General features: G+C 51.3%; 49 pseudogenes; all 49 read left to right on the forward strand.

Moving 5' to 3' along the window:
• The first annotated feature begins 49,102 nt into the window (after positions 1-49,102).
• On the forward strand, positions 49,103-49,221 carry LOC141057017 (5S ribosomal RNA; annotated as a pseudogene).
• Positions 49,222-50,082: 861 nt separating this feature from the next.
• LOC141055711 (5S ribosomal RNA) lies at positions 50,083-50,201 on the forward strand (annotated as a pseudogene).
• A 273-nt stretch (positions 50,202-50,474) lies between these two features.
• Positions 50,475-50,593, forward strand: LOC141057022 (5S ribosomal RNA; annotated as a pseudogene).
• Positions 50,594-50,866: 273 nt separating this feature from the next.
• LOC141052669 (5S ribosomal RNA) lies at positions 50,867-50,985 on the forward strand (annotated as a pseudogene).
• A 77-nt stretch (positions 50,986-51,062) lies between these two features.
• Positions 51,063-51,181, forward strand: LOC141052674 (5S ribosomal RNA; annotated as a pseudogene).
• A 469-nt stretch (positions 51,182-51,650) lies between these two features.
• Positions 51,651-51,769, forward strand: LOC141052681 (5S ribosomal RNA; annotated as a pseudogene).
• Positions 51,770-53,006: 1,237 nt separating this feature from the next.
• LOC141057377 (5S ribosomal RNA) lies at positions 53,007-53,125 on the forward strand (annotated as a pseudogene).
• Positions 53,126-53,201: 76 nt separating this feature from the next.
• On the forward strand, positions 53,202-53,320 carry LOC141052684 (5S ribosomal RNA; annotated as a pseudogene).
• Positions 53,321-54,949: 1,629 nt separating this feature from the next.
• LOC141052691 (5S ribosomal RNA) lies at positions 54,950-55,068 on the forward strand (annotated as a pseudogene).
• A 1,433-nt stretch (positions 55,069-56,501) lies between these two features.
• LOC141057498 (5S ribosomal RNA) lies at positions 56,502-56,620 on the forward strand (annotated as a pseudogene).
• A 1,244-nt stretch (positions 56,621-57,864) lies between these two features.
• On the forward strand, positions 57,865-57,983 carry LOC141052694 (5S ribosomal RNA; annotated as a pseudogene).
• A 1,237-nt stretch (positions 57,984-59,220) lies between these two features.
• Positions 59,221-59,339, forward strand: LOC141057619 (5S ribosomal RNA; annotated as a pseudogene).
• Positions 59,340-60,771: 1,432 nt separating this feature from the next.
• LOC141057028 (5S ribosomal RNA) lies at positions 60,772-60,890 on the forward strand (annotated as a pseudogene).
• A 469-nt stretch (positions 60,891-61,359) lies between these two features.
• Positions 61,360-61,478, forward strand: LOC141052699 (5S ribosomal RNA; annotated as a pseudogene).
• A 273-nt stretch (positions 61,479-61,751) lies between these two features.
• LOC141055721 (5S ribosomal RNA) lies at positions 61,752-61,870 on the forward strand (annotated as a pseudogene).
• Positions 61,871-62,143: 273 nt separating this feature from the next.
• Positions 62,144-62,262, forward strand: LOC141057032 (5S ribosomal RNA; annotated as a pseudogene).
• A 468-nt stretch (positions 62,263-62,730) lies between these two features.
• LOC141052704 (5S ribosomal RNA) lies at positions 62,731-62,849 on the forward strand (annotated as a pseudogene).
• A 469-nt stretch (positions 62,850-63,318) lies between these two features.
• LOC141052709 (5S ribosomal RNA) lies at positions 63,319-63,437 on the forward strand (annotated as a pseudogene).
• A 1,237-nt stretch (positions 63,438-64,674) lies between these two features.
• LOC141057751 (5S ribosomal RNA) lies at positions 64,675-64,793 on the forward strand (annotated as a pseudogene).
• Positions 64,794-64,869: 76 nt separating this feature from the next.
• LOC141052715 (5S ribosomal RNA) lies at positions 64,870-64,988 on the forward strand (annotated as a pseudogene).
• Positions 64,989-66,225: 1,237 nt separating this feature from the next.
• Positions 66,226-66,344, forward strand: LOC141057038 (5S ribosomal RNA; annotated as a pseudogene).
• Positions 66,345-66,813: 469 nt separating this feature from the next.
• LOC141052722 (5S ribosomal RNA) lies at positions 66,814-66,932 on the forward strand (annotated as a pseudogene).
• A 273-nt stretch (positions 66,933-67,205) lies between these two features.
• LOC141055729 (5S ribosomal RNA) lies at positions 67,206-67,324 on the forward strand (annotated as a pseudogene).
• Positions 67,325-67,597: 273 nt separating this feature from the next.
• Positions 67,598-67,716, forward strand: LOC141057040 (5S ribosomal RNA; annotated as a pseudogene).
• A 273-nt stretch (positions 67,717-67,989) lies between these two features.
• On the forward strand, positions 67,990-68,108 carry LOC141052726 (5S ribosomal RNA; annotated as a pseudogene).
• A 657-nt stretch (positions 68,109-68,765) lies between these two features.
• Positions 68,766-68,884, forward strand: LOC141052732 (5S ribosomal RNA; annotated as a pseudogene).
• Positions 68,885-70,121: 1,237 nt separating this feature from the next.
• LOC141057045 (5S ribosomal RNA) lies at positions 70,122-70,240 on the forward strand (annotated as a pseudogene).
• Positions 70,241-70,513: 273 nt separating this feature from the next.
• Positions 70,514-70,632, forward strand: LOC141056711 (5S ribosomal RNA; annotated as a pseudogene).
• A 68-nt stretch (positions 70,633-70,700) lies between these two features.
• LOC141052736 (5S ribosomal RNA) lies at positions 70,701-70,819 on the forward strand (annotated as a pseudogene).
• Positions 70,820-71,288: 469 nt separating this feature from the next.
• LOC141052742 (5S ribosomal RNA) lies at positions 71,289-71,407 on the forward strand (annotated as a pseudogene).
• Positions 71,408-72,644: 1,237 nt separating this feature from the next.
• Positions 72,645-72,763, forward strand: LOC141051294 (5S ribosomal RNA; annotated as a pseudogene).
• Positions 72,764-72,839: 76 nt separating this feature from the next.
• On the forward strand, positions 72,840-72,958 carry LOC141052751 (5S ribosomal RNA; annotated as a pseudogene).
• A 1,237-nt stretch (positions 72,959-74,195) lies between these two features.
• On the forward strand, positions 74,196-74,314 carry LOC141057872 (5S ribosomal RNA; annotated as a pseudogene).
• Positions 74,315-74,390: 76 nt separating this feature from the next.
• LOC141052756 (5S ribosomal RNA) lies at positions 74,391-74,509 on the forward strand (annotated as a pseudogene).
• A 1,237-nt stretch (positions 74,510-75,746) lies between these two features.
• Positions 75,747-75,865, forward strand: LOC141057050 (5S ribosomal RNA; annotated as a pseudogene).
• A 469-nt stretch (positions 75,866-76,334) lies between these two features.
• On the forward strand, positions 76,335-76,453 carry LOC141052762 (5S ribosomal RNA; annotated as a pseudogene).
• Positions 76,454-76,726: 273 nt separating this feature from the next.
• LOC141055735 (5S ribosomal RNA) lies at positions 76,727-76,845 on the forward strand (annotated as a pseudogene).
• A 273-nt stretch (positions 76,846-77,118) lies between these two features.
• Positions 77,119-77,237, forward strand: LOC141057054 (5S ribosomal RNA; annotated as a pseudogene).
• A 273-nt stretch (positions 77,238-77,510) lies between these two features.
• On the forward strand, positions 77,511-77,629 carry LOC141052764 (5S ribosomal RNA; annotated as a pseudogene).
• Positions 77,630-79,454: 1,825 nt separating this feature from the next.
• LOC141057931 (5S ribosomal RNA) lies at positions 79,455-79,573 on the forward strand (annotated as a pseudogene).
• A 76-nt stretch (positions 79,574-79,649) lies between these two features.
• Positions 79,650-79,768, forward strand: LOC141052773 (5S ribosomal RNA; annotated as a pseudogene).
• A 1,237-nt stretch (positions 79,769-81,005) lies between these two features.
• LOC141057060 (5S ribosomal RNA) lies at positions 81,006-81,124 on the forward strand (annotated as a pseudogene).
• An 861-nt stretch (positions 81,125-81,985) lies between these two features.
• Positions 81,986-82,104, forward strand: LOC141055739 (5S ribosomal RNA; annotated as a pseudogene).
• Positions 82,105-82,377: 273 nt separating this feature from the next.
• Positions 82,378-82,496, forward strand: LOC141057066 (5S ribosomal RNA; annotated as a pseudogene).
• A 273-nt stretch (positions 82,497-82,769) lies between these two features.
• LOC141052783 (5S ribosomal RNA) lies at positions 82,770-82,888 on the forward strand (annotated as a pseudogene).
• A 77-nt stretch (positions 82,889-82,965) lies between these two features.
• Positions 82,966-83,084, forward strand: LOC141052786 (5S ribosomal RNA; annotated as a pseudogene).
• Positions 83,085-83,553: 469 nt separating this feature from the next.
• Positions 83,554-83,672, forward strand: LOC141052789 (5S ribosomal RNA; annotated as a pseudogene).
• A 1,237-nt stretch (positions 83,673-84,909) lies between these two features.
• LOC141057980 (5S ribosomal RNA) lies at positions 84,910-85,028 on the forward strand (annotated as a pseudogene).
• Positions 85,029-85,104: 76 nt separating this feature from the next.
• On the forward strand, positions 85,105-85,223 carry LOC141052794 (5S ribosomal RNA; annotated as a pseudogene).
• Positions 85,224-136,576: the final 51,353 nt, after the last annotated feature.

Consider the following 136,576-nt stretch of genomic DNA (forward strand, 5'->3'; position numbering starts at 1 on the left):
TGAAAAGAACGTCAGAGATTGCACACTTCCGTCAATGGCCATTCTAAGCTAAATATGCATGCCCTCGTCAGATCGCAGCTGCTAAGCAGCCTGAGGCCGGGCCAGTACCGGCATGGAAGACTGGCTGGGAATCCCTGGTCCTGTTGACATTTTGTACGTTTTTTTTCCAAGCTTGCCCTACCGAGTTTATCCTTCTTGAAAAAAACGTCAGAGATGGCACGCTTCCGTCAACGGCCATTCTAAGCTGAATATGCCTGCCCTCGTCAGATCGCAGCCGCTAAGCAGCTTGAGGCCGGGGCAGTACTGGCATGGGAGACTGGCTGGGAATCCCTGGTCCTGTTGACATTTTGTACGTTTTTTTCCAAGCTTGCCCTTCCGAGTTTATTCTTCTTGAAAAAAACGTCAGAGATGGCACGCTTCCGTCAACGGCCATTCTAAGCAGAATATGCATGCCCTCGTCAGATCGCAGCCGCTAAGCAGCTTGAGGCCGGGCCAGTACCGGCATGGGAGACTGGCTGGGAATCCCTGGTCCTGTTGACATTTTGTACGTTTTATTTCCAAGCTTGCCCTTCCGAGTTTATCCTTCTTGAAAAGAACGTCAGAGATGGCACGCTTCTGTCAACGGCCATTCTAAGCTGAATATGCATTCCCTCGTCAGATCGCAGCCGCTAAGCAGCTTGAGGCCGGGCCAGTACCGGCATGGGAGACTGGCTGGGAATCCCTGGTCCTGTTGACATTTTGAATGTTTTTTTTCCAAGCTTGCCCTTCCGAGTTTATCCTTCTTGAAAAGAACGTCAGAGATGGCACGCTTCCGTCAACGGCCATTCTAAGCTGAATATGCATGCCCTCGTCAGATCGCAGCAGCTTGAGGCCGGGCCAGTACCGGCATGGGAGACTGGCTGGGAATCCCTGGTCCTGTTGACATTTTGTACGTTTTATTTCCAAGCTTGCCCTTCCGAGTTTATCCTTCTTGAAAAAAACATCAGAGATGGCACGCTTCCGTCAACGGCCATTCTAAGCTGAATATGCATGCCCTCGTCAGATCGCAGCCGCTAAGCAGCTTGAGGCTGGGCCAGTACCGGCATGGGAGACTGGCTGGGAATCCCTGGTCCTGTTGACATTTTGTACGTTTTTTTTCCAAGCTTGCCCTTCCGAGTTTATCCTTCTTGAAAAAAACGTCAGAGATGGCACGCTTCCGTCAACGGCCATTCTAAGCTGAATATGCATGCCCTCGTCAGATCGCAGCTGCTAAGCAGCTTGAGGCCGGGCCAGTGCCGGCATGGGAGACTGGCTGGGAATCCCTGGTCCTGTTGACATTTTGTACGTTTTTTTTCCAAGCTTGCCCTTCCGAGTTTATCCTTCTTGAAAAGAACGTCAGAGATGGCACGCTTCCGTCAACGGCCATTCTAAGCTGAATATGCATGCCCTCGTCAGATCGCAGCCACTAAGCAGCTTGAGGCCGGGCCAGTACCGGCATGGGAGACTGGCTGGGAATCCCTGGTCCTGTTGACATTTTGTACGTTTTTTTTCCAAGCTTGCCCTTCCGAGTTTATCCTTCTTGAAAAGAACGTCAGAGATGGCACGCTTCCGTCAACGGCCATTCTAAGCTGAATATGCATGCCCTCGTCACATCGCAGCAGCTTGAGGCCGGGCCAGTACCGGCATGGGAGACTGGCTGGGAATCCCTGGTCCTGTTGACATTTTGTACGTTTTATTTCCAAGCTTGCCCTTCCGAGTTTATCCTTCTTGAAAAGAACGTCAGAGAGGGCACGCTCCTGTCAACGGCCATTCTAAGCTGAATATGCATGCCCTTGTCAGATTGCAGCTGCTAAGCAGCTTGAGGCCGGGCCAGTACCGGCATGGGAGACTGGCTGGGAATCCCTGGTCCTGTTAACATTTTGTATGTTTTATTTCCAAGCTTGCCCTTCCGAGTTTATCCTTCTTGAAAAAAACGTCAGAGATGGCACGCTTCTGTCAACGGCCATTCTAAGCTGAATATGCATGCCCTCGTCAGATTGCAGCCGCTAAGCAGCTTGAGGCCGGGCCAGTACCGGCATGGGAGACTGGCTGGGAATCCCTGGTCCTGTTGACATTTTGTACGTTTTATTTCCAAGCTTGCCCTTCCGAGTTTATCCTTCTTGAAAAGAACGTCAGAGATGGCACACTTCCGTCAATGGCCATTCTAAGCTGAATATGCATGCCCTTGTCAGATTGCAGCCGCTAAGCAGCTTGAGGCTGGGCCAGTACTGGCATGGGAGACTGGCTGGGAATCCCTGGTCGTGTTGACATTTTGTACGTTTTTTTTCCAAGCTTGCCCTTCCGAGTTTATCCTTCTTGAAAAGAACGTCAGAGATGGCACACTTCCGTCAATGGCCATTCTAAGCTGAATATGCATGCCCTTGTCAGATCGCAGCAGCTTGAGGCCGGGCCAGTACCGGCATGGGAGACTGGCTGGGAATCCCTGGTCCTGTTGACATTTTGTACGTTTTATTTCCAAGCTTGCCCTTCCGAGTTTATCCTTCTTGAAAAGAACGTCAGAGATTGCACACTTCCGTCAATGGCCATTCTAAGCTAAATATGCATGCCCTCGTCAGATCGCAGCTGCTAAGCAGCCTGAGGCCGGGCCAGTACCGGCATGGAAGACTGGCTGGGAATCCCTGGTCCTGTTGACATTTTGTACGTTTTTTTTCCAAGCTTGCCCTACCGAGTTTATCCTTCTTGAAAAAAACGTCAGAGATGGCACGCTTCCGTCAACGGCCATTCTAAGCTGAATATGCCTGCCCTCGTCAGATCGCAGCCGCTAAGCAGCTTGAGGCCGGGGCAGTACTGGCATGGGAGACTGGCTGGGAATCCCTGGTCCTGTTGACATTTTGTACGTTTTTTTCCAAGCTTGCCCTTCCGAGTTTATTCTTCTTGAAAAAAACGTCAGAGATGGCACGCTTCCGTCAACGGCCATTCTAAGCTGAATATGCATGCCCTCGTCAGATCGCAGCCGCTAAGCAGCTTGAGGCCGGGCCAGTACCGGCATGGGAGACTGGCTGGGAATCCCTGGTCCTGTTGACATTTTGTACGTTTTATTTCCAAGCTTGCCCTTCCGAGTTTATCCTTCTTGAAAAGAACGTCAGAGATGGCACGCTTCTGTCAACGGCCATTCTAAGCTGAATATGCATTCCCTCGTCAGATCGCAGCCGCTAAGCAGCTTGAGGCCGGGCCAGTACCGGCATGGGAGACTGGCTGGGAATCCCTGGTCCTGTTGACATTTTGAATGTTTTTTTTCCAAGCTTGCCCTTCCGAGTTTATCCTTCTTGAAAAGAACGTCAGAGATGGCACGCTTCCGTCAACGGCCATTCTAAGCTGAATATGCATGCCCTCGTCAGATCGCAGCAGCTTGAGGCCGGGCCAGTACCGGCATGGGAGACTGGCTGGGAATCCCTGGTCCTGTTGACATTTTGTACGTTTTATTTCCAAGCTTGCCCTTCCGAGTTTATCCTTCTTGAAAAAAACGTCAGAGATGGCACGCTTCCGTCAACGGCCATTCTAAGCTGAATATGCATGCCCTCGTCAGATCGCAGCCGCTAAGCAGCTTGAGGCTGGGCCAGTACCGGCATGGGAGACTGGCTGGGAATCCCTGGTCCTGTTGACATTTTGTACGTTTTTTTTCCAAGCTTGCCCTTCCGAGTTTATCCTTCTTGAAAAAAACGTCAGAGATGGCACGCTTCCGTCAACGGCCATTCTAAGCTGAATATGCATGCCCTCGTCAGATCGCAGCTGCTAAGCAGCTTGAGGCCGGGCCAGTGCCGGCATGGGAGACTGGCTGGGATTCCCTGGTCCTGTTGACATTTTGTACGTTTTTTTTCCAAGCTTGCCCTTCCGAGTTTATCCTTCTTGAAAAGAACGTCAGAGATGGCACGCTTCCGTCAACGGCCATTCTAAGCTGAATATGCATGCCCTCGTCAGATCGCAGCAGCTTGAGGCCGGGCCAGTACCAGCATGGGAGACTGGCTGGGAATCCCTGGTCCTGTTGACATTTTGTACGTTTTATTTCCAAGCTTGCCCTTCCGAGTTTATCCTTCTTGAAAAGAACGTCAGAGATGGCACACTTCCGTCAATGGCCCTTCTAAGCTGAATATGCATGCCCTCATCAGATCGCAGCCGCTAAGCAGCCAGAGGCCGGGCCAGTACCGGCATGGGAGACTGGCTGGGAATCCCTGGTCCTGTTGACATTTTGTACGTTTTTTTTCCAAGCTTGCTCTTCCGAGTTTATCCTTCTTGAAAAAAACGTCAGAGATGGCACGCTTCTGTCAACGGCCATTCTAAGCTGAATATGCCTGCCCTCGTCAGATCGCAGCCACTAAGCAGCTTGAGGCCGGGCCAGTACCGGCATGGGAGACTGGCTGGGAATCCCTGGTCCTGTTGACATTTTGTACGTTTTTTTTCCAAGCTTGCCCTTCCGAGTTTATCCTTCTTGAAAAGAACGTCAGAGATGGCACGCGTCCGTCAACGGCCATTCTAAGCTGAATATGCATTCCCTCGTCACATCGCAGCCGCTAAGCAGCTTGAAGCCGGGCCAGTACCGGCATAGGAGACTGGCTGGGAATCCCTGGTCCTGTTGACATTTTGTACATTTTTTTTCCAAGCTTGCCCTTCCGAGTTTATCCTTCTTGAAAAGAACGTCAGAGATGGCACGCTTCCGTCAACGGCCATTCTAAGATGAATATGCATGCCCTCGTCAGATCGCAGCCGCTAAGCAGCTTGAGGCTGGGCCAGTACCAGCATGGGAGACTGGCTGGGAATCCCTGGTCCTGTTGACATTTTGTACGTTTTATTTCCAAGCTTGCCCTTCCGAGTTTATCCTTCTTGAAAAGAACGTCAGAGATGGCACGCTTCCGTCAACGGCCATTCTAAGCTGAATATGCATGCCCTCGTCAGATCGCAGCCGCTAAGCAGCTTGAGGCCGGGCCAGTACCGGCATGGGAGACTGGCTGGGAATCCCTGGTCCTGTTGACATTTTGTACGTTTTATTTCCAAGCTTGCCCTTCCGAGTTTATCCTTCTTGAAAAGAACGTCAGAGATTGCACACTTCCGTCAATGGCCATTCTAAGCTAAATATGCATGCCCTCGTCAGATCGCAGCTGCTAAGCAGCCTGAGGCCGGGCCAGTACCGGCATGGGAGACTGGCTGGGAATCCCTGGTCCTGTTAACATTTTGTACGTTTTATTTCCAAGCTTGCCCTTCCGAGTTTATCCTTCTTGAAAAAAACGTCAGAGATGGCACACTTCCGTCAACGGCCATTCTAAGCTGAATATGCATGCCCTCGTCAGATCGCAGCTGCTAAGCAGCTTGAGGCCGGGCCAGTACCGGCATGGGAGACTGGCTGGGAATCCCTGGTCCTGTTGACATTTTGTACGTTTTATTTCCAAGCTTGCCCTTCCGAGTTTATCCTTCTTGAAAAGAACGTCAGCGATGGCACACTTCCGTCAATGGCCCTTCTAAGCTGAATATGCATTCCCTCATCAGATCGCAGCCGCTAAGCAGCCGGAGGCCGGGCCAGTACCGGCATGGGAGACTGGCTGGGAATCCCTGGTCCTGTTGACATTTTGTACGTTTTTTTTCCAAGCTTGCCCTTCCGAGTTTATCCTTCTTGAAAAAAACGTCAGAGATGGCACGCTTCTGTCAACGGCCATTCTAAGCTGAATATGCCTGCCCTCGTCAGATCGCAGCCACTAAGCAGCTTGAGGCCGGGCCAGTACCGGCATGGGAGACTGGCTGGGAATCCCTGGTCCTGTTGACATTTTGTACGTTTTTTTTCCAAGCTTGCCCTTCCGAGTTTATCCTTCTTGAAAAGAACGTCAGAGATGGCACGCGTCCGTCAACGGCCATTCTAAGCTGAATATGCATTCCCTCGTCACATCGCAGCCGCTAAGCAGCTTGAGGCCGGGCCAGTACCGGCATAGGAGACTGGCTGGGAATCCCTGGTCCTGTTGACATTTTGTACATTTTTTTTCCAAGCTTGCCCTTCCGAGTTTATCCTTCTTGAAAAGAACGTCAGAGATGACACGCTTCCGTCAACGGCCATTCTAAGCTGAATATGCATGCCCTCGTCAGATCGCAGCCGCTAAGCAGCTTGAGGCCGGGCCAGTACCGGCATGGGAGACTGGCTGGGAATCCCTGGTCCTGTTGACATTTTGTACGTTTTATTTCCATGCTTGCCCTTCCGAGTTTATCCTTCTTGAAAAGAACGTCAGAGATGGCACACTTCCGTCAACGGCCATTCTAAGCTGAATATGCATGCCCTCGTCAGATCGCAGCCGCTAAGCAGCTTGAGGCCGGGCCAGTACCGGCATGGGAGACTGGCTGGGAATCCCTGGTCCTGTTGACATTTTGTATGTTTTTTTTCCAAGCTTGCCCTTCCGAGTTTATCCTTCTTGAAAAGAACGTCAGAGATGGCAAGCGTCCGTCAACGGCCATTCTAAGCTGAATATGCATTCCCTCGTCACATCGCAGCCGCTAAGCAGCTTGAAGCCGGGCCAGTACCGGCATAGGAGACTGGCTGGGAATCCCTGGTCCTGTTGACATTTTGTACATTTTTTTTCCAAGCTTGCCCTTCCGAGTTTATCCTTCTTGAAAAGAACGTCAGAGATGGCACGCTTCCGTCAACGGCCATTCTAAGATGAATATGCATGCCCTCGTCAGATCGCAGCCGCTAAGCAGCTTGAGGCCGGGCCAGTACCAGCATGGGAGACTGGCTGGGAATCCCTGGTCCTGTTGACATTTTGTACGTTTTATTTCCAAGCTTGCCCTTCCGAGTTTATCCTTCTTGAAAAGAACGTCAGAGATGGCACGCTTCCGTCAACGGCCATTCTAAGCTGAATATGCATGCCCTCGTCAGATCGCAGCCGCTAAGCAGCTTGAGGCCGGGCCAGTACCGGCATGGGAGACTGGCTGGGAATCCCTGGTCCTGTTGACATTTTGTACGTTTTTTTTCCAAGCTTGCCCTTCCGAGTTTATCCTTCTTGAAAAGAACGTCAGAGATGGCACACTTCCGTCAACGGCCATTCTAAGCTGAATATGCATGCCCTCGTCACATCGCAGCAGCTTGAGGCCGGGCCAGTACCGGCATGGGAGACTGGCTGGGAATCCCTGGTCCTGTTGACATTTTGTACGTTTTATTTCCAAGCTTGCCCTTCCGAGTTTATCCTTCTTGAAAAGAACGTCAGAGAGGGCACGCTCCTGTCAACGGCCATTCTAAGCTGAATATGCATGCCCTTGTCAGATTGCAGCTGCTAAGCAGCTTGAGGCCGGGCCAGTACCGGCATGGGAGACTGGCTGGGAATCCCTGGTCCTGTTAACATTTTGTATGTTTTATTTCCAAGCTTGCCCTTCCGAGTTTATCCTTCTTGAAAAAAACGTCAGAGATGGCACGCTTCTGTCAACGGCCATTCTAAGCTGAATATGCATGCCCTCGTCAGATTGCAGCCGCTAAGCAGCTTGAGGCCGGGCCAGTACCGGCATGGGAGACTGGCTGGGAATCCCTGGTCCTGTTGACATTTTGTACGTTTTATTTCCAAGCTTGCCCTTCCGAGTTTATCCTTCTTGAAAAGAACGTCAGAGATGGCACACTTCCGTCAATGGCCATTCTAAGCTGAATATGCATGCCCTTGTCAGATTGCAGCCGCTAAGCAGCTTGAGGCTGGGCCAGTACTGGCATGGGAGACTGGCTGGGAATCCCTGGTCGTGTTGACATTTTGTACGTTTTTTTTCCAAGCTTGCCCTTCCGAGTTTATCCTTCTTGAAAAGAACGTCAGAGATGGCACACTTCCGTCAATGGCCATTCTAAGCTGAATATGCATGCCCTTGTCAGATCGCAGCCGCTAAGCAGCTTGAGGCCGGGCCAGTACCGGCATAGGAGACTGGCTGGGAATCCCTGGTCCTGTTGACATTTTGTACATTTTTTTTCCAAGCTTGCCCTTCCGAGTTTATCCTTCTTGAAAAGAACGTCAGAGATGACACGCTTCCGTCAACGGCCATTCTAAGCTGAATATGCATGCCCTCGTCAGATCGCAGCCGCTAAGCAGCTTGAGGCCGGGCCAGTACCGGCATGGGAGACTGGCTGGGAATCCCTGGTCCTGTTGACATTTTGTACGTTTTATTTCCATGCTTGCCCTTCCGAGTTTATCCTTCTTGAAAAGAACGTCAGAGATGGCACGCTTCCGTCAACGGCCATTCTAAGCTGAATATGCATGCCCTCGTCAGATCGCAGCCGCTAAGCAGCTTGAGGCCGGGCCAGTACCGGCATGGGAGACTGGCTGGGAATCCCTGGTCCTGTTGACATTTTGTATGTTTTTTTTCCAAGCTTGCCCTTCCGAGTTTATCCTTCTTGAAAAGAACGTCAGAGATGGCACGCGTCCGTCAACGGCCATTCTAAGCTGAATATGCATTCCCTCGTCACATCGCAGCCGCTAAGCAGCTTGAAGCCGGGCCAGTACCGGCATAGGAGACTGGCTGGGAATCCCTGGTCCTGTTGACATTTTGTACATTTTTTTTCCAAGCTTGCCCTTCCGAGTTTATCCTTCTTGAAAAGAACGTCAGAGATGGCACGCTTCCGTCAACGGCCATTCTAAGATGAATATGCATGCCCTCGTCAGATCGCAGCCGCTAAGCAGCTTGAGGCCGGGCCAGTACCAGCATGGGAGACTGGCTGGGAATCCCTGGTCCTGTTGACATTTTGTACGTTTTATTTCCAAGCTTGCCCTTCCGAGTTTATCCTTCTTGAAAAGAACGTCAGAGATGGCACGCTTCCGTCAACGGCCATTCTAAGCTGAATATGCATGCCCTCGTCAGATCGCAGCCGCTAAGCAGCTTGAGGCCGGGCCAGTACCGGCATGGGAGACTGGCTGGGAATCCCTGGTCCTGTTGACATTTTGTACGTTTTTTTCCAAGCTTGCCCTTCCGAGTTTATCCTTCTTGAAAAGAACGTCAGAGATGGCACGCTTCCGTCAACGGCCATTCTAAGCTGAATATGCATGCCCTCGTCACATCGCAGCAGCTTGAGGCCGGGCCAGTACCGGCATGGGAGACTGGCTGGGAATCCCTGGTCCTGTTGACATTTTGTACGTTTTATTTCCAAGCTTGCCCTTCCGAGTTTATCCTTCTTGAAAAGAACGTCAGAGAGGGCACGCTCCTGTCAACGGCCATTCTAAGCTGAATATGCATGCCCTTGTCAGATTGCAGCTGCTAAGCAGCTTGAGGCCGGGCCAGTACCGGCATGGGAGACTGGCTGGGAATCCCTGGTCCTGTTAACATTTTGTATGTTTTATTTCCAAGCTTGCCCTTCCGAGTTTATCCTTCTTGAAAAAAACGTCAGAGGTGGCACGCTTCTGTCAACGGCCATTCTAAGCTGAATATGCATGCCCTCGTCAGATTGCAGCCGCTAAGCAGCTTGAGGCCGGGCCAGTACCGGCATGGGAGACTGGCTGGGAATCCCTGGTCCTGTTGACATTTTGTACGTTTTATTTCCAAGCTTGCCCTTCCGAGTTTATCCTTCTTGAAAAGAACGTCAGAGATGGCACACTTCCGTCAATGGCCATTCTAAGCTGAATATGCATGCCCTTGTCAGATTGCAGCCGCTAAGCAGCTTGAGGCTGGGCCAGTACTGGCATGGGAGACTGGCTGGGAATCCCTGGTCGTGTTGACATTTTGTACGTTTTTTTTCCAAGCTTGCCCTTCCGAGTTTATCCTTCTTGAAAAGAACGTCAGAGATGGCACACTTCCGTCAATGGCCATTCTAAGCTGAATATGCATGCCCTTGTCAGATCGCAGCAGCTTGAGGCCGGGCCAGTACCGGCATGGGAGACTGGCTGGGAATCCCTGGTCCTGTTGACATTTTGTACGTTTTATTTCCAAGCTTGCCCTTCTGAGTTTATCCTTCTTGAAAAGAACGTCAGAGATTGCACACTTCCGTCAATGGCCATTCTAAGCTAAATATGCATGCCCTCGTCAGATCGCAGCTGCTAAGCAGCCTGAGGCCGGGCCAGTACCGGCATGGAAGACTGGCTGGGAATCCCTGGTCCTGTTGACATTTTGTACGTTTTTTTTCCAAGCTTGCCCTACCGAGTTTATCCTTCTTGAAAAAAACGTCAGAGATGGCACGCTTCCGTCAACGGCCATTCTAAGCTGAATATGCCTGCCCTCGTCAGATCGCAGCCGCTAAGCAGCTTGAGGCCGGGGCAGTACTGGCATGGGAGACTGGCTGGGAATCCCTGGTCCTGTTGACATTTTGTACGTTTTTTTCCAAGCTTGCCCTTCCGAGTTTATTCTTCTTGAAAAAAACGTCAGAGATGGCACGCTTCCGTCAACGGCCATTCTAAGCTGAATATGCATGCCCTCGTCAGATCGCAGCCGCTAAGCAGCTTGAGGCCGGGCCAGTACCGGCATGGGAGACTGGCTGGGAATCCCTGGTCCTGTTGACATTTTGTACGTTTTATTTCCAAGCTTGCCCTTCCGAGTTTATCCTTCTTGAAAAGAACGTCAGAGATGGCACGCTTCTGTCAACGGCCATTCTAAGCTGAATATGCATTCCCTCGTCAGATCGCAGCCGCTAAGCAGCTTGAGGCCGGGCCAGTACCGGCATGGGAGACTGGCTGGGAATCCCTGGTCCTGTTGACATTTTGAATGTTTTTTTTCCAAGCTTGCCCTTCCGAGTTTATCCTTCTTGAAAAGAACGTCAGAGATGGCACGCTTCCGTCAACGGCCATTCTAAGCTGAATATGCATGCCCTCGTCAGATCGCAGCAGCTTGAGGCCGGGCCAGTACCGGCATGGGAGACTGGCTGGGAATCCCTGGTCCTGTTGACATTTTGTACGTTTTATTTCCAAGCTTGCCCTTCCGAGTTTATCCTTCTTGAAAAAAACGTCAGAGATGGCACGCTTCCGTCAACGGCCATTCTAAGCTGAATATGCATGCCCTCGTCAGATCGCAGCCGCTAAGCAGCTTGAGGCTGGGCCAGTACCGGCATGGGAGACTGGCTGGGAATCCCTGGTCCTGTTGACATTTTGTACGTTTTTTTTCCAAGCTTGCCCTTCCGAGTTTATCCTTCTTGAAAAAAACGTCAGAGATGGCACGCTTCCGTCAACGGCCATTCTAAGCTGAATATGCATGCCCTCGTCAGATCGCAGCTGCTAAGCAGCTTGAGGCCGGGCCAGTGCCGGCATGGGAGACTGGCTGGGATTCCCTGGTCCTGTTGACATTTTGTACGTTTTTTTTCCAAGCTTGCCCTTCCGAGTTTATCCTTCTTGAAAAGAACGTCAGAGATGGCACGCTTCCGTCAACGGCCATTCTAAGATGAATATGCATGCCCTCGTCAGATCGCAGCCGCTAAGCAGCTTGAGGCTGGGCCAGTACCAGCATGGGAGACTGGCTGGGAATCCCTGGTCCTGTTGACATTTTGTACGTTTTATTTCCAAGCTTGCCCTTCCGAGTTTATCCTTCTTGAAAAGAACGTCAGAGATGGCACGCTTCCGTCAACGGCCATTCTAAGCTGAATATGCATGCCCTCGTCAGATCGCAGCCGCTAAGCAGCTTGAGGCCGGGCCAGTACCGGCATGGGAGACTGGCTGGGAATCCCTGGTCCTGTTGACATTTTGTACGTTTTATTTCCAAGCTTGCCCTTCCGAGTTTATCCTTCTTGAAAAGAACGTCAGAGATTGCACACTTCCGTCAATGGCCATTCTAAGCTAAATATGCATTCCCTCGTCAGATCGCAGCTGCTAAGCAGCCTGAGGCCGGGCCAGTACCGGCATGGGAGACTGGCTGGGAATCCCTGGTCCTGTTAACATTTTGTACGTTTTATTTCCAAGCTTGCCCTTCCGAGTTTATCCTTCTTGAAAAAAACGTCAGAGATGGCACACTTCCGTCAACGGCCATTCTAAGCTGAATATGCATGCCCTCGTCAGATCGCAGCTGCTAAGCAGCTTGAGGCCGGGCCAGTACCGGCATGGGAGACTGGCTGGGAATCCCTGGTCCTGTTGACATTTTGTACGTTTTATTTCCAAGCTTGCCCTTCCGAGTTTATCCTTCTTGAAAAGAACGTCAGAGATGGCACACTTCCGTCAATGGCCCTTCTAAGCTGAATATGCATGCCCTCATCAGATCGCAGCCGCTAAGCAGCCGGAGGCCGGGCCAGTACCGGCATGGGAGACTGGCTGGGAATCCCTGGTCCTGTTGACATTTTGTACGTTTTTTTTCCAAGCTTGCCCTTCCGAGTTTATCCTTCTTGAAAAAAACGTCAGAGATGGCACGCTTCTGTCAAGGGCCATTCTAAGCTGAATATGCCTGCCCTCGTCAGATCGCAGCCACTAAGCAGCTTGAGGCCGGGCCAGTACCGGCATGGGAGACTGGCTGGGAATCCCTGGTCCTGTTGACATTTTGTACGTTTTTTTTCCAAGCTTGCCCTTCCGAGTTTATCCTTCTTGAAAAGAACGTCAGAGATGGCACGCGTCCGTCAACGGCCATTCTAAGCTGAATATGCATTCCCTCGTCACATCGCAGCCGCTAAGCAGCTTGAGGCCGGGCCAGTACCGGCATAGGAGACTGGCTGGGAATCCCTGGTCCTGTTGACATTTTGTACATTTTTTTTCCAAGCTTGCCCTTCCGAGTTTATCCTTCTTGAAAAGAACGTCAGAGATGACACGCTTCCGTCAACGGCCATTCTAAGCTGAATATGCATGCCCTCGTCAGATCGCAGCCGCTAAGCAGCTTGAGGCCGGGCCAGTACCGGCATGGGAGACTGGCTGGGAATCCCTGGTCCTGTTGACATTTTGTACGTTTTATTTCCATGCTTGCCCTTCCGAGTTTATCCTTCTTGAAAAGAACGTCAGAGATGGCACGCTTCCGTCAACGGCCATTCTAAGCTGAATATGCATGCCCTCGTCAGATCGCAGCCGCTAAGCAGCTTGAGGCCGGGCCAGTACCGGCATGGGAGACTGGCTGGGAATCCCTGGTCCTGTTGACATTTTGTATGTTTTTTTTCCAAGCTTGCCCTTCCGAGTTTATCCTTCTTGAAAAGAACGTCAGAGATGGCACGCGTCCGTCAACGGCCATTCTAAGCTGAATATGCATTCCCTCGTCACATCGCAGCCGCTAAGCAGCTTGAAGCCGGGCCAGTACCGGCATAGGAGACTGGCTGGGAATCCCTGGTCCTGTTGACATTTTGTACATTTTTTTTCCAAGCTTGCCCTTCCGAGTTTATCCTTCTTGAAAAGAACGTCAGAGATGGCACGCTTCCGTCAACGGCCATTCTAAGATGAATATGCATGCCCTCGTCAGATCGCAGCCGCTAAGCAGCTTGAGGCCGGGCCAGTACCAGCATGGGAGACTGGCTGGGAATCCCTGGTCCTGTTGACATTTTGTACGTTTTATTTCCAAGCTTGCCCTTCCGAGTTTATCCTTCTTGAAAAGAACGTCAGAGATGGCACGCTTCCGTCAACGGCCATTCTAAGCTGAATATGCATGCCCTCGTCAGATCGCAGCCGCTAAGCAGCTTGAGGCCGGGCCAGTACCGGCATGGGAGACTGGCTGGGAATCCCTGGTCCTGTTGACATTTTGTACGTTTTTTTTCCAAGCTTGCCCTTCCGAGTTTATCCTTCTTGAAAAGAACGTCAGAGATGGCACGCTTCCGTCAACGGCCATTCTAAGCTGAATATGCATGCCCTCGTCACATCGCAGCAGCTTGAGGCCGGGCCAGTACCGGCATGGGAGACTGGATGGGAATCCCTGGTCCTGTTGACATTTTGTACGTTTTATTTTCAAGCTTGCCCTTCCGAGTTTATCCTTCTTGAAAAGAACGTCAGAGAGGGCACGCTCCTGTCAACGGCCATTCTAAGCTGAATATGCATGCCCTTGTCAGATTGCAGCTGCTAAGCAGCTTGAGGCCGGGCCAGTACCGGCATGGGAGACTGGCTGGGAATCCCTGGTCCTGTTAACATTTTGTATGTTTTATTTCCAAGCTTGCCCTTCCGAGTTTATCCTTCTTGAAAAAAACGTCAGAGATGGCACGCTTCTGTCAACGGCCATTCTAAGCTGAATATGCATGCCCTCGTCAGATTGCAGCCGCTAAGCAGCTTGAGGCCGGGCCAGTACCGGCATGGGAGACTGGCTGGGAATCCCTGGTCCTGTTGACATTTTGTACGTTTTATTTCCAAGCTTGCCCTTCCGAGTTTATCCTTCTTGAAAAGAACGTCAGAGATGGCACACTTCCGTCAATGGCCATTCTAAGCTGAATATGCATGCCCTTGTCAGATTGCAGCCGCTAAGCAGCTTGAGGCTGGGCCAGTACTGGCATGGGAGACTGGCTGGGAATCCCTGGTCGTGTTGACATTTTGTACGTTTTTTTTCCAAGCTTGCCCTTCCGAGTTTATCCTTCTTGAAAAGAACGTCAGAGATGGCACACTTCCGTCAATGGCCATTCTAAGCTGAATATGCATGCCCTTGTCAGATCGCAGCCGCTAAGCAGCTTGAGGCCGGGCCAGTACCGGCATAGGAGACTGGCTGGGAATCCCTGGTCCTGTTGACATTTTGTACATTTTTTTTCCAAGCTTGCCCTTCCGAGTTTATCCTTCTTGAAAAGAACGTCAGAGATGACACGCTTCCGTCAACGGCCATTCTAAGCTGAATATGCATGCCCTCGTCAGATCGCAGCCGCTAAGCAGCTTGAGGCCGGGCCAGTACCGGCATGGGAGACTGGCTGGGAATCCCTGGTCCTGTTGACATTTTGTACGTTTTATTTCCATGCTTGCCCTTCCGAGTTTATCCTTCTTGAAAAGAACGTCAGAGATGGCACGCTTCCGTCAACGGCCATTCTAAGCTGAATATGCATGCCCTCGTCAGATCGCAGCCGCTAAGCAGCTTGAGGCCGGGCCAGTACCGGCATGGGAGACTGGCTGGGAATCCCTGGTCCTGTTGACATTTTGTATGTTTTTTTTCCAAGATTGCCCTTCCGAGTTTATCCTTCTTGAAAAGAACGTCAGAGATGGCACGCGTCCGTCAACGGCCATTCTAAGCTGAATATGCATTCCCTCGTCACATCGCAGCCGCTAAGCAGCTTGAAGCCGGGCCAGTACCGGCATAGGAGACTGGCTGGGAATCCCTGGTCCTGTTGACATTTTGTACATTTTTTTTCCAAGCTTGCCCTTCCGAGTTTATCCTTCTTGAAAAGAACGTCAGAGATGGCACGCTTCCGTCAACGGCCATTCTAAGATGAATATGCATGCCCTCGTCAGATCGCAGCCGCTAAGCAGCTTGAGGCCGGGCCAGTACCAGCATGGGAGACTGGCTGGGAATCCCTGGTCCTGTTGACATTTTGTACGTTTTATTTCCAAGCTTGCCCTTCCGAGTTTATCCTTCTTGAAAAGAACGTCAGAGATGGCACGCTTCCGTCAACGGCCATTCTAAGCTGAATATGCATGCCCTCGTCAGATCGCAGCCGCTAAGCAGCTTGAGGCCGGGCCAGTACCGGCATGGGAGACTGGCTGGGAATCCCTGGTCCTGTTGACATTTTGTACGTTTTTTTCCAAGCTTGCCCTTCCGAGTTTATCCTTCTTGAAAAGAACGTCAGAGATGGCACGCTTCCGTCAACGGCCATTCTAAGCTGAATATGCATGCCCTCGTCACATCGCAGCAGCTTGAGGCCGGGCCAGTACCGGCATGGGAGACTGGCTGGGAATCCCTGGTCCTGTTGACATTTTGTACGTTTTATTTCCAAGCTTGCCCTTCCGAGTTTATCCTTCTTGAAAAGAACGTCAGAGAGGGCACGCTCCTGTCAACGGCCATTCTAATCTGAATATGCATGCCCTTGTCAGATTGCAGCTGCTAAGCAGCTTGAGGCCGGGCCAGTACCGGCATGGGAGACTGGCTGGGAATCCCTGGTCCTGTTAACATTTTGTATGTTTTATTTCCAAGCTTGCCCTTCCGAGTTTATCCTTCTTGAAAAAAACGTCAGAGATGGCACGCTTCTGTCAACGGCCATTCTAAGCTGAATATGCATGCCCTCGTCAGATTGCAGCCGCTAAGCAGCTTGAGGCCGGGCCAGTACCGGCATGGGAGACTGGCTGGGAATCCCTGGTCCTGTTGACATTTTGTACGTTTTATTTCCAAGCTTGCCCTTCCGAGTTTATCCTTCTTGAAAAGAACGTCAGAGATGGCACACTTCCGTCAATGGCCATTCTAAGCTGAATATGCATGCCCTTGTCAGATTGCAGCCGCTAAGCAGCTTGAGGCTGGGCCAGTACTGGCATGGGAGACTGGCTGGGAATCCCTGGTCGTGTTGACATTTTGTACGTTTTTTTTCCAAGCTTGCCCTTCCGAGTTTATCCTTCTTGAAAAGAACGTCAGAGATGGCACACTTCCGTCAATGGCCATTCTAAGCTGAATATGCATGCCCTTGTCAGATCGTAGCAGCTTGAGGCCGGGCCAGTACCGGCATGGGAGACTGGCTGGGAATCCCTGGTCCTGTTGACATTTTGTACGTTTTATTTCCAAGCTTGCCCTTCTGAGTTTATCCTTCTTGAAAAGAACGTCAGAGATTGCACACTTCCGTCAATGGCCATTCTAAGCTAAATATGCATGCCCTCGTCAGATCGCAGCTGCTAAGCAGCCTGAGGCCGGGCCAGTACCGGCATGGAAGACTGGCTGGGAATCCCTGGTCCTGTTGACATTTTGTACGTTTTTTTTCCAAGCTTGCCCTACCGAGTTTATCCTTCTTGAAAAAAACGTCAGAGATGGCACGCTTCCGTCAACGGCCATTCTAAGCTGAATATGCCTGCCCTCGTCAGATCGCAGCCGCTAAGCAGCTTGAGGCCGGGGCAGTACTGGCATGGGAGACTGGCTGGGAATCCCTGGTCCTGTTGACATTTTGTACGTTTTTTTCCAAGCTTGCCCTTCCGAGTTTATTCTTCTTGAAAAAAACGTCAGAGATGGCACGCTTCCGTCAACGGCCATTCTAAGCTGAATATGCATGCCCTCGTCAGATCGCAGCCGCTAAGCAGCTTGAGGCCGGGCCAGTACCGGCATGGGAGACTGGCTGGGAATCCCTGGTCCTGTTGACATTTTGTACGTTTTATTTCCAAGCTTGCCCTTCCGAGTTTATCCTTCTTGAAAAGAACGTCAGAGATGGCACGCTTCTGTCAACGGCCATTCTAAGCTGAATATGCATTCCCTCGTCAGATCGCAGCCGCTAAGCAGCTTGAGGCCGGGCCAGTACCGGCATGGGAGACTGGCTGGGAATCCCTGGTCCTGTTGACATTTTGAATGTTTTTTTTCCAAGCTTGCCCTTCCGAGTTTATCCTTCTTGAAAAGAACGTCAGAGATGGCACGCTTCCGTCAACGGCCATTCTAAGCTGAATATGCATGCCCTCGTCAGATCGCAGCAGCTTGAGGCCGGGCCAGTACCGGCATGGGAGACTGGCTGGGAATCCCTGGTCCTGTTGACATTTTGTACGTTTTATTTCCAAGCTTGCCCTTCCGAGTTTATCCTTCTTGAAAAAAACGTCAGAGATGGCACGCTTCCGTCAACGGCCATTCTAAGCTGAATATGCATGCCCTCGTCAGATCGCAGCCGCTAAGCAGCTTGAGGCTGGGCCAGTACCGGCATGGGAGACTGGCTGGGAATCCCTGGTCCTGTTGACATTTTGTACGTTTTTTTTCCAAGCTTGCCCTTCCGAGTTTATCCTTCTTGAAAAAAACGTCAGAGATGGCACGCTTCCGTCAACGGCCATTCTAAGCTGAATATGCATGCCCTCGTCAGATCGCAGCTGCTAAGCAGCTTGAGGCCGGGCCAGTGCCGGCATGGGAGACTGGCTGGGATTCCCTGGTCCTGTTGACATTTTGTACGTTTTTTTTCCAAGCTTGCCCTTCCGAGTTTATCCTTCTTGAAAAGAACGTCAGAGATGGCACGCTTCCGTCAACGGCCATTCTAAGCTGAATATGCATGCCCTCGTCAGATCGCAGCAGCTTGAGGCCGGGCCAGTACCAGCATGGGAGACTGGCTGGGAATCCCTGGTCCTGTTGACATTTTGTACGTTTTATTTCCAAGCTTGCCCTTCCGAGTTTATCCTTCTTGAAAAGAACGTCAGAGATGGCACACTTCCGTCAATGGCCCTTCTAAGCTGAATATGCATGCCCTCATCAGATCGCAGCCGCTAAGCAGCCAGAGGCCGGGCCAGTACCGGCATGGGAGACTGGCTGGGAATCCCTGGTCCTGTTGACATTTTGTACGTTTTTTTTCCAAGCTTGCCCTTCCGAGTTTATCCTTCTTGAAAAAAACGTCAGAGATGGCACGCTTCTGTCAACGGCCATTCTAAGCTGAATATGCCTGCCCTCGTCAGATTGCAGCCACTAAGCAGCTTGAGGCCGGGCCAGTACCGGCATGGGAGACTGGCTGGGAATCCCTGGTCCTGTTGACATTTTGTACGTTTTTTTTCCAAGCTTGCCCTTCCGAGTTTATCCTTCTTGAAAAGAACGTCAGAGATGGCACGCGTCCGTCAACGGCCATTCTAAGCTGAATATGCATTCCCTCGTCACATCGCAGCCGCTAAGCAGCTTGAAGCCGGGCCAGTACCGGCATAGGAGACTGGCTGGGAATCCCTGGTCCTGTTGACATTTTGTACATTTTTTTTCCAAGCTTGCCCTTCCGAGTTTATCCTTCTTGAAAAGAACGTCAGAGATGGCACGCTTCCGTCAACGGCCATTCTAAGATGAATATGCATGCCCTCGTCAGATCGCAGCCGCTAAGCAGCTTGAGGCTGGGCCAGTACCAGCATGGGAGACTGGCTGGGAATCCCTGGTCCTGTTGACATTTTGTACGTTTTATTTCCAAGCTTGCCCTTCCGAGTTTATCCTTCTTGAAAAGAACGTCAGAGATGGCACGCTTCCGTCAACGGCCATTCTAAGCTGAATATGCATGCCCTCGTCAGATCGCAGCCGCTAAGCAGCTTGAGGCCGTGCCAGTACCGGCATGGGAGACTGGCTGGGAATCCCTGGTCCTGTTGACATTTTGTACGTTTTATTTCCAAGCTTGCCCTTCCGAGTTTATCCTTCTTGAAAAGAACGTCAGAGATTGCACACTTCCGTCAATGGCCATTCTAAGCTAAATATGCATGCCCTCGTCAGATCGCAGCTGCTAAGCAGCCTGAGGCCGGGCCAGTACCGGCATGGGAGACTGGCTGGGAATCCCTGGTCCTGTTAACATTTTGTACGTTTTATTTCCAAGCTTGCCCTTCCGAGTTTATCCTTCTTGAAAAAAACGTCAGAGATGGCACACTTCCGTCAACGGCCATTCTAAGCTGAATATGCATGCCCTCGTCAGATCGCAGCTGCTAAGCAGCTTGAGGCCGGGCCAGTACCGGCATGGGAGACTGGCTGGGAATCCCTGGTCCTGTTGACATTTTGTACGTTTTATTTCCAAGCTTGCCCTTCCGAGTTTATCCTTCTTGAAAAGAACGTCAGAGATGGCACACTTCCGTCAATGGCCCTTCTAACCTGAATATGCATGCCCTCATCAGATCGCAGCCGCTAAGCAGCCGGAGGCCGGGCCAGTACCGGCATGGGAGACTGGCTGGGAATCCCTGGTCCTGTTGACATTTTGTACGTTTTTTTTCCAAGCTTGCCCTTCCGAGTTTATCCTTCTTGAAAAAAACGTCAGAGATGGCACGCTTCTGTCAACGGCCATTCTAAGCTGAATATGCCTGCCCTCGTCAGATCGCAGCCACTAAGCAGCTTGAGGCCGGGCCAGTACCGACATGGGAGACTGGCTGGGAATCCCTGGTCCTGTTGACATTTTGTACGTTTTTTTTCCAAGCTTGCCCTTCCGAGTTTATCCTTCTTGAAAAGAACGTCAGAGATGGCACGCGTCCGTCAACGGCCATTCTAAGCTGAATATGCATTCCCTCGTCACATCGCAGCCGCTAAGCAGCTTGAGGCCGGGCCAGTACCGGCATAGGAGACTGGCTGGGAATCCCTGGTCCTGTTGACATTTTGTACATTTTTTTTCCAAGCTTGCCCTTCCGAGTTTATCCTTCTTGAAAAGAACGTCAGAGATGACACGCTTCCGTCAACGGCCATTCTAAGCTGAATATGCATGCCCTCGTCAGATCGCAGCCGCTAAGCAGCTTGAGGCCGGGCCAGTACCGGCATGGGAGACTGGCTGGGAATCCCTGGTCCTGTTGACATTTTGTACGTTTTATTTCCATGCTTGCCCTTCCGAGTTTATCCTTCTTGAAAAGAACGTCAGAGATGGCACGCTTCCGTCAACGGCCATTCTAAGCTGAATATGCATGCCCTCGTCAGATCGCAGCCGCTAAGCAGCTTGAGGCCGGGCCAGTACCGGCATGGGAGACTGGCTGGGAATCCCTGGTCCTGTTGACATTTTGTATGTTTTTTTTCCAAGCTTGCCCTTCCGAGTTTATCCTTCTTGAAAAGAACGTCAGAGATGGCACGCGTCCGTCAACGGCCATTCTAAGCTGAATATGCATTCCCTCGTCACATCGCAGCCGCTAAGCAGCTTGAAGCCGGGCCAGTACCGGCATAGGAGACTGGCTGGGAATCCCTGGTCCTGTTGACATTTTGTACATTTTTTTTCCAAGCTTGCCCTTCCGAGTTTATCCTTCTTGAAAAGAACGTCAGAGATGGCACGCTTCCGTCAACGGCCATTCTAAGATGAATATGCATGCCCTCGTCAGATCGCAGCCGCTAAGCAGCTTGAGGCCGGGCCAGTACCAGCATGGGAGACTGGCTGGGAATCCCTGGTCCTGTTGACATTTTGTACGTTTTATTTCCAAGCTTGCCCTTCCGAGTTTATCCTTCTTGAAAAGAACGTCAGAGATGGCACGCTTCCATCAACGGCAATTCTAAGCTGAATATGCATGCCCTCGTCAGATCGCAGCCGCTAAGCAGCTTGAGGCCGGGCCAGTACCGGCATGGGAGACTGGCTGGGAATCCCTGGTCCTGTTGACATTTTGTACGTTTTTTTTCCAAGCTTGCCCTTCCGAGTTTATCCTTCTTGAAAAGAACGTCAGAGATGGCACGCTTCCGTCAACGGCCATTCTAAGCTGAATATGCATGCCCTCGTCACATCGCAGCAGCTTGAGGCCGGGCCAGTACCGGCATGGGAGACTGGCTGGGAATCCCTGGTCCTGTTGACATTTTGTACGTTTTATTTCCAAGCTTGCCCTTCCGAGTTTATCCTTCTTGAAAAGAACGTCAGAGAGGGCACGCTCCTGTCAACGGCCATTCTAAGCTGAATATGCATGCCCTTGTCAGATTGCAGCTGCTAAGCAGCTTGAGGCCGGGCCAGTACCGGCATGGGAGACTGGCTGGGAATCCCTGGTCCTGTTAACATTTTGTATGTTTTATTTCCAAGCTTGCCCTTCCGAGTTTATCCTTCTTGAAAAAAACGTCAGAGATGGCACGCTTCTGTCAACGGCCATTCTAAGCTGAATATGCATGCCCTCGTCAGATTGCAGCCGCTAAGCAGCTTGAGGCCGGGCCAGTACCGGCATGGGAGACTGGCTGGGAATCCCTGGTCCTGTTGACATTTTGTACGTTTTATTTCCAAGCTTGCCCTTCCGAGTTTATCCTTCTTGAAAAGAACGTCAGAGATGGCACACTTCCGTCAATGGCCATTCTAAGCTGAATATGCATGCCCTTGTCAGATTGCAGCCGCTAAGCAGCTTGAGGCTGGGCCAGTACTGGCATGGGAGACTGGCTGGGAATCCCTGGTCGTGTTGACATTTTGTACGTTTTTTTTCCAAGCTTGCCCTTCCGAGTTTATCCTTCTTGAAAAGAACGTCAGAGATGGCACACTTCCGTCAATGGCCATTCTAAGCTGAATATGCATGCCCTTGTCAGATCGCAGCAGCTTGAGGCCGGGCCAGTACCGGCATGGGAGACTGGCTGGGAATCCCTGGTCCTGTTGACATTTTGTACGTTTTATTTCCAAGCTTGCCCTTCCGAGTTTATCCTTCTTGAAAAGAACGTCAGAGATTGCACACTTCCGTCAATGGCCATTCTAAGCTAAATATGCATGCCCTCGTCAGATCGCAGCTGCTAAGCAGCCTGAGGCCGGGCCAGTACCGGCATGGAAGACTGGCTGGGAATCCCTGGTCCTGTTGACATTTTGTACGTTTTTTTTCCAAGCTTGCCCTACCGAGTTTATCCTTCTTGAAAAAAACGTCAGAGATGGCACGCTTCCGTCAACGGCCATTCTAAGCTGAATATGCCTGCCCTCGTCAGATCGCAGCCACTAAGCAGCTTGAGGCCGGGCCAGTACCGGCATGGGAGACTGGCTGGGAATCCCTGGTCCTGTTGACATTTTGTACGTTTTATTTCCAAGCTTGCCCTTCCGAGTTTATCCTTCTTGAAAAGAACGTCAGAGAGGGCACGCTCCTGTCAACGGCCATTCTAAGCTGAATATGCATGCCCTTGTCAGATTGCAGCTGCTAAGCAGCTTGAGGCTGGGCCAGTACCGGCATGGGAGACTGGCTGGGAATCCCTGGTCCTGTTAACATTTTGTATGTTTTATTTCCAAGCTTGCCCTTCCGAGTTTATCCTTCTTGAAAAAAACGTCAGAGATGGCACGCTTCTGTCAACGGCCATTCTAAGCTGAATATGCATGCCCTCGTCAGATTGCAGCCGCTAAGCAGCTTGAGGCCGGGCCAGTACCGGCATGGGAGACTGGCTGGGAATCCCTGGTCCTGTTGACATTTTGTACGTTTTATTTCCAAGCTTGCCCTTCCGAGTTTATCCTTCTTGAAAAGAACGTCAGAGATGGCACACTTCCGTCAATGGCCATTCTAAGCTGAATATGCATGCCCTTGTCAGATTGCAGCCGCTAAGCAGCTTGAGGCTGGGCCAGTACTGGCATGGGAGACTGGCTGGGAATCCCTGGTCGTGTTGACATTTTGTACGTTTTTTTTCCAAGCTTGCCCTTCCGAGTTTATCCTTCTTGAAAAGAACGTCAGAGATGGCACACTTCCGTCAATGGCCATTCTAAGCTGAATATGCATGCCCTTGTCAGATCGCAGCAGCTTGAGGCCGGGCCAGTACCGGCATGGGAGACTGGTTGGGAATCCCTGGTCCTGTTGACATTTTGTACGTTTTATTTCCAAGCTTGCCCTTCCGAGTTTATCCTTCTTGAAAAGAACGTCAGAGATTGCACACTTCCGTCAATGGCCATTCTAAGCTAAATATGCATGCCCTCGTCAGATCGCAGCTGCTAAGCAGCCTGAGGCCGGGCCAGTACCGGCATGGAAGACTGGCTGGGAATCCCTGGTCCTGTTGACATTTTGTACGTTTTTTTTCCAAGCTTGCCCTACCGAGTTTATCCTTCTTGAAAAAAACGTCAGAGATGGCACGCTTCCGTCAACGGCCATTCTAAGCTGAATATGCCTGCCCTCGTCAGATCGCAGCCGCTAAGCAGCTTGAGGCCGGGGCAGTACTGGCATGGGAGACTGGCTGGGAATCCCTGGTCCTGTTGACATTTTGTACGTTTTTTTCCAAGCTTGCCCTTCCGAGTTTATTCTTCTTGAAAAAAACGTCAGAGATGGCACGCTTCCGTCAACGGCCATTCTAAGCTGAATATGCATGCCCTCGTCAGATCGCAGCCGCTAAGCAGCTTGAGGCCGGGCCAGTACCGGCATGGGAGACTGGCTGGGAATCCCTGGTCCTGTTGACATTTTGTACGTTTTATTTCCAAGCTTGCCCTTCCGAGTTTATCCTTCTTGAAAAGAACGTCAGAGATGGCACGCTTCTGTCAACGGCCATTCTAAGCTGAATATGCATTCCCTCGTCAGATCGCAGCCGCTAAGCAGCTTGAGGCCGGGCCAGTACCGGCATGGGAGACTGGCTGGGAATCCCTGGTCCTGTTGACATTTTGAATGTTTTTTTTCCAAGCTTGCCCTTCCGAGTTTATCCTTCTTGAAAAGAACGTCAGAGATGGCACGCTTCCGTCAACGGCCATTCTAAGCTGAATATGCATGCCCTCGTCAGATCGCAGCAGCTTGAGGCCGGGCCAGTACCGGCATGGGAGACTGGCTGGGAATCCCTGGTCCTGTTGACATTTTGTACGTTTTATTTCCAAGCTTGCCCTTCCGAGTTTATCCTTCTTGAAAAAAACGTCAGAGATGGCACGCTTCCGTCAACGGCCATTCTAAGCTGAATATGCATGCCCTCGTCAGATCGCAGCCGCTAAGCAGCTTGAGGCTGGGCCAGTACCGGCATGGGAGACTGGCTGGGAATCCCTGGTCCTGTTGACATTTTGTACGTTTTTTTTCCAAGCTTGCCCTTCCGAGTTTATCCTTCTTGAAAAAAACGTCAGAGATGGCACGCTTCCGTCAACGGCCATTCTAAGCTGAATATGCATGCCCTCGTCAGATCGCAGCTGCTAAGCAGCTTGAGGCCGGGCCAGTGCCGGCATGGGAGACTGGCTGGGATTCCCTGGTCCTGTTGACATTTTGTACGTTTTTTTTCCAAGCTTGCCCTTCCGAGTTTATCCTTCTTGAAAAGAACGTCAGAGATGGCACGCTTCCGTCAACGGCCATTCTAAGCTGAATATGCATGCCCTCGTCAGATCGCAGCAGCTTGAGGCCGGGCCAGTACCAGCATGGGAGACTGGCTGGGAATCCCTGGTCCTGTTGACATTTTGTACGTTTTATTTCCAAGCTTGCCCTTCCGAGTTTATCCTTCTTGAAAAGAACGTCAGAGATGGCACACTTCCGTCAATGGCCCTTCTAAGCTGAATATGCATGCCCTCATCAGATCGCAGCCGCTAAGCAGCCAGAGGCCGGGCCAGTACCGGCATGGGAGACTGGCTGGGAATCCCTGGTCCTGTTGACATTTTGTACGTTTTTTTTCCAAGCTTGCCCTTCCGAGTTTATCCTTCTTGAAAAAAACGTCAGAGATGGCACGCTTCTGTCAACGGCCATTCTAAGCTGAATATGCCTGCCCTCGTCAGATCGCAGCCACTAAGCAGCTTGAGGCCGGGCCAGTACCGGCATGGGAGACTGGCTGGGAATCCCTGGTCCTGTTGACATTTTGTACGTTTTTTTTCCAAGCTTGCCCTTCCGAGTTTATCCTTCTTGAAAAGAACGTCAGAGATGGCACGCGTCCGTCAACGGCCATTCTAAGCTGAATATGCATTCCCTCGTCACATCGCAGCCGCTAAGCAGCTTGAAGCCGGGCCAGTACCGGCATAGGAGACTGGCTGGGAATCCCTGGTCCTGTTGACATTTTGTACATTTTTTTTCCAAGCTTGCCCTTCCGAGTTTATCCTTCTTGAAAAGAACGTCAGAGATGGCACGCTTCCGTCAACGGCCATTCTAAGATGAATATGCATGCCCTCGTCAGATCGCAGCCGCTAAGCAGCTTGAGGCTGGGCCAGTACCAGCATGGGAGACTGGCTGGGAATCCCTGGTCCTGTTGACATTTTGTACGTTTTATTTCCAAGCTTGCCCTTCCGAGTTTATCCTTCTTGAAAAGAACGTCAGAGATGGCACGCTTCCGTCAACGGCCATTCTAAGCTGAATATGCATGCCCTCGTCAGATCGCAGCCGCTAAGCAGCTTGAGGCCGGGCCAGTACCGGCATGGGAGACTGGCTGGGAATCCCTGGTCCTGTTGACATTTTGTACGTTTTATTTCCAAGCTTGCCCTTCCGAGTTTATCCTTCTTGAAAAGAACGTCAGAGATTGCACACTTCCGTCAATGGCCATTCTAAGCTAAATATGCATGCCCTCGTCAGATCGCAGCTGCTAAGCAGCCTGAGGCCGGGCCAGGACTGGCTGGGAATCCCTGGTCCTGTTAACATTTTGTACGTTTTATTTCCAAGCTTGCCCTTCCGAGTTTATCCTTCTTGAAAAAAACGTCAGAGATGGCACACTTCCGTCAACGGCCATTCTAAGCTGAATATGCATGCCCTCGTCAGATCGCAGCTGCTAAGCAGCTTGAGGCCGGGCCAGTACCGGCATGGGAGACTGGCTGGGAATCCCTGGTCCTGTTGACATTTTGTACGTTTTATTTCCAAGCTTGCCCTTCCGAGTTTATCCTTCTTGAAAAGAACGTCAGAGATGGCACACTTCCGTCAATGGCCCTTCTAAGCTGAATATGCATGCCCTCATCAGATCGCAGCCGCTAAGCAGCCGGAGGCCGGGCCAGTACCGGCATGGGAGACTGGCTGGGAATCCCTGGTCCTGTTGACATTTTGTACGTTTTTTTTCCAAGCTTGCCCTTCCGAGTTTATCCTTCTTGAAAAAAACGTCAGAGATGGCACGCTTCTGTCAACGGCCATTCTAAGCTGAATATGCCTGCCCTCGTCAGATCGCAGCCACTAAGCAGCTTGAGGCCGGGCCAGTACCGGCATGGGAGACTGGCTGGGAATCCCTGGTCCTGTTGACATTTTGTACGTTTTTTTTCCAAGCTTGCCCTTCCGAGTTTATCCTTCTTGAAAAGAACGTCAGAGATGGCACGCGTCCGTCAACGGCCATTCTAAGCTGAATATGCATTCCCTCGTCACATCGCAGCCGCTAAGCAGCTTGAGGCCGGGCCAGTACCGGCATAGGAGACTGGCTGGGAATCCCTGGTCCTGTTGACATTTTGTACATTTTTTTTCCAAGCTTGCCCTTCCGAGTTTATCCTTCTTGAAAAGAACCTCAGAGATGACACGCTTCCGTCAACGGCCATTCTAAGCTGAATATGCATGCCCTCGTCAGATCGCAGCCGCTAAGCAGCTTGAGGCCGGGCCAGTACCGGCATGGGAGACTGGCTGGGAATCCCTGGTCCTGTTGACATTTTGTACGTTTTATTTCCATGCTTGCCCTTCCGAGTTTATCCTTCTTGAAAAGAACGTCAGAGATGGCACGCTTCCGTCAACGGCCATTCTAAGCTGAATATGCATGCCCTCGTCAGATCGCAGCCGCTAAGCAGCTTGAGGCCGGGCCAGTACCGGCATGGGAGACTGGCTGGGAATCCCTGGTCCTGTTGACATTTTGTATGTTTTTTTTCCAAGCTTGCCCTTCCGAGTTTATCCTTCTTGAAAAGAACGTCAGAGATGGCACGCGTCCGTCAACGGCCATTCTAAGCTGAATATGCATTCCCTCGTCACATCGCAGCCGCTAAGCAGCTTGAAGCCGGGCCAGTACCGGCATAGGAGACTGGCTGGGAATCCCTGGTCCTGTTGACATTTTGTACATTTTTTTTCCAAGCTTGCCCTTCCGAGTTTATCCTTCTTGAAAAGAACGTCAGAGATGGCACGCTTCCGTCAACGGCCATTCTAAGATGAATATGCATGCCCTCGTCAGATCGCAGCCGCTAAGCAGCTTGAGGCCGGGCCAGTACCAGCATGGGAGACTGGCTGGGAATCCCTGGTCCTGTTGACATTTTGTACGTTTTATTTCCAAGCTTGCCCTTCCGAGTTTATCCTTCTTGAAAAGAACGTCAGAGATGGCACGCTTCCGTCAACGGCCATTCTAAGCTGAATATGCATGCCCTCGTCAGATCGCAGCCGCTAAGCAGCTTGAGGCCGGGCCAGTACCGGCATGGGAGACTGGCTGGGAATCCCTGGTCCTGTTGACATTTTGTACGTTTTTTTTCCAAGCTTGCCCTTCCGAGTTTATCCTTCTTGAAAAGAACGTCAGAGATGGCACGCTTCCGTCAACGGCCATTCTAAGCTGAATATGCATGCCCTCGTCACATCGCAGCAGCTTGAGGCCGGGCCAGTACCGGCATGGGAGACTGGCTGGGAATCCCTGGTCCTGTTGACATTTTGTACGTTTTATTTCCAAGCTTGCCCTTCCGAGTTTATCCTTCTTGAAAAGAACGTCAGAGAGGGCACGCTCCTGTCAACGGCCATTCTAAGCTGAATATGCATGCCCTTGTCAGATTGCAGCTGCTAAGCAGCTTGAGGCCGGGCCAGTACCGGCATGGGAGACTGGCTGGGAATCCCTGGTCCTGTTAACATTTTGTATGTTTTATTTCCAAGCTTGCCCTTCCGAGTTTATCCTTCTTGAAAAAAACGTCAGAGATGGCACGCTTCTGTCAACGGCCATTCTAAGCTGAATATGCATGCCCTCGTCAGATTGCAGCCGCTAAGCAGCTTGAGGCCGGGCCAGTACCGGCATGGGAGACTGGCTGGGAATCCCTGGTCCTGTTGACATTTTGTACGTTTTATTTCCAAGCTTGCCCTTCCGAGTTTATCCTTCTTGAAAAGAACGTCAGAGATGGCACACTTCCGTCAATGGCCATTCTAAGCTGAATATGCATGCCCTTGTCAGATTGCAGCCGCTAAGCAGCTTGAGGCTGGGCCAGTACTGGCATGGGAGACTGGCTGGGAATCCCTGGTCGTGTTGACATTTTGTACGTTTTTTTTCCAAGCTTGCCCTTCCGAGTTTATCCTTCTTGAAAAGAACGTCAGAGATGGCACACTTCCGTCAATGGCCATTCTAAGCTGAATATGCATGCCCTTGTCAGATCGCAGCAGCTTGAGGCCGGGCCAGTACCGGCATGGGAGACTGGCTGGGAATCCCTGGTCCTGTTGACATTTTGTACGTTTTATTTCCAAGCTTGCCCTTCCGAGTTTATCCTTCTTGAAAAGAACGTCAGAGATTGCACACTTCCGTCAATGGCCATTCTAAGCTAAATATGCATGCCCTCGTCAGATCGCAGCTGCTAAGCAGCCTGAGGCCGGGCCAGTACCGGCATGGAAGACTGGCTGGGAATCCCTGGTCCTGTTGACATTTTGTACGTTTTTTTTCCAAGCTTGCCCTACCGAGTTTATCCTTCTTGAAAAAAACGTCAGAGATGGCACGCTTCCGTCAACGGCCATTCTAAGCTGAATATGCCTGCCCTCGTCAGATCGCAGCCGCTAAGCAGCTTGAGGCCGGGGCAGTACTGGCATGGGAGACTGGCTGGGAATCCCTGGTCCTGTTGACATTTTGTACGTTTTTTTCCAAGCTTGCCCTTCCGAGTTTATTCTTCTTGAAAAAAACGTCAGAGATGGCACGCTTCCGTCAACGGCCATTCTAAGCTGAATATGCATGCCCTCGTCAGATCGCAGCCGCTAAGCAGCTTGAGGCCGGGCCAGTACCGGCATGGGAGACTGGCTGGGAATCCCTGGTCCTGTTGACATTTTGTACGTTTTATTTCCAAGCTTGCCCTTCCGAGTTTATCCTTCTTGAAAAGAACGTCAGAGATGGCACGCTTCTGTCAACGGCCATTCTAAGCTGAATATGCATTCCCTCGTCAGATCGCAGCCGCTAAGCAGCTTGAGGCCGGGCCAGTACCGGCATGGGAGACTGGCTGGGAATCCCTGGTCCTGTTGACATTTTGAATGTTTTTTTTCCAAGCTTGCCCTTCCGAGTTTATCCTTCTTGAAAAGAACGTCAGAGATGGCACGCTTCCGTCAACGGCCATTCTAAGCTGAATATGCATGCCCTCGTCAGATCGCAGCAGCTTGAGGCCGGGCCAGTACCGGCATGGGAGACTGGCTGGGAATCCCTGGTCCTGTTGACATTTTGTACGTTTTATTTCCAAGCTTGCCCTTCCGAGTTTATCCTTCTTGAAAAAAACGTCAGAGATGGCACGCTTCCGTCAACGGCCATTCTAAGCTGAATATGCATGCCCTCGTCAGATCGCAGCCGCTAAGCAGCTTGAGGCTGGGCCAGTACCGGCATGGGAGACTGGCTGGGAATCCCTGGTCCTGTTGACATTTTGTACGTTTTTTTTCCAAGCTTGCCCTTCCGAGTTTATCCTTCTTGAAAAAAACGTCAGAGATGGCACGCTTCCGTCAACGGCCATTCTAAGCTGAATATGCATGCCCTCGTCAGATCGCAGCTGCTAAGCAGCTTGAGGCCGGGCCAGTGCCGGCATGGGAGACTGGCTGGGATTCCCTGGTCCTGTTGACATTTTGTACGTTTTTTTTCCAAGCTTGCCCTTCCGAGTTTATCCTTCTTGAAAAGAACGTCAGAGATGGCACGCTTCCGTCAACGGCCATTCTAAGCTGAATATGCATGCCCTCGTCATATCGCAGCAGCTTGAGGCCGGGCCAGTACCAGCATGGGAGACTGGCTGGGAATCCCTGGTCCTGTTGACATTTTGTACGTTTTATTTCCAAGCTTGCCCTTCCGAGTTTATCCTTCTTGAAAAGAACGTCAGAGATGGCACACTTCCGTCAATGGCCCTTCTAAGCTGAATATGCATGCCCTCATCAGATCGCAGCCGCTAAGCAGCCAGAGGCCGGGCCAGTACCGGCATGGGAGACTGGCTGGGAATCCCTGGTCCTGTTGACATTTTGTACGTTTTTTTTCCAAGCTTGCCCTTCCGAGTTTATCCTTCTTGAAAAAAACGTCAGAGATGGCACGCTTCTGTCAACGGCCATTCTAAGCTGAATATGCCTGCCCTCGTCAGATCGCAGCCACTAAGCAGCTTGAGGCCGGGCCAGTACCGGCATGGGAGACTGGCTGGGAATCCCTGGTCCTGTTGACATTTTGTACGTTTTTTTTCCAAGCTTGCCCTTCCGAGTTTATCCTTCTTGAAAAGAACGTCAGAGATGGCACGCGTCCGTCAACGGCCATTCTAAGCTGAATATGCATTCCCTCGTCACATCGCAGCCGCTAAGCAGCTTGAAGCCGGGCCAGTACCGGCATAGGAGACTGGCTGGGAATCCCTGGTCCTGTTGACATTTTGTACATTTTTTTTCCAAGCTTGCCCTTCCGAGTTTATCCTTCTTGAAAAGAACGTCAGAGATGGCACGCTTCCGTCAACGGCCATTCTAAGATGAATATGCATGCCCTCGTCAGATCGCAGCCGCTAAGCAGCTTGAGGCTGGGCCAGTACCAGCATGGGAGACTGGCTGGGAATCCCTGGTCCTGTTGACATTTTGTACGTTTTATTTCCAAGCTTGCCCTTCCGAGTTTATCCTTCTTGAAAAGAACGTCAGAGATGGCACGCTTCCGTCAACGGCCATTCTAAGCTGAATATGCATGCCCTCGTCAGATCGCAGCCGCTAAGCAGCTTGAGGCCGGGCCAGTACCGGCATGGGAGACTGGCTGGGAATCCCTGGTCCTGTTGACATTTTGTACGTTTTATTTCCAAGCTTGCCCTTCCGAGTTTATCCTTCTTGAAAAGAACGTCAGAGATTGCACACTTCCGTCAATGGCCATTCTAAGCTAAATATGCATGCCCTCGTCAGATCGCAGCTGCTAAGCAGCCTGAGGCCGGGCCAGTACCGGCATGGGAGACTGGCTGGGAATCCCTGGTCCTGTTAACATTTTGTACGTTTTATTTCCAAGCTTGCCCTTCCGAGTTTATCCTTCTTGAAAAAAACGTCAGAGATGGCACACTTCCGTCAACGGCCATTCTAAGCTGAATATGCATGCCCTCGTCAGATCGCAGCTGCTAAGCAGCTTGAGGCCGGGCCAGTACCGGCATGGGAGACTGGCTGGGAATCCCTGGTCCTGTTGACATTTTGTACGTTTTATTTCCAAGCTTGCCCTTCCGAGTTTATCCTTCTTGAAAAGAACGTCAGAGATGGCACACTTCCGTCAATGGCCCTTCTAAGATGAATATGCATGCCCTCATCAGATCGCAGCCGCTAAGCAGCCGGAGGCCGGGCCAGTACCGGCATGGGAGACTGGCTGGGAATCCCTGGTCCTGTTGACATTTTGTACGTTTTTTTTCCAAGCTTGCCCTTCCGAGTTTATCCTTCTTGAAAAAAACGTCAGAGATGGCACGCTTCTGTCAACGGCCATTCTAAGCTGAATATGCCTGCCCTCGTCAGATCGCAACCACTAAGCAGCTTGAGGCCGGGCCAGTACCGGCATAGGAGACTGGCTGGGAATCCCTGGTCCTGTTGACATTTTGTACATTTTTTTTCCAAGCTTGCCCTTCCGAGTTTATCCTTCTTGAAAAGAACGTCAGAGATGACACGCTTCCGTCAACGGCCATTCTAAGCTGAATATGCATGCCCTCGTCAGATCGCAGCCGCTAAGCAGCTTGAGGCCGGGCCAGTACCGGCATGGGAGACTGGCTGGGAATCCCTGGTCCTGTTGACATTTTGTACGTTTTATTTCCATGCTTGCCCTTCCGAGTTTATCCTTCTTGAAAAGAACGTCAGAGATGGCACGCTTCCGTCAACGGCCATTCTAAGCTGAATATGCATGCCCTCGTCAGATCGCAGCCGCTAAGCAGCTTGAGGCCGGGCCAGTACCGGCATGGGAGACTGGCTGGGAATCCCTGGTCCTGTTGACATTTTGTATGTTTTTTTTCCAAGCTTGCCCTTCCGAGTTTATCCTTCTTGAAAAGAACGTCAGAGATGGCACGATTCCGTCAACGGCCATTCTAAGCTGAATATGCATTCCCTCGTCACATCGCAGCCGCTAAGCAGCTTGAAGCCGGGCCAGTACCGGCATAGGAGACTGGCTGGGAATCCCTGGTCCTGTTGACATTTTGTACATTTTTTTTCCAAGCTTGCCCTTCCGAGTTTATCCTTCTTGAAAAGAACGTCAGAGATGGCACGCTTCCGTCAACGGCCATTCTAAGATGAATATGCATGCCCTCGTCAGATCGCAGCCGCTAAGCAGCTTGAGGCCGGGCCAGTACCAGCATGGGAGACTGGCTGGGAATCCCTGGTCCTGTTGACATTTTGTACGTTTTATTTCCAAGCTTGCCCTTCCGAGTTTATCCTTCTTGAAAAGAACGTCAGAGATGGCACGCTTCCGTCAACGGCCATTCTAAGCTGAATATGCATGCCCTCGTCAGATCGCAGCCGCTAAGCAGCTTGAGGCCGGGCCAGTACCGGCATGGGAGACTGGCTGGGAATCCCTGGTCCTGTTGACATTTTGTACGTTTTTTTTCCAAGCTTGCCCTTCCGAGTTTATCCTTCTTGAAAAGAACGTCAGAGATGGCACGCTTCCGTCAACGGCCATTCTAAGCTGAATATGCATGCCCTCGTCACATCGCAGCAGCTTGAGGCCGGGCCAGTACCGGCATGGGAGACTGGCTGGGAATCCCTGGTCCTGTTGACATTTTGTACGTTTTATTTCCAAGCTTGCCCTTCCGAGTTTATCCTTCTTGAAAAGAACGTCAGAGAGGGCACGCTCCTGTCAACGGCCATTCTAAGCTGAATATGCATGCCCTTGTCAGATTGCAGCTGCTAAGCAGCTTGAGGCCGGGCCAGTACCGGCATGGGAGACTGGCTGGGAATCCCTGGTCCTGTTAACATTTTGTATGTTTTATTTCCAAGCTTGCCCTTCCGAGTTTATCCTTCTTGAAAAAAACGTCAGAGATGGCACGCTTCTGTCAACGGCCATTCTAAGCTGAATATGCATGCCCTCGTCAGATTGCAGCCGCTAAGCAGCTTGAGGCCGGGCCAGTACCGGCATGGGAGACTGGCTGGGAATCCCTGGTCCTGTTGACATTTTGTACGTTTTATTTCCAAGCTTGCCCTTCCGAGTTTATCCTTCTTGAAAAGAACGTCAGAGATGGCACACTTCCGTCAATGGCCATTCTAAGCTGAATATGCATGCCCTTGTCAGATTGCAGCCGCTAAGCAGCTTGAGGCTGGGCCAGTACTGGCATGGGAGACTGGCTGGGAATCCCTTGTCGTGTTGACATTTTGTACGTTTTTTTTCCAAGCTTGCCCTTCCGAGTTTATCCTTCTTGAAAAGAACGTCAGAGATGGCACACTTCCGTCAATGGCCATTCTAAGCTGAATATGCATGCCCTTGTCAGATCGCAGCAGCTTGAGGCCGGGCCAGTACCGGCATGGGAGACTGGCTGGGAATCCCTGGTCCTGTTGACATTTTGTACGTTTTATTTCCAAGCTTGCCCTTCCGAGTTTATCCTTCTTGAAAAGAACGTCAGAGATTGCACACTTCCGTCAATGGCCATTCTAAGCTAAATATGCATGCCCTCGTCAGATCGCAGCTGCTAAGCAGCCTGAGGCCGGGCCAGTACCGGCATGGAAGACTGGCTGGGAATCCCTGGTCCTGTTGACATTTTGTACGTTTTTTTTCCAAGCTTGCCCTACCGAGTTTATCCTTCTTGAAAAAAACGTCAGAGATGGCACGCTTCCGTCAACGGCCATTCTAAGCTGAATATGCCTGCCCTCGTCAGATCGCAGCCACTAAGCAGCCTGAGGCCGGGCCAGTACCGGCATGGGAGACTGGCTGGGAATCCCTGGTCCTGTTGACATTTTGTACGTTTTTTTTCCAAGCTTGCCCTTCCGAGTTTATCCTTCTTGAAAAGAACGTCAGAGATGGCACGCGTCCGTCAACGGCCATTCTAAGCTGAATATGCATTCCCTCGTCACATCGCAGCCGCTAAGCAGCTTGAGGCCGGGCCAGTACCGGCATAGGAGACTGGCTGGGAATCCCTGGTCCTGTTGACATTTTGTACATTTTTTTTCCAAGCTTGCCCTTCCGAGTTTATCCTTCTTGAAAAGAACGTCAGAGATGACACGCTTCCGTCAACGGCCATTCTAAGCTGAATATGCATGCCCTCGTCAGATCGCAGCCGCTAAGCAGCTTGAGGCCGGGCCAGTACCGGCATGGGAGACTGGCTGGGAATCCCTGGTCCTGTTGACATTTTGTACGTTTTATTTCCATGCTTGCCCTTCCGAGTTTATCCTTCTTGAAAAGAACGTCAGAGATGGCACGCTTCCGTCAACGGCCATTCTAAGCTGAATATGCATGCCCTCGTCAGATCGCAGCCGCTAAGCAGCTTGAGGCCGGGCCAGTACCGGCATGGGAGACTGGCTGGGAATCCCTGGTCCTGTTGACATTTTGTATGTTTTTTTTCCAAGCTTGCCCTTCCGAGTTTATCCTTCTTGAAAAGAACGTCAGAGATGGCACGCGTCCGTCAACGGCCATTCTAAGCTGAATATGCATTCCCTCGTCACATCGCAGCCGCTAAGCAGCTTGAAGCCGGGCCAGTACCGGCATAGGAGACTGGCTGGGAATCCCTGGTCCTGTTGACATTTTGTACATTTTTTTTCCAAGCTTGCCCTTCCGAGTTTATCCTTCTTGAAAAGAACGTCAGAGATGGCACGCTTCCGTCAACGGCCATTCTAAGATGAATATGCATGCCCTCGTCAGATCGCAGCCGCTAAGCAGCTTGAGGGCGGGCCAGTACCAGCATGGGAGACTGGCTGGGAATCCCTGGTCCTGTTGACATTTTGTACGTTTTATTTCCAAGCTTGCCCTTCCGAGTTTATCCTTCTTGAAAAGAACGTCAGAGATGGCACGCTTCCGTCAACGGCCATTCTAAGCTGAATATGCATGCCCTCGTCAGATCGCAGCCGCTAAGCAGCTTGAGGCTGGGCCAGTACCGGCATGGGAGACTGGCTGGGAATCCCTGGTCCTGTTGACATTTTGTACGTTTTTTTTCCAAGCTTGCCCTTCCGAGTTTATCCTTCTTGAAAAGAACGTCAGAGATGGCACGCTTCCGTCAACGGCCATTCTAAGCTGAATATGCATGCCCTCGTCACATCGCAGCAGCTTGAGGCCGGGCCAGTACCGGCATGGGAGACTGGCTGGGAATCCCTGGTCCTGTTGACATTTTGTACGTTTTATTTCCAAGCTTGCCCTTCCGAGTTTATCCTTCTTGAAAAGAACGTCAGAGAGGGCACGCTCCTGTCAACGGCCATTCTAAGCTGAATATGCATGCCCTTGTCAGATTGCAGCTGCTAAGCAGCTTGAGGCCGGGCCAGTACCGGCATGGGAGACTGGCTGGGAATCCCTCGTCCTGTTAACATTTTGTATGTTTTATTTCCAAGCTTGCCCTTCCGAGTTTATCCTTCTTGAAAAAAACGTCAGAGATGGCACGCTTCTGTCAACGGCCATTCTAAGCTGAATATGCATGCCCTCGTCAGATTGCAGCCGCTAAGCAGCTTGAGGCAGGGCCAGTACCGGCATGGGAGACTGGCTGGGAATCCCTGGTCCTGTTGACATTTTGTACGTTTTATTTCCAAGCTTGCCCTTCCGAGTTTATCCTTCTTGAAAAGAACGTCAGAGATGGCACACTTCCGTCAATGGCCATTCTAAGCTGAATATGCATGCCCTTGTCAGATTGCAGCCGCTAAGCAGCTTGAGGCTGGGCCAGTACTGGCATGGGAGACTGGCTGGGAATCCCTGGTCGTGTTGACATTTTGTACGTTTTTTTTCCAAGCTTGCCCTTCCGAGTTTATCCTTCTTGAAAAGAACGTCAGAGATGGCACACTTCCGTCAATGGCCATTCTAAGCTGAATATGCATGCCCTTGTCAGATCGCAGCAGCTTGAGGCCGGGCCAGTACCGGCATGGGAGACTGGCTGGGAATCCCTGGTCCTGTTGACATTTTGTACGTTTTATTTCCAAGCTTGCCCTTCCGAGTTTATCCTTCTTGAAAAGAACGTCAGAGATTGCACACTTCCGTCAATGGCCATTCTAAGCTAAATATGCATGCCCTCGTCAGATCGCAGCTGCTAAGCAGCCTGAGGCCGGGCCAGTACCGGCATGGAAGACTGGCTGGGAATCCCTGGTCCTGTTGACATTTTGTACGTTTTTTTTCCAAGCTTGCCCTACCGAGTTTATCCTTCTTGAAAAAAACGTCAGAGATGGCACGCTTCCGTCAACGGCCATTCTAAGCTGAATATGCCTGCCCTCGTCAGATCGCAGCCGCTAAGCAGCTTGAGGCCGGGGCAGTACTGGCATGGGAGACTGGCTGGGAATCCCTGGTCCTGTTGACATTTTGTACGTTTTTTTCCAAGCTTGCCCTTCCGAGTTTATTCTTCTTGAAAAAAACGTCAGAGATGGCACGCTTCCGTCAACGGCCATTCTAAGCTGAATATGCATGCCCTCGTCAGATCGCAGCCGCTAAGCAGCTTGAGGCCGGGCCAGTACCGGCATGGGAGACTGGCTGGGAATCCCTGGTCCTGTTGACATTTTGTACGTTTTATTTCCAAGCTTGCCCTTCCGAGTTTATCCTTCTTGAAAAGAACGTCAGAGATGGCACGCTTCTGTCAACGGCCATTCTAAGCTGAATATGCATTCCCTCGTCAGATCGCAGCCGCTAAGCAGCTTGAGGCCGGGCCAGTACCGGCATGGGAGACTGGCTGGGAATCCCTGGTCCTGTTGACATTTTGAATGTTTTTTTTCCAAGCTTGCCCTTCCGAGTTTATCCTTCTTGAAAAGAACGTCAGAGATGGCACGCTTCCGTCAACGGCCATTCTAAGCTGAATATGCATGCCCTCGTCAGATCGCAGCAGCTTGAGGCCGGGCCAGTACCGGCATGGGAGACTGGCTGGGAATCCCTGGTCCTGTTGACATTTTGTACGTTTTATTTCCAAGCTTGCCCTTCCGAGTTTATCCTTCTTGAAAAAAACGTCAGAGATGGCACGCTTCCGTCAACGGCCATTCTAAGCTGAATATGCATGCCCTCGTCAGATCGCAGCCGCTAAGCAGCTTGAGGCTGGGCCAGTACCGGCATGGGAGACTGGCTGGGAATCCCTGGTCCTGTTGACATTTTGTACGTTTTTTTTCCAAGCTTGCCCTTCCGAGTTTATCCTTCTTGAAAAAAACGTCAGAGATGGCACGCTTCCGTCAACGGCCATTCTAAGCTGAATATGCATGCCCTCGTCAGATCGCAGCTGCTAAGCAGCTTGAGGCCGGGCCAGTGCCGGCATGGGAGACTGGCTGGGATTCCCTGGTCCTGTTGACATTTTGTACGTTTTTTTTCCAAGCTTGCCCTTCCGAGTTTATCCTTCTTGAAAAGAACGTCAGAGATGGCACGCTTCCGTCAACGGCCATTCTAAGCTGAATATACATGCCCTCGTCAGATCGCAGCAGCTTGAGGCCGGGCCAGTACCAGCATGGGAGACTGGCTGGGAATCCCTGGTCCTGTTGACATTTTGTACGTTTTATTTCCAAGCTTGCCCTTCCGAGTTTATCCTTCTTGAAAAGAACGTCAGAGATGGCACACTTCCGTCAATGGCCCTTCTAAGCTGAATATGCATGCCCTCATCAGATCGCAGCCGCTAAGCAGCCAGAGGCCGGGCCAGTACCGGCATGGGAGACTGGCTGGGAATCCCTGGTCCTGTTGACATTTTGTACGTTTTTTTTCCAAGCTTGCCCTTCCGAGTTTATCCTTCTTGAAAAAAACGTCAGAGATGGCACGCTTCTGTCAACGGCCATTCTAAGCTGAATATGCCTGCCCTCGTCAGATCGCAGCCACTAAGCAGCTTGAGGCCGGGCCAGTACCGGCATGGGAGACTGGCTGGGAATCCCTGGTCCTGTTGACATTTTGTACGTTTTTTTTCCAAGCTTGCCCTTCCGAGTTTATCCTTCTTGAAAAGAACGTCAGAGATGGCACGCGTCCGTCAACGGCCATTCTAAGCTGAATATGCATTCCCTCGTCACATCGCAGCCGCTAAGCAGCTTGAAGCCGGGCCAGTACCGGCATAGGAGACTGGCTGGGAATCCCTGGTCCTGTTGACATTTTGTACATTTTTTTTCCAAGCTTGCCCTTCCGAGTTTATCCTTCTTGAAAAGAACGTCAGAGATGGCACGCTTCTGTCAACGGCCATTCTAAGATGAATATGCATGCCCTCGTCAGATCGCAGCCGCTAAGCAGCTTGAGGCTGGGCCAGTACCAGCATGGGAGACTGGCTGGGAATCCCTGGTCCTGTTGACATTTTGTACGTTTTATTTCCAAGCTTGCCCTTCCGAGTTTATCCTTCTTGAAAAGAACGTCAGAGATGGCACGCTTCCGTCAACGGCCATTCTAAGCTGAATATGCATGCCCTCGTCAGATCGCAGCCGCTAAGCAGCTTGAGGCCGGGCCAGTACCGGCATGGGAGACTGGCTGGGAATCCCTGGTCCTGTTGACATTTTGTACGTTTTATTTCCAAGCTTGCCCTTCCGAGTTTATCCTTCTTGAAAAGAACGTCAGAGATTGCACACTTCCGTCAATGGCCATTCTAAGCTAAATATGCATGCCCTCGTCAGATCGCAGCTGCTAAGCAGCCTGAGGCCGGGCCAGTACCGGCATGGGAGACTGGCTGGGAATCCCTGGTCCTGTTAACATTTTGTACGTTTTATTTCCAAGCTTGCCCTTCCGAGTTTATCCTTCTTGAAAAAAACGTCAGAGATGGCACACTTCCGTCAACGGCCATTCTAAGCTGAATATGCATGCCCTCGTCAGATCGCAGCTGCTAAGCAGCTTGAGGCCGGGCCAGTACCGGCATGGGAGACTGGCTGGGAATCCCTGGTCCTGTTGACATTTTGTACGTTTTATTTCCAAGCTTGCCCTTCCGAGTTTATCCTTCTTGAAAAGAACGTCAGAGATGGCACACTTCCGTCAATGGCCCTTCTAAGCTGAATATGCATGCCCTCATCAGATCGCAGCCGCTAAGCAGCCGGAGGCCGGGCCAGTACCGGCATGGGAGACTGGCTGGGAATCCCTGGTCCTGTTGACATTTTGTACGTTTTTTTTCCAAGCTTGCCCTTCCGAGTTTATCCTTCTTGAAAAAAACGTCAGAGATGGCACGCTTCTGTCAACGGCCATTCTAAGCTGAATATGCCTGCCCTCGTCAGATCGCAGCCACTAAGCAGCTTGAGGCCGGGCCAGTACCGGCATGGGAGACTGGCTGGGAATCCCTGGTCCTGTTGACATTTTGTACGTTTTTTTTCCAAGCTTGCCCTTCCGAGTTTATCCTTCTTGAAAAGAACGTCAGAGATGGCACGCGTCCGTCAACGGCCATTCTAAGCTGAATATGCATTCCCTCGTCACATCGCAGCCGCTAAGCAGCTTGAGGCCGGGCCAGTACCGGCATAGGAGACTGGCTGGGAATCCCTGGTCCTGTTGACATTTTGTACATTTTTTTTCCAAGCTTGCCCTTCCGAGTTTATCCTTCTTGAAAAGAACGTCAGAGATGACACGCTTCCGTCAACGGCCATTCTAAGCTGAATATGCATGCCCTCGTCAGATCGCAGCCGCTAAGCAGCTTGAGGCCGGGCCAGTACCGGCATGGGAGACTGGCTGAGAATCCCTGGTCCTGTTGACATTTTGTACGTTTTATTTCCATGCTTGCCCTTCCGAGTTTATCCTTCTTGAAAAGAACGTCAGAGATGGCACGCTTCCGTCAACGGCCATTCTAAGCTGAATATGCATGCCCTCGTCAGATCGCAGCCGCTAAGCAGCTTGAGGCCGGGCCAGTACCGGCATGGGAGACTGGCTGGGAATCCCTGGTCCTGTTGACATTTTGTATGTTTTTTTTCCAAGCTTGCCCTTCCGAGTTTATCCTTCTTGAAAAGAACGTCAGAGATGGCACGCGTCCGTCAACGGCCATTCTAAGCTGAATATGCATTCCCTCGTCACATCGCAGCCGCTAAGCAGCTTGAAGCCGGGCCAGTACCGGCATAGGAGACTGGCTGGGAATCCCTGGTCCTGTTGACATTTTGTACATTTTTTTTCCAAGCTTGCCCTTCCGAGTTTATCCTTCTTGAAAAGAACGTCAGAGATGGCACGCTTCCGTCAACGGCCATTCTAAGATGAATATGCATGCCCTCGTCAGATCGCAGCCGCTAAGCAGCTTGAGGCCGGGCCAGTACCAGCATGGGAGACTGGCTGGGAATCCCTGGTCCTGTTGACATTTTGTACGTTTTATTTCCAAGCTTGCCCTTCCGAGTTTATCCTTCTTGAAAAGAACGTCAGAGATGGCACGCTTCCGTCAACGGCCATTCTAAGCTGAATATGCATGCCCTCGTCAGATCGCAGCCGCTAAGCAGCTTGAGGCCGGGCCAGTACCGGCATGGGAGACTGGCTGGGAATCCCTGGTCCTGTTGACATTTTGTACGTTTTTTTTCCAAGCTTGCCCTTCCGAGTTTATCCTTCTTGAAAAGAACGTCAGAGATGGCACGCTTCCGTCAACGGCCATTCTAAGCTGAATATGCATGCCCTCGTCACATCGCAGCAGCTTGAGGCCGGGCCAGTACCGGCATGGGAGACTGGCTGGGAATCCCTGGTCCTGTTGACATTTTGTACGTTTTATTTCCAAGCTTGCCCTTCCGAGTTTATCCTTCTTGAAAAGAACGTCAGAGAGGGCACGCTCCTGTCAACGGCCATTCTAAGCTGAATATGCATGCCCTTGTCAGATTGCAGCTGCTAAGCAGCTTGAGGCCGGGCCAGTACCGGCATGGGAGACTGGCTGGGAATCCCTGGTCCTGTTAACATTTTGTATGTTTTATTTCCAAGCTTGCCCTTCCGAGTTTATCCTTCTTGAAAAAAACGTCAGAGATGGCACGCTTCTGTCAACGGCCATTCTAAGCTGAATATGCATGCCCTCGTCAGATTGCAGCCGCTAAGCAGCTTGAGGCCGGGCCAGTACCGGCATGGGAGACTGGCTGGGAATCCCTGGTCCTGTTGACATTTTGTACGTTTTATTTCCAAGCTTGCCCTTCCGAGTTTATCCTTCTTGAAAAGAACGTCAGAGATGGCACACTTCCGTCAATGGCCATTCTAAGCTGAATATGCATGCCCTTGTCAGATTGCAGCCGCTAAGCAGCTTGAGGCTGGGCCAGTACTGGCATGGGAGACTGGCTGGGAATCCCTGGTCGTGTTGACATTTTGTACGTTTTTTTTCCAAGCTTGCCCTTCCGAGTTTATCCTTCTTGAAAAGAACGTCAGAGATGGCACACTTCCGTCAATGGCCATTCTAAGCTGAATATGCATGCCCTTGTCAGATCGCAGCAGCTTGAGGCCGGGCCAGTACCGGCATGGGAGACTGGCTGGGAATCCCTGGTCCTGTTGACATTTTGTACGTTTTATTTCCAAGCTTGCCCTTCCGAGTTTATCCTTCTTGAAAAGAACGTCAGAGATTGCACACTTCCGTCAATGGCCATTCTAAGCTAAATATGCATGCCCTCGTCAGATCGCAGCTGCTAAGCAGCCTGAGGCCGGGCCAGTACCGGCATGGAAGACTGGCTGGGAATCCCTGGTCCTGTTGACATTTTGTACGTTTTTTTTCCAAGCTTGCCCTACCGAGTTTATCCTTCTTGAAAAAAACGTCAGAGATGGCACGCTTCCGTCAACGGCCATTCTAAGCTGAATATGCCTGCCCTCGTCAGATCGCAGCCGCTAAGCAGCTTGAGGCCGGGGCAGTACTGGCATGGGAGACTGGCTGGGAATCCCTGGTCCTGTTGACATTTTGTACGTTTTTTTCCAAGCTTGCCCTTCCGAGTTTATTCTTCTTGAAAAAAACGTCAGAGATGGCACGCTTCCGTCAACGGCCATTCTAAGCTGAATATGCATGCCCTCGTCAGATCGCAGCCGCTAAGCAGCTTGAGGCCGGGCCAGTACCGGCATGGGAGACTGGCTGGGAATCCCTGGTCCTGTTGACATTTTGTACGTTTTATTTCCAAGCTTGCCCTTCCGAGTTTATCCTTCTTGAAAAGAACGTCAGAGATGGCACGCTTCTGTCAACGGCCATTCTAAGCTGAATATGCATTCCCTCGTCAGATCGCAGCCGCTAAGCAGCTTGAGGCCGGGCCAGTACCGGCATGGGAGACTGGCTGGGAATCCCTGGTCCTGTTGACATTTTGAATGTTTTTTTTCCAAGCTTGCCCTTCCGAGTTTATCCTTCTTGAAAAGAACGTCAGAGATGGCACGCTTCCGTCAACGGCCATTCTAAGCTGAATATGCATGCCCTCGTCAGATCGCAGCAGCTTGAGGCCGGGCCAGTACCGGCATGGGAGACTGGCTGGGAATCCCTGGTCCTGTTGACATTTTGTACGTTTTATTTCCAAGCTTGCCCTTCCGAGTTTATCCTTCTTGAAAAAAACGTCAGAGATGGCACGCTTCCATCAACGGCCATTCTAAGCTGAATATGCATGCCCTCGTCAGATCGCAGCCGCTAAGCAGCTTGAGGCTGGGCCAGTACCGGCATGGGAGACTGGCTGGGAATCCCTGGTCCTGTTGACATTTTGTACGTTTTTTTTCCAAGCTTGCCCTTCCGAGTTTATCCTTCTTGAAAAAAACGTCAGAGATGGCACGCTACCGTCAACGGCCATTCTAAGCTGAATATGCATGCCCTCGTCAGATCGCAGCTGCTAAGCAGCTTGAGGCCGGGCCAGTGCCGGCATGGGAGACTGGCTGGGATTCCCTGGTCCTGTTGACATTTTGTACGTTTTTTTTCCAAGCTTGCCCTTCCGAGTTTATCCTTCTTGAAAAGAACGTCAGAGATGGCACGCTTCCGTCAACGGCCATTCTAAGCTGAATATGCATGCCCTCGTCAGATCGCAGCAGCTTGAGGCCGGGCCAGTACCAGCATGGGAGACTGGCTGGGAATCCCTGGTCCTGTTGACATTTTGTACGTTTTATTTCCAAGCTTGCCCTTCCGAGTTTATCCTTCTTGAAAAGAACGTCAGAGATGGCACACTTCCGTCAATGGCCCTTCTAAGCTGAATATGCATGCCCTCATCAGATCGCAGCCGCTAAGCAGCCAGAGGCCGGGCCAGTACCGGCATGGGAGACTGGCTGGGAATCCCTGGTCCTGTTGACATTTTGTACGTTTTTTTTCCAAGCTTGCCCTTCCGAGTTTATCCTTCTTGAAAAAAACGTCAGAGATGGCACGCTTCTGTCAACGGCCATTCTAAGCTGAATATGCCTGCCCTCGTCAGATCGCAGCCACTAAGCAGCTTGAGGCCGGGCCAGTACCGGCATGGGAGACTGGCTGGGAATCCCTGGTCCTGTTGACATTTTGTACGTTTTTTTTCCAAGCTTGCCCTTCCGAGTTTATCCTTCTTGAAAAGAACGTCAGAGATGGCACGCGTCCGTCAACGGCCATTCTAAGCTGAATATGCATTCCCTCGTCACATCGCAGCCGCTAAGCAGCTTGAAGCCGGGCCAGTACCGGCATAGGAGACTGGCTGGGAATCCCTGGTCCTGTTGACATTTTGTACATTTTTTTTCCAAGCTTGCCCTTCCGAGTTTATCCTTCTTGAAAAGAACGTCAGAGATGGCACGCTTCCGTCAACGGCCATTCTAAGATGAATATGCATGCCCTCGTCAGATCGCAGCCGCTAAGCAGCTTGAGGCTGGGCCAGTACCAGCATGGGAGACTGGCTGGGAATCCCTGGTCCTGTTGACATTTTGTACGTTTTATTTCCAAGCTTGCCCTTCCGAGTTTATCCTTCTTGAAAAGAACGTCAGAGATGGCACGCTTCCGTCAACGGCCATTCTAAGCTGAATATGCATGCCCTCGTCAGATCGCAGCCGCTAAGCAGCTTGAGGCCGGGCCAGTACCGGCATGGGAGACTGGCTGGGAATCCCTGGTCCTGTTGACATTTTGTACGTTTTATTTCCAAGCTTGCCCTTCCGAGTTTATCCTTCTTGAAAAGAACGTCAGAGATTGCACACTTCCGTCAATGGCCATTCTAAGCTAAATATGCATGCCCTCGTCAGATCGCAGCTGCTAAGCAGCCTGAGGCCGGGCCAGTACCGGCATGGGAGACTGGCTGGGAATCCCTGGTCCTGTTAACATTTTGTACGTTTTATTTCCAAGCTTGCCCTTCCGAGTTTATCCTTCTTGAAAAAAACGTCAGAGATGGCACACTTCCGTCAACGGCCATTCTAAGCTGAATATGCATGCCCTCGTCAGATCGCAGCTGCTAAGCAGCTTGAGGCCGGGCCAGTACCGGCATGGGAGACTGGCTGGGAATCCCTGGTCCTGTTGACATTTTGTACGTTTTATTTCCAAGCTTGCCCTTCCGAGTTTATCCTTCTTGAAAAGAACGTCAGAGATGGCACACTTCCGTCAATGGCCCTTCTAAGCTGAATATGCATGCCCTCATCAGATCGCAGCCGCTAAGCAGCCGGAGGCCGGGCCAGTACCGGCATGGGAGACTGGCTGGGAATCCCTGGTCCTGTTGACATTTTGTACGTTTTTTTTCCAAGCTTGCCCTTCCGAGTTTATCCTTCTTGAAAAAAACGTCAGAGATGGCACGCTTCTGTCAACGGCCATTCTAAGCTGAATATGCCTGCCCTCGTCAGATCGCAGCCACTAAGCAGCTTGAGGCCGGGCCAGTACCGGCATGGGAGACTGGCTGGGAATCCCTGGTCCTGTTGACATTTTGTACGTTTTTTTTCCAAGCTTGCCCTTCCGAGTTTATCCTTCTTGAAAAGAACGTCAGAGATGGCACGCGTCCGTCAACGGCCATTCTAAGCTGAATATGCATTCCCTCGTCACATCGCAGCCGCTAAGCAGCTTGAGGCCGGGCCAGTACCGGCATAGGAGACTGGCTGGGAATCCCTGGTCCTGTTGACATTTTGTACATTTTTTTTCCAAGCTTGCCCTTCCGAGTTTATCCTTCTTGAAAAGAACGTCAGAGATGACACGCTTCCGTCAACGGCCATTCTAAGCTGAATATGCATGCCCTCGTCAGATCGCAGCCGCTAAGCAGCTTGAGGCCGGGCCAGTACCGGCATGGGAGACTGGCTGGGAATCCCTGGTCCTGTTGACATTTTGTACGTTTTATTTCCATGCTTGCCCTTCCGAGTTTATCCTTCTTGAAAAGAACGTCAGAGATGGCACGCTTCCGTCAACGGCCATTCTAAGCTGAATATGCATGCCCTCGTCAGATCGCAGCCGCTAAGCAGCTTGAGGCCGGGCCAGTACCGGCATGGGAGACTGGCTGGGAATCCCTGGTCCTGTTGACATTTTGTATGTTTTTTTTCCAAGCTTGCCCTTCCGAGTTTATCCTTCTTGAAAAGAACGTCAGAGATGGCACGCGTCCGTCAACGGCCATTCTAAGCTGAATATGCATTCCCTCGTCACATCGCAGCCGCTAAGCAGCTTGAAGCCGGGCCAGTACCGGCATAGGAGACTGGCTGGGAATCCCTGGTCCTGTTGACATTTTGTACATTTTTTTTCCAAGCTTGCCCTTCCGAGTTTATCCTTCTTGAAAAGAACGTCAGAGATGGCACGCTTCCGTCAACGGCCATTCTAAGATGAATATGCATGCCCTCGTCAGATCGCAGCCGCTAAGCAGCTTGAGGCCGGGCCAGTACCAGCATGGGAGACTGGCTGGGAATCCCTGGTCCTGTTGACATTTTGTACGTTTTATTTCCAAGCTTGCCCTTCCGAGTTTATCCTTCTTGAAAAGAACGTCAGAGATGGCACGCTTCCGTCAACGGCCATTCTAAGCTGAATATGCATGCCCTCGTCAGATCGCAGCCGCTAAGCAGCTTGAGGCCGGGCCAGTACCGGCATGGGAGACTGGCTGGGAATCCCTGGTCCTGTTGACATTTTGTACGTTTTTTTTCCAAGCTTGCCCTTCCGAGTTTATCCTTCTTGAAAAGAACGTCAGAGATGGCACGCTTCCGTCAACGGCCATTCTAAGCTGAATATGCATGCCCTCGTCACATCGCAGCAGCTTGAGGCCGGGCCAGTACCGGCATGGGAGACTGGCTGGGAATCCCTGGTCCTGTTGACATTTTGTACGTTTTATTTCCAAGCTTGCCCTTCCGAGTTTATCCTTCTTGAAAAGAACGTCAGAGAGGGCACACTCCTGTCAATGGCCATTCTAAGCTGAATATGCATGCCCTTGTCAGATTGCAGCTGCTAAGCAGCTTGAGGCCGGGCCAGTACCGGCATGGGAGACTGGCTGGGAATCCCTGGTCCTGTTAACATTTTGTATGTTTTATTTCCAAGCTTGCCCTTCCGAGTTTATCCTTCTTGAAAAAAACGTCAGAGATGGCACGCTTCTGTCAACGGCCATTCTAAGCTGAAATTTCCTTCCCTCGTCAGATTGCAGCCGCTAAGCAGCTTGAGGCCGGGCCAGTACCGGCATGGGAGACTGGCTGGGAATCCCTGGTCCTGTTGACATTTTGTACGTTTTATTTCCAAGCTTGCCCTTCCGAGTTTATCCTTCTTGAAAAGAACGTCAGAGATGGCACACTTCCGTCAATGGCCATTCTAAGCTGAATATGCATGCCCTTGTCAGATTGCAGCCGCTAAGCAGCTTGAAGCTGGGCCAGTACTGGCATGGGAGACTGGCTGGGAATCCCTGGTCGTGTTGACATTTTGTACGTTTTTTTTCCAAGCTTGCCCTTCCGAGTTTATCCTTCTTGAAAAGAACGTCAGAGATGGCACACTTCCGTCAATGGCCATTCTAAGCTGAATATGCATGCCCTTGTCAGATCGCAGCAGCTTGAGGCCGGGCCAGTACCGGCATGGGAGACTGGCTGGGAATCCCTGGTCCTGTTGACATTTTGTACGTTTTATTTCCAAGCTTGCCCTTCCGAGTTTATCCTTCTTGAAAAGAACGTCAGAGATTGCACACTTCCATCAATGGCCATTCTAAGCTAAATATGCATGCCCTCGTCAGAGCGCAGCTGCTAAGCAGCCTGAGGCCGGGCCAGTACCGGCATGGAAGACTGGCTGGGAATCCCTGGTCCTGTTGACATTTTGTACGTTTTTTTTCCAAGCTTGCCCTACCGAGTTTATCCTTCTTGAAAAAAACGTCAGAGATGGCACGCTTCCGTCAACGGCCATTCTAAGCTGAATATGCCTGCCCTCGTCAGATCGCAGCCGCTAAGCAGCTTGAGGCCGGGGCAGTACTGGCATGGGAGACTGGCTGGGAATCCCTGGTCCTGTTGACATTTTGTACGTTTTTTTCCAAGCTTGCCCTTCCGAGTTTATTCTTCTTGAAAAAAACGTCAGAGATGGCACGCTTCCGTCAACGGCCATTCTAAGCTGAATATGCATGCCCTCGTCAGATCGCAGCCGCTAAGCAGCTTGAGGCCGGGCCAGTACCGGCATGGGAGACTGGCTGGGAATCCCTGGTCCTGTTGACATTTTGTACGTTTTATTTCCAAGCTTGCCCTTCCGAGTTTATCCTTCTTGAAAAGAACGTCAGAGATGGCACGCTTCTGTCAACGGCCATTCTAAGCTGAATATGCATTCCCTCGTCAGATCGCAGCCGCTAAGCAGCTTGAGGCCGGGCCAGTACCGGCATGGGAGACTGGCTGGGAATCCCTGGTCCTGTTGACATTTTGAATGTTTTTTTTCCAAGCTTGCCCTTCCGAGTTTATCCTTCTTGAAAAGAACGTCAGAGATGGCACGCTTCCGTCAACGGCCATTCTAAGCTGAATATGCATGCCCTCGTCAGATCGCAGCAGCTTGAGGCCGGGCCAGTACCGGCATGGGAGACTGGCTGGGAATCCCTGGTCCTGTTGACATTTTGTACGTTTTATTTCCAAGCTTGCCCTTCCGAGTTTATCCTTCTTGAAAAAAACATCAGAGATGGCACGCTTCCGTCAACGGCCATTCTAAGCTGAATATGCATGCCCTCGTCAGATCGCAGCCGCTAAGCAGCTTGAGGCTGGGCCAGTACCGGCATGGGAGACTGGCTGGGAATCCCTGGTCCTGTTGACATTTTGTACGTTTTTTTTCCAAGCTTGCCCTTCTGAGTTTATCCTTCTTGAAAAAAACGTCAGAGATGGCACGCTTCCGTCAACGGCCATTCTAAGCTGAATATGCATGCCCTCGTCAGATCGCAGCTGCTAAGCAGCTTGAGGCCGGGCCAGTGCCGGCATGGGAGACTGGCTGGGAATCCCTGGTCCTGTTGACATTTTGTACGTTTTTTTTCCAAGCTTGCCCTTCCGAGTTTATCCTTCTTGAAAAGAACGTCAGAGATGGCACGCTTCCGTCAACGGCCATTCTAAGCTGAATATGCATGCCCTCGTCAGATCGCAGCAGATTGAGGCCGGGCCAGTACCAGCATGGGAGACTGGCTGGGAATCCCTGGTCCTGTTGACATTTTGTACGTTTTATTTCCAAGCTTGCCCTTCCGAGTTTATCCTTCTTGAAAAGAACGTCAGAGATGGCACACTTCCGTCAATGGCCCTTCTAAGCTGAATATGCATGCCCTCATCAGATCGCAGCCGCTAAGCAGCCAGAGGCCGGGCCAGTACCGGCATGGGAGACTGGCTGGGAATCCCTGGTCCTGTTGACATTTTGTACGTTTTTTTTCCAAGCTTGCCCTTCCGAGTTTATCCTTCTTGAAAAAAACGTCAGAGATGGCACGCTTCTGTCAACGGCCATTCTAAGCTGAATATGCCTGCCCTCGTCAGATCGCAGCCACTAAGCAGCTTGAGGCCGGGCCAGTACCGGCATGGGAGACTGGCTGGGAATCCCTGGTCCTGTTGACATTTTGTACGTTTTTTTTCCAAGCTTGCCCTTCCGAGTTTATCCTTCTTGAAAAGAACGTCAGAGATGGCACGCGTCCGTCAACGGCCATTCTAAGCTGAATATGCATTCCCTCGTCACATCGCAGCCGCTAAGCAGCTTGAAGCCGGGCCAGTACCGGCATAGGAGACTGGCTGGGAATCCCTGGTCCTGTTGACATTTTGTACATTTTTTTTCCAAGCTTGCCCTTCCGAGTTTATCCTTCTTGAAAAGAACGTCAGAGATGGCACGCTTCCGTCAACGGCCATTCTAAGATGAATATGCATGCCCTCGTCAGATCGCAGCCGCTAAGCAGCTTGAGGCTGGGCCAGTACCAGCATGGGAGACTGGCTGGGAATCCCTGGTCCTGTTGACATTTTGTACGTTTTATTTCCAAGCTTGCCCTTCCGAGTTTATCCTTCTTGAAAAGAACGTCAGAGATGGCACGCTTCCGTCAGCGGCCATTCTAAGCTGAATATGCATGCCCTCGTCAGATCGCAGCCGCTAAGCAGCTTGAGGCCGGGCCAGTACCGGCATGGGAGACTGGCTGGGAATCCCTGGTCCTGTTGACATTTTGTACGTTTTATTTCCAAGCTTGCCCTTCCGAGTTTATCCTTCTTGAAAAGAACGTCAGAGATTGCACACTTCCGTCAATGGCCATTCTAAGCTAAATATGCATGCCCTCGTCAGATCGCAGCTGCTAAGCAGCCTGAGGCCGGGCCAGTACCGGCATGGGAGACTGGCTGGGAATCCCTGGTCCTGTTAACATTTTGTACGTTTTATTTCCAAGCTTGCCCTTCCGAGTTTATCCTTCTTGAAAAAAACGTCAGAGATGGCACACTTCCGTCAACGGCCATTCTAAGCTGAATATGCATGCCCTCGTCAGATCGCAGCTGCTAAGCAGCTTGAGGCCGGGCCAGTACCGGCATGGGAGACTGGCTGGGAATCCCTGGTCCTGTTGACATTTTGTACGTTTTATTTCCAAGCTTGCCCTTCCGAGTTTATCCTTCTTGAAAAGAACGTCAGAGATGGCACACTTCCGTCAATGGCCCTTCTAAGCTGAATATGCATGCCCTCATCAGATCGCAGCCGCTAAGCAGCCGGAGGCCGGGCCAGTACCGGCATGGGAGACTGGCTGGGAATCCCTGGTCCTGTTGACATTTTGTACGTTTTTTTTCCAAGCTTGCCCTTCCGAGTTTATCCTTCTTGAAAAAAACGTCAGAGATGGCACGCTTCTGTCAACGGCCATTCTAAGCTGAATATGCCTGCCCTCGTCAGATCGCAGCCACTAAGCAGCTTGAGGCCGGGCCAGTACCGGCATGGGAGACTGGCTGGGAATCCCTGGTCCTGTTGACATTTTGTACGTTTTTTTTCCAAGCTTGCCCTTCCGAGTTTATCCTTCTTGAAAAGAACGTCAGAGATGGCACGCGTCCGTCAACGGCCATTCTAAGCTGAATATGCATTCCCTCGTCACATCGCAGCCGCTAAGCAGCTTGAGGCCGGGCCAGTACCGGCATAGGAGACTGGCTGGGAATCCCTGGTCCTGTTGACATTTTGTACATTTTTTTTCCAAGCTTGCCCTTCCGAGTTTATCCTTCTTGAAAAGAACGTCAGAGATGACACGCTTCCGTCAACGGCCATTCTAAGCTGAATATGCATGCCCTCGTCAGATCGCAGCCGCTAAGCAGCTTGAGGCCGGGCCAGTACCGGCATGGGAGACTGGCTGGGAATCCCTGGTCCTGTTGACATTTTGTACGTTTTATTTCCAAGCTTGCCCTTCCGAGTTTATCCTTCTTGAAAAGAACGTCAGAGATGGCACGCTTCCGTCAACGGCCATTCTAAGCTGAATATGCATGCCCTCGTCAGATCGCAGCCGCTAAGCAGCTTGAGGCCGGGCCAGTACCGGCATGGGAGACTGGCTGGGAATCCCTGGTCCTGTTGACATTTTGTATGTTTTTTTTCCAAGCTTGCCCTTCCGAGTTTATCCTTCTTGAAAAGAACGTCAGAGATGGCACGCGTCCGTCAACGGCCATTCTAAGCTGAATATGCATTCCCTCGTCACATCGCAGCCGCTAAGCAGCTTGAAGCCGGGCCAGTACCGGCATAGGAGACTGGCTGGGAATCCCTGGTCCTGTTGACATTTTGTACATTTTTTTTCCAAGCTTGCCCTTCCGAGTTTATCCTTCTTGAAAAGAACGTCAGAGATGGCACGCTTCCGTCAACGGCCATTCTAAGATGAATATGCATGCCCTCGTCAGATCGCAGCCGCTAAGCAGCTTGAGGCCGGGCCAGTACCAGCATGGGAGACTGGCTGGGAATCCCTGGTCCTGTTGACATTTTGTACGTTTTATTTCCAAGCTTGCCCTTCCGAGTTTATCCTTCTTGAAAAGAACGTCAGAGATGGCACGCTTCCGTCAACGGCCATTCTAAGCTGAATATGCATGCCCTCGTCAGATCGCAGCCGCTAAGCAGCTTGAGGCCGGGCCAGTACCGGCATGGGAGACTGGCTGGGAATCCCTGGTCCTGTTGACATTTTGTACGTTTTTTTTCCAAGCTTGCCCTTCCGAGTTTATCCTTCTTGAAAAGAACGTCAGAGATGGCACGCTTCCGTCAACGGCCATTCTAAGCTGAATATGCATGCCCTCGTCACATCGCAGCAGCTTGAGGCCGGGCCAGTACCGGCATGGGAGACTGGCTGGGAATCCCTGGTCCTGTTGACATTTTGTACGTTTTATTTCCAAGCTTGCCCTTCCGAGTTTATCCTTCTTGAAAAGAACGTCAGAGATGGCACGCTCCTGTCAACGGCCATTCTAAGCTGAATATGCATGCCCTTGTCAGATTGCAGCTGCTAAGCAGCTTGAGGCCGGGCCAGTACCGGCATGGGAGACTGGCTGGGAATCCCTGGTCCTGTTAACATTTTGTATGTTTTATTTCCAAGCTTGCCCTTCCGAGTTTATCCTTCTTGAAAAAAACGTCAGAGATGGCACGCTTCTGTCAACGGCCATTCTAAGCTGAATATGCATGCCCTCGTCAGATTGCAGCCGCTAAGCAGCTTGAGGCCGGGCCAGTACCGGCATGGGAGACTGGCTGGGAATCCCTGGTCCTGTTGACATTTTGTACGTTTTATTTCCAAGCTTGCCCTTCCGAGTTTATCCTTCTTGAAAAGAACGTCAGAGATGGCACACTTCCGTCAATGGCCATTCTAAGCTGAATATGCATGCCCTTGTCAGATTGCAGCCGCTAAGCAGCTTGAGGCTGGGCCAGTACTGGCATGGGAGACTGGCTGGGAATCCCTGGTCGTGTTGACATTTTGTACGTTTTTTTTCCAAGCTTGCCCTTCCGAGTTTATCCTTCTTGAAAAGAACGTCAGAGATGGCACACTTCCGTCAATGGCCATTCTAAGCTGAATATGCATGCCCTTGTCAGATCGCAGCAGCTTGAGGCCGGGCCAGTACCGGCATGGGAGACTGGCTGGGAATCCCTGGTCCTGTTGACATTTTGTACGTTTTATTTCCAAGCTTGCCCTTCCGAGTTTATCCTTCTTGAAAAGAACGTCAGAGATTGCACACTTCCGTCAATGGCCATTCTAAGCTAAATATGCATGCCCTCGTCAGATCGCAGCTGCTAAGCAGCCTGAGGCCGGGCCAGTACCGGCATGGAAGACTGGCTGGGAATCCCTGGTCCTGTTGACATTTTGTACGTTTTTTTTCCAAGCTTGCCCTACCGAGTTTATCCTTCTTGAAAAAAACGTCAGAGATGGCACGCTTCCGTCAACGGCCATTCTAAGCTGAATATGCCTGCCCTCGTCAGATCGCAGCCGCTAAGCAGCTTGAGGCCGGGGCAGTACTGGCATGGGAGACTGGCTGGGAATCCCTGGTCCTGTTGACATTTTGTACGTTTTTTTCCAAGCTTGCCCTTCCGAGTTTATTCTTCTTGAAAAAAACGTCAGAGATGGCACGCTTCCGTCAACGGCCATTCTAAGCTGAATATGCATGCCCTCGTCAGATCGCAGCCGCTAAGCAGCTTGAGGCCGGGCCAGTACCGGCATGGGAGACTGGCTGGGAATCCCTGGTCCTGTTGACATTTTGTACGTTTTATTTCCAAGCTTGCCCTTCCGAGTTTATCCTTCTTGAAAAGAACGTCAGAGATGGCACGCTTCTGTCAACGGCCATTCTAAGCTGAATATGCATTCCCTCGTCAGATCGCAGCCGCTAAGCAGCTTGAGGCCGGGCCAGTACCGGCATGGGAGACTGGCTGGGAATCCCTGGTCCTGTTGACATTTTGAATGTTTTTTTTCCAAGCTTGCCCTTCCGAGTTTATCCTTCTTGAAAAGAACGTCAGAGATGGCACGCTTCCGTCAACGGCCATTCTAAGCTGAATATGCATGCCCTCGTCAGATCGCAGCAGCTTGAGGCCGGGCCAGTACCGGCATGGGAGACTGGCTGGGAATCCCTGGTCCTGTTGACATTTTGTACGTTTTATTTCCAAGCTTGCCCTTCCGAGTTTATCCTTCTTGAAAAAAACGTCAGAGATGGCACGCTTCCGTCAACGGCCATTCTAAGCTGAATATGCATGCCCTCGTCAGATCGCAGCCGCTAAGCAGCTTGAGGCTGGGCCAGTACCGGCATGGGAGACTGGCTGGGAATCCCTGGTCCTGTTGACATTTTGTACGTTTTTTTTCCAAGCTTGCCCTTCCGAGTTTATCCTTCTTGAAAAAAACGTCAGAGATGGCACGCTTCCGTCAACGGCCATTCTAAGCTGAATATGCATGCCCTCGTCAGATCGCAGCTGCTAAGCAGCTTGAGGCCGGGCCAGTGCCGGCATGGGAGACTGGCTGGGATTCCCTGGTCCTGTTGACATTTTGTACGTTTTTTTTCCAAGCTTGCCCTTCCGAGTTTATCCTTCTTGAAAAGAACGTCAGAGATGGCACGCTTCCGTCAACGGCCATTCTAAGCTGAATATGCATGCCCTCGTCAGATCGCAGCAGCTTGAGGCCGGACCAGTACCAGCATGGGAGACTGGCTGGGAATCCCTGGTCCTGTTGACATTTTGTACGTTTTATTTCCAAGCTTGCCCTTCCGAGTTTATCCTTCTTGAAAAGAACGTCAGAGATGGCACACTTCCGTCAATGGCCCTTCTAAGCTGAATATGCATGCCCTCATCAGATCGCAGCCGCTAAGCAGCCAGAGGCCGGGCCAGTACCGGCATGGGAGACTGGCTGGGAATCCCTGGTCCTGTTGACATTTTGTACGTTTTTTTTCCAAGCTTGCCCTTCCGAGTTTATCCTTCTTGAAAAGAACGTCAGAGATGGCACACTTCCGTCAATGGCCCTTCTAAGCTGAATATGCATGCCCTCATCAGATTGCAGCCACTAAGCAGCTTGAGGCCGGGCCAGTACCGGCATGGGAGACTGGCTGGGAATCCCTGGTCCTGTTGACATTTTGTACGTTTTTTTTCCAAGCTTGCCCTTCCGAGTTTATCCTTCTTGAAAAGAACGTCAGAGATGGCACACGTCCGTCAACGGCCATTCTAAGCTGAATATGCATTCCCTCGTCACATCGCAGCCGCTAAGCAGCTTGAGGCCGGGCCAGTACCGGCATAGGAGACTGGCTGGGAATCCCTGGTCCTGTTGACATTTTGTACATTTTTTTTCCAAGCTTGCCCTTCCGAGTTTATCCTTCTTGAAAAGAACGTCAGAGATGACACGCTTCTGTCAACGGCCATTCTAAGCTGAATATGCATGCCCTCGTCAGATCGCAGCCGCTAAGCAGCTTGAGGCCGGGCCAGTACCGGCATGGGAGACTGGCTGGGAATCCCTGGTCCTGTTGACATTTTGTACGTTTTATTTCCAAGCTTGCCCTTCCGAGTTTATCCTTCTTGAAAAGAACGTCAGAGATGGCACGCGTCCGTCAACGGCCATTCTAAGCTGAATATGCATTCCCTCGTCACATCGCAGCCGCTAAGCAGCTTGAGGCCGGGCCAGTACCGGCATAGGAGACTGGCTGGGAATCCCTGGTCCTGTTGACATTTTGTACATTTTTTTTCCAAGCTTGCCCTTCCGAGTTTATCCTTCTTGAAAAGAACGTCAGAGATGGCACGCTTCCGTCAACGGCCATTCTAAGCTGAATATGCATGCCCTCGTCACATCGCAGCAGCTTGAGGCCGGGCCAGTACCGGCATGGGAGACTGGCTGGGAATCCCTGGTCCTGTTGACATTTTGTACGTTTTATTTCCAAGCTTGCCCTTCCGAGTTTATCCTTCTTGAAAAGAACGTCAGAGAGGGCACGCTCCTGTCAACGGCCATTCTAAGCTGAATATGCATGCCCTTGTCAGATTGCAGCTGCTAAGCAGCTTGAGGCCGGGCCAGTACCGGCATGGGAGACTGGCTGGGAATCCCTGGTCCTGTTAACATTTTGTATGTTTTATTTCCAAGCTTGCCCTTCCGAGTTTATCCTTCTTGAAAAAAACGTCAGAGATGGCACGCTTCTGTCAACGGCCATTCTAAGCTGAATATGCATGCCCTCGTCAGATTGCAGCCGCTAAGCAGCTTGAGGCCGGGCCAGTACCGGCATGGGAGACTGGCTGGGAATCCCTGGTCCTGTTGACATTTTGTACATTTTATTTCCAAGCTTGCCCTTCCGAGTTTATCCTTCTTGAAAAGAACGTCAGAGATGGCACACTTCCGTCAATGGCCATTCTAAGCTGAATATGCATGCCCTTGTCAGATTGCAGCCGCTAAGCAGCTTGAGGCTGGGCCAGTACTGGCATGGGAGACTGGCTGGGAATCCCTGGTCGTGTTGACATTTTGTACGTTTTTTTTCCAAGCTTGCCCTTCCGAGTTTATCCTTCTTGAAAAGAACGTCAGAGATGGCACACTTCCGTCAATGGCCATTCTAAGCTGAATATGCATGCCCTTGTCAGATCGCAGCAGCTTGAGGCCGGGCCAGTACCGGCATGGGAGACTGGCTGGGAATCCCTGGTCCTGTTGACATTTTGTACGTTTTATTTCCAAGCTTGCCCTTCCGAGTTTATCCTTCTTGAAAAGAACGTCAGAGATTGCACACTTCCGTCAATGGCCATTCTAAGCTAAATATGCATGCCCTCGTCAGATCGCAGCTGCTAAGCAGCCTGAGGCCGGGCCAGTACCGGCATGGAAGACTGGCTGGGAATCCCTGGTCCTGTTGACATTTTGTACGTTTTTTTTCCAAGCTTGCCCTACCGAGTTTATCCTTCTTGAAAAAAACGTCAGAGATGGCACGCTTCCGTCAACGGCCATTCTAAGCTGAATATGCCTGCCCTCGTCAGATCGCAGCCGCTAAGCAGCTTGAGGCCGGGGCAGTACTGGCATGGGAGACTGGCTGGGAATCCCTGGTCCTGTTGACATTTTGTACGTTTTTTTCCAAGCTTGCCCTTCCGAGTTTATTCTTCTTGAAAAAAACGTCAGAGATGGCACGCTTCCGTCAGCGGCCATTCTAAGCTGAATATGCATGCCCTCGTCAGATCGCAGCCGCTAAGCAGCTTGAGGCCGGGCCAGTACCGGCATGGGAGACTGGCTGGGAATCCCTGGTCCTGTTGACATTTTGTACGTTTTATTTCCAAGCTTGCCCTTCCGAGTTTATCCTTCTTGAAAAGAACGTCAGAGATGGCACGCTTCTGTCAACGGCCATTCTAAGCTGAATATGCATTCCCTCGTCAGATCGCAGCCGCTAAGCAGCTTGAGGCCGGGCCAGTACCGGCATGGGAGACTGGCTGGGAATCCCTGGTCCTGTTGACATTTTGAATGTTTTTTTTCCAAGCTTGCCCTTCCGAGTTTATCCTTCTTGAAAAGAACGTCAGAGATGGCACGCTTCCGTCAACGGCCATTCTAAGCTGAATATGCATGCCCTCGTCAGATCGCAGCAGCTTGAGGCCGGGCCAGTACCGGCATGGGAGACTGGCTGGGAATCCCTGGTCCTGTTGACATTTTGTACGTTTTATTTCCAAGCTTGCCCTTCCGAGTTTATCCTTCTTGAAAAAAACGTCAGAGATGGCACGCGTCCGTCAACGGCCATTCTAAGCTGAATATGCATTCCCTCGTCACATCGCAGCCGCTAAGCAGCTTGAAGCCGGGCCAGTACCGGCATAGGAGACTGGCTGGGAATCCCTGGTCCTGTTGACATTTTGTACATTTTTTTTCCAAGCTTGCCCTTCCGAGTTTATCCTTCTTGAAAAGAACGTCAGAGATGGCACGCGTCCGTCAACGGCCATTCTAAGCTGAATATGCATTCCCTCGTCACATCGCAGCCGCTAAGCAGCTTGAAGCCGGGCCAGTACCGGCATAGGAGACTGGCTGGGAATCCCTGGTCCTGTTGACATTTTGTACATTTTTTTTCCAAGCTTGCCCTTCCGAGTTTATCCTTCTTGAAAAGAACGTCAGAGATGGCACGCTTCCGTCAACGGCCATTCTAAGATGAATATGCATGCCCTCGTCAGATCGCAGCCGCTAAGCAGCTTGAGGCCGGGCCAGTACCAGCATGGGAGACTGGCTGGGAATCCCTGGTCCTGTTGACATTTTGTACGTTTTATTTCCAAGCTTGCCCTTCCGAGTTTATCCTTCTTGAAAAGAACGTCAGAGATGGCACGCTTCCGTCAACGGCCATTCTAAGCTGAATATGCATGCCCTCGTCAGATCGCAGCCGCTAAGCAGCTTGAGGCCGGGCCAGTACCGGCATGGGAGACTGGCTGGGAATCCCTGGTCCTGTTGACATTTTGTACGTTTTTTTTCCAAGCTTGCCCTTCCGAGTTTATCCTTCTTGAAAAGAACGTCAGAGATGGCACGCTTCCGTCAACGGCCATTCTAAGCTGAATATGCATGCCCTCGTCACATCGCAGCAGCTTGAGGCCGGGCCAGTACCGGCATGGGAGACTGGCTGGGAATCCCTGGTCCTGTTGACATTTTGTACGTTTTATTTCCAAGCTTGCCCTTCCGAGTTTATCCTTCTTGAAAAGAACGTCTGAGAGGGCACGCCCCTGTCAACGGCCATTCTAAGCTGAATATGCATGCCCTTGTCAGATTGCAGCTGCTAAGCAGCTTGAGGCCGGGCCAGTACCGGCATGGGAGACTGGCTGGGAATCCCTGGTCCTGTTAACATTTTGTATGTTTTATTTCCAAGCTTGCCCTTCCGAGTTTATCCTTCTTGAAAAAAACGTCAGAGATGGCACGCTTCTGTCAACGGCCATTCTAAGCTGAATATGCATGCCCTCGTCAGATTGCAGCCGCTAAGCAGCTTGAGGCCGGGCCAGTACCGGCATGGGAGACTGGCTGGGAATCCCTGGTCCTGTTGACATTTTGTACGTTTTATTTCCAAGCTTGCCCTTCCGAGTTTATCCTTCTTGAAAAGAACGTCAGAGATGGCACACTTCCGTCAATGGCCATTCTAAGCTGAATATGCATGCCCTTGTCAGATTGCAGCCGCTAAGCAGCTTGAGGCTGGGCCAGTACTGGCATGGGAGACTGGCTGGGAATCCCTGGTCGTGTTGACATTTTGTACGTTTTTTTTCCAAGCTTGCCCTTCCGAGTTTATCCTTCTTGAAAAGAACGTCAGAGATGGCACACTTCCGTCAATGGCCATTCTAAGCTGAATATGCATGCCCTTGTCAGATCGCAGCAGCTTGAGGCCGGGCCAGTACCGGCATGGGAGACTGGCTGGGAATCCCTGGTCCTGTTGACATTTTGTACGTTTTATTTCCAAGCTTGCCCTTCCGAGTTTATCCTTCTTGAAAAGAACGTCAGAGATTGCACACTTCCGTCAATGGCCATTCTAAGCTAAATATGCATGCCCTCGTCAGATCGCAGCTGCTAAGCAGCCTGAGGCCGGGCCAGTACCGGCATGGAAGACTGGCTGGGAATCCCTGGTCCTGTTGACATTTTGTACGTTTTTTTTCCAAGCTTGCCCTACCGAGTTTATCCTTCTTGAAAAAAACGTCAGAGATGGCACGCTTCCGTCAACGGCCATTCTAAGCTGAATATGCCTGCCCTCGTCAGATCGCAGCCGCTAAGCAGCTTGAGGCCGGGGCAGTACTGGCATGGGAGACTGGCTGGGAATCCCTGGTCCTGTTGACATTTTGTACGTTTTTTTCCAAGCTTGCCCTTCCGAGTTTATTCTTCTTGAAAAAAACGTCAGAGATGGCACGCTTCCGTCAACGGCCATTCTAAGCTGAATATGCATGCCCTCGTCAGATCGCAGCCGCTAAGCAGCTTGAGGCCGGGCCAGTACCGGCATGGGAGACTGGCTGGGAATCCCTGGTCCTGTCGACATTTTGTACGTTTTATTTCCAAGCTTGCCCTTCCGAGTTTATCCTTCTTGAAAAGAACGTCAGAGATGGCACGCTTCTGTCAACGGCCATTCTAAGCTGAATATGCATTCCCTCGTCAGATCGCAGCCGCTAAGCAGCTTGAGGCCGGGCCAGTACCGGCATGGGAGACTGGCTGGGAATCCCTGGTCCTGTTGACATTTTGAATGTTTTTTTTCCAAGCTTGCCCTTCCGAGTTTATCCTTCTTGAAAAGAACGTCAGAGATGGCACGCTTCCGTCAACGGCCATTCTAAGCTGAATATGCATGCCCTCGTCAGATCGCAGCAGCTTGAGGCCGGGCCAGTACCGGCATGGGAGACTGGCTGGGAATCCCTGGTCCTGTTGACATTTTGTACGTTTTATTTCCAAGCTTGCCCTTCCGAGTTTATCCTTCTTGAAAAAAACGTCAGAGATGGCACGCTTCCGTCAACGGCCATTCTAAGCTGAATATGCATGCCCTCGTCAGATCGCAGCCACTAAGCAGCTTGAGGCTGGGCCAGTACCGGCATGGGAGACTGGCTGGGAATCCCTGGTCCTGTTGACATTTTGTACGTTTTTTTTCCAAGCTTGCCCTTCCGAGTTTATCCTTCTTGAAAAAAACGTCAGAGATGGCACGCTTCCGTCAACGGCCATTCTAAGCTGAATATGCATGCCCTCGTCAGATCGCAGCTGCTAAGCAGCTTGAGGCCGGGCCAGTGCCGGCATGGGAGACTGGCTGGGATTCCCTGGTCCTGTTGACATTTTGTACGTTTTTTTTCCAAGCTTGCCCTTCCGAGTTTATCCTTCTTGAAAAGAACGTCAGAGATGGCACGCTTCCGTCAACGGCCATTCTAAGCTGAATATGCATGCCCTCGTCAGATCGCAGCAGCTTGAGGCCGGGCCAGTACCAGCATGGGAGACTGGCTGGGAATCCCTGGTCCTGTTGACATTTTGTACGTTTTATTTCCAAGCTTGCCCTTCCGAGTTTATCCTTCTTGAAAAGAACGTCAGAGATGGCACACTTCCGTCAATGGCCCTTCTAAGCTTAATATGCATGCCCTCATCAGATCGCAGCCGCTAAGCAGCCAGAGGCCGGGCCAGTACCGGCATGGGAGACTGGCTGGGAATCCCTGGTCCTGTTGACATTTTGTACGTTTTTTTTCCAAGCTTGCCCTTCCGAGTTTATCCTTCTTGAAAAAAACGTCAGAGATGGCACGCTTCTGTCAACGGCCATTCTAAGCTGAATATGCCTGCCCTCGTCAGATCGCAGCCACTAAGCAGCTTGAGGCCGGGCCAGTACCGGCATGGGAGACTGGCTGGGAATCCCTGGTCCTGTTGACATTTTGTACGTTTTTTTTCCAAGCTTGCCCTTCCGAGTTTATCCTTCTTGAAAAGAACGTCAGAGATGGCACGCGTCCGTCAACGGCCATTCTAAGCTGAATATGCATTCCCTCGTCACATCGCAGCCGCTAAGCAGCTTGAAGCCGGGCCAGTACCGGCATAGGAGACTGGCTGGGAATCCCTGGTCCTGTTGACATTTTGTACATTTTTTTTCCAAGCTTGCCCTTCCGAGTTTATCCTTCTTGAAAAGAACGTCAGAGATGGCACGCTTCCGTCAACGGCCATTCTAAGATGAATATGCATGCCCTCGTCAGATCGCAGCCGCTAAGCAGCTTGAGGCTGGGCCAGTACCAGCATGGGAGACTGGCTGGGAGTCCCTGGTCCTGTTGACATTTTGTACGTTTTATTTCCAAGCTTGCCCTTCCGAGTTTATCCTTCTTGAAAAGAACGTCAGAGATGGCACGCTTCCGTCAACGGCCATTCTAAGCTGAATATGCATGCCCTCGTCAGATCGCAGCCGCTAAGCAGCTTGAGGCCGGGCCAGTACCGGCATGGGAGACTGGCTGGGAATCCCTGGTCCTGTTGACATTTTGTACGTTTTATTTCCAAGCTTGCCCTTCCGAGTTTATCCTTCTTGAAAAGAACGTCAGAGATTGCACACTTCCGTCAATGGCCATTCTAAGCTAAATATGCATGCCCTCGTCAGATCGCAGCTGCTAAGCAGCCTGAGGCCGGGCCAGTACCGGCATGGGAGACTGGCTGGGAATCCCTGGTCCTGTTAACATTTTGTACGTTTTATTTCCAAGCTTGCCCTTCCGAGTTTATCCTTCTTGAAAAAAACGTCATAGATGGCACACTTCCGTCAACGGCCATTCTAAGCTGAATATGCATGCCCTCGTCAGATCGCAGCTGCTAAGCAGCTTGAGGCCGGGCCAGTACCGGCATGGGAGACTGGCTGGGAATCCCTGGTCCTGTTGACATTTTGTACGTTTTATTTCCAAGCTTGCCCTTCCGAGTTTATCCTTCTTGAAAAGAACGTCAGAGATGGCACACTTCCGTCAATGGCCCTTCTAAGCTGAATATGCATGCCCTCATCAGATCGCAGCCGCTAAGCAGCCGGAGGCCGGGCCAGTACCGGCATGGGAGACTGGCTGGGAATCCCTGGTCCTGTTGACATTTTGTACGTTTTTTTTCCAAGCTTGCCCTTCCGAGTTTATCCTTCTTGAAAAAAACGTCAGAGATGGCACACTTCTGTCAACGGCCATTCTAAGCTGAATATGCCTGCCCTCGTCAGATCGCAGCCACTAAGCAGCTTGAGGCCGGGCCAGTACCGGCATGGGAGACTGGCTGGGAATCCCTGGTCCTGTTGACATTTTGTAGGTTTTTTTCCAAGCTTGCCCTTCCGAGTTTATCCTTCTTGAAAAGAACGTCAGAGATGGCACGCGTCCGTCAACGGCCATTCTAAGCTGAATATGCATTCCCTCGTCACATCGCAGCCGCTAAGCAGCTTGAGGCCGGGCCAGTACCGGCATAGGAGACTGGCTGGGAATCCCTGGTCCTGTTGACATTTTGTACATTTTTTTTCCAAGCTTGCCCTTCCGAGTTTATCCTTCTTGAAAAGAACGTCAGAGATGACACGCTTCCGTCAACGGCCATTCTAAGCTGAATATGCATTCCCTCGTCAGATCGCAGCCGCTAAGCAGCTTGAGGCCGGGCCAGTACCGGCATGGGAGACTGGCTGGGAATCCCTGGTCCTGTTGACATTTTGTACGTTTTATTTCCATGCTTGCCCTTCCGAGTTTATCCTTCTTGAAAAGAACGTCAGAGATGGCACGCTTCCGTCAACGGCCATTCTAAGCTGAATATGCATGCCCTCGTCAGATCGCAGCCGCTAAGCAGCTTGAGGCCGGGCCAGTACCGGCATGGGAGACTGGCTGGGAATCCCTGGTCCTGTTGACATTTTGTATGTTTTTTTTCCAAGCTTGCCCTTCCGAGTTTATCCTTCTTGAAAAGAACGTCAGAGATGGCACGCGTCCGTCAACGGCCATTCTAAGCTGAATATGCATTCCCTCGTCACATCGCAGCCGCTAAGCAGCTTGAAGCCGGGCCAGTACCGGCATAGGAGACTGGCTGGGAATCCCTGGTCCTGTTGACATTTTGTACATTTTTTTTCCAAGCTTGCCCTTCCGAGTTTATCCTTCTTGAAAAGAACGTCAGAGATGGCACGCTTCCGTCAACGGCCATTCTAAGATGAATATGCATGCCCTCGTCAGATCGCAGCCGCTAAGCAGCTTGAGGCCGGGCCAGTACCAGCATGGGAGACTGGCTGGGAATCCCTGGTCCTGTTGACATTTTGTACGTTTTATTTCCAAGCTTGCCCTTCCGAGTTTATCCTTCTTGAAAAGAACGTCAGAGATGGCACGCTTCCGTCAACGGCCATTCTAAGCTGAATATGCATGCCCTCGTCAGATCGCAGCCGCTAAGCAGCTTGAGGCCGGGCCAGTACCGGCATGGGAGACTGGCTGGGAATCCCTGGTCCTGTTGACATTTTGTACGTTTTTTTTCCAAGCTTGCCCTTCCGAGTTTATCCTTCTTGAAAAGAACGTCAGAGATGCCACGCTTCCGTCAACGGCCATTCTAAGCTGAATATGCATGCCCTCGTCACATCGCAGCAGCTTGAGGCCGGGCCAGTACCGGCATGGGAGACTGGCTGGGAATCCCTGGTCCTGTTGACATTTTGTACGTTTTATTTCCAAGCTTGCCCTTCCGAGTTTATCCTTCTTGAAAAGAACGTCAGAGAGGGCACGCTCCTGTCAACGGCCATTCTAAGCTGAATATGCATGCCCTTGTCAGATTGCAGCTGCTAAGCAGCTTGAGGCCGGGCCAGTACCGGCATGGGAGACTGGCTGGGAATCCCTGGTCCTGTTAACATTTTGTATGTTTTATTTCCAAGCTTGCCCTTCCGAGTTTATCCTTCTTGAAAAAAACGTCAGAGATGGCACGCTTCTGTCAACGGCCATTCTAAGCTGAATATGCATGCCCTCGTCAGATTGCAGCCGCTAAGCAGCTTGAGGCCGGGCCAGTACCGGCATGGGAGACTGGCTGGGAATCCCTGGTCCTGTTGACATTTTGTACGTTTTATTTCCAAGCTTGCCCTTCCGAGTTTATCCTTCTTGAAAAGAACGTCAGAGATGGCACACATCCGTCAATGGCCATTCTAAGCTGAATATGCATGCCCTTGTCAGATTGCAGCCGCTAAGCAGCTTGAGGCTGGGCCAGTACTGGCATGGGAGACTGGCTGGGAATCCCTGGTCGTGTTGACATTTTGTACGTTTTTTTTCCAAGCTTGCCCTTCCGAGTTTATCCTTCTTGAAAAGAACGTCAGAGATGGCACACTTCCGTCAATGGCCATTCTAAGCTGAATATGCATGCCCTTGTCAGATCGCAGCAGCTTGAGGCCGGGCCAGTACCGGCATGGGAGACTGGCTGGGAATCCCTGGTCCTGTTGACATTTTGTACGTTTTATTTCCAAGCTTGCCCTTCCGAGTTTATCCTTCTTGAAAAGAACGTCAGAGATTGCACACTTCCGTCAATGGCCATTCTAAGCTAAATATGCATGCCCTCGTCAGATCGCAGCTGCTAAGCAGCCTGAGGCCGGGCCAGTACCGGCATGGAAGACTGGCTGGGAATCCCTGGTCCTGTTGACATTTTGTACGTTTTTTTTCCAAGCTTGCCCTACCGAGTTTATCCTTCTTGAAAAAAACGTCAGAGATGGCACGCTTCCGTCAACGGCCATTCTAAGCTGAATATGCCTGCCCTCGTCAGATCGCAGCCGCTAAGCAGCTTGAGGCCGGGGCAGTACTGGCATGGGAGACTGGCTGGGAATCCCTGGTCCTGTTGACATTTTGTACGTTTTTTTCCAAGCTTGCCCTTCCGAGTTTATTCTTCTTGAAAAAAACGTCAGAGATGGCACGCTTCCGTCAACGGCCATTCTAAGCTGAATATGCATGCCCTCGTCAGATCGCAGCCGCTAAGCAGCTTGAGGCCGGGCCAGTACCGGCATGGGAGACTGGCTGGGAATCCCTGGTCCTGTTGACATTTTGTACGTTTTATTTCCAAGCTTGCCCTTCCGAGTTTATCCTTCTTGAAAAGAACGTCAGAGATGGCACGCTTCTGTCAACGGCCATTCTAAGCTGAATATGCATTCCCTCGTCAGATCGCAGCCGCTAAGCAGCTTGAGGCCGGGCCAGTACCGGCATGGGAGACTGGCTGGGAATCCCTGGTCCTGTTGACATTTTGAATGTTTTTTTTCCAAGCTTGCCCTTCCGAGTTTATCCTTCTTGAAAAGAACGTCAGAGATGGCACGCTTCCGTCAACGGCCATTCTAAGCTGAATATGCATGCCCTCGTCAGATCGCAGCAGCTTGAGGCCGGGCCAGTACCGGCATGGGAGACTGGCTGGGAATCCCTGGTCCTGTTGACATTTTGTACGTTTTATTTCCAAGCTTGCCCTTCCGAGTTTATCCTTCTTGAAAAAAACGTCAGAGATGGCACGCTTCCGTCAACGGCCATTCTAAGCTGAATATGCATGCCCTCGTCAGATCGCAGCCGCTAAGCAGCTTGAGGCTGGGCCAGTACCGGCATGGGAGACTGGCTGGGAATCCCTGGTCCTGTTGACATTTTGTACGTTTTTTTTCCAAGCTTGCCCTTCCGAGTTTATCCTTCTTGAAAAAAACGTCAGAGATGGCACGCTTCCGTCAACGGCCATTCTAAGCTGAATATGCATGCCCTCGTCAGATCGCAGCTGCTAAGCAGCTTGAGGCCGGGCCAGTGCCGGCATGGGAGACTGGCTGGGATTCCCTGGTCCTGTTGACATTTTGTACGTTTTTTTTCCAAGCTTGCCCTTCCGAGTTTATCCTTCTTGAAAAGAACGTCAGAGATGGCACGCTTCCGTCAACGGCCATTCTAAGCTGAATATGCATGCCCTCGTCAGATCGCAGCAGCTTGAGGCCGGGCCAGTACCAGCATGGGAGACTGGCTGGGAATCCCTGGTCCTGTTGACATTTTGTACGTTTTATTTCCAAGCTTGCCCTTCCGAGTTTATCCTTCTTGAAAAGAACGTCAGAGATGGCACACTTCCGTCAATGGCCCTTCTAAGCTGAATATGCATGCCCTCATCAGATCGCAGCCGCTAAGCAGCCAGAGGCCGGGCCAGTACCGGCATGGGAGACTGGCTGGGAATCCCTGGTCCTGTTGACATTTTGTACGTTTTTTTTCCAAGCTTGCCCTTCCGAGTTTATCCTTCTTGAAAAAAACGTCAGAGATGGCACGCTTCTGTCAACGGCCATTCTAAGCTGAATATGCCTGCCCTCGTCAGATCGCAGCCACTAAGCAGCTTGAGGCCGGGCCAGTACCGGCATGGGAGACTGGCTGGGAATCCCTGGTCCTGTTGACATTTTGTACGTTTTTTTTCCAAGCTTGCCCTTCCGAGTTTATCCTTCTTGAAAAGAACGTCAGAGATGGCACGCGTCCGTCAACGGCCATTCTAAGCTGAATATGCATTCCCTCGTCACATCGCAGCCGCTAAGCAGCTTGAAGCCGGGCCAGTACCGGCATAGGAGACTGGCTGGGAATCCCTGGTCCTGTTGACATTTTGTACATTTTTTTTCCAAGCTTGCCCTTCCGAGTTTATCCTTCTTGAAAAGAACGTCAGAGATGGCACGCTTCCGTCAACGGCCATTCTAAGATGAATATGCATGCCCTCGTCAGATCGCAGCCGCTAAGCAGCTTGAGGCTGGGCCAGTACCAGCATGGGAGACTGGCTGGGAATCCCTGGTCCTGTTGACATTTTGTACGTTTTATTTCCAAGCTTGCCCTTCCGAGTTTATCCTTCTTGAAAAGAACGTCAGAGATGGCACGCTTCCGTCAACGGCCATTCTAAGCTGAATATGCATGCCCTCGTCAGATCGCAGCCGCTAAGCAGCTTGAGGCCGGGCCAGTACCGGCATGGGAGACTGGCTGGGAATCCCTGGTCCTGTTGACATTTTGTACGTTTTATTTCCAAGCTTGCCCTTCCGAGTTTATCCTTCTTGAAAAGAACGTCAGAGATTGCACACTTCCGTCAATGGCCATTCTAAGCTAAATATGCATGCCCTCGTCAGATCGCAGCTGCTAAGCAGCCTGAGGCCGGGCCAGTACCGGCATGGGAGACTGGCTGGGAATCCCTGGTCCTGTTAACATTTTGTACGTTTTATTTCCAAGCTTGCCCTTCCGAGTTTATCCTTCTTGAAAAAAACGTCAGAGATGGCACACTTCCGTCAACGGCCATTCTAAGCTGAATATGCATGCCCTCGTCAGATCGCAGCTGCTAAGCAGCTTGAGGCCGGGCCAGTACCGGCATGGGAGACTGGCTGGGAATCCCTGGTCCTGTTGACATTTTGTACGTTTTATTTCCAAGCTTGCCCTTCCGAGTTTATCCTTCTTGAAAAGAACGTCAGAGATGGCACACTTCCGTCAATGGCCCTTCTAAGCTGAATATGCATGCCCTCATCAGATCGCAGCCGCTAAGCAGCCGGAGGCCGGGCCAGTACCGGCATGGGAGACTGGCTGGGAATCCCTGGTCCTGTTGACATTTTGTACGTTTTTTTTCCAAGCTTGCCCTTCCGAGTTTATCCTTCTTGAAAAAAACGTCAGAGATGGCACGCTTCTGTCAACGGCCATTCTAAGCTGAATATGCCTGCCCTCGTCAGATCGCAGCCACTAAGCAGCTTGAGGCCGGGCCAGTACCGGCATGGGAGACTGGCTGGGAATCCCTGGTCCTGTTGACATTTTGTACGTTTTTTTTCCAAGCTTGCCCTTCCGAGTTTATCCTTCTTGAAAAGAACGTCAGAGATGGCACGCGTCCGTCAACGGCCATTCTAAGCTGAATATGCATTCCCTCGTCACATCGCAGCCGCTAAGCAGCTTGAGGCCGGGCCAGTACCGGCATAGGAGACTGGCTGGGAATCCCTGGTCCTGTTGACATTTTGTACATTTTTTTTCCAAGCTTGCCCTTCCGAGTTTATCCTTCTTGAAAAGAACGTCAGAGATGACACGCTTCCGTCAACGGCCATTCTAAGCTGAATATGCATGCCCTCGTCAGATCGCAGCCGCTAAGCAGCTTGAGGCCGGGCCAGTACCGGCATGGGAGACTGGCTGGGAATCCCTGGTCCTGTTGACATTTTGTACGTTTTATTTCCATGCTTGCCCTTCCGAGTTTATCCTTCTTGAAAAGAACGTCAGAGATGGCACGCTTCCGTCAACGGCCATTCTAAGCTGAATATGCATGCCCTCGTCAGATCGCAGCAGCTTGAGGCCGGGCCAGTACCGGCATGGGAGACTGGCTGGGAATCCCTGGTCCTGTTGACATTTTGTATGTTTTTTTTCCAAGCTTGCCCTTCCGAGTTTATCCTTCTTGAAAAGAACGTCAGAGATGGCACGCGTCCGTCAACGGCCATTCTAAGCTGAATATGCATTCCCTCGTCACATCGCAGCCGCTAAGCAGCTTGAAGCCGGGCCAGTACCGGCATAGGAGACTGGCTGGGAATCCCTGGTCCTGTTGACATTTTGTACATTTTTTTTCCAAGCTTGCCCTTCCGAGTTTATCCTTCTTGAAAAGAACGTCAGAGATGGCACGCTTCCGTCAACGGCCATTCTAAGATGAATATGCATGCCCTCGTCAGATCGCAGCCGCTAAGCAGCTTGAGGCCGGGCCAGTACCAGCATGGGAGACTGGCTGGGAATCCCTGGTCCTGTTGACATTTTGTACGTTTTATTTCCAAGCTTGCCCTTCCGAGTTTATCCTTCTTGAAAAGAACGTCAGAGATGGCACGCTTCCGTCAACGGCCATTCTAAGCTGAATATGCATGCCCTCGTCAGATCGCAGCCGCTAAGCAGCTTGAGGCCGGGCCAGTACCGGCATGGGAGACTGGCTGGGAATCCCTGGTCCTGTTGACATTTTGTACGTTTTTTTTCCAAGCTTGCCCTTCCGAGTTTATCCTTCTTGAAAAGAACGTCAGAGATGGCACGCTTCCGTCAACGGCCATTCTAAGCTGAATATGCATGCCCTCGTCACATCGCAGCAGCTTGAGGCCGGGCCAGTACCGGCATGGGAGACTGGCTGGGAATCCCTGGTCCTGTTGACATTTTGTACGTTTTATTTCCAAGCTTGCCCTTCCGAGTTTATCCTTCTTGAAAAGAACGTCAGAGAGGGCACGCTCCTGTCAACGGCCATTCTAAGCTGAATATGCATGCCCTTGTCAGATTGCAGCTGCTAAGCAGCTTGAGGCCGGGCCAGTACCGGCATGGGAGACTGGCTGGGAATCCCTGGTCCTGTTAACATTTTGTATGTTTTATTTCCAAGCTTGCCCTTCCGAGTTTATCCTTCTTGAAAAAAACGTCAGAGATGGCACGCTTCTGTCAACGGCCATTCTAAGCTGAATATGCATGCCCTCGTCAGATTGCAGCCGCTAAGCAGCTTGAGGCCGGGCCAGTACCGGCATGGGAGACTGGCTGGGAATCCCTGGTCCTGTTGACATTTTGTACGTTTTATTTCCAAGCTTGCCCTTCCGAGTTTATCCTTCTTGAAAAGAACGTCAGAGATGGCACACTTCCGTCAATGGTCATTCTAAGCTGAATATGCATGCCCTTGTCAGATTGCAGCCGCTAAGCAGCTTGAGGCTGGGCCAGTACTGGCATGGGAGACTGGCTGGGAATCCCTGGTCGTGTTGACATTTTGTACGTTTTTTTTCCAAGCTTGCCCTTCCGAGTTTATCCTTCTTGAAAAGAACGTCAGAGATGGCACACTTCCGTCAATGGCCATTCTAAGCTGAATATGCATGCCCTTGTCAGATCGCAGCAGCTTGAGGCCGGGCCAGTACCGGCATGGGAGACTGGCTGGGAATCCCTGGTCCTGTTGACATTTTGTACGTTTTATTTCCAAGCTTGCCCTTCCGAGTTTATCCTTCTTGAAAAGAACGTCAGAGATTGCACACTTCCGTCAATGGCCATTCTAAGCTAAATATGCATGCCCTCGTCAGATCGCAGCTGCTAAGCAGCCTGAGGCCGGGCCAGTACCGGCATGGAAGACTGGCTGGGAATCCCTGGTCCTGTTGACATTTTGTACGTTTTTTTTCCAAGCTTGCCCTACCGAGTTTATCCTTCTTGAAAAAAACGTCAGAGATGGCACGCTTCCGTCAACGGCCATTCTAAGCTGAATATGCCTGCCCTCGTCAGATCGCAGCCACTAAGCAGCTTGAGGCCGGGCCAGTACCGGCATGGGAGACTGGCTGGGAATCCCTGGTCCTGTTGACATTTTGTACGTTTTTTTTCCAAGCTTGCCCTTCCGAGTTTATCCTTCTTGAAAAGAACGTCAGAGATGGCACGCGTCCGTCAACGGCCATTCTAAGCTGAATATGCATTCCCTCGTCACATCGCAGCCGCTAAGCAGCTTGAGGCCGGGCCAGTACCGGCATAGGAGACTGGCTGGGAATCCCTGGTCCTGTTGACATTTTGTACATTTTTTTTCCAAGCTTGCCCTTCCGAGTTTATCCTTCTTGAAAAGAACGTCAGAGATGACACGCTTCCGTCAACGGCCATTCTAAGCTGAATATGCATGCCCTCGTCAGATCGCAGCCGCTAAGCAGCTTGAGGCCGGGCCAGTACCGGCATGGGAGACTGGCTGGGAATCCCTGGTCCTGTTGACGTTTTATTTCCATGCTTGCCCTTCCGAGTTTATCCTTCTTGAAAAGAACGTCAGAGATGGCACGCTTCCGTCAACGGCCATTCTAAGCTGAATATGCATGCCCTCGTCAGATCGCAGCCGCTAAGCAGCTTGAGGCCGGGCCAGTACCGGCATGGGAGACTGGCTGGGAATCCCTGGTCCTGTTGACATTTTGTATGTTTTTTTTCCAAGCTTGCCCTTCCGAGTTTATCCTTCTTGAAAAGAACGTCAGAGATGGCACGCGTCCGTCAACGGCCATTCTAAGCTGAATATGCATTCCCTCGTCACATCGCAGCCGCTAAGCAGCTTGAAGCCGGGCCAGTACCGGCATAGGAGACTGGCTGGGAATCCCTGGTCCTGTTGACATTTTGTACATTTTTTTTCCAAGCTTGCCCTTCCGAGTTTATCCTTCTTGAAAAGAACGTCAGAGATGGCACGCTTCCGTCAACGGCCATTCTAAGATGAATATGCATGCCCTCGTCAGATCGCAGCCGCTAAGCAGCTTGAGGGCGGGCCAGTACCAGCATGGGAGACTGGCTGGGAATCCCTGGTCCTGTTGACATTTTGTACGTTTTATTTCCAAGCTTGCCCTTCCGAGTTTATCCTTCTTGAAAAGAACGTCAGAGATGGCACGCTTCCGTCAACGGCCATTCTAAGCTGAATATGCATGCCCTCGTCAGATCGCAGCCGCTAAGCAGCTTGAGGCCGGGCCAGTACCGGCATGGGAGACTGGCTGGGAATCCCTGGTCCTGTTGACATTTTGTACGTTTTTTTTCCAAGCTTGCCCTTCCGAGTTTATCCTTCTTGAAAAGAACGTCAGAGATGGCACGCTTCCGTCAACGGCCATTCTAAGCTGAATATGCATGCCCTCGTCACATCGCAGCAGCTTGAGGCCGGGCCAGTACCGGCATGGGAGACTGGCTGGGAATCCCTGGTCCTGTTGACATTTTGTACGTTTTATTTCCAAGCTTTCCCTTCCGAGTTTATCCTTCTTGAAAAGAACGTCAGAGAGGGCACGCTCCTGTCAACGGCCATTCTAAGCTGAATATGCATGCCCTTGTCAGATTGCAGCTGCTAAGCAGCTTGAGGCCGGGCCAGTACCGGCATGGGAGACTGGCTGGGAATCCCTGGTCCTGTTAACATTTTGTATGTTTTATTTCCAAGCTTGCCCTTCCGAGTTTATCCTTCTTGAAAAAAACGTCAGAGATGGCACGCTTCTGTCAACGGCCATTCTAAGCTGAATATGCATGCCCTCGTCAGATTGCAGCCGCTAAGCAGCTTGAGGCCGGGCCAGTACCGGCATGGGAGACTGGCTGGGAATCCCTGGTCCTGTTGACATTTTGTACGTTTTATTTCCAAGCTTGCCCTTCCGAGTTTATCCTTCTTGAAAAGAACGTCAGAGATGGCACACTTCCGTCAATGGCCATTCTAAGCTGAATATGCATGCCCTTGTCAGATTGCAGCCGCTAAGCAGCTTGAGGCTGGGCCAGTACTGGCATGGGAGACTGGCTGGGAATCCCTGGTCGTGTTGACATTTTGTACGTTTTTTTTCCAAGCTTGCCCTTCCGAGTTTATCCTTCTTGAAAAGAACGTTAGAGATGGCACACTTCCGTCAATGGCCATTCTAAGCTGAATATGCATGCCCTTGTCAGATCGCAGCAGCTTGAGGCCGGGCCAGTACCGGCATGGGAGACTGGCTGGGAATCCCTGGTCCTGTTGACATTTTGTACGTTTTATTTCCAAGCTTGCCCTTCCGAGTTTATCCTTCTTGAAAAGAACGTCAGAGATTGCACACTTCCGTCAATGGCCATTCTAAGCTAAATATGCATGCCCTCGTCAGATCGCAGCTGCTAAGCAGCCTGAGGCCGGGCCAGTACCGGCATGGAAGACTGGCTGGGAATCCCTGGTCCTGTTGACATTTTGTACGTTTTTTTTCCAAGCTTGCCCTACCGAGTTTATCCTTCTTGAAAAAAACGTCAGAGATGGCACGCTTCCGTCAACGGCCATTCTAAGCTGAATATGCCTGCCCTCGTCAGATCGCAGCAGCTAAGCAGCTTGAGGCCGGGGCAGTACTGGCATGGGAGACTGGCTGGGAATCCCTGGTCCTGTTGACATTTTGTACGTTTTTTTCCAAGCTTGCCCTTCCGAGTTTATTCTTCTTGAAAAAAACGTCAGAGATGGCACGCTTCCGTCAACGGCCATTCTAAGCTGAATATGCATGCCCTCGTCAGATCGCAGCCGCTAAGCAGCTTGAGGCCGGGCCAGTACCGGCATGGGAGACTGGCTGGGAATCCCTGGTCCTGTTGACATTTTGTACGTTTTATTTCCAAGCTTGCCCTTCCGAGTTTATCCTTCTTGAAAAGAACGTCAGAGATGGCACGCTTCTGTCAACGGCCATTCTAAGCTGAATATGCATTCCCTCGTCAGATCGCAGCCGCTAAGCAGCTTGAGGCCGGGCCAGTACCGGCATGGGAGACTGGCTGGGAATCCCTGGTCCTGTTGACATTTTGAATGTTTTTTTTCCAAGCTTGCCCTTCCGAGTTTATCCTTCTTGAAAAGAACGTCAGAGATGGCACGCTTCCGTCAACGGCCATTCTAAGCTGAATATGCATGCCCTCGTCAGATCGCAGCAGCTTGAGGCCGGGCCAGTACCGGCATGGGAGACTGGCTGGGAATCCCTGGTCCTGTTGACATTTTGTACGTTTTATTTCCAAGCTTGCCCTTCCGAGTTTATCCTTCTTGAAAAAAACGTCAGAGATGGCACGCTTCTGTCAACGGCCATTCTAAGCTGAATATGCATGCCCTCGTCAGATTGCAGCCGCTAAGCAGCTTGAGGCCGGGCCAGTACCGGCATGGGAGACTGGCTGGGAATCCCTGGTCCTGTTGACATTTTGTACGTTTTATTTCCAAGCTTGCCCTTCCGAGTTTATCCTTCTTGAAAAGAACGTCAGAGATGGCACACTTCCGTCAATGGCCATTCTAAGCTGAATATGCATGCCCTTGTCAGATTGCAGCCGCTAAGCAGCTTGAGGCTGGGCCAGTACTGGCATGGGAGACTGGCTGGGAATCCCTGGTCGTGTTGACATTTTGTACGTTTTTTTTCCAAGCTTGCCCTTCCGAGTTTATCCTTCTTGAAAAGAACGTCAGAGATGGCACACTTCCGTCAATGGCCATTCTAAGCTGAATATGCATGCCCTTGTCAGATCGCAGCAGCTTGAGGCCGGGCCAGTACCGGCATGGGAGACTGGCTGGGAATCCCTGGTCCTGTTGACATTTTGTACGTTTTATTTCCAAGCTTGCCCTTCCGAGTTTATCCTTCTTGAAAAGAACGTCAGAGATTGCACACTTCCGTCAATGGCCATTCTAAGCTAAATATGCATGCCCTCGTCAGATCGCAGCTGCTAAGCAGCCTGAGGCCGGGCCAGTACCGGCATGGAAGACTGGCTGGGAATCCCTGGTCCTGTTGACATTTTGTACGTTTTTTTTCCAAGCTTGCCCTACCGAGTTTATCCTTCTTGAAAAAAACGTCAGAGATGGCACGCTTCCGTCAACGGCCATTCTAAGCTGAATATGCCTGCCCTCGTCAGATCGCAGCCGCTAAGCAGCTTGAGGCCGGGGCAGTACTGGCATGGGAGACTGGCTGGGAATCCCTGGTCCTGTTGACATTTTGTACGTTTTTTTCCAAGCTTGCCCTTCCGAGTTTATTCTTCTTGAAAAAAACGTCAGAGATGGCACGCTTCCGTCAACGGCCATTCTAAGCTGAATATGCATGCCCTCGTCAGATCGCAGCCGCTAAGCAGCTTGAGGCCGGGCCAGTACCGGCATGGGAGACTGGCTGGGAATCCCTGGTCCTGTTGACATTTTGTACGTTTTATTTCCAAGCTTGCCCTTCCGAGTTTATCCTTCTTGAAAAGAACGTCAGAGATGGCACGCTTCTGTCAACGGCCATTCTAAGCTGAATATGCATTCCCTCGTCAGATCGCAGCCGCTAAGCAGCTTGAGGCCGGGCCAGTACCGGCATGGGAGACTGGCTGGGAATCCCTGGTCCTGTTGACATTTTGAATGTTTTTTTTCCAAGCTTGCCCTTCCGAGTTTATCCTTCTTGAAAAGAACGTCAGAGATGGCACGCTTCCGTCAACGGCCATTCTAAGCTGAATATGCATGCCCTCGTCAGATCGCAGCAGCTTGAGGCCGGGCCAGTACCGGCATGGGAGACTGGCTGGGAATCCCTGGTCCTGTTGACATTTTGTACGTTTTATTTCCAAGCTTGCCCTTCCGAGTTTATCCTTCTTGAAAAAAACGTCAGAGATGGCACGCTTCCGTCAACGGCCATTCTAAGCTGAATATGCATGCCCTCGTCAGATCGCAGCCGCTAAGCAGCTTGAGGCTGGGCCAGTACCGGCATGGGAGACTGGCTGGGAATCCCTGGTCCTGTTGACATTTTGTACGTTTTTTTTCCAAGCTTGCCCTTCCGAGTTTATCCTTCTTGAAAAAAACGTCAGAGATGGCACGCTTCCGTCAACGGCCATTCTAAGCTGAATATGCATGCCCTCGTCAGATCGCAGCTGCTAAGCAGCTTGAGGCCGGGCCAGTGCCGGCATGGGAGACTGGCTGGGATTCCCTGGTCCTGTTGACATTTTGTACGGTTTTTTTCCAAGCTTGCCCTTCCGAGTTTATCCTTCTTGAAAAGAACGTCAGAGATGGCACGCTTCCGTCAACGGCCATTCTAAGCTGAATATGCATGCCCTCGTCAGATCGCAGCAGCTTGAGGCCGGGCCAGTACCAGCATGGGAGACTGGCTGGGAATCCCTGGTCCTGTTGACATTTTGTACGTTTTATTTCCAAGCTTGCCCTTCCGAGTTTATCCTTCTTGAAAAGAACGTCAGAGATGGCACACTTCCGTCAATGGCCCTTCTAAGCTGAATATGCATGCCCTCATCAGATCGCAGCCGCTAAGCAGCCAGAGGCCGGGCCAGTACCGGCATGGGAGACTGGCTGGGAATCCCTGGTCCTGTTGACATTTTGTACGTTTTTTTTCCAAGCTTGCCCTTCCGAGTTTATCCTTCTTGAAAAAAACGTCAGAGATGGCACGCTTCTGTCAACGGCCATTCTAAGCTGAATATGCCTGCCCTCGTCAGATCGCAGCCACTAAGCAGCTTGAGGCCGGGCCAGTACCGGCATGGGAGACTGGCTGGGAATCCCTGGTCCTGTTGACATTTTGTACGTTTTTTTTCCAAGCTTGCCCTTCCGAGTTTATCCTTCTTGAAAAGAACGTCAGAGATGGCACGCGTCCGTCAACGGCCATTCTAAGCTGAATATGCATTCCCTCGTCACATCGCAGCCGCTAAGCAGCTTGAAGCCGGGCCAGTACCGGCATAGGAGACTGGCTGGGAATCCCTGGTCCTGTTGACATTTTGTACATTTTTTTTCCAAGCTTGCCCTTCCGAGTTTATCCTTCTTGAAAAGAACGTCAGAGATGGCACGCTTCCGTCAACGGCCATTCTAAGATGAATATGCATGCCCTCGTCAGATCGCAGCCGCTAAGCAGCTTGAGGCTGGGCCAGTACCAGCATGGGAGACTGGCTGGGAATCCCTGGTCCTGTTGACATTTTGTACGTTTTATTTCCAAGCTTGCCCTTCCGAGTTTATCCTTCTTGAAAAGAACGTCAGAGATGGCACGCTTCCGTCAACGGCCATTCTAAGCTGAATATGCATGCCCTCGTCAGATCGCAGCCGCTAAGCAGCTTGAGGCCGGGCCAGTACCGGCATGGGAGACTGGCTGGGAATCCCTGGTCCTGTTGACATTTTGTACGTTTTATTTCCAAGCTTGCCCTTCCGAGTTTATCCTTCTTGAAAAGAACGTCAGAGATTGCACACTTCCGTCAATGGCCATTCTAAGCTAAATATGCATGCCCTCGTCAGATCGCAGCTGCTAAGCAGCCTGAAGCCGGGCCAGTACCGGCATGGGAGACTGGCTGGGAATCCCTGGTCCTGTTAACATTTTGTACGTTTTATTTCCAAGCTTGCCCTTCCGAGTTTATCCTTCTTGAAAAAAACGTCAGAGATGGCACACTTCCGTCAACGGCCATTCTAAGCTGAATATGCATGCCCTCGTCAGATCGCAGCTGCTAAGCAGCTTGAGGCCGGGCCAGTACCGGCATGGGAGACTGGCTGGGAATCCCTGGTCCTGTTGACATTTTGTACGTTTTATTTCCAAGCTTGCCCTTCCGAGTTTATCCTTCTTGAAAAGAACGTCAGAGATGGCACACTTCCGTCAATGGCCCTTCTAAGCTGAATATGCATGCCCTCATCAGATCGCAGCCGCTAAGCAGCCGGAGGCCGGGCCAGTACCGGCATGGGAGACTGGCTGGGAATCCCTGGTCCTGTTGACATTTTGTACGTTTTTTTTCCAAGCTTGCCCTTCCGAGTTTATCCTTCTTGAAAAAAACGTCAGAGATGGCACGCTTCTGTCAACGGCCATTCTAAGCTGAATATGCCTGCCCTCGTCAGATCGCAGCCACTAAGCAGCTTGAGGCCGGGCCAGTACCGGCATGGGAGACTGGCTGGGAATCCCTGGTCCTGTTGACATTTTGTACGTTTTTTTTCCAAGCTTGCCCTTCCGAGTTTATCCTTCTTGAAAAGAACGTCAGAGATGGCACGCGTCCGTCAACGGCCATTCTAAGCTGAATATGCATTCCCTCGTCACATCGCAGCCGCTAAGCAGCTTGAGGCCGGGCCAGTACCGGCATAGGAGACTGGCTGGGAATCCCTGGTCCTGTTGACATTTTGTACATTTTTTTTCCAAGCTTGCCCTTCCGAGTTTATCCTTCTTGAAAAGAACGTCAGAGATGACACGCTTCCGTCAACGGCCATTCTAAGCTGAATATGCATGCCCTCGTCAGATCGCAGCCGCTAAGCAGCTTGAGGCCGGGCCAGTACCGGCATGGGAGACTGGCTGGGAATCCCTGGTCCTGTTGACATTTTGTATGTTTTTTTTCCAAGCTTGCCCTTCCGAGTTTATCCTTCTTGAAAAGAACGTCAGAGATGGCACGCGTCCGTCAACGGCCATTCTAAGCTGAATATGCATTCCCTCGTCACATCGCAGCCGCTAAGCAGCTTGAAGCCGGGCCAGTACCGGCATAGGAGACTGGCTGGGAATCCCTGGTCCTGTTGACATTTTGTACATTTTTTTTCCAAGCTTGCCCTTCCGAGTTTATCCTTCTTGAAAAGAACGTCAGAGATGGCACGCTTCCGTCAACGGCCATTCTAAGATGAATATGCATGCCCTCGTCAGATCGCAGCCGCTAAGCAGCTTGAGGCCGGGCCAGTACCAGCATGGGAGACTGGCTGGGAATCCCTGGTCCTGTTGACATTTTGTACGTTTTATTTCCAAGCTTGCCCTTCCGAGTTTATCCTTCTTGAAAAGAACGTCAGAGATGGCACGCTTCCGTCAACGGCCATTCTAAGCTGAATATGCATGCCCTCGTCAGATCGCAGCCGCTAAGCAGCTTGAGGCCGGGCCAGTACCGGCATGTGAGACTGGCTGGGAATCTCTGGTCCTGTTGACATTTTGTACGTTTTTTTTCCAAGCTTGCCCTTCCGAGTTTATCCTTCTTGAAAAGAACGTCAGAGATGGCACGCTTCCGTCAACGGCCATTCTAAGCTGAATATGCATGCCCTCGTCACATCGCAGCAGCTTGAGGCCGGGCCAGTACCGGCATGGGAGACTGGCTGGGAATCCCTGGTCCTGTTGACATTTTGTACGTTTTATTTCCAAGCTTGCCCTTCCGAGTTTATCCTTCTTGAAAAGAACGTCAGAGAGGGCACGCTCCTGTCAATGGCCATTCTAAGCTGAATATGCATGCCCTTGTCAGATTGCAGCTGCTAAGCAGCTTGAGGCCGGGCCAGTACCGGCATGGGAGACTGGCTGGGAATCCCTGGTCCTGTTAACATTTTGTATGTTTTATTTCCAAGCTTGCCCTTCCGAGTTTATCCTTCTTGAAAAAAACGTCAGAGATGGCACGCTTCTGTCAACGGCCATTCTAAGCTGAAATTTCCTTCCCTCGTCAGATTGCAGCCGCTAAGCAGCTTGAGGCCGGGCCAGTACCGGCATGGGAGACTGGCTGGGAATCCCTGGTCCTGTTGACATTTTGTACGTTTTATTTCCAAGCTTGCCCTTCCGAGTTTATCCTTCTTGAAAAGAACGTCAGAGATGGCACACTTCCGTCAATGGCCATTCTAAGCTGAATATGCATGCCCTTGTCAGATTGCAGCCGCTAAGCAGCTTGAGGCTGGGCCAGTACTGGCATGGGAGACTGGCTGGGAATCCCTGGTCGTGTTGACATTTTGTACGTTTTTTTTCCAAGCTTGCCCTTCCGAGTTTATCCTTCTTGAAAAGAACGTCAGAGATGGCACACTTCCGTCAATGGCCATTCTAAGCTGAATATGCATGCCCTTGTCAGATCGCAGCAGCTTGAGGCCGGGCCAGTACCGGCATGGGAGACTGGCTGGGAATCCCTGGTCCTGTTGACATTTTGTACGTTTTATTTCCAAGCTTGCCCTTCCGAGTTTATCCTTCTTGAAAAGAACGTCAGAGATTGCACACTTCCGTCAATGGCCATTCTAAGCTAAATATGCATGCCCTCGTCAGATCGCAGCTGCTAAGCATCCTGAGGCCGGGCCAGTACCGGCATGGAAGACTGGCTGGGAATCCCTGGTCCTGTTGACATTTTGTACGTTTTTTTTCCAAGCTTGCCCTACCGAGTTTATCCTTCTTGAAAAAAACGTCAGAGATGGCACGCTTCCGTCAACGGCCATTCTAAGCTGAATATGCCTGCCCTCGTCAGATCGCAGCCGCTAAGCAGCTTGAGGCCGGGGCAGTACTGGCATGGGAGACTGGCTGGGAATCCCTGGTCCTGTTGACATTTTGTACGTTTTTTTCCAAGCTTGCCCTTCCGAGTTTATTCTTCTTGAAAAAAACGTCAGAGATGGCACGCTTCCGTCAACGGCCATTCTAAGCTGAATATGCATGCCCTCGTCAGATCGCAGCCGCTAAGCAGCTTGAGGCCGGGCCAGTACCGGCATGGGAGACTGGCTGGGAATCCCTGGTCCTGTTGACATTTTGTACGTTTTATTTCCAAGCTTGCCCTTCCGAGTTTATCCTTCTTGAAAAGAACGTCAGAGATGGCACGCTTCTGTCAACGGCCATTCTAAGCTGAATATGCATTCCCTCGTCAGATCGCAGCCGCTAAGCAGCTTGAGGCCGGGCCAGTACCGGCATGGGAGACTGGCTGGGAATCCCTGGTCCTGTTGACATTTTGAATGTTTTTTTTCCAAGCTTGCCCTTCCGAGTTTATCCTTCTTGAAAAGAACGTCAGAGATGGCACGCTTCCGTCAACGGCCATTCTAAGCTGAATATGCATGCCCTCGTCAGATCGCAGCAGCTTGAGGCCGGGCCAGTACCGGCATGGGAGACTGGCTGGGAATCCCTGGTCCTGTTGACATTTTGTACGTTTTATTTCCAAGCTTGCCCTTCCGAGTTTATCCTTCTTGAAAAAAACATCAGAGATGGCACGCTTCCGTCAACGGCCATTCTAAGCTGAATATGCATGCCCTCGTCAGATCGCAGCCGCTAAGCAGCTTGAGGCTGGGCCAGTACCGGCATGGGAGACTGGCTGGGAATCCCTGGTCCTGTTGACATTTTGTACGTTTTTTTTCCAAGCTTGCCCTTCCGAGTTTATCCTTCTTGAAAAAAACGTCAGAGATGGCACGCTTCCGTCAACGGCCATTCTAAGCTGAATATGCATGCCCTCGTCAGATCGCAGCTGCTAAGCAGCTTGAGGCCGGGCCAGTGCCGGCATGGGAGACTGGCTGGGAATCCCTGGTCCTGTTGACATTTTGTACGTTTTTTTTCCAAGCTTGCCCTTCCGAGTTTATCCTTCTTGAAAAGAACGTCAGAGATGGCACGCTTCCGTCAACGGCCATTCTAAGCTGAATATGCGTGCCCTCGTCAGATCGCAGCAGCTTGAGGCCGGGCCAGTACCAGCATGGGAGACTGGCTGGGAATCCCTGGTCCTGTTGACATTTTGTACGTTTTATTTCCAAGCTTGCCCTTCCGAGTTTATCCTTCTTGAAAAGAACGTCAGAGATGGCACACTTCCGTCAATGGCCCTTCTAAGCTGAATATGCATGCCCTCATCAGATCGCAGCCGCTAAGCAGCCAGAGGCCGGGCCAGTACCGGCATGGGAGACTGGCTGGGAATCCCTGGTCCTGTTGACATTTTGTACGTTTTTTTTCCAAGCTTGCCCTTCCGAGTTTATCCTTCTTGAAAAAAACGTCAGAGATGGCACGCTTCTGTCAACGGCCATTCTAAGCTGAATATGCCTGCCCTCGTCAGATCGCAGCCACTAAGCAGCTTGAGGCCGGGCCAGTACCGGCATGGGAGACTGGCTGGGAATCCCTGGTCCTGTTGACATTTTGTACGTTTTTTTTCCAAGCTTGCCCTTCCGAGTTTATCCTTCTTGAAAAGAACGTCAGAGATGGCACGCGTCCGTCAACGGCCATTCTAAGCTGAATATGCATTCCCTCGTCACATCGCAGCCGCTAAGCAGCCTGAAGCCGGGCCAGTACCGGCATAGGAGACTGGCTGGGAATCCCTGGTCCTGTTGACATTTTGTACATTTTTTTTCCAAGCTTGCCCTTCCGAGTTTATCCTTCTTGAAAAGAACGTCAGAGATGGCATGCTTCCGTCAACGGCCATTCTAAGATGAATATGCATGCCCTCGTCAGATCGCAGCCGCTAAGCAGCTTGAGGCTGGGCCAGTACCAGCGTGGGAGACTGGCTGGGAATCCCTGGTCCTGTTGACATTTTGTACATTTTATTTCCAAGCTTGCCCTTCCGAGTTTATCCTTCTTGAAAAGAACGTCAGAGATGGCACGCTTCCGTCAGCGGCCATTCTAAGCTGAATATGCATGCCCTCGTCAGATCGCAGCCGCTAAGCAGCTTGAGGCCGGGCCAGTACCGGCATGGGAGACTGGCTGGGAATCCCTGGTCCTGTTGACATTTTGTACGTTTTATTTCCAAGCTTGCCCTTCCGAGTTTATCCTTCTTGAAAAGAACGTCAGAGATTGCACACTTCCGTCAATGGCCATTCTAAGCTAAATATGCATGCCCTCGTCAGATCGCAGCTGCTAAGCAGCCTGAGGCCGGGCCAGTACCGGCATGGGAGACTGGCTGGGAATCCCTGGTCCTGTTAACATTTTGTACGTTTTATTTCCAAGCTTGCCCTTCCGAGTTTATCCTTCTTGAAAAAAACGTCAGAGATGGCACACTTCCGTCAACGGCCATTCTAAGCTGAATATGCATGCCCTCGTCAGATCGCAGCTGCTAAGCAGCTTGAGGCCGGGCCAGTACCGGCATGGGAGACTGGCTGGGAATCCCTGGTCCTGTTGACATTTTGTACGTTTTATTTCCAAGCTTGCCCTTCCGAGTTTATCCTTCTTGAAAAGAACGTCAGAGATGGCACACTTCCGTCAATGGCCCTTCTAAGCTGAATATGCATGCCCTCATCAGATCGCAGCCGCTAAGCTGCCGGAGGCCGGGCCAGTACCGGCATGGGAGACTGGCTGGGAATCCCTGGTCCTGTTGACATTTTGTACGTTTTTTTTCCAAGCTTGCCCTTCCGAGTTTATCCTTCTTGAAAAAAACGTCAGAGATGGCACGCTTCTGTCAACGGCCATTCTAAGCTGAATATGCCTGCCCTCGTCAGATCGCAGCCACTAAGCAGCTTGAGGCCGGGCCAGTACCGGCATGGGAGACTGGCTGGGAATCCCTGGTCCTGTTGACATTTTGTACGTTTTTTTTCCAAGCTTGCCCTTCCGAGTTTATCCTTCTTGAAAAGAACGTCAGAGATGGCACGCGTCCGTCAACGGCCATTCTAAGCTGAATATGCATTCCCTCGTCACATCGCAGCCGCTAAGCAGCTTGAGGCCGGGCCAGTACCGGCATAGGAGACTGGCTGGGAATCCCTGGTCCTGTTGACATTTTGTACATTTTTTTTCCAAGCTTGCCCTTCCGAGTTTATCCTTCTTGAAAAGAACGTCAGAGATGACACGCTTCCGTCAACGGCCATTCTAAGCTGAATATGCATGCCCTCGTCAGATCGCAGCCGCTAAGCAGCTTGAGGCCGGGCCAGTACCGGCATGGGAGACTGGCTGGGAATCCCTGGTCCTGTTGACATTTTGTACGTTTTATTTCCAAGCTTGCCCTTCCGAGTTTATCCTTCTTGAAAAGAACGTCAGAGATGGCACGCTTCCGTCAACGGCCATTCTAAGCTGAATATGCATGCCCTCGTCAGATCGCAGCCGCTAAGCAGCTTGAGGCCGGGCCAGTACCGGCATGGGAGACTGGCTGGGAATCCCTGGTCCTGTTGACATTTTGTATGTTTTTTTTCCAAGCTTGCCCTTCCGAGTTTATCCTTCTTGAAAAGAACGTCAGAGATGGCACGCGTCCGTCAACGGCCATTCTAAGCTGAATATGCATTCCCTCGTCACATCGCAGCCGCTAAGCAGCTTGAAGCCGGGCCAGTACCGGCATAGGAGACTGGCTGGGAATCCCTGGTCCTGTTGACATTTTGTACATTTTTTTTCCAAGCTTGCCCTTCCGAGTTTATCCTTCTTGAAAAGAACGTCAGAGATGGCACGCTTCCGTCAACGGCCATTCTAAGATGAATATGCATGCCCTCGTCAGATCGCAGCCGCTAAGCAGCTTGAGGCCGGGCCAGTACCAGCATGGGAGACTGGCTGGGAATCCCTGGTCCTGTTGACATTTTGTACGTTTTATTTCCAAGCTTGCCCTTCCGAGTTTATCCTTCTTGAAAAGAACGTCAGAGATGGCACGCTTCCGTCAACGGCCATTCTAAGCTGAATATGCATGCCCTCGTCAGATCGCAGCCGCTAAGCAGCTTGAGGCCGGGCCAGTACCGGCATGGGAGACTGGCTGGGAATCCCTGGTCCTGTTGACATTTTGTACGTTTTTTTTCCAAGCTTGCCCTTCCGAGTTTATCCTTCTTGAAAAGAACGTCAGAAATGGCACGCTTCCGTCAACGGCCATTCTAAGCTGAATATGCATGCCCTCGTCACATCGCAGCAGCTTGAGGCCGGGCCAGTACCGGCATGGGAGACTGGCTGGGAATCCCTGGTCCTGTTGACATTTTGTACGTTTTATTTCCAAGCTTGCCCTTCCGAGTTTATCCTTCTTGAAAAGAACGTCAGAGATGGCACGCTCCTGTCAACGGCCATTCTAAGCTGAATATGCATGCCCTTGTCAGATTGCAGCTGCTAAGCAGCTTGAGGCCGGGCCAGTACCGGCATGGGAGACTGGCTGGGAATCCCTGGTCCTGTTAACATTTTGTATGTTTTATTTCCAAGCTTGCCCTTCCGAGTTTATCCTTCTTGAAAAAAACGTCAGAGATGGCACGCTTCTGTCAACGGCCATTCTAAGCTGAATATGCATGCCCTCGTCAGATTGCAGCCGCTAAGCAGCTTGAGGCCGGGCCAGTACCGGCATGGGAGACTGGCTGGGAATCCCTGGTCCTGTTGACATTTTGTACGTTTTATTTCCAAGCTTGCCCTTCCGAGTTTATCCTTCTTGAAAAGAACGTCAGAGATGGCACACTTCCGTCAATGGCCATTCTAAGCTGAATAAGCATGCCCTTGTCAGATTGCAGCCGCTAAGCAGCTTGAGGCTGGGCCAGTACTGGCATGGGAGACTGGCTGGGAATCCCTGGTCGTGTTGACATTTTGTACGTTTTTTTTCCAAGCTTGCCCTTCCGAGTTTATCCTTCTTGAAAAGAACGTCAGAGATGGCACACTTCCGTCAATGGCCATTCTAAGCTGAATATGCATGCCCTTGTCAGATCGCAGCAGCTTGAGGCCGGGCCAGTACCGGCATGGGAGACTGGCTGGGAATCCCTGGTCCTGTTGACATTTTGTACGTTTTATTTCCAAGCTTGCCCTTCCGAGTTTATCCTTCTTGAAAAGAACGTCAGAGATTGCACACTTCCGTCAATGGCCATTCTAAGCTAAATATGCATGCCCTCGTCAGATCGCAGCTGCTAAGCAGCCTGAGGCCGGGCCAGTACCGGCATGGAAGACTGGCTGGGAATCCCTGGTCCTGTTGACATTTTGTACGTTTTTTTTCCAAGCTTGCCCTACCGAGTTTATCCTTCTTGAAAAAAACGTCAGAGATGGCACGCTTGCGTCAACGGCCATTCTAAGCTGAATATGCCTGCCCTCGTCAGATCGCAGCCGCTAAGCAGCTTGAGGCCGGGGCAGTACTGGCATGGGAGACTGGCTGGGAATCCCTGGTCCTGTTGACATTTTGTACGTTTTTTTCCAAGCTTGCCCTTCCGAGTTTATTCTTCTTGAAAAAAACGTCAGAGATGGCACGCTTCCGTCAACGGCCATTCTAAGCTGAATATGCATGCCCTCGTCAGATCGCAGCCGCTAAGCAGCTTGAGGCCGGGCCAGTACCGGCATGGGAGACTGGCTGGGAATCCCTGGTCCTGTTGACATTTTGTACGTTTTATTTCCAAGCTTGCCCTTCCGAGTTTATCCTTCTTGAAAAGAACGTCAGAGATGGCACGCTTCTGTCAACGGCCATTCTAAGCTGAATATGCATTCCCTCGTCAGATCGCAGCCGCTAAGCAGCTTGAGGCCGGGCCAGTACCGGCATGGGAGACTGGCTGGGAATCCCTGGTCCTGTTGACATTTTGAATGTTTTTTTTCCAAGCTTGCCCTTCCGAGTTTATCCTTCTTGAAAAGAACGTCAGAGATGGCACGCTTCCGTCAACGGCCATTCTAAGCTGAATATGCATGCCCTCGTCAGATCGCAGCAGCTTGAGGCCGGGCCAGTACCGGCATGGGAGACTGGCTGGGAATCCCTGGTCCTGTTGACATTTTGTACGTTTTATTTCCAAGCTTGCCCTTCCGAGTTTATCCTTCTTGAAAAAAACGTCAGAGATGGCACGCTTCCGTCAACGGCCATTCTAAGCTGAATATGCATGCCCTCGTCAGATCGCAGCCGCTAAGCAGCTTGAGGCTGGGCCAGTACCGGCATGGGAGACTGGCTGGGAATCCCTGGTCCTGTTGACATTTTGTACGTTTTTTTTCCAAGCTTGCCCTTCCGAGTTTATCCTTCTTGAAAAAAACGTCAGAGATGGCACGCTTCCGTCAACGGCCATTCTAAGCTGAATATGCATGCCCTCGTCAGATCGCAGCTGCTAAGCAGCTTGAGGCCGGGCCAGTGCCGGCATGGGAGACTGGCTGGGATTCCCTGGTCCTGTTGACATTTTGTACGTTTTTTTTCCAAGCTTGCCCTTCCGAGTTTATCCTTCTTGAAAAGAACGTCAGAGATGGCACGCTTCCGTCAACGGCCATTCTAAGCTGAATATGCATGCCCTCGTCAGATCGCAGCAGCTTGAGGCCGGGCCAGTACCAGCATGGGAGACTGGCTGGGAATCCCTGGTCCTGTTGACATTTTGTACGTTTTATTTCCAAGCTTGCCCTTCCGAGTTTATCCTTCTTGAAAAGAACGTCAGAGATGGCACACTTCCGTCAATGGCCCTTCTAAGCTGAATATGCATCCCCTCATCAGATCGCAGCCGCTAAGCAGCCAGAGGCCGGGCCAGTACCGGCATGGGAGACTGGCTGGGAATCCCTGGTCCTGTTGACATTTTGTACGTTTTTTTTCCAAGCTTGCCCTTCCGAGTTTATCCTTCTTGAAAAAAACGTCAGAGATGGCACGCTTCTGTCAACGGCCATTCTAAGCTGAATATGCCTGCCCTCGTCAGATCGCAGCCACTAAGCAGCTTGAGGCCGGGCCAGTACCGGCATGGGAGACTGGCTGGGAATCCCTGGTCCTGTTGACATTTTGTACGTTTTTTTTCCAAGCTTGCCCTTCCGAGTTTATCCTTCTTGAAAAGAACGTCAGAGATGGCACGCGTCCGTCAACGGCCATTCTAAGCTGAATATGCATTCCCTCGTCACATCGCAGCCGCTAAGCAGCTTGAAGCCGGGCCAGTACCGGCATAGGAGACTGGCTGGGAATCCCTGGTCCTGTTGACATTTTGTACATTTTTTTTCCAAGCTTGCCCTTCCGAGTTTATCCTTCTTGAAAAGAACGTCAGAGATGGCACGCTTCCGTCAACGGCCATTCTAAGATGAATATGCATGCCCTCGTCAGATCGCAGCCGCTAAGCAGCTTGAGGCTGGGCCAGTACCAGCATGGGTGACTGGCTGGGAATCCCTGGTCCTGTTGACATTTTGTACGTTTTATTTCCAAGCTTGCCCTTCCGAGTTTATCCTTCTTGAAAAGAACGTCAGAGATGGCATGCTTCCGTCAACGGCCATTCTAAGCTGAATATGCATGCCCTCGTCAGATCGCAGCCGCTAAGCAGCTTGAGGCCGGGCCAGTACCGGCATGGGAGACTGGCTGGGAATCCCTGGTCCTGTTGACATTTTGTACGTTTTATTTCCAAGCTTGCCCTTCCGAGTTTATCCTTCTTGAAAAGAACGTCAGAGATTGCACACTTCCGTCAATGGCCATTCTAAGCTAAATATGCATGCCCTCGTCAGATCGCAGCTGCTAAGCAGCCTGAGGCCGGGCCAGTACCGGCATGGGAGACTGGCTGGGAATCCCTGGTCCTGTTAACATTTTGTACGTTTTATTTCCAAGCTTGCCCTTCCGAGTTTATCCTTCTTGAAAAAAACGTCAGAGATGGCACACTTCCGTCAACGGCCATTCTAAGCTGAATATGCATGCCCTCGTCAGATCGCAGCTGCTAAGCAGCTTGAGGCCGGGCCAGTACCGGCATGGGAGACTGGCTGGGAATCCCTGGTCCTGTTGACATTTTGTACGTTTTATTTCCAAGCTTGCCCTTCCGAGTTTATCCTTCTTGAAAAGAACGTCAGAGATGGCACACTTCCGTCAATGGCCCTTCTAAGCTGAATATGCATGCCCTCATCAGATCGCAGCCGCTAAGCAGCCGGAGGCCGGGCCAGTACCGGCATGGGAGACTGGCTGGGAATCCCTGGTCCTGTTGACATTTTGTACGTTTTTTTTCCAAGCTTGCCCTTCCGAGTTTATCCTTCTTGAAAAAAACGTCAGAGATGGCACGCTTCTGTCAACGGCCATTCTAAGCTGAATATGCCTGCCCTCGTCAGATCGCAGCCACTAAGCAGCTTGAGGCCGGGCCAGTACCGGCATGGGAGACTGGCTGGGAATCCCTGGTCCTGTTGACATTTTGTACGTTTTTTTTCCAAGCTTGCCCTTCCGAGTTTATCCTTCTTGAAAAGAACGTCAGAGATGGCACGCGTCCGTCAACGGCCATTCTAAGCTGAATATGCATTCCCTCGTCACATCGCAGCCGCTAAGCAGCTTGAGGCCGGGCCAGTACCGGCATAGGAGACTGGCTGGGAATCCCTGGTCCTGTTGACATTTTGTACATTTTTTTTCCAAGCTTGCCCTTCCGAGTTTATCCTTCTTGAAAAGAACGTCAGAGATGACACGCTTCCGTCAACGGCCATTCTAAGCTGAATATGCATGCCCTCGTCAGATCGCAGCCGCTAAGCAGCTTGAGGCCGGGCCATTACCGGCATGGGAGACTGGCTGGGAATCCCTGGTCCTGTTGACATTTTGTACGTTTTATTTCCATGCTTGCCCTTCCGAGTTTATCCTTCTTGAAAAGAACGTCAGAGATGGCACGCTTCCGTCAACGGCCATTCTAAGCTGAATATGCATGCCCTCGTCAGATCGCAGCCGCTAAGCAGCTTGAGGCCGGGCCAGTACCGGCATGGGAGACTGGCTGGGAATCCCTGGTCCTGTTGACATTTTGTATGTTTTTTTTCCAAGCTTGCCCTTCCGAGTTTATCCTTCTTGAAAAGAACGTCAGAGATGGCACGCGTCCGTCAACGGCCATTCTAAGCTGAATATGCATTCCCTCGTCACATCGCAGCCGCTAAGCAGCTTGAAGCCGGGCCAGTACCGGCATAGGAGACTGGCTGGGAATCCCTGGTCCTGTTGACATTTTGTACATTTTTTTTCCAAGCTTGCCCTTCCGAGTTTATCCTTCTTGAAAAGAACGTCAGAGATGGCACGCTTCCGTCAACGGCCATTCTAAGATGAATATGCATGCCCTCGTCAGATCGCAGCCGCTAAGCAGCTTGAGGCCGGGCCAGTACCAGCATGGGAGACTGGCTGGGAATCCCTGGTCCTGTTGACATTTTGTACGTTTTATTTCCAAGCTTGCCCTTCCGAGTTTATCCTTCTTGAAAAGAACGTCAGAGATGGCACGCTTCCGTCAACGGCCATTCTAAGCTGAATATGCATGCCCTCGTCAGATCGCAGCCGCTAAGCAGCTTGAGGCCGGGCCAGTACCGGCATGGGAGACTGGCTGGGAATCCCTGGTCCTGTTGACATTTTGTACGTTTTTTTTCCAAGCTTGCCCTTCCGAGTTTATCCTTCTTGAAAAGAACGTCAGAGATGGCACGCTTCCGTCAACGGCCATTCTAAGCTGAATATGCATGCCCTCGTCACATCGCAGCAGCTTGAGGCCGGGCCAGTACCGGCATGGGAGACTGGCTGGGAATCCCTGGTCCTGTTGACATTTTGTACGTTTTATTTCCAAGCTTGCCCTTCCGAGTTTATCCTTCTTGAAAAGAACGTCAGAGAGGGCACGCTCCTGTCAACGGCCATTCTAAGCTGAATATGCATGCCCTTGTCAGATTGCAGCTGCTAAGCAGCTTGAGGCCGGGCCAGTACCGGCATGGGAGACTGGCTGGGAATCCCTGGTCCTGTTAACATTTTGTATGTTTTATTTCCAAGCTTGCCCTTCCGAGTTTATCCTTCTTGAAAAAAACGTCAGAGATGGCACGCTTCTGTCAACGGCCATTCTAAGCTGAATATGCATGCCCTCGTCAGATTGCAGCCGCTAAACAGCTTGAGGCCGGGCCAGTACCGGCATGGGAGACTGGCTGGGAATCCCTGGTCCTGTTGACATTTTGTACGTTTTATTTCCAAGCTTGCCCTTCCGAGTTTATCCTTCTTGAAAAGAACGTCAGAGATGGCACACTTCCGTCAATGGCCATTCTAAGCTGAATATGCATGCCCTTGTCAGATTGCAGCCGCTAAGCAGCTTGAGGCTGGGCCAGTACTGGCATGGGAGACTGGCTGGGAATCCCTGGTCGTGTTGACATTTTGTACGTTTTTTTTCCAAGCTTGCCCTTCCGAGTTTATCCTTCTTGAAAAGAACGTCAGAGATGGCACACTTCCGTCAATGGCCATTCTAAGCTGAATATGCATGCCCTTGTCAGATCGCAGCAGCTTGAGGCCGGGCCAGTACCGGCATGGGAGACTGGCTGGGAATCCCTGGTCCTGTTGACATTTTGTACGTTTTATTTCCAAGCTTGCCCTTCCGAGTTTATCCTTCTTGAAAAGAACGTCAGAGATTGCACACTTCCGTCAATGGCCATTCTAAGCTAAATATGCATGCCCTCGTCAGATCGCAGCTGCTAAGCAGCCTGAGGCCGGGCCAGTACCGGCATGGAAGACTGGCTGGGAATCCCTGGTCCTGTTGACATTTTGTACGTTTTTTTTCCAAGCTTGCCCTACCGAGTTTATCCTTCTTGAAAAAAACGTCAGAGATGGCACGCTTCCGTCAACGGCCATTCTAAGCTGAATATGCCTGCCCTCGTCAGATCGCAGCCGCTAAGCAGCTTGAGGCCGGGGCAGTACTGGCATGGGAGACTGGCTGGGAATCCCTGGTCCTGTTGACATTTTGTACGTTTTTTTCCAAGCTTGCCCTTCCGAGTTTATTCTTCTTGAAAAAAACGTCAGAGATGGCACGCTTCCGTCAACGGCCATTCTAAGCTGAATATGCATGCCCTCGTCAGATCGCAGCCGCTAAGCAGCTTGAGGCCGGGCCAGTACCGGCATGGGAGACTGGCTGGGAATCCCTGGTCCTGTTGACATTTTGTACGTTTTATTTCCAAGCTTGCCCTTCCGAGTTTATCCTTCTTGAAAAGAACGTCAGAGATGGCACGCTTCTGTCAACGGCCATTCTAAGCTGAATATGCATTCCCTCGTCAGATCGCAGCCGCTAAGCAGCTTGAGGCCGGGCCAGTACCGGCATGGGAGACTGGCTGGGAATCCCTGGTCCTGTTGACATTTTGAATGTTTTTTTTCCAAGCTTGCCCTTCCGAGTTTATCCTTCTTGAAAAGAACGTCAGAGATGGCACGCTTCCGTCAACGGCCATTCTAAGCTGAATATGCATGCCCTCGTCAGATCGCAGCAGCTTGAGGCCGGGCCAGTACCGGCATGGGAGACTGGCTGGGAATCCCTGGTCCTGTTGACATTTTGTACGTTTTATTTCCAAGCTTGCCCTTCCGAGTTTATCCTTCTTGAAAAAAACATCAGAGATGGCACGCTTCCGTCAACGGCCATTCTAAGCTGAATATGCATGCCCTCGTCAGATCGCAGCCGCTAAGCAGCTTGAGGCTGGGCCAGTACCGGCATGGGAGACTGGCTGGGAATCCCGGGTCCTGTTGACATTTTGTACGTTTTTTTTCCAAGCTTGCCCTTCCGAGTTTATCCTTCTTGAAAAAAACGTCAGAGATGGCACGCTTCCGTCAACGGCCATTCTAAGCTGAATATGCATGCCCTCGTCAGATCGCAGCTGCTAAGCAGCTTGAGGCCGGGCCAGTGCCGGCATGGGAGACTGGCTGGGAATCCCTGGTCCTGTTGACATTTTGTACGTTTTTTTTCCAAGCTTGCCCTTCCGAGTTTATCCTTCTTGAAAAGAACGTCAGAGATGGCACGCTTCCGTCAACGGCCATTCTAAGCTGAATGTGCATGCCCTCGTCAGATCGCAGCAGCTTGAGGCCGGGCCAGTACCAGCATGGGAGACTGGCTGGGAATCCCTGGTCCTGTTGACATTTTGTACGTTTTATTTCCAAGCTTGCCCTTCCGAGTTTATCCTTCTTGAAAAGAACGTCAGAGATGGCACACTTCCGTCAATGGCCCTTCTAAGCTGAATATGCATGCCCTCATCAGATCGCAGCCGCTAAGCAGCCAGAGGCCGGGCCAGTACCGGCATGGGAGACTGGCTGGGAATCCCTGGTCCTGTTGACATTTTGTACGTTTTTTTTCCAAGCTTGCCCTTCCGAGTTTATCCTTCTTGAAAAAAACGTCAGAGATGGCACGCTTCTGTCAACGGCCATTCTAAGCTGAATATGCCTGCCCTCGTCAGATCGCAGCCACTAAGCAGCTTGAGGCCGGGCCAGTACCGGCATGGGAGACTGGCTGGGAATCCCTGGTCCTGTTGACATTTTGTACGTTTTTTTTCCAAGCTTGCCCTTCCGAGTTTATCCTTCTTGAAAAGAACGTCAGAGATGGCACGCGTCTGTCAACGGCCATTCTAAGCTGAATATGCATTCCCTCGTCACATCGCAGCCGCTAAGCAGCTTGAAGCCGGGCCAGTACCGGCATAGGAGACTGGCTGGGAATCCCTGGTCCTGTTGACATTTTGTACATTTTTTTTCCAAGCTTGCCCTTCCGAGTTTATCCTTCTTGAAAAGAACGTCAGAGATGGCACGCTTCCGTCAACGGCCATTCTAAGATGAATATGCATGCCCTCGTCAGATCGCAGCCGCTAAGCAGCTTGAGGCTGGGCCAGTACCAGCATGGGAGACTGGCTGGGAATCCCTGGTCCTGTTGACATTTTGTACGTTTTATTTCCAAGCTTGCCCTTCCGAGTTTATCCTTCTTGAAAAGAACGTCAGAGATGGCACGCTTCCGTCAACGGCCATTCTAAGCTGAATATGCATGCCCTCGTCAGATCGCAGCCGCTAAGCAGCTTGAGGCCGGGCCAGTACCGGCATGGGAGACTGGCTGGGAATCCCTGGTCCTGTTGACATTTTGTATGTTTTTTTTCCAAGCTTGCCCTTCCGAGTTTATCCTTCTTGAAAAGAACGTCAGAGATGGCACGCGTCCGTCAACGGCCATTATAAGCTGAATATGCATTCCCTCGTCACATCGCAGCCGCTAAGCAGCTTGAAGCCGGGCCAGTACCGGCATAGGAGACTGGCTGGGAATCCCTGGTCCTGTCGACATTTTGTACATTTTTTTTCCAAGCTTGCCCTTCCGAGTTTATCCTTCTTGAAAAGAACGTCAGAGATGGCACGCTTCCGTCAACGGCCATTCTAAGATGAATATGCATGCCCTCGTCAGATCGCAGCCGCTAAGCAGCTTGAGGCCGGGCCAGTACCAGCATGGGAGACTGGCTGGGAATCCCTGGTCCTGTTGACATTTTGTACGTTTTATTTCCAAGCTTGCCCTTCCGAGTTTATCCTTCTTGAAAAGAACGTCAGAGATGGCACGCTTCCGTCAACGGCCATTCTAAGCTGAATATGCATGCCCTCGTCAGATCGCAGCCGCTAAGCAGCTTGAGGCCGGGCCAGTACCGGCATGGGAGACTGGCTGGGAATCCCTGGTCCTGTTGACATTTTGTACGTTTTTTTTCCAAGCTTGCCCTTCCGAGTTTATCCTTCTTGAAAAGAACGTCAGAGATGGCACGCTTCCGTCAACGGCCATTCTAAGCTGAATATGCATGCCCTCGTCACATCGCAGCAGCTTGAGGCCGGGCCAGTACCGGCATGGGAGACTGGCTGGGAATCCCTGGTCCTGTTGACATTTTGTACGTTTTATTTCCAAGCTTGCCCTTCCGAGTTTATCCTTCTTGAAAAGAACGTCAGAGATGGCACGCTCCTGTCAACGGCCATTCTAAGCTGAATATGCATGCCCTTGTCAGATTGCAGCTGCTAAGCAGCTTGAGGCCGGGCCAGTACCGGCATGGGAGACTGGCTGGGAATCCCTTGTCCTGTTAACATTTTGTATGTTTTATTTCCAAGCTTGCCCTTCCGAGTTTATCCTTCTTGAAAAAAACGTCAGAGATGGCACGCTTCTGTCAACGGCCATTCTAAGCTGAATATGCATGCCCTCGTCAGATTGCAGCCGCTAAGCAGCTTGAGGCCGGGCCAGTACCGGCATGGGAGACTGGCTGGGAATCCCTGGTCCTGTTGACATTTTGTACGTTTTATTTCCAAGCTTGCCCTTCCGAGTTTATCCTTCTTGAAAAGAACGTCAGAGATGGCACACTTCCGTCAATGGCCATTCTAAGCTGAATATGCATGCCCTTGTCAGATTGCAGCCGCTAAGCAGCTTGAGGCTGGGCCAGTACTGGCATGGGAGACTGGCTGGGAATCCCTGGTCGTGTTGACATTTTGTACGTTTTTTTTCCAAGCTTGCCCTTCCGAGTTTATCCTTCTTGAAAAGAACGTCAGAGATGGCACACTTCCGTCAATGGCCATTCTAAGCTGAATATGCATGCCCTTGTCAGATCGCAGCAGCTTGAGGCCGGGCCAGTACCGGCATGGGAGACTGGCTGGGAATCCCTGGTCCTGTTGACATTTTGTACGTTTTATTTCCAAGCTTGCCCTTCCGAGTTTATCCTTCTTGAAAAGAACGTCAGAGATTGCACACTTCCGTCAATGGCCATTCTAAGCTAAATATGCATGCCCTCGTCAGATCGCAGCTGCTAAGCAGCCTGAGGCCGGGCCAGTACCGGCATGGAAGACTGGCTGGGAATCCCTGGTCCTGTTGACATTTTGTACGTTTTTTTTCCAAGCTTGCCCTACCGAGTTTATCCTTCTTGAAAAAAACGTCAGAGATGGCACGCTTCCGTCAACGGCCATTCTAAGCTGAATATGCCTGCCCTCGTCAGATCGCAGCCGCTAAGCAGCTTGAGGCCGGGGCAGTACTGGCATGGGAGACTGGCTGGGAATCCCTGGTCCTGTTGACATTTTGTACGTTTTTTTCCAAGCTTGCCCTTCCGAGTTTATTCTTCTTGAAAAAAACGTCAGAGATGGCACGCTTCCGTCAACGGCCATTCTAAGCTGAATATGCATGCCCTCGTCAGATCGCAGCCGCTAAGCAGCTTGAGGCCGGGCCAGTACCGGCATGGGAGACTGGCTGGGAATCCCTGGTCCTGTTGACATTTTGTACGTTTTATTTCCAAGCTTGCCCTTCCGAGTTTATCCTTCTTGAAAAGAACGTCAGAGATGGCACGCTTCTGTCAACGGCCATTCTAAGCTGAATATGCATTCCCTCGTCAGATCGCAGCCGCTAAGCAGCCTGAGGCCGGGCCAGTACCGGCATGGGAGACTGGCTGGGAATCCCTGGTCCTGTTGACATTTTGAATGTTTTTTTTCCAAGCTTGCCCTTCCGAGTTTATCCTTCTTGAAAAGAACGTCAGCGATGGCACGCTTCCGTCAACGGCCATTCTAAGCTGAATATGCATGCCCTCGTCAGATCGCAGCAGCTTGAGGCCGGGCCAGTACCGGCATGGGAGACTGGCTGGGAATCCCTGGTCCTGTTGACATTTTGTACGTTTTATTTCCAAGCTTGCCCTTCCGAGTTTATCCTTCTTGAAAAAAACGTCAGAGATGGCACGCTTCCGTCAACGGCCATTCTAAGCTGAATATGCATGCCCTCGTCAGATCGCAGCCGCTAAGCAGCTTGAGGCTGGGCCAGTACCGGCATGGGAGACTGGCTGGGAATCCCTGGTCCTGTTGACATTTTGTACGTTTTTTTTCCAAGCTTGCCCTTCCGAGTTTATCCTTCTTGAAAAAAACGTCAGAGATGGCACGCTTCCGTCAACGGCCATTCTAAGCTGAATATGCATGCCCTCGTCAGATCGCAGCTGCTAAGCAGCTTGAGGCCGGGCCAGTGCCGGCATGGGAAACTGGCTGGGAATCCCTGGTCCTGTTGACATTTTGTACGTTTTTTTTCCAAGCTTGCCCTTCCGAGTTTATCCTTCTTGAAAAGAACGTCAGAGATGGCACGCTTCCGTCAACGGCCATTCTAAGCTGAATATGCATGCCCTCGTCAGATCGCAGCAGCTTGAGGCCGGGCCAGTACCAGCATGGGAGACTGGCTGGGAATCCCTGGTCCTGTTGACATTTTGTACGTTTTATTTCCAAGCTTGCCCTTCCGAGTTTATCCTTCTTGAAAAGAACGTCAGAGATGGCACACTTCCGTCAATGTCCCTTCTAAGCAGAATATGCATGCCCTCATCAGATCGCAGCTGCTAAGCAGCCAGAGGCCGGGCCAGTACCGGCATGGGAGACTGGCTGGGAATCCCTGGTCCTGTTGACATTTTGTACGTTTTTTTTCCAAGCTTGCCCTTCCGAGTTTATCCTTCTTGAAAAAAACGTCAGAGATGGCACGCTTCTGTCAACGGCCATTCTAAGCTGAATATGCCTGCCCTCGTCAGATCGCAGCCACTAAGCAGCTTGAGGCCGGGCCAGTGCCGGCATGGGAGACTGGCTGGGAATCCCTGGTCCTGTTGACATTTTGTACGTTTTTTTTCCAAGCTTGCCCTTCCGAGTTTATCCTTCTTGAAAAGAACGTCAGAGATGGCACGCGTCCGTCAACGGCCATTCTAAGCTGAATATGCATTCCCTCGTCACATCGCAGCCGCTAAGCAGCTTGAAGCCGGGCCAGTACCGGCATAGGAGACTGGCTGGGAATCCCTGGTCCTGTTGACATTTTGTACATTTTTTTTCCAAGCTTGCCCTTCCGAGTTTATCCTTCTTGAAAAGAACGTCAGAGATGGCACGCTTCCGTCAACGGCCATTCTAAGATGAATATGCATGCCCTCGTCAGATCGCAGCCGCTAAGCAGCTTGAGGCTGGGCCAGTACCAGCATGGGAGACTGGCTGGGAATCCCTCGTCCTGTTGACATTTTGTACGTTTTATTTCCAAGCTTGCCCTTCCGAGTTTATCCTTCTTGAAAAGAACGTCAGAGATGGCACGCTTGCGTCAACGGCCATTCTAAGCTGAATATGCATGCCCTCGTCAGATCGCAGCCGCTAAGCAGCTTGAGGCCGGGCCAGTACCGGCATGGGAGACTGGCTGGGAATCCCTGGTCCTGTTGACATTTTGTACGTTTTATTTCCAAGCTTGCCCTTCCGAGTTTATCCTTCTTGAAAAGAACGTCAGAGATTGCACACTTCCGTCAATGGCCATTCTAAGCTAAATATGCATGCCCTCGTCAGATCGCAGCTGCTAAGCAGCCTGAGGCCGGGCCAGTACCGGCATGGGAGACTGGCTGGGAATCCCTGGTCCTGTTAACATTTTGTACGTTTTATTTCCAAGCTTGCCCTTCCGAGTTTATCCTTCTTGAAAAAAACGTCAGAGATGGCACACTTCCGTCAACGGCCATTCTAAGCTGAATATGCATGCCCTCGTCAGATCGCAGCTGCTAAGCAGCTTGAGGCCGGGCCAGTACCGGCATGGGAGACTGGCTGGGAATCCCTGGTCCTGTTGACATTTTGTACGTTTTATTTCCAAGCTTGCCCTTCCGAGTTTATCCTTCTTGAAAAGAACGTCAGAGATGGCACACTTCCGTCAATGGCCCTTCTAAGCTGAATATGCATGCCCTCATCAGATCGCAGCCGCTAAGCAGCCGGAGGCCGGGCCAGTACCGGCATGGGAGACTGGCTGGGAATCCCTGGTCCTGTTGACATTTTGTACGTTTTTTTTCCAAGCTTGCCCTTCCGAGTTTATCCTTCTTGAAAAAAACGTCAGAGATGGCACGCTTCTGTCAACGGCCATTCTAAGCTGAATATGCCTGCCCTCGTCAGATCGCAGCCACTAAGCAGCTTGAGGCCGGGCCAGTACCGGCATGGGAGACTGGCTGGGAATCCCTGGTCCTGTTGACATTTTGTACGTTTTTTTTCCAAGCTTGCCCTTCCGAGTTTATCCTTCTTGAAAAGAACGTCAGAGATGGCACGCGTCCGTCAACGGCCATTCTAAGCTGAATATGCATTCCCTCGTCACATTGCAGCCGCTAAGCAGCTTGAGGCCGGGCCAGTACCGGCATAGGAGACTGGCTGGGAATCCCTGGTCCTGTTGACATTTTGTACATTTTTTTTCCAAGCTTGCCCTTCCGAGTTTATCCTTCTTGAAAAGAACGTCAGAGATGACACGCTTCCGTCAACGGCCATTCTAAGCTGAATATGCATGCCCTCGTCAGATCGCAGCCGCTAAGCAGCTTGAGGCCGGGCCAGTACCGGCATGGGAGACTGGCTGGGAATCCCTGGTCCTGTTGACATTTTGTACGTTTTATTTCCAAGCTTGCCCTTCCGAGTTTATCCTTCTTGAAAAGAACGTCAGAGATGGCACGCTTCCGTCAACGGCCATTCTAAGCTGAATATGCATGCCCTCGTCAGATCGCAGCCGCTAAGCAGCTTGAGGCCGGGCCAGTACCGGCATGGGAGACTGGCTGGGAATCCCTGGTCCTGTTGACATTTTGTATGTTTTTTTTCCAAGCTTGCCCTTCCGAGTTTATCCTTCTTGAAAAGAACGTCAGAGATGGCACGCGTCCGTCAACGGCCATTCTAAGCTGAATATGCATTCCCTCGTCACATCGCAGCCGCTAAGCAGCTTGAAGCCGGGCCAGTACCGGCATAGGAGACTGGCTGGGAATCCCTGGTCCTGTTGACATTTTGTACATTTTTTTTCCAAGCTTGCCCTTCCGAGTTTATCCTTCTTGAAAAGAACGTCAGAGATGGCACGCTTCCGTCAACGGCCATTCTAAGCTGAATATGCATTCCCTCGTCACATCGCAGCCGCTAAGCAGCTTGAGGCCGGGCCAGTACCGGCATAGGAGACTGGCTGGGAATCCCTGGTCCTGTTGACATTTTGTACGTTTTTTTTCCAAGCTTGCCCTTCCGAGTTTATCCTTCTTGAAAAAAACGTCAGAGATGGCACGCTTCTGTCAACGGCCATTCTAAGCTGAATATGCCTGCCCTCGTCAGATCGCAGCCACTAAGCAGCTTGAGGCCGGGCCAGTACCGGCATGGGAGACTGGCTGGGAATCCCTGGTCCTGTTGACATTTTGTACGTTTTTTTTCCAAGCTTGCCCTTCCGAGTTTATCCTTCTTGAAAAGAACGTCAGAGATGGCACGCGTCCGTCAACGGCCATTCTAAGCTGAATATGCATTCCCTCGTCACATCGCAGCCGCTAAGCAGCTTGAGGCCGGGCCAGTACCGGCATAGGAGACTGGCTGGGAATCCCTGGTCCTGTTGACATTTTGTACGTTTTTTTTCCAAGCTTGCCCTTCCGAGTTTATCCTTCTTGAAAAGAACGTCAGAGATGGCACACTTCCGTCAATGGCCATTCTAAGCTGAATATGCATGCCCTTGTCAGATCGCAGCAGCTTGAGGCCGGGCCAGTACCGGCATGGGAGACTGGCTGGGAATCCCTGGTCCTGTTGACATTTTGTACGTTTTATTTCCAAGCTTGCCCTTCCGAGTTTATCCTTCTTGAAAAGAACGTCAGAGATTGCACACTTCCGTCAATGGCCATTCTAAGCTAAATATGCATGCCCTCGTCAGATCGCAGCTGCTAAGCAGCCTGAGGCCGGGCCAGTACCGGCATGGAAGACTGGCTGGGAATCCCTGGTCCTGTTGACATTTTGTACGTTTTTTTTCCAAGCTTGCCCTACCGAGTTTATCCTTCTTGAAAAAAACGTCAGAGATGGCACGCTTCTGTCAACGGCCATTCTAAGCTGAATATGCCTGCCCTCGTCAGATCGCAGCCGCTAAGCAGCTTGAGGCCGGGGCAGTACTGGCATGGGAGACTGGCTGGGAATCCCTGGTCCTGTTGACATTTTGTACGTTTTTTTCCAAGCTTGCCCTTCCGAGTTTATTCTTCTTGAAAAAAACGTCAGAGATGGCACGCTTCCGTCAACGGCCATTCTAAGCTGAATATGCATGCCCTCGTCAGATCGCAGCCGCTAAGCAGCTTGAGGCCGGGCCAGTACCGGCATGGGAGACTGGCTGGGAATCCCTGGTCCTGTTGACATTTTGTACGTTTTATTTCCAAGCTTGCCCTTCCGAGTTTATCCTTCTTGAAAAGAACGTCAGAGATGGCACGCTTCTGTCAACGGCCATTCTAAGCTGAATATGCATTCCCTCGTCAGATCGCAGCCGCTAAGCAGCTTGAGGCCGGGCCAGTACCGGCATGGGAGACTGGCTGGGAATCCCTGGTCCTGTTGACATTTTGAATGTTTTTTTTCCAAGCTTGCCCTTCCGAGTTTATCCTTCTTGAAAAGAACGTCAGAGATGGCACGCTTCCGTCAACGGCCATTCTAAGCTGAATATGCATGCCCTCGTCAGATCGCAGCAGCTTGAGGCCGGGCCAGTACCGGCATGGGAGACTGGCTGGGAATCCCTGGTCCTGTTGACATTTTGTACGTTTTATTTCCAAGCTTGCCCTTCCGAGTTTATCCTTCTTGAAAAAAACGTCAGAGATGGCACGCTTCCGTCAACGGCCATTCTAAGCTGAATATGCATGCCCTCGTCAGATCGCAGCCGCTAAGCAGCTTGAGGCTGGGCAAGTACCGGCATGGGAGACTGGCTGGGAATCCCTGGTCCTGTTGACATTTTGTACGTTTTTTTTCCAAGCTTGCCCTTCCGAGTTTATCCTTCTTGAAAAAAACGTCAGAGATGGCACGCTTCCGTCAACGGCCATTCTAAGCTGAATATGCATGCCCTCGTCAGATCGCAGCTGCTAAGCAGCTTGAGGCCGGGCCAGTGCCGGCATGGGAGACTGGCTGGGATTCCCTGGTCCTGTTGACATTTTGTACGTTTTTTTTCCAAGCTTGCCCTTCCGAGTTTATCCTTCTTGAAAAGAACGTCAGAGATGGCACGCTTCCGTCAACGGCCATTCTAAGCTGAATATGCATGCCCTCGTCAAATCGCAGCAGCTTGAGGCCGGGCCAGTACCAGCATGGGAGACTGGCTGGGAATCCCTGGTCCTGTTGACATTTTGTACGTTTTATTTCCAAGCTTGCCCTTCCGAGTTTATCCTTCTTGAAAAGAACGTCAGAGATGGCACACTTCCGTCAATGGCCCTTCTAAGCTGAATATGCATGCCCTCATCAGATCGCAGCCGCTAAGCAGCCAGAGGCCGGGCCAGTACCGGCATGGGAGACTGGCTGGGAATCCCTGGTCCTGTTGACATTTTGTACGTTTTTTTTCCAAGCTTGCCCTTCCGAGTTTATCCTTCTTGAAAAAAACGTCAGAGATGGCACGCTTCTGTCAACGGCCATTCTAAGCTGAATATGCCTGCCCTCGTCAGATCGCAGCCACTAAGCAGCTTGAGGCCGGGCCAGTACCGGCATGGGAGACTGGCTGGGAATCCCTGGTCCTGTTGACATTTTGTACGTTTTTTTTCCAAGCTTGCCCTTCCGAGTTTATCCTTCTTGAAAAGAACGTCAGAGATGGCACGCGTCCGTCAACGGCCATTCTAAGCTGAATATGCATTCCCTCGTCACATCGCAGCCGCTAAGCAGCTTGAAGCCGGGCCAGTACCGGCATAGGAGACTGGCTGGGAATCCCTGGTCCTGTGTACATTTTTTTTCCAAGCTTGCCCTTCCGAGTTTATCCTTCTTGAAAAGAACGTCAGAGATGGCACGCTTCCGTCAACGGCCATTCTAAGATGAATATGCATGCCCTCGTCAGATCGCAGCCGCTAAGCAGCTTGAGGCTGGGCCAGTACCAGCATGGGAGACTGGCTGGGAATCCCTGGTCCTGTTGACATTTTGTACGTTTTATTTCCAAGCTTGCCCTTCCGAGTTTATCCTTCTTGAAAAGAACGTCAGAGATGGCACACTTCCGTCAACGGCCATTCTAAGCTGAATATGCATGCCCTCGTCAGATCGCAGCCGCTAAGCAGCTTGAGGCCGGGCCAGTACCGGCATGGGAGACTGGCTGGGAATCCCTGGTCCTGTTGACATTTTGTACGTTTTATTTCCAAGCTTGCCCTTCCGAGTTTATCCTTCTTGAAAAGAACGTCAGAGATTGCACACTTCCGTCAATGGCCATTCTAAGCTAAATATGCATGCCCTCGTCAGATCGCAGCTGCTAAGCAGCCTGAGGCCGGGCCAGTACCGGCATGGGAGACTGGCTGGGAATCCCTGGTCCTGTTAACATTTTGTACGTTTTATTTCCAAGCTTGCCCTTCCGAGTTTATCCTTCTTGAAAAAAACGTCAGAGATGGCACACTTCCGTCAACGGCCATTCTAAGCTGAATATGCATGCCCTCGTCAGATCGCAGCTGCTAAGCAGCTTGAGGCCGGGCCAGTACCGGCATGGGAGACTGGCTGGGAATCCCTGGTCCTGTTGACATTTTGTACGTTTTATTTCCAAGCTTGCCCTTCCGAGTTTATCCTTCTTGAAAAGAACGTCAGAGATGGCACACTTCCGTCAATGGCCCTTCTAAGCTGAATATGCATGCCCTCATCAGATCGCAGCCGCTAAGCAGCCGGAGGCCGGGCCAGTACCGGCATGGGAGACTGGCTGGGAATCCCTGGTCCTGTTGACATTTTGTACGTTTTTTTTCCAAGCTTGCCCTTCCGAGTTTATCCTTCTTGAAAAAAACGTCAGAGATGGCACGCTTCTGTCAACGGCCATTCTAAGCTGAATATGCCTGCCCTCGTCAGATCGCAGCCACTAAGCAGCTTGAGGCCGGGCCAGTACCGGCATGGGAGACTGGCTGGGAATCCCTGGTCCTGTTGACATTTTGTACGTTTTTTTTCCAAGCTTGCCCTTCCGAGTTTATCCTTCTTGAAAAGAACGTCAGAGATGGCACGCGTCCGTCAACGGCCATTCTAAGCTGAATATGCATTCCCTCGTCACATCGCAGCCGCTAAGCAGCTTGAGGCCGGGCCAGTACCGGCATAGGAGACTGGCTGGGAATCCCTGGTCCTGTTGACATTTTGTACATTTTTTTTCCAAGCTTGCCCTTCCGAGTTTATCCTTCTTGAAAAGAACGTCAGAGATGACACGCTTCCGTCAACGGCCATTCTAAGCTGAATATGCATGCCCTCGTCAGATCGCAGCCGCTAAGCAGCTTGAGGCCGGGCCAGTACCGGCATGGGAGACTGGCTGGGAATCCCTGGTCCTGTTGACATTTTGTACGTTTTATTTCCATGCTTGCCCTTCCGAGTTTATCCTTCTTGAAAAGAACGTCAGAGATGGCACGCTTCCGTCAACGGCCATTCTAAGCTGAATATGCATGCCCTCGTCAGATCGCAGCCGCTAAGCAGCTTGAGGCCGGGCCAGTACCGGCATGGGAGACTGGCTGGGAATCCCTGGTCCTGTTGACATTTTGTATGTTTTTTTTCCAAGCTTGCCCTTCCGAGTTTATCCTTCTTGAAAAGAACGTCAGAGATGGCACGCGTCCGTCAACGGCCATTCTAAGCTGAATATGCATTCCCTCGTCACATCGCAGCCGCTAAGCAGCTTGAAGCCGGGCCAGTACCGGCATAGGAGACTGGCTGGGAATCCCTGGTCCTGTTGACATTTTGTACATTTTTTTTCCAAGCTTGCCCTTCCGAGTTTATCCTTCTTGAAAAGAACGTCAGAGATGGCACGCTTCCGTCAACGGCCATTCTAAGATGAATATGCATGCCCTCGTCAGATCGCAGCCGCTAAGCAGCTTGAGGCCGGGCCAGTACCAGCATGGGAGACTGGCTGGGAATCCCTGGTCCTGTTGACATTTTGTACGTTTTATTTCCAAGCTTGCCCTTCCGAGTTTATCCTTCTTGAAAAGAACGTCAGAGATGGCACGCTTCCGTCAACGGCCATTCTAAGCTGAATATGCATGCCCTCGTCAGATCGCAGCCGCTAAGCAGCTTGAGGCCGGGCCAGTACCGGCATGGGAGACTGGCTGGGAATCCCTGGTCCTGTTGACATTTTGTACGTTTTTTTTCCAAGCTTGCCCTTCCGAGTTTATCCTTCTTGAAAAGAACGTCAGAGATGGCACGCTTCCGTCAACGGCCATTCTAAGCTGAATATGCATGCCCTCGTCACATCGCAGCAGCTTGAGGCCGGGCCAGTACCGGCATGGGAGACTGGCTGGGAATCCCTGGTCCTGTTGACATTTTGTACGTTTTATTTCCAAGCTTGCCCTTCCGAGTTTATCCTTCTTGAAAAGAACGTCAGAGAGGGCACGCTCCTGTCAACGGCCATTCTAAGCTGAATATGCATGCCCTTGTCAGATTGCAGCTGCTAAGCAGCTTGAGGCTGGGCCAGTACCAGCATGGGAGACTGGCTGGGAATCCCTGGTCCTGTTAACATTTTGTATGTTTTATTTCCAAGCTTGCCCTTCCGAGTTTATCCTTCTTGAAAAAAACGTCAGAGATGGCACGCTTCTGTCAACGGCCATTCTAAGCTGAATATGCATGCCCTCGTCAGATTGCAGCCGCTAAGCAGCTTGAGGCCGGGCCAGTACCGGCATGGGAGACTGGCTGGGAATCCCTGGTCCTGTTGACATTTTGTACGTTTTATTTCCAAGCTTGCCCTTCCGAGTTTATCCTTCTTGAAAAGAACGTCAGAGATGGCACACTTCCGTCAATGGCCATTCTAAGCTGAATATGCATGCCCTTGTCAGATTGCAGCCGCTAAGCAGCTTGAGGCTGGGCCAGTACTGGCATGGGAGACTGGCTGGGAATCCCTGGTCGTGTTGACATTTTGTACGTTTTTTTTCCAAGCTTGCCCTTCCGAGTTTATCCTTCTTGAAAAGAACGTCAGAGATGGCACACTTCCGTCAATGGCCATTCTAAGCTGAATATGCATGCCCTTGTCAGATCGCAGCAGCTTGAGGCCGGGCCAGTACCGGCATGGGAGACTGGCTGGGAATCCCTGGTCCTGTTGACATTTTGTACGTTTTATTTCCAAGCTTGCCCTTCCGAGTTTATCCTTCTTGAAAAGAACGTCAGAGATTGCACACTTCCGTCAATGGCCATTCTAAGCTAAATATGCATGCCCTCGTCAGATCGCAGCTGCTAAGCAGCCTGAGGCCGGGCCAGTACCGGCATGGAAGACTGGCTGGGAATCCCTGGTCCTGTTGACATTTTGTACGTTTTTTTTCCAAGCTTGCCCTACCGAGTTTATCCTTCTTGAAAAAAACGTCAGAGATGGCACGCTTCCGTCAACGGCCATTCTAAGCTGAATATGCCTGCCCTCGTCAGATCGCAGCCGCTAAGCAGCTTGAGGCCGGGGCAGTACTGGCATGGGAGACTGGCTGGGAATCCCTGGTCCTGTTGACATTTTGTACGTTTTTTTCCAAGCTTGCCCTTCCGAGTTTATTCTTCTTGAAAAAAACGTCAGAGATGGCACGCTTCCGTCAACGGCCATTCTAAGCTGAATATGCATGCCCTCGTCAGATCGCAGCCGCTAAGCAGCTTGAGGCCGGGCCAGTACCGGCATGGGAGACTGGCTGGGAATCCCTGGTCCTGTTGACATTTTGTACGTTTTATTTCCAAGCTTGCCCTTCCGAGTTTATCCTTCTTGAAAAGAACGTCAGAGATGGCACGCTTCTGTCAACGGCCATTCTAAGCTGAATATGCATTCCCTCGTCAGATCGCAGCCGCTAAGCAGCTTGAGGCCGGGCCAGTACCGGCATGGGAGACTGGCTGGGAATCCCTGGTCCTGTTGACATTTTGAATGTTTTTTTTCCAAGCTTGCCCTTCCGAGTTTATCCTTCTTGAAAAGAACGTCAGAGATGGCACGCTTCCGTCAACGGCCATTCTAAGCTGAATATGCATGCCCTCGTCAGATCGCAGCAGCTTGAGGCCGGGCCAGTACCGGCATGGGAGACTGGCTGGGAATCCCTGGTCCTGTTGACATTTTGTACGTTTTATTTCCAAGCTTGCCCTTCCGAGTTTATCCTTCTTGAAAAAAACGTCAGAGATGGCACGCTTCCGTCAACGGCCATTCTAAGCTGAATATGCATGCCCTCGTCAGATCGCAGCCGCTAAGCAGCTTGAGGCTGGGCCAGTACCGGCATGGGAGACTGGCTGGGAATCCCTGGTCCTGTTGACATTTTGTACGTTTTTTTTCCAAGCTTGCCCTTCCGAGTTTATCCTTCTTGAAAAAAACGTCAGAGATGGCACGCTTCCGTCAACGGCCATTCTAAGCTGAATATGCATGCCCTCGTCAGATCGCAGCTGCTAAGCAGCTTGAGGCCGGGCCAGTGCCGGCATGGGAGACTGGCTGGGATTCCCTGGTCCTGTTGACATTTTGTACGTTTTTTTTCCAAGCTTGCCCTTCCGAGTTTATCCTTCTTGAAAAGAACGTCAGAGATGGCACGCTTCCGTCAACGGCCATTCTAAGCTGAATATGCATGCCCTCGTCAGATCGCAGCAGCTTGAGGCCGGGCCAGTACCAGCATGGGAGACTGGCTGGGAATCCCTGGTCCTGTTGACATTTTGTACGTTTTATTTCCAAGCTTGCCCTTCCGAGTTTATCCTTCTTGAAAAGAACGTCAGAGATGGCACACTTCCGTCAATGGCCCTTCTAAGCTGAATATGCATGCCCTCATCAGATCGCAGCCGCTAAGCAGCCAGAGGCCGGGCCAGTACCGGCATGGGAGACTGGCTGGGAATCCCTGGTCCTGTTGACATTTTGTACGTTTTTTTTCCAAGCTTGCCCTTCCGAGTTTATCCTTCTTGAAAAAAACGTCAGAGATGGCACGCTTCTGTCAACGGCCATTCTAAGCTGAATATGCCTGCCCTCGTCAGATCGCAGCCACTAAGCAGCTTGAGGCCGGGCCAGTACCGGCATGGGAGACTGGCTGGGAATCCCTGGTCCTGTTGACATTTTGTACGTTTTTTTTCCAAGCTTGCCCTTCCGAGTTTATCCTTCTTGAAAAGAACGTCAGAGATGGCACGCGTCCGTCAACGGCCATTCTAAGCTGAATATGCATTCCCTCGTCACATCGCAGCCGCTAAGCAGCTTGAAGCCGGGCCAGTACCGGCATAGGAGACTGGCTGGGAATCCCTGGTCCTGTTGACATTTTGTACATTTTTTTTCCAAGCTTGCCCTTCCGAGTTTATCCTTCTTGAAAAGAACGTCAGAGATGGCACGCTTCCGTCAACGGCCATTCTAAGATGAATATGCATGCCCTCGTCAGATCGCAGCCGCTAAGCAGCTTGAGGCTGGGCCAGTACCAGCATGGGAGACTGGCTGGGAATCCCTGGTCCTGTTGACATTTTGTACGTTTTATTTCCAAGCTTGCCCTTCCGAGTTTATCCTTCTTGAAAAGAACGTCAGAGATGGCACGCTTCCGTCAACGGCCATTCTAAGCTGAATATGCATGCCCTCGTCAGATCGCAGCCGCTAAGCAGCTTGAGGCCGGGCCAGTACCGGCATGGGAGACTGGCTGGGAATCCCTGGTCCTGTTGACATTTTGTACGTTTTATTTCCAAGCTTGCCCTTCCGAGTTTATCCTTCTTGAAAAGAACGTCAGAGATTGCACACTTCCGTCAATGGCCATTCTAAGCTAAATATGCATGCCCTCGTCAGATCGCAGCTGCTAAGCAGCCTGAGGCCGGGCCAGTACCGGCATGGGAGACTGGCTGGGAATCCCTGGTCCTGTTAACATTTTGTACGTTTTATTTCCAAGCTTGCCCTTCCGAGTTTATCCTTCTTGAAAAAAACGTCAGAGATGGCACACTTCCGTCAACGGCCATTCTAAGCTGAATATGCATGCCCTCGTCAGATCGCAGCTGCTAAGCAGCTTGAGGCCGGGCCAGTACCGGCATGGGAGACTGGCTGGGAATCCCTGGTCCTGTTGACATTTTGTACGTTTTATTTCCAAGCTTGCCCTTCCGAGTTTATCCTTCTTGAAAAGAACGTCAGAGATGGCACACTTCCGTCAATGGCCCTTCTAAGCTGAATATGCATTCCCTCATCAGATCGCAGCCGCTAAGCAGCCGGAGGCCGGGCCAGTACCGGCATGGGAGACTGGCTGGGAATCCCTGGTCCTGTTGACATTTTGTACGTTTTTTTTCCAAGCTTGCCCTTCCGAGTTTATCCTTCTTGAAAAAAACGTCAGAGATGGCACGCTTCTGTCAACGGCCATTCTAAGCTGAATATGCCTTCCCTCGTCAGATCGCAGCCACTAAGCAGCTTGAGGCCGGGCCAGTACCGGCATGGGAGACTGGCTGGGAATCCCTGGTCCTGTTGACATTTTGTACGTTTTTTTTCCAAGCTTGCCCTTCCGAGTTTATCCTTCTTGAAAAGAACGTCAGAGATGGCACGCGTCCGTCAACGGCCATTCTAAGCTGAATATGCATTCCCTCGTCACATCGCAGCCGCTAAGCAGCTTGAGGCCGGGCCAGTACCGGCATAGGAGACTGGCTGGGAATCCCTGGTCCTGTTGACATTTTGTACATTTTTTTTCCAAGCTTGCCCTTCCGAGTTTATCCTTCTTGAAAAGAACGTCAGAGATGACACGCTTCCGTCAACGGCCATTCTAAGCTGAATATGCATGCCCTCGTCAGATCGCAGCCGCTAAGCAGCTTGAGGCCGGGCCAGTACCGGCATGGGAGACTGGCTGGGAATCCCTGGTCCTGTTGACATTTTGTACGTTTTATTTCCATGCTTGCCCTTCCGAGTTTATCCTTCTTGAAAAGAACGTCAGAGATGGCACGCTTCCGTCAACGGCCATTCTAAGCTGAATATGCATGCCCTCGTCAGATCGCAGCCGCTAAGCAGCTTGAGGCCGGGCCAGTACCGGCATGGGAGACTGGCTGGGAATCCCTGGTCCTGTTGACATTTTGTATGTTTTTTTTCCAAGCTTGCCCTTCCGAGTTTATCCTTCTTGAAAAGAACGTCAGAGATGGCACGCGTCCGTCAACGGCCATTCTAAGCTGAATATGCATTCCCTCGTCACATCGCAGCCGCTAAGCAGCTTGAAGCCGGGCCAGTACCGGCATAGGAGACTGGCTGGGAATCCCTGGTCCTGTTGACATTTTGTACATTTTTTTTCCAAGCTTGCCCTTCCGAGTTTATCCTTCTTGAAAAGAACGTCAGAGATGGCACGCTTCCGTCAACGGCCATTCTAAGATGAATATGCATGCCCTCGTCAGATCGCAGCCGCTAAGCAGCTTGAGGCCGGGCCAGTACCAGCATGGGAGACTGGCTGGGAATCCCTGGTCCTGTTGACATTTTGTACGTTTTATTTCCAAGCTTGCCCTTCCGAGTTTATCCTTCTTGAAAAGAACGTCAGAGATGGCACGCTTCCGTCAACGGCCATTCTAAGCTGAATATGCATGCCCTCGTCAGATCGCAGCCGCTAAGCAGCTTGAGGCCGGGCCAGTACCGGCATGGGAGACTGGCTGGGAATCCCTGGTCCTGTTGACATTTTGTACGTTTTTTTTCCAAGCTTGCCCTTCCGAGTTTATCCTTCTTGAAAAGAACGTCAGAGATGGCACGCTTCCGTCAACGGCCATTCTAAGCTGAATATGCATGCCCTCGTCACATCGCAGCAGCTTGAGGCCGGGCCAGTACCGGCATGGGAGACTGGCTGGGAATCCCTGGTCCTGTTGACATTTTGTACGTTTTATTTCCAAGCTTGCCCTTCCGAGTTTATCCTTCTTGAAAAGAACGTCAGAGAGGGCACGCTCCTGTCAACGGCCATTCTAAGCTGAATATGCATGCCCTTGTCAGATTGCAGCTGCTAAGCAGCTTGAGGCCGGGCCAGTACCGGCATGGGAGACTGGCTGGGAATCCCTGGTCCTGTTAACATTTTGTATGTTTTATTTCCAAGCTTGCCCTTCCGAGTTTATCCTTCTTGAAAAAAACGTCAGAGATGGCACGCTTCTGTCAACGGCCATTCTAAGCTGAATATGCATGCCCTCGTCAGATTGCAGCCGCTAAGCAGCTTGAGGCCGGGCCAGTACCGGCATGGGAGACTGGCTGGGAATCCCTGGTCCTGTTGACATTTTGTACGTTTTATTTCCAAGCTTGCCCTTCCGAGTTTATCCTTCTTGAAAAGAACGTCAGAGATGGCACACTTCCGTCAATGGCCATTCTAAGCTGGATATGCATGCCCTTGTCATATTGCAGCCGCTAAGCAGCTTGAGGCTGGGCCAGTACTGGCATGGCAGACTGGCTGGGAATCCCTGGTCGTGTTGACATTTTGTACGTTTTTTTTCCAAGCTTGCCCTTCCGAGTTTATCCTTCTTGAAAAGAACGTCAGAGATGGCACACTTCCGTCAATGGCCATTCTAAGCTGAATATGCATGCCCTTGTCAGATCGCAGCAGCTTGAGGCCGGGCCAGTACCGGCATGGGAGACTGGCTGGGAATCCCTGGTCCTGTTGACATTTTGTACGTTTTATTTCCAAGCTTGCCCTTCCGAGTTTATCCTTCTTGAAAAGAACGTCAGAGATTGCACACTTCCGTCAATGGCCATTCTAAGCTAAATATGCATGCCCTCGTCAGATCGCAGCTGCTAAGCAGCCTGAGGCCGGGCCAGTACCGGCATGGAAGACTGGCTGGGAATCCCTGGTCCTGTTGACATTTTGTACGTTTTTTTTCCAAGCTTGCCCTACCGAGTTTATCCTTCTTGAAAAAAACGTCAGAGATGGCACGCTTCCGTCAACGGCCATTCTAAGCTGAATATGCCTGCCCTCGTCAGATCGCAGCCGCTAAGCAGCTTGAGGCCGGGGCAGTACTGGCATGGGAGACTGGCTGGGAATCCCTGGTCCTGTTGACATTTTGTACGTTTTTTTCCAAGCTTGCCCTTCCGAGTTTATTCTTCTTGAAAAAAACGTCAGAGATGGCACGCTTCCGTCAACGGCCATTCTAAGCTGAATATGCATGCCCTCGTCAGATCGCAGCCGCTAAGCAGCTTGAGGCCGGGCCAGTACCGGCATGGGAGACTGGCTGGGAATCCCTGGTCCTGTTGACATTTTGTACGTTTTATTTCCAAGCTTGCCCTTCCGAGTTTATCCTTCTTGAAAAGAACGTCAGAGATGGCACGCTTCTGTCAACGGCCATTCTAAGCTGAATATGCATTCCCTCGTCAGATCGCAGCCGCTAAGCAGCTTGAGGCCGGGCCAGTACCGGCATGGGAGACTGGCTGGGAATCCCTGGTCCTGTTGACATTTTGAATGTTTTTTTTCCAAGCTTGCCCTTCCGAGTTTATCCTTCTTGAAAAGAACGTCAGAGATGGCACGCTTCCGTCAACGGCCATTCTAAGCTGAATATGCATGCCCTCGTCAGATCGCAGCAGCTTGAGGCCGGGCCAGTACCGGCATGGGAGACTGGCTGGGAATCCCTGGTCCTGTTGACATTTTGTACGTTTTATTTCCAAGCTTGCCCTTCCGAGTTTATCCTTCTTGAAAAAAACATCAGAGATGGCACGCTTCCGTCAACGGCCATTCTAAGCTGAATATGCATGCCCTCGTCAGATCGCAGCCGCTAAGCAGCTTGAGGCTGGGCCAGTACCGGCATGGGAGACTGGCTGGGAATCCCTGGTCCTGTTGACATTTTGTACGTTTTTTTTCCAAGCTTGCCCTTCCGAGTTTATCCTTCTTGAAAAAAACGTCAGAGAAGGCACGCTTCCGTCAACGGCCATTCTAAGCTGAATATGCATGCCCTCGTCAGATCGCAGCTGCTAAGCAGCTTGAGGCCGGGCCAGTGCCGGCATGGGAGACTGGCTGGGAATCCCTGGTCCTGTTGACATTTTGTACGTTTTTTTTCCAAGCTTGCCCTTCCGAGTTTATCCTTCTTGAAAAGAACGTCAGAGATGGCACGCTTCCGTCAATGGCCATTCTAAGCTGAATATGCATGCCCTCGTCAGATCGCAGCAGCTTGAGGCCGGGCCAGTACCAGCATGGGAGACTGGCTGGGAATCCCTGGTCCTGTTGACATTTTGTACGTTTTATTTCCAAGCTTGCCCTTCCGAGTTTATCCTTCTTGAAAAGAACGTCAGAGATGGCACACTTCCGTCAATGGCCCTTCTAAGCTGAATATGCATGCCCTCATCAGATCGCAGCCGCTAAGCAGCCAGAGGCCGGGCCAGTACCGGCATGGGAGACTGGCTGGGAATCCCTGGTCCTGTTGACATTTTGTACGTTTTTTTTCCAAGCTTGCCCTTCCGAGTTTATCCTTCTTGAAAAAAACGTCAGAGATGGCACGCTTCTGTCAACGGCCATTCTAAGCTGAATATGCCTGCCCTCGTCAGATCGCAGCCACTAAGCAGCTTGAGGCCGGGCCAGTACCGGCATGGGAGACTGGCTGGGAATCCCTGGTCCTGTTGACATTTTGTACGTTTTTTTTCCAAGCTTGCCCTTCCGAGTTTATCCTTCTTGAAAAGAACGTCAGAGATGGCACGCGTCCGTCAACGGCCATTCTAAGCTGAATATGCATTCCCTCGTCACATCGCAGCCGCTAAGCAGCTTGAAGCCGGGCCAGTACCGGCATAGGAGACTGGCTGGGAATCCCTGGTCCTGTTGACATTTTGTACATTTTTTTTCCAAGCTTGCCCTTCCGAGTTTATCCTTCTTGAAAAGAACGTCAGAGATGGCACGCTTCCGTCAACGGCCATTCTAAGATGAATATGCATGCCCTCGTCAGATCGCAGCCGCTAAGCAGCTTGAGGCTGGGCCAGTACCAGCATGGGAGACTGGCTGGGAATCCCTGGTCCTGTTGACATTTTGTACGTTTTATTTCCAAGCTTGCCCTTCCGAGTTTATCCTTCTTGAAAAGAACGTCAGAGATGGCACGCTTCCGTCAGCGGCCATTCTAAGCTGAATATGCATGCCCTCGTCAGATCGCAGCCGCTAAGCAGCTTGAGGCCGGGCCAGTACCGGCATGGGAGACTGGCTGGGAATCCCTGGTCCTGTTGACATTTTGTACGTTTTATTTCCAAGCTTGCCCTTCCGAGTTTATCCTTCTTGAAAAGAACGTCAGAGATTGCACACTTCCGTCAATGGCCATTCTAAGCTAAATATGCATGCCCTCGTCAGATCGCAGCTGCTAAGCAGCCTGAGGCCGGGCCAGTACCGGCATGGGAGACTGGCTGGGAATCCCTGGTCCTGTTAACATTTTGTACGTTTTATTTCCAAGCTTGCCCTTCCGAGTTTATCCTTCTTGAAAAAAACGTCAGAGATGGCACACTTCCGTCAACGGCCATTCTAAGCTGAATATGCATGCCCTCGTCAGATCGCAGCTGCTAAGCAGCTTGAGGCCGGGCCAGTACCGGCATGGGAGACTGGCTGGGAATCCCTGGTCCTGTTGACATTTTGTACGTTTTATTTCCAAGCTTGCCCTTCCGAGTTTATCCTTCTTGAAAAGAACGTCAGAGATGGCACACTTCCGTCAATGGCCCTTCTAAGCTGAATATGCATGCCCTCATCAGATCGCAGCCGCTAAGCAGCCGGAGGCCGGGCCAGTACCGGCATGGGAGACTGGCTGGGAATCCCTGGTCCTGTTGACATTTTGTACGTTTTTTTTCCAAGCTTGCCCTTCCGAGTTTATCCTTCTTGAAAAAAACGTCAGAGATGGCACGCTTCTGTCAACGGCCATTCTAAGCTGAATATGCCTGCACTCGTCAGATCGCAGCCACTAAGCAGCTTGAGGCCGGGCCAGTACCGGCATGGGAGACTGGCTGGGAATCCCTGGTCCTGTTGACATTTTGTACGTTTTTTTTCCAAGCTTGCCCTTCCGAGTTTATCCTTCTTGAAAAGAACGTCAGAGATGGCACGCGTCCGTCAACGGCCATTCTAAGCTGAATATGCATTCCCTCGTCACATCGCAGCCGCTAAGCAGCTTGAGGCCGGGCCAGTACCGGCATAGGAGACTGGCTGGGAATCCCTGGTCCTGTTGACATTTTGTACATTTTTTTTCCAAGCTTGCCCTTCCGAGTTTATCCTTCTTGAAAAGAACGTCAGAGATGACACGCTTCCGTCAACGGCCATTCTAAGCTGAATATGCATGCCCTCGTCAGATCGCAGCCGCTAAGCAGCTTGAGGCCGGGCCAGTACCGGCAAGGGAGACTGGCTGGGAATCCCTGGTCCTGTTGACATTTTGTACGTTTTATTTCCAAGCTTGCCCTTCCGAGTTTATCCTTCTTGAAAAGAACGTCAGAGATGGCACACTTCCGTCAACGGCCATTCTAAGCTGAATATGCATGCCCTCGTCAGATCGCAGCCGCTAAGCAGCTTGAGGCCGGGCCAGTACCGGCATGGGAGACTGGCTGGGAATCCCTGGTCCTGTTGACATTTTGTATGTTTTTTTTCCAAGCTTGCCCTTCCGAGTTTATCCTTCTTGAAAAGAACGTCAGAGATGGCACGCGTCCGTCAACGGCCATTCTAAGCTGAATATGCATTCCCTCGTCACATCGCAGCCGCTAAGCAGCTTGAAGCCGGGCCAGTACCGGCATAGGAGACTGGCTGGGAATCCCTGGTCCTGTTGACATTTTGTACATTTTTTTTCCAAGCTTGCCCTTCCGAGTTTATCCTTCTTGAAAAGAACGTCAGAGATGGCACGCTTCCGTCAACGGCCATTCTAAGATGAATATGCATGCCCTCGTCAGATCGCAGCCGCTAAGCAGCTTGAGGCCGGGCCAGTACCAGCATGGGAGACTGGCTGGGAATCCCTGGTCCTGTTGACATTTTGTACGTTTTATTTCCAAGCTTGCCCTTCCGAGTTTATCCTTCTTGAAAAGAACGTCAGAGATGGCACGCTTCCGTCAACGGCCATTCTAAGCTGAATATGCATGCCCTCGTCAGATCGCAGCCGCTAAGCAGCTTGAGGCCGGGCCAGTACCGGCATGGGAGACTGGCTGGGAATCCCTGGTCCTGTTGACATTTTGTACGTTTTTTTTCCAAGCTTGCCCTTCCGAGTTTATCCTTCTTGAAAAGAACGTCAGAGATGGCACGCTTCCGTCAACGGCCATTCTAAGCTGAATATGCATGCCCTCGTCACATCGCAGCAGCTTGAGGCCGGGCCAGTACCGGCATGGGAGACTGGCTGGGAATCCCTGGTCCTGTTGACATTTTGTACGTTTTATTTCCAAGCTTGCCCTTCCGAGTTTATCCTTCTTGAAAAGAACGTCAGAGATGGCACGCTCCTGTCAACGGCCATTCTAAGCTGAATATGCATGCCCTTGTCAGATTGCAGCTGCTAAGCAGCTTGAGGCCGGGCCAGTACCGGCATGGGAGACTGGCTGGGAATCCCTGGTCCTGTTAACATTTTGTATGTTTTATTTCCAAGCTTGCCCTTCCGAGTTTATCCTTCTTGAAAAAAACGTCAGAGATGGCACGCTTCTGTCAACGGCCATTCTAAGCTGAATATGCATGCCCTCGTCAGATTGCAGCCGCTAAGCAGCTTGAGGCCGGGCCAGTACCGGCATGGGAGACTGGCTGGGAATCCCTGGTCCTGTTGACATTTTGTACGTTTTATTTCCAAGCTTGCCCTTCCGAGTTTATCCTTCTTGAAAAGAACGTCAGAGATGGCACACTTCCGTCAATGGCCATTCTAAGCTGAATATGCATGCCCTTGTCAGATTGCAGCCGCTAAGCAGCTTGAGGCTGGGCCAGTACTGGCATGGGAGACTGGCTGGGAATCCCTGGTCGTGTTGACATTTTGTACGTTTTTTTTCCAAGCTTGCCCTTCCGAGTTTATCCTTCTTGAAAAGAACGTCAGAGATGGCACACTTCCGTCAATGGCCATTCTAAGCTGAATATGCATGCCCTTGTCAGATCGCAGCAGCTTGAGGCCGGGCCAGTACCGGCATGGGAGACTGGCTGGGAATCCCTGGTCCTGTTGACATTTTGTACGTTTTATTTCCAAGCTTGCCCTTCCGAGTTTATCCTTCTTGAAAAGAACGTCAGAGATTGCACACTTCCGTCAATGGCCATTCTAAGCTAAATATGCATGCCCTCGTCAGATCGCAGCTGCTAAGCAGCCTGAGGCCGGGCCAGTACCGGCATGGAAGACTGGCTGGGAATCCCTGGTCCTGTTGACATTTTGTACGTTTTTTTTCCAAGCTTGCCCTACCGAGTTTATCCTTCTTGAAAAAAACGTCAGAGATGGCACGCTTCCGTCAACGGCCATTCTAAGCTGAATATGCCTGCCCTCGTCAGATCGCAGCCGCTAAGCAGCTTGAGGCCGGGGCAGTACTGGCATGGGAGACTGGCTGGGAATCCCTGGTCCTGTTGACATTTTGTACGTTTTTTTCCAAGCTTGCCCTTCCGAGTTTATTCTTCTTGAAAAAAACGTCAGAGATGGCACGCTTCCGTCAACGGCCATTCTAAGCTGAATATGCATGCCCTCGTCAGATCGCAGCCGCTAAGCAGCTTGAGGCCGGGCCAGTACCGGCATGGGAGACTGGCTGGGAATCCCTGGTCCTGTTGACATTTTGTACGTTTTATTTCCAAGCTTGCCCTTCCGAGTTTATCCTTCTTGAAAAGAACGTCAGAGATGGCACGCTTCTGTCAACGGCCATTCTAAGCTGAATATGCATTCCCTCGTCAGATCGCAGCCGCTAAGCAGCTTGAGGCCGGGCCAGTACCGGCATGGGAGACTGGCTGGGAATCCCTGGTCCTGTTGACATTTTGAATGTTTTTTTTCCAAGCTTGCCCTTCCGAGTTTATCCTTCTTGAAAAGAACGTCAGAGATGGCACGCTTCCGTCAACGGCCATTCTAAGCTGAATATGCATGCCCTCGTCAGATCGCAGCAGCTTGAGGCCGGGCCAGTACCGGCATGGGAGACTGGCTGGGAATCCCTGGTCCTGTTGACATTTTGTACGTTTTATTTCCAAGCTTGCCCTTCCGAGTTTATCCTTCTTGAAAAAAACGTCAGAGATGGCACGCTTCCGTCAACGGCCATTCTAAGCTGAATATGCATGCCCTCGTCAGATCGCAGCCGCTAAGCAGCTTGAGGCTGGGCCAGTACCGGCATGGGAGACTGGCTGGGAATCCCTGGTCCTGTTGACATTTTGTACGTTTTTTTTCCAAGCTTGCCCTTCCGAGTTTATCCTTCTTGAAAAAAACGTCAGAGATGGCACGCTTCCGTCAACGGCCATTCTAAGCTGAATATGCATGCCCTTGTCAGATCGCAGCTGCTAAGCAGCTTGAGGCAGGGCCAGTGCCGGCATGGGAGACTGGCTGGGATTCCCTGGTCCTGTTGACATTTTGTACGTTTTTTTTCCAAGCTTGCCCTTCCGAGTTTATCCTTCTTGAAAAGAACGTCAGAGATGGCACGCTTCCGTCAACGGCCATTCTAAGCTGAATATGCATGCCCTCGTCAGATCGCAGCAGCTTGAGGCCGGGCCAGTACCAGCATGGGAGACTGGCTGGGAATCCCTGGTCCTGTTGACATTTTGTACGTTTTATTTCCAAGCTTGCCCTTCCGAGTTTATCCTTCTTGAAAAGAACGTCAGAGATGGCACACTTCCGTCAATGGCCCTTCTAAGCTGAATATGCATGCCCTCATCAGATCGCAGCCGCTAAGCAGCCAGAGGCCGGGCCAGTACCGGCATGGGAGACTGGCTGGGAATCCCTGGTCCTGTTGACATTTTGTACGTTTTTTTTCCAAGCTTGCCCTTCCGAGTTTATCCTTCTTGAAAAAAACGTCAGAGATGGCACGCTTCTGTCAACGGCCATTCTAAGCTGAATATGCCTGCCCTCGTCAGATCGCAGCCACTAAGCAGCTTGAGGCCGCGCCAGTACCGGCATGGGAGACTGGCTGGGAATCCCTGGTCCTGTTGACATTTTGTACGTTTTTTTTCCAAGCTTGCCCTTCCGAGTTTATCCTTCTTGAAAAGAACGTCAGAGATGGCACGCGTCCGTCAACGGCCATTCTAAGCTGAATATGCATTCCCTCGTCACATCGCAGCCGCTAAGCAGCTTGAAGCCGGGCCAGTACCGGCATAGGAGACTGGCTGGGAATCCCTGGTCCTGTTGACATTTTGTACATTTTTTTTCCAAGCTTGCCCTTCCGAGTTTATCCTTCTTGAAAAGAACGTCAGAGATGGCACGCTTCCGTCAACGGCCATTCTAAGATGAATATGCCTTCCCTCGTCAGATCGCAGCCGCTAAGCAGCTTGAGGCTGGGCCAGTACCAGCATGGGAGACTGGCTGGGAATCCCTGGTCCTGTTGACATTTTGTACGTTTTATTTCCAAGCTTGCCCTTCCGAGTTTATCCTTCTTGAAAAGAACGTCAGAGATGGCATGCTTCCGTCAACGGCCATTCTAAGCTGAATATGCATGCCCTCGTCAGATCGCAGCCGCTAAGCAGCTTGAGGCCGGGCCAGTACCGGCATGGGAGACTGGCTGGGAATCCCTGGTCCTGTTGACATTTTGTACGTTTTATTTCCAAGCTTGCCCTTCCGAGTTTATCCTTCTTGAAAAGAACGTCAGAGATTGCACACTTCCGTCAATGGCCATTCTAAGCTAAATATGCATGCCCTCGTCAGATCGCAGCTGCTAAGCAGCCTGAGGCCGGGCCAGTACCGGCATGGGAGACTGGCTGGGAATCCCTGGTCCTGTTAACATTTTGTACGTTTTATTTCCAAGCTTGCCCTTCCGAGTTTATCCTTCTTGAAAAAAACGTCAGAGATGGCACACTTCCGTCAACGGCCATTCTAAGCTGAATATGCATGCCCTCGTCAGATCGCAGCTGCTAAGCAGCTTGAGGCCGGGCCAGTACCGGCATGGGAGACTGGCTGGGAATCCCTGGTCCTGTTGACATTTTGTACGTTTTATTTCCAAGCTTGCCCTTCCGAGTTTATCCTTCTTGAAAAGAACGTCAGAGATGGCACACTTCCGTCAATGGCCCTTCTAAGCTGAATATGCATGCCCTCATCAGATCGCAGCCGCTAAGCAGCCGGAGGCCGGGCCAGTACCGGCATGGGAGACTGGCTGGGAATCCCTGGTCCTGTTGACATTTTGTACGTTTTTTTTCCAAGCTTGCCCTTCCGAGTTTATCCTTCTTGAAAAAAACGTCAGAGATGGCACGCTTCTGTCAACGGCCATTCTAAGCTGAATATGCCTGCCCTCGTCAGATCGCAGCCACTAAGCAGCTTGAGGCCGGGCCAGTACCGGCATGGGAGACTGGCTGGGAATCCCTGGTCCTGTTGACATTTTGTACGTTTTTTTTCCAAGCTTGCCCTTCCGAGTTTATCCTTCTTGAAAAGAACGTCAGAGATGGCACGCGTCCGTCAACGGCCATTCTAAGCTGAATATGCATTCCCTCGTCACATCGCAGCCGCTAAGCAGCTTGAGGCCGGGCCAGTACCGGCATAGGAGACTGGCTGGGAATCCCTGGTCCTGTTGACATTTTGTACATTTTTTTTCCAAGCTTGCCCTTCCGAGTTTATCCTTCTTGAAAAGAACGTCAGAGATGACACGCTTCCGTCAACGGCCATTCTAAGCTGAATATGCATGCCCTCGTCAGATCGCAGCCGCTAAGCAGCTTGAGGCCGGGCCAGTACCGGCATGGGAGACTGGCTGGGAATCCCTGGTCCTGTTGACATTTTGTACGTTTTATTTCCATGCTTGCCCTTCCGAGTTTATCCTTCTTGAAAAGAACGTCAGAGATGGCACGCTTCTGTCAACGGCCATTCTAAGCTGAATATGCATGCCCTCGTCAGATCGCAGCCGCTAAGCAGCTTGAGGCCGGGCCAGTACCGGCATGGGAGACTGGCTGGGAATCCCTGGTCCTGTTGACATTTTGTATGTTTTTTTTCCAAGCTTGCCCTTCCGAGTTTATCCTTCTTGAAAAGAACGTCAGAGATGGCACGCGTCCGTCAACGGCCATTCTAAGCTGAATATGCATTCCCTCGTCACATCGCAGCCGCTAAGCAGCTTGAAGCCGGGCCAGTACCGGCATAGGAGACTGGCTGGGAATCCCTGGTCCTGTTGACATTTTGTACATTTTTTTTCCAAGCTTGCCCTTCCGAGTTTATCCTTCTTGAAAAGAACGTCAGAGATGGCACGCTTCCGTCAACGGCCATTCTAAGATGAATATGCATGCCCTCGTCAGATCGCAGCCGCTAAGCAGCTTGAGGCCGGGCCAGTACCAGCATGGGAGACTGGCTGGGAATCCCTGGTCCTGTTGACATTTTGTACGTTTTATTTCCAAGCTTGCCCTTCCGAGTTTATCCTTCTTGAAAAGAACGTCAGAGATGGCACGCTTCCGTCAACGGCCATTCTAAGCTGAATATGCATGCCCTCGTCAGATCGCAGCCGCTAAGCAGCTTGAGGCCGGGCCAGTACCGGCATGGGAGACTGGCTGGGAATCCCTGGTCCTGTTGACATTTTGTACGTTTTTTTTCCAAGCTTGCCCTTCCGAGTTTATCCTTCTTGAAAAGAACGTCAGAGATGGCACGCTTCCGTCAACGGCTATTCTAAGCTGAATATGCATGCCCTCGTCACATCGCAGCAGCTTGAGGCCGGGCCAGTACCGGCATGGGAGACTGGCTGGGAATCCCTGGTCCTGTTGACATTTTGTACGTTTTATTTCCAAGCTTGCCCTTCCGAGTTTATCCTTCTTGAAAAGAACGTCAGAGAGGGCACACTCCTGTCAACGGCCATTCTAAGCTGAATATGCATGCCCTTGTCAGATTGCAGCTGCTAAGCAGCTTGAGGCCGGGCCAGTACCGGCATGGGAGACTGGCTGGGAATCCCCGGTCCTGTTAACATTTTGTATGTTTTATTTCCAAGCTTGCCCTTCCGAGTTTATCCTTCTTGAAAAAAACGTCAGAGATGGCACGCTTCTGTCAACGGCCATTCTAAGCTGAATATGCATGCCCTCGTCAGATTGCAGCCGCTAAGCAGCTTGAGGCCGGGCCAGTACCGGCATGGGAGACTGGCTGGGAATCCCTGGTCCTGTTGACATTTTGTACGTTTTATTTCCAAGCTTGCCCTTCCGAGTTTATCCTTCTTGAAAAGAACGTCAGAGATGGCACACTTCCGTCAATGGCCATTCTAAGCTGAATATGCATGCCCTTGTCAGATTGCAGCCGCTAAGCAGCTTGAGGCTGGGCCAGTACTGGCATGGGAGACTGGCTGGGAATCCCTGGTCGTGTTGACATTTTGTACGTTTTTTTTCCAAGCTTGCCCTTCCGAGTTTATCCTTCTTGAAAAGAACGTCAGAGATGGCACACTTCCGTCAATGGCCATTCTAAGCTGAATATGCATGCCCTTGTCAGATCGCAGCAGCTTGAGGCCGGGCCAGTACCGGCATGGGAGACTGGCTGGGAATCCCTGGTCCTGTTGACATTTTGTACGTTTTATTTCCAAGCTTGCCCTTCCGAGTTTATCCTTCTTGAAAAGAACGTCAGAGATTGCACACTTCCGTCAATGGCCATTCTAAGCTAAATATGCATGCCCTCGTCAGATCGCAGCTGCTAAGCAGCCTGAGGCCGGGCCAGTACCGGCATGGAAGACTGGCTGGGAATCCCTGGTCCTGTTGACATTTTGTACGTTTTTTTTCCAAGCTTGCCCTACCGAGTTTATCCTTCTTGAAAAAAACGTCAGAGATGGCACGCTTCCGTCAACGGCCATTCTAAGCTGAATATGCCTGCCCTCGTCAGATCGCAGCCGCTAAGCAGCTTGAGGCCGGGGCAGTACTGGCATGGGAGACTGGCTGGGAATCCCTGGTCCTGTTGACATTTTGTACGTTTTTTTCCAAGCTTGCCCTTCCGAGTTTATTCTTCTTGAAAAAAACGTCAGAGATGGCACGCTTCCGTCAACGGCCATTCTAAGCTGAATATGCATGCCCTCGTCAGATCGCAGCCGCTAAGCAGCTTGAGGCCGGGCCAGTACCGGCATGGGAGACTGGCTGGGAATCCCTGGTCCTGTTGACATTTTGTATGTTTTATTTCCAAGCTTGCCCTTCCGAGTTTATCCTTCTTGAAAAGAACGTCAGAGATGGCACACTTCTGTCAACGGCCATTCTAAGCTGAATATGCATTCCCTCGTCAGATCGCAGCCGCTAAGCAGCTTGAGGCCGGGCCAGTACCGGCATGGGAGACTGGCTGGGAATCCCTGGTCCTGTTGACATTTTGAATGTTTTTTTTCCAAGCTTGCCCTTCCGAGTTTATCCTTCTTGAAAAGAACGTCAGAGATGGCACGCTTCCGTCAACGGCCATTCTAAGCTGAATATGCATGCCCTCGTCAGATCGCAGCAGCTTGAGGCCGGGCCAGTACCGGCATGGGAGACTGGCTGGGAATCCCTGGTCCTGTTGACATTTTGTAGGTTTTATTTCCAAGCTTGCCCTTCCGAGTTTATCCTTCTTGAAAAAAACATCAGAGATGGCACGCTTCCGTCAACGGCCATTCTAAGCTGAATATGCATGCCCTCGTCAGATCGCAGCCGCTAAGCAGCTTGAGGCTGGGCCAGTACCGGCATGGGAGACTGGCTGGGAATCCATGGTCCTGTTGACATTTTGTACGTTTTTTTTCCAAGCTTGCCCTTCCGAGTTTATCCTTCTTGAAAAAAACGTCAGAGATGGCACGCTTCCGTCAACGGCCATTCTAAGCTGAATATGCATGCCCTCGTCAGATCGCAGCTGCTAAGCAGCTTGAGGCCGGGCCAGTGCCGGCATGGGAGACTGGCTGGGAATCCCTGGTCCTGTTGACATTTTGTACGTTTTTTTTCCAAGCTTGCCCTTCCGAGTTTATCCTTCTTGAAAAGAACGTCAGAGATGGCACGCTTCCGTCAACGGCCATTCTAAGCTGAATATGCATGCCCTCGTCAGATCGCAGCAGCTTGAGGCCGGGCCAGTACCAGCATGGGAGACTGGCTGGGAATCCCTGGTCCTGTTGACATTTTGTACGTTTTATTTCCAAGCTTGCCCTTCCGAGTTTATCCTTCTTGAAAAGAACGTCAGAGATGGCACACTTCCGTCAATGGCCCTTCTAAGCTGAATATGCATTCCCTCATCAGATCGCAGCCGCTAAGCAGCCAGAGGCCGGGCCAGTACCGGCATGGGAGACTGGCTGGGAATCCCTGGTCCTGTTGACATTTTGTACGTTTTTTTTCCAAGCTTGCCCTTCCGAGTTTATCCTTCTTGAAAAAAACGTCAGAGATGGCACGCTTCTGTCAACGGCCATTCTAAGCTGAATATGCCTGCCCTCGTCAGATCGCAGCCACTAAGCAGCTTGAGGCCGGGCCAGTACCGGCATGGGAGACTGGCTGGGAATCCCTGGTCCTGTTGACATTTTGTACGTTTTTTTTCCAAGCTTGCCCTTCCGAGTTTATCCTTCTTGAAAAGAACGTCAGAGATGGCACGCGTCCGTCAACGGCCATTCTAAGCTGAATATGCATTCCCTCGTCACATCGCAGCCGCTAAGCAGCTTGAAGCCGGGCCAGTACCGGCATAGGAGACTGGCTGGGAATCCCTGGTCCTGTTGACATTTTGTACATTTTTTTTCCAAGCTTGCCCTTCCGAGTTTATCCTTCTTGAAAAGAACGTCAGAGATGGCACGCTTCCGTCAACGGCCATTCTAAGATGAATATGCATGCCCTCGTCAGATCGCAGCCGCTAAGCAGCTTGAGGCTGGGCCAGTACCAGCATGGGAGACTGGCTGGGAATCCCTGGTCCTGTTGACATTTTGTACGTTTTATTTCCAAGCTTGCCCTTCCGAGTTTATCCTTCTTGAAAAGAACGTCAGAGATGGCACGCTTCCGTCAGCGGCCATTCTAAGCTGAATATGCATGCCCTCGTCAGATCGCAGCCGCTAAGCAGCTTGAGGCCGGGCCAGTACCGGCATGGGAGACTGGCTGGGAATCCCTGGTCCTGTTGACATTTTGTACGTTTTATTTCCAAGCTTGCCCTTCCGAGTTTATCCTTCTTGAAAAGAACGTCAGAGATTGCACACTTCCGTCAATGGCCATTCTAAGCTAAATATGCATGCCCTCGTCAGATTGCAGCTGCTAAGCAGCCTGAGGCCGGGCCAGTACCGGCATGGGAGACTGGCTGGGAATCCCTGGTCCTGTTAACATTTTGTACGTTTTATTTCCAAGCTTGCCCTTCCGAGTTTATCCTTCTTGAAAAAAACGTCAGAGATGGCACACTTCCGTCAACGGCCATTCTAAGCTGAATATGCATGCCCTCGTCAGATCGCAGCTGCTAAGCAGCTTGAGGCCGGGCCAGTACCGGCATGGGAGACTGGCTGGGAATCCCTGGTCCTGTTGACATTTTGTACGTTTTATTTCCAAGCTTGCCCTTCCGAGTTTATCCTTCTTGAAAAGAACGTCAGAGATGGCACACTTCCGTCAATGGCCCTTCTAAGCTGAATATGCATGCCCTCATCAGATCGCAGCCGCTAAGCAGCCGGAGGCTGGGCCAGTACCGGCATGGGAGACTGGCTGGGAATCCCTGGTCCTGTTGACATTTTGTACGTTTTTTTTCCAAGCTTGCCCTTCCGAGTTTATCCTTCTTGAAAAAAACGTCAGAGATGGCACGCTTCTGTCAACGGCCATTCTAAGCTGAATATGCCTGCCCTCGTCAGATCGCAGCCACTAAGCAGCTTGAGGCCGGGCCAGTACCGGCATGGGAGACTGGCTGGGAATCCCTGGTCCTGTTGACATTTTGTACGTTTTTTTTCCAAGCTTGCCCTTCCGAGTTTATCCTTCTTGAAAAGAACGTCAGAGATGGCACGCGTCCGTCAACGGCCATTCTAAGCTGAATATGCATTCCCTCGTCACATCGCAGCCGCTAAGCAGCTTGAGGCCGGGCCAGTACCGGCATAGGAGACTGGCTGGGAATCCCTGGTCCTGTTGACATTTTGTACATTTTTTTTCCAAGCTTGCCCTTCCGAGTTTATCCTTCTTGAAAAGAACGTCAGAGATGACACGCTTCCGTCAACGGCCATTCTAAGCTGAATATGCATGCCCTCGTCAGATCGCAGCCGCTAAGCAGCTTGAGGCCGGGCCAGTACCGGCATGGGAGACTGGCTGGGAATCCCTGGTCCTGTTGACATTTTGTACGTTTTATTTCCAAGCTTGCCCTTCCGAGTTTATCCTTCTTGAAAAGAACGTCAGAGATGGCACGCTTCCGTCAACGGCCATTCTAAGCTGAATATGCATGCCCTCGTCAGATCGCAGCCGCTAAGCAGCTTGAGGCCGGGCCAGTACCGGCATGGGAGACTGGCTGGGAATCCCTGGTCCTGTTGACATTTTGTATGTTTTTTTTCCAAGCTTGCCCTTCCGAGTTTATCCTTCTTGAAAAGAACGTCAGAGATGGCACGCATCCGTCAACGGCCATTCTAAGCTGAATATGCATTCCCTCGTCACATCGCAGCCGCTAAGCAGCTTGAAGCCGGGCCAGTACCGGCATAGGAGACTGGCTGGGAATCCCTGGTCCTGTTGACATTTTGTACATTTTTTTTCCAAGCTTGCCCTTCCGAGTTTATCCTTCTTGAAAAGAACGTCAGAGATGGCACGCTTCCGTCAACGGCCATTCTAAGATGAATATGCATGCCCTCGTCAGATCGCAGCCGCTAAGCAGCTTGAGGCCGGGCCAGTACCAGCATGGGAGACTTGCTGGGAATCACTGGTCCTGTTGACATTTTGTACGTTTTATTTCCAAGCTTGCCCTTCCGAGTTTATCCTTCTTGAAAAGAACGTCAGAGATGGCACGCTTCCGTCAACGGCCATTCTAAGCTGAATATGCATGCCCTCGTCAGATCGCAGCCGCTAAGCAGCTTGAGGCCGGGCCAGTACCGGCATGGGAGACTGGCTGGGAATCCCTGGTCCTGTTGACATTTTGTACGTTTTTTTTCCAAGCTTGCCCTTCCGAGTTTATCCTTCTTGAAAAGAACGTCAGAGATGGCACGCTTCCGTCAACGGCCATTCTAAGCTGAATATGCATGCCCTCGTCACATCGCAGCAGCTTGAGGCCGGGCCAGTACCGGCATGGGAGACTGGCTGGGAATCCCTGGTCCTGTTGACATTTTGTACGTTTTATTTCCAAGCTTGCCCTTCCGAGTTTATCCTTCTTGAAAAGAACGTCAGAGATGGCACGCTCCTGTCAACGGCCATTCTAAGCTGAATATGCATGCCCTTGTCAGATTGCAGCTGCTAAGCAGCTTGAGGCCGGGCCAGTACCGGCATGGGAGACTGGCTGGGAATCCCTGGTCCTGTTAACATTTTGTATGTTTTATTTCCAAGCTTGCCCTTCCGAGTTTATCCTTCTTGAAAAAAACGTCAGAGATGGCACACTTCTGTCAACGGCCATTCTAAGCTGAATATGCATGCCCTCGTCAGATTGCAGCCGCTAAGCAGCTTGAGGCCGGGCCAGTACCGGCATGGGAGACTGGCTGGGAATCCCTGGTCCTGTTGACATTTTGTACGTTTTATTTCCAAGCTTGCCCTTCCGAGTTTATCCTTCTTGAAAAGAACGTCAGAGATGGCACACTTCCGTCAATGGCCATTCTAAGCTGAATATGCATGCCCTTGTCAGATTGCAGCCGCTAAGCAGCTTGAGGCTGGGCCAGTACTGGCATGGGAGACTGGCTGGGAATCCCTGGTCGTGTTGACATTTTGTACGTTTTTTTTCCAAGCTTGCCCTTCCGAGTTTATCCTTCTTGAAAAGAACGTCAGAGATGGCACACTTCCGTCAATGGCCATTCTAAGCTGAATATGCATGCCCTTGTCAGATCGCAGCAGCTTGAGGCCGGGCCAGTACCGGCATGGGAGACTGGCTGGGAATCCCTGGTCCTGTTGACATTTTGTACGTTTTATTTCCAAGCTTGCCCTTCCGAGTTTATCCTTCTTGAAAAGAACGTCAGAGATTGCACACTTCCGTCAATGGCCATTCTAAGCTAAATATGCATGCCCTCGTCAGATCGCAGCTGCTAAGCAGCCTGAGGCCGGGCCAGTACCGGCATGGAAGACTGGCTGGGAATCCCTGGTCCTGTTGACATTTTGTACGTTTTTTTTCCAAGCTTGCCCTACCGAGTTTATCCTTCTTGAAAAAAACGTCAGAGATGGCACGCTTCCGTCAACGGCCATTCTAAGCTGAATATTCCTGCCCTCGTCAGATCGCAGCCGCTAAGCAGCTTGAGGCCGGGGCAGTACTGGCATGGGAGACTGGCTGGGAATCCCTGGTCCTGTTGACATTTTGTACGTTTTTTTCCAAGCTTGCCCTTCCGAGTTTATTCTTCTTGAAAAAAACGTCAGAGATGGCACGCTTCCGTCAACGGCCATTCTAAGCTGAATATGCATGCCCTCGTCAGATCGCAGCCGCTAAGCAGCTTGAGGCCGGGCCAGTACCGGCATGGGAGACTGGCTGGGAATCCCTGGTCCTGTTGACATTTTGTACGTTTTATTTCCAAGCTTGCCCTTCCGAGTTTATCCTTCTTGAAAAGAACGTCAGAGATGGCACGCTTCTGTCAACGGACATTCTAAGCTGAATATGCATTCCCTCGTCAGATCGCAGCCGCTAAGCAGCTTGAGGCCGGGCCAGTACCGGCATGGGAGACTGACTGGGAATCCCTGGTCCTGTTGACATTTTGAATGTTTTTTTTCCAAGCTTGCCCTTCCGAGTTTATCCTTCTTGAAAAGAACGTCAGAGATGGCACGCTTCCGTCAACGGCCATTCTAAGCTGAATATGCATGCCCTCGTCAGATCGCAGCAGCTTGAGGCCGGGCCAGTACCGGCATGGGAGACTGGCTTGGAATCCCTGGTCCTGTTGACATTTTGTAGGTTTTATTTCCAAGCTTGCCCTTCCGAGTTTATCCTTCTTGAAAAAAACGTCAGAGATGGCACGCTTCCGACAACGGCCATTCTAAGCTGAATATGCATGCCCTCGTCAGATCGCAGCCGCTAAGCAGCTTGAGGCTGGGCCAGTACCGGCATGGGAGACTGGCTGGGAATCCCTGGTCCTGTTGACATTTTGTACGTTTTTTTTCCAAGCTTGCCCTTCCGAGTTTATCCTTCTTGAAAAAAACGTCAGAGATGGCACGCTTCCGTCAACGGCCATTCTAAGCTGAATATGCATGCCCTCGTCAGATCGCAGCTGCTAAGCAGCTTGAGGCCGGGCCAGTGCCGGCATGGGAGACTGGCTGGGAATCCCTGGTCCTGTTGACATTTTGTACGTTTTTTTTCCAAGCTTGCCCTTCCGAGTTTATCCTTCTTGAAAAGAACGTCAGAGATGGCACGCTTCCGTCAACGGCCATTCTAAGCTGAATATGCATGCCCTCGTCAGATCGCAGCAGCTTGAGGCCGGGCCAGTACCAGCATGGGAGACTGGCTGGGAATCCCTGGTCCTGTTGAAATTTTGTACGTTTTATTTCCAAGCTTGCCCTTCCGAGTTTATCCTTCTTGAAAAGAACGTCAGAGATGGCACACTTCCGTCAATGGCCCTTCTAAGCAGAATATGCATGCCCTCATCAGATCGCAGCCGCTAAGCAGCCAGAGGCCGGGCCAGTACCGGCATGGGAGACTGGCTGGGAATCCCTGGTCCTGTTGACATTTTGTACGTTTTTTTTCCAAGCTTGCCCTTCCGAGTTTATCCTTCTTGAAAAAAACGTCAGAGATGGCACGCTTCTGTCAACGGCCATTCTAAGCTGAATATCCCTGCCCTCGTCAGATCGCAGCCACTAAGCAGCTTGAGGCCGGGCCAGTACCGGCATGGGAGACTGGCTGGGAATCCCTGGTCCTGTTGACATTTTGTACGTTTTTTTTCCAAGCTTGCCCTTCCGAGTTTATCCTTCTTGAAAAGAACGTCAGAGATGGCACGCGTCCGTCAACGGCCATTCTAAGCTGAATATGCATTCCCTCGTCACATCGCAGCCGCTAAGCAGCTTGAAGCCGGGCCAGTACCGGCATAGGAGACTGGCTGGGAATCCCTGGTCCTGTTGACATTTTGTACATTTTTTTTCCAAGCTTGCCCTTCCGAGTTTATCCTTCTTGAAAAGAACGTCAGAGATGGCACGCTTCCGTCAACGGCCATTCTAAGATGAATATGCATGCCCTCGTCAGATCGCAGCCGCTAAGCAGCTTGAGGCTGGGCCAGTACCAGCATGGGAGACTGGCTGGGAATCCCTCGTCCTGTTGACATTTTGTACGTTTTATTTCCAAGCTTGCCCTTCCGAGTTTATCCTTCTTGAAAAGAACGTCAGAGATGGCACGCTTGCGTCAACGGCCATTCTAAGCTGAATATGCATGCCCTCGTCAGATCGCAGCCGCTAAGCAGCTTGAGGCCGGGCCAGTACCGGCATGGGAGACTGGCTGGGAATCCCTGGTCCTGTTGACATTTTGTACGTTTTATTTCCAAGCTTGCCCTTCCGAGTTTATCCTTCTTGAAAAGAACGTCAGAGATTGAACACTTCCGTCAATGGCCATTCTAAGCTAAATATGCATGCCCTCGTCAGATCGCAGCTGCTAAGCAGCCTGAGGCCGGGCCAGTACCGGCATGGGAGACTGGCTGGGAATCCCTGGTCCTGTTAACATTTTGTACGTTTTATTTCCAAGCTTGCCCTTCCGAGTTTATCCTTCTTGAAAAAAACGTCAGAGATGGCACACTTCCGTCAACGGCCATTCTAAGCTGAATATGCATGCCCTCGTCAGATCGCAGCTGCTAAGCAGCTTGAGGCCGGGCCAGTACCGGCATGGGAGACTGGCTGGGAATCCCTGGTCCTGTTGACATTTTGTACGTTTTATTTCCAAGCTTGCCCTTCCGAGTTTATCCTTCTTGAAAAGAACGTCAGAGATGGCACACTTCCGTCAATGGCCCTTCTAAGCTGAATATGCATGCCCTCATCAGATCGCAGCCGCTAAGCAGCCGGAGGCCGGGCCAGTACCGGCATGGGAGACTGGCTGGGAATCCCTGGTCCTGTTGACATTTTGTACGTTTTTTTTCCAAGCTTGCCCTTCCGAGTTTATCCTTCTTGAAAAAAACGTCAGAGATGGCACGCTTCTGTCAACGGCCATTCTAAGCTGAATATGCCTGCCCTCGTCAGATCGCAGCCACTAAGCAGCTTGAGGCCGGGCCAGTACCGGCATGGGAGACTGGCTGGGAATCCCTGGTCCTGTTGACATTTTGTACGTTTTTTTTCCAAGCTTGCCCTTCCGAGTTTATCCTTCTTGAAAAGAACGTCAGAGATGGCACGCGTCCGTCAACGGCCATTCTAAGCTGAATATGCATTCCCTCGTCACATTGCAGCCGCTAAGCAGCTTGAGGCCGGGCCAGTACCGGCATAGGAGACTGGCTGGGAATCCCTGGTCCTGTTGACATTTTGTACATTTTTTTTCCAAGCTTGCCCTTCCGAGTTTATCCTTCTTGAAAAGAACGTCAGAGATGACACGCTTCCGTCAACGGCCATTCTAAGCTGAATATGCATGCCCTCGTCAGATCGCAGCCGCTAAGCAGCTTGAGGCCGGGCCAGTACCGGCATGGGAGACTGGCTGGGAATCCCTGGTCCTGTTGACATTTTGTACGTTTTATTTCCAAGCTTGCCCTTCCGAGTTTATCCTTCTTGAAAAGAACGTCAGAGATGGCACGCTTCCGTCAACGGCCATTCTAAGCTGAATATGCATGCCCTCGTCAGATCGCAGCCGCTAAGCAGCTTGAGGCCGGGCCAGTACCGGCATGGGAGACTGGCTGGGAATCCCTGGTCCTGTTGACATTTTGTATGTTTTTTTTCCAAGCTTGCCCTTCCGAGTTTATCCTTCTTGAAAAGAACGTCAGAGATGGCACGCGTCCGTCAACGGCCATTCTAAGCTGAATATGCATTCCCTCGTCACATCGCAGCCGCTAAGCAGCTTGAAGCCGGGCCAGTACCGGCATAGGAGACTGGCTGGGAATCCCTGGTCCTGTTGACATTTTGTACATTTTTTTTCCAAGCTTGCCCTTCCGAGTTTATCCTTCTTGAAAAGAACGTCAGAGATGGCACGCTTCCGTCAACGGCCATTCTAAGCTGAATATGCATTCCCTCGTCACATCGCAGCCGCTAAGCAGCTTGAGGCCGGGCCAGTACCGGCATAGGAGACTGGCTGGGAATCCCTGGTCCTGTTGACATTTTGTACGTTTTTTTTCCAAGCTTGCCCTTCCGAGTTTATCCTTCTTGAAAAAAACGTCAGAGATGGCACGCTTCTGTCAACGGCCATTCTAAGCTGAATATGCCTGCCCTCGTCAGATCGCAGCCACTAAGCAGCTTGAGGCCGGGCCAGTACCGGCATGGGAGACTGGCTGGGAATCCCTGGTCCTGTTGACATTTTGTACGTTTTTTTTCCAAGCTTGCCCTTCCGAGTTTATCCTTCTTGAAAAGAACGTCAGAGATGGCACGCGTCCGTCAACGGCCATTCTAAGCTGAATATGCATTCCCTCGTCACATCGCAGCCGCTAAGCAGCTTGAGGCTGGGCCAGTACCGGCATAGGAGACTGGCTGGGAATCCCTGGTCCTGTTGACATTTTGTACATTTTTTTTCCAAGCTTGCCCTTCCGAGTTTATCCTTCTTGAAAAGAACGTCAGAGATGACACGCTTCCGTCAACGGCCATTCTAAGCTGAATATGCATGCCCTCGTCAGATCGCAGCCGCTAAGCAGCTTGAGGCCGGGCCAGTACCGGCATGGGAGACTGGCTGGGAATCCCTGGTCCTGTTGACATTTTGTACGTTTTATTTCCAAGCTTGCCCTTCCGAGTTTATCCTTCTTGAAAAGAACGTCAGAGATGGCACGCTTCCGTCAACGGCCATTCTAAGCTGAATATGCATGCCCTCGTCAGATCGCAGCCGCTAAGCAGCTTGAGGCCGGGCCAGTACCGGCATGGGAGACTGGCTGGGAATCCCTGGTCCTGTTGACATTTTGTATGTTTTTTTTCCAAGCTTGCCCTTCCGAGTTTATCCTTCTTGAAAAGAACGTCAGAGATGGCACGCGTCCGTCAACGGCCATTCTAAGCTGAATATGCATTCCCTCGTCACATCGCAGCCGCTAAGCAGCTTGAAGCCGGGCCAGTACCGGCATAGGAGACTGGCTGGGAATCCCTGGTCCTGTTGACATTTTGTACATTTTTTTTCCAAGCTTGCCCTTCCGAGTTTATCCTTCTTGAAAAGAACGTCAGAGATGGCACGCTTCCGTCAACGGCCATTCTAAGATGAATATGCATGCCCTCGTCAGATCGCAGCCGCTAAGCAGCTTGAGGCCGGGCCAGTACCAGCATGGGAGACTGGCTGGGAATCCCTGGTCCTGTTGACATTTTGTACGTTTTATTTCCAAGCTTGCCCTTCCGAGTTTATCCTTCTTGAAAAGAACGTCAGAGATGGCACGCTTCCGTCAACGGCCATTCTAAGCTGAATATGCATGCCCTCGTCAGATCGCAGCCGCTAAGCAGCTTGAGGCCGGGCCAGTACCGGCATGGGAGACTGGCTGGGAATCCCTGGTCCTGTTGACATTTTGTACGTTTTTTTTCCAAGCTTGCCCTTCCGAGTTTATCCTTCTTGAAAAGAACGTCAAAGATGGCACGCTTCCGTCAACGGCCATTCTAAGCTGAATATGCATGCCCTCGTCACATCGCAGCAGCTTGAGGCCGGGCCAGTACCGGCATGGGAGACTGGCTGGGAATCCCTGGTCCTGTTGACATTTTGTACGTTTTATTTCCAAGCTTGCCCTTCCGAGTTTATCCTTCTTGAAAAGAACGTCAGAGATGGCACGCTTCTGTCAACGGCCATTCTAAGCTGAATATGCATTCCCTCGTCAGATCGCAGCCGCTAAGCAGCTTGAGGCCGGGCCAGTAACGGCATGGGAGACTGGCTGGGAATCCCTGGTCCTGTTGACATTTTGAATGTTTTTTTTCCAAGCTTGCCCTTCCGAGTTTATCCTTCTTGAAAAGAACGTCAGAGATGGCACGCTTCCGTCAACGGCCATTCTAAGCTGAATATGCATGCCCTCGTCAGATCGCAGCAGCTTGAGGCCGGGCCAGTACCGGCATGGGAGACTGGCTGGGAATCCCTGGTCCTGTTGACATTTTGTACGTTTTATTTCCAAGCTTGCCCTTCCGAGTTTATCCTTCTTGAAAAAAACGTCAGAGATGGCACGCTTCCGTCAACGGCCATTCTAAGCTGAATATGCATGCCCTCGTCAGATCGCAGCCGCTAAGCAGCTTGAGGCTGGGCCAGTACCGGCATGGGAGACTGGCTGGGAATCCCTGGTCCTGTTGACATTTTGTACGTTTTTTTTCCAAGCTTGCCCTTCCGAGTTTATCCTTCTTGAAAAAAACGTCAGAGATGGCACGCTTCCGTCAACGGCCATTCTAAGCTGAATATGCATGCCCTCATCAGATCGCAGCTGCTAAGCAGCTTGAGGCCGGGCCAGTGCCGGCATGGGAGACTGGCTGGGAATCCCTGGTCCTGTTGACATTTTGTACGTTTTTTTTCCAAGCTTGCCCTTCCGAGTTTATCCTTCTTGAAAAGAACGTCAGAGATGGCACGCTTCCGTCAACGGCCATTCTAAGCTGAATATGCATGCCCTCGTCAGATCGCAGCAGCTTGAGGCCGGGCCAGTACCAGCATGGGAGACTGGCTGGGAATCCCTGGTCCTGTTGACATTTTGTACGTTTTATTTCCAAGCTTGCCCTTCCGAGTTTATCCTTCTTGAAAAGAACGTCAGAGATGGCACACTTCCGTCAATGGCCCTTCTAAGCTGAATATGCATGCCCTCATCAGATCGCAGCCGCTAAGCAGCCAGAGGCCGGGCCAGTACCGGCATGGGAGACTGGCTGGGAATCCCTGGTCCTGTTGACATTTTGTACGTTTTTTTTCCAAGCTTGCCCTTCCGAGTTTATCCTTCTTGAAAAAAACGTCAGAGATGGCACGCTTCTGTCAACGGCCATTCTAAGCTGTATATGCCTGCCCTCGTCAGATCGCAGCCACTAAGCAGCTTGAGGCCGGGCCAGTACCGGCATGGGAGACTGGCTGGGAATCCCTGGTCCTGTTGACATTTTGTACGTTTTATTTCCAAGCTTGCCCTTCCGAGTTTATCCTTCTTGAAAAGAACGTCAGAGATTGCACACTTCCGTCAATGGCCATTCTAAGCTAAATATGCATGCCCTCGTCAGATCGCAGCTGCTAAGCAGCCTGAGGCCGGGCCAGTACCGGCATGGGAGACTGGCTGGGAATCCCTGGTCCTGTTAACATTTTGTACGTTTTATTTCCAAGCTTGCCCTTCCGAGTTTATCCTTCTTGAAAAAAACGTCAGAGATGGCACACTTCTGTCAATGGCCCTTCTAAGCTGAATATGCATGCCCTCATCAGATTGCAGCCACTAAGCAGCTTGAGGCCGGGCCAGTACCGGCATGGGAGACTGGCTGGGAATCCCTGGTCCTGTTGACATTTTGTACGTTTTTTTTCCAAGCTTGCCCTTCCGAGTTTATCCTTCTTGAAAAGAACGTCAGAGATGGCACGCGTCCGTCAACGGCCATTCTAAGCTGAATATGCATTCCCTCGTCACATCGCAGCCGCTAAGCAGCTTGAGGCCGGGCCAGTACCGGCATAGGAGACTGGCTGGGAATCCCTGGTCCTGTTGACATTTTGTACATTTTTTTTCCAAGCTTGCCCTTCCGAGTTTATCCTTCTTGAAAAGAACGTCAGAGATGACACGCTTCTGTCAACGTCCATTCTAAGCTGAATATGCATGCCCTCGTCAGATCGCAGCCGCTAAGCAGCTTGAGGCCGGGCCAGTACCGGCATGGGAGACTGGCTGGGAATCCCTGGTCCTGTTGACATTTTGTACGTTTTATTTCCAAGCTTGCCCTTCCGAGTTTATCCTTCTTGAAAAGAACGTCAGAGATGGCACGCTTCCGTCAACGGCCATTCTAAGCTGAATATGCATGCCCTCGTCAGATCGCAGCCGCTAAGCAGCTTGAGGCCGGGCCAGTACCGGCATGGGAGACTGGCTGGGAATCCCTGGTCCTGTTGACATTTTGTATGTTTTTTTTCCAAGCTTGCCCTTCCGAGTTTATCCTTCTTGAAAAGAACGTCAGAAATGGCACGCGTCCGTCAACGGCCATTCTAAGCTGAATATGCATTCCCTCGTCACATCGCAGCCGCTAAGCAGCTTGAAGCCGGGCCAGTACCGGCATAGGAGACTGGCTGGGAATCCCTGGTCCTGTTGACATTTTGTACATTTTTTTTCCAAGCTTGCCCTTCCGAGTTTATCCTTCTTGAAAAGAACGTCAGAGATGGCACGCTTCCGTCAACGGCCATTCTAAGATGAATATGCATGCCCTCGTCAGATCGCAGCCGCTAAGCAGCTTGAGGCCGGGCCAGTACCAGCATGGGAGACTGGCTGGGAATCCCTGGTCCTGTTGACATTTTGTACGTTTTATTTCCAAGCTTGCCCTTCCGAGTTTATCCTTCTTGAAAAGAACGTCAGAGATGGCACGCTTCCGTCAACGGCCATTCTAAGCTGAATATGCATGCCCTCGTCAGATCGCAGCCGCTAAGCAGCTTGAGGCTGGGCCAGTACCGGCATGGGAGACTGGCTGGGAATCCCTGGTCCTGTTGACATTTTGTACGTTTTTTTTCCAAGCTTGCCCTTCCGAGTTTATCCTTCTTGAAAAGAACGTCAGAGATGGCACACTTCCGTCAACGGCCATTCTAAGCTGAATATGCATGCCCTCGTCACATCGCAGCAGCTTGAGGCCGGGCCAGTACCGGCATGGGAGACTGGCTGGGAATCCCTGGTCCTGTTGACATTTTGTACGTTTTATTTCCAAGCTTGCCCTTCCGAGTTTATCCTTCTTGAAAAGAACGTCAGAGAGGGCACGCTCCTGTCAACGGCCATTCTAAGCTGAATATGCATGCCCTTGTCAGATTGCAGCTGCTAAGCAGCTTGAGGCCGGGCCAGTACCGGCATGGGAGACTGGCTGGGAATCCCTGGTCCTGTTAACATTTTGTATGTTTTATTTCCAAGCTTGCCCTTCCGAGTTTATCCTTCTTGAAAAAAACGTCAGAGATGGCACACTTCTGTCAACGGCCATTCTAAGCTGAATATGCATGCCCTCGTCAGATTGCAGCCGCTAAGCAGCTTGAGGCCGGGCCAGTACCGGCATGGGAGACTGGCTGGGAATCCCTGGTCCTGTTGACATTTTGTACGTTTTATTTCCAAGCTTGCCCTTCCGAGTTTATCCTTCTTGAAAAGAACGTCAGAGATGGCACACTTCCGTCAATGGCCATTCTAAGCTGAATATGCATGCCCTTGTCAGATTGCAGCCGCTAAGCAGCTTGAGGCTGGGCCAGTACTGGCATGGGAGACTGGCTGGGAATCCCTGGTCGTGTTGACATTTTGTACGTTTTTTTTCCAAGCTTGCCCTTCCGAGTTTATCCTTCTTGAAAAGAACGTCAGAGATGGCACACTTCCGTCAATGGCCATTCTAAGCTGAATATGCATGCCCTTGTCAGATCGCAGCAGCTTGAGGCCGGGCCAGTACCGGCATGGGAGACTGGCTGGGAATCCCTGGTCCTGTTGACATTTTGTACGTTTTATTTCCAAGCTTGCCCTTCCGAGTTTATCCTTCTTGAAAAGAACGTCAGAGATTGCACACTTCCGTCAATGGCCATTCTAAGCTAAATATGCATGCCCTCGTCAGATCGCAGCTGCTAAGCAGCCTGAGGCCGGGCCAGTACCGGCATGGAAGACTGGCTGGGAATCCCTGGTCCTGTTGACATTTTGTACGTTTTTTTTCCAAGCTTGCCCTACCGAGTTTATCCTTCTTGAAAAAAACGTCAGAGATGGCACGCTTCCGTCAACGGCCATTCTAAGCTGAATATGCCTGCCCTCGTCAGATCGCAGCCGCTAAGCAGCTTGAGGCCGGGGCAGTACTGGCATGGGAGACTGGCTGGGAATCCCTGGTCCTGTTGACATTTTGTACGTTTTTTTCCAAGCTTGCCCTTCCGAGTTTATTCTTCTTGAAAAAAACGTCAGAGATGGCACGCTTCCGTCAACGGCCATTCTAAGCTGAATATGCATGCCCTCGTCAGATCGCAGCC

The sequence above is a fragment of the Dendrobates tinctorius genome, unplaced genomic scaffold, assembly GCF_039654945.1.
Source record: "Dendrobates tinctorius isolate UK_male_01 unplaced genomic scaffold, ASM3965494v1 ptg000011l, whole genome shotgun sequence".
Lineage (NCBI taxonomy): Eukaryota > Metazoa > Chordata > Amphibia > Anura > Dendrobatidae > Dendrobates > Dendrobates tinctorius.